At 38.2% G+C, this 144179-nt stretch overlaps 2 protein-coding genes across 3 annotated transcripts; one reads left to right on the forward strand and one right to left on the reverse strand.

Annotated features, from left to right (window-relative positions):
* The first annotated feature begins 38171 nt into the window (after positions 1-38171).
* YTHDC2 (YTH N6-methyladenosine RNA binding protein C2) lies at positions 38172-111848 on the forward strand. 2 transcript variants are annotated; one of them, XM_005902709.3, is made up of 30 exons: positions 38172-38582; positions 40558-40648; positions 46813-47009; positions 48337-48536; positions 49998-50164; positions 53939-54041; positions 54865-55021; positions 59597-59704; positions 62118-62266; positions 63811-63946; positions 68970-69096; positions 69480-69545; positions 74484-74662; positions 74902-74998; positions 75077-75164; positions 75251-75331; positions 77194-77276; positions 79884-79989; positions 81665-81784; positions 82104-82376; positions 87849-87975; positions 89030-89235; positions 89584-89779; positions 90634-90743; positions 92838-93130; positions 97299-97476; positions 107562-107765; positions 108505-108687; positions 109880-109967; positions 110081-111848. In XM_005902709.3, the coding sequence occupies exons 1-29, from the start codon at positions 38399-38401 to the stop codon at positions 109958-109960; spliced, it is 4290 nt and encodes a 1429-aa protein (XP_005902771.1). In that variant the 5' UTR covers positions 38172-38398; the 3' UTR covers positions 109961-109967; positions 110081-111848. The 2 variants fall into 2 exon arrangements, with proteins under 2 accessions (XP_005902771.1, XP_070233291.1); XM_070377190.1 differs by lacking the exon at positions 46813-47009 and having other exon boundaries at positions 38567-38582.
* Positions 111849-126411: 14563 nt separating this feature from the next.
* On the reverse strand, positions 126412-128079 carry LOC106701183 (endogenous retrovirus group K member 25 Env polyprotein-like). Its single transcript, XM_014480439.2, has one exon. It carries the CDS (start codon positions 128077-128079, stop codon positions 126412-126414), a length of 1668 nt encoding a protein of 555 aa, XP_014335925.2.
* Positions 128080-144179: the final 16100 nt, after the last annotated feature.

Genomic DNA, 144179 nt, shown 5'->3' on the forward strand with positions numbered 1-144179 from the left:
GTCAGGATAAACGGGCCCACAAAGCCTGTGGGTTGTGCTCCTGACCCACCGGGGACTTCCTGCTAGAGAACAGCACGGTGATTACCTGTCTCCTCTGGAGCCATCAACGCCCCGGTGTGAAATCCGGTACCTGTGTTTAAGAAGCAAAGCACAACACAATTTTACAGCTCAGGGCAGGAGACCAAGACAGGCAAATGGTGTGGCTACTTGGGGAGATATTAAGTGAGAGGTAATTTTGAAAACTGCCGCCCGTCTCCAGCCAAGAAAAGCTCATTTAGGTGCAGCAGTGACGAGGGGGCTTGCCCGTGTGGGGTGGTGGTGGGAACCGTTGGATGATAAGGTCCGACAGGGCTGCGCCTTCGTCCTCTCAGCGTTCCAGGACACAGGTTCTGCCACACAGAGGGAGCTCAAGAGTAACTGGAGCATTTTGATCCATAAAAAATCTTGACTCTTTCTAGAGCTCTTGGCTTATAGCCAATTGAGACAGTGGACTGGAGAGAATGAGAACGGGATTTGCTGGCAGGGAACTACAACCACTGTCTCAAGGTGTTATCACATGTTCTCCTGCTCGTGCCCAACCCCCACACACCCCTGCCCCAGATCTGGGGAAGCCCCCATCTAGTCCAACCGGGCAGGAAGAGCTTTCTGTGCAGGTGTCTAGCCCCCGGTCAGCCGGGCAGCCCTCCAGGACAGAGCAGTCAAGTCCGATATTGGACAGTACTTGGTCTCACAACAGAGACAAAATGTCAAGAATGGATTATTAAGCATAAAATTATATTATTTGGTTTATTTTATAAACCTACCTAGAAAAACAAATATAGAAAAGTAGACAGAACTGAAAAAGTTACCCAGAATCACTGTAGCCTTTGATAATATTTTTAGACATATTTCTTTAATCTCTTTTTCTATGCAATATTTTGTTTTCCTATAATTGTGGCATATGGCACACAGCATTTGTATCTGACTTTAAAAGTCATAATTGTTTCCCTGTAGTGTTATTATATACTCTCCATAAATATTTTTTATGGCTGTAGTATGACAGGCTCATAGTTTATGTATCCATTATTCTATGATGGCACCATGATATTATTTCCAGTTTCTCACCATTTACTAATAGTGCCATAAAGAACGTCCTTAGGCATATAGCATTTTCTTTCTTTAAAATTATTTTCTTGGGAAAACTTTTATGACCTAGGGTTGGACAAAGGGTTCTTAAAAATGTCACCAACATAGGCTCTGTAAAAGAAAAAATTGGTAGTTTGGACCTCAGCAATTAAAACATTTGCTTGGCTTAAGATACCACCAAGAAAATAAAGAGACAAGCTGTAAATGGGGAGAAAATGTTTGCAAATCACTTTTCTGACAAACGTCATGTGTTCAGGATATATTTTTAAAAAGATCAAAACTCAACAATAGCAAACAACCCATTAAAAAGTGGGCAAAAGACTTGAACAGAATCTTTCCCAGAGAAGATAGAAGAATAGCATATGTAAACACACGAAAAACATCATTACCATTAGGCAAACGCTGATACAAACATCAGTTAGATATCAATATCCCCCATGAGAGTGGTTGAAAGAAAAAGTGCTGAGAAGCACCTGGCACTCTCATACATCGCTGATAAGAATGCAAAACGGTATAGCCATTCTGAAAAATGGTTTTGTGATTTTGTATGAAGTTAAACAGACGCTAAGCACTGACCCCGAAACTCCACTCCTGAGTATTTACCCTAGAGAAGTGAATACTTACATTGTTCTCACAAAAGCCTCTATACAAGTGTTCACAGTAGATTTGTTTGTAATAACTAGCAGCTGGAAATATCCCATATCCTTCTATGAATGAAGGCATAAGCAAATTGTGGTATATCCATAAATGGAACACAACTAAAAAGTCAAAAGGGAAAAAATATAACTATTGGTATTGAAAAACTTGGAAAAATTTTGAAAGCATTATGCTGAGTGAGAGAAGCCGGTCTCAAAAGCACAAAGGAAGAATGAAAAAAGAGGCAGACTACCCCAGATTGGTGATGGCAGTTTTCGTAGGCAAGGAAACTTACAGAAGAGGTTGGTCTTGGGCGCCTGTAAGACTAGTGGCCTTCCCAACCTGGAGGCCTTCCAGTCACATATACCTTCCACATAATCTCTCGGGGCTTCGTGCTTGAAAATGGCTCCAGTTGTGGGAATGGTGGGTGGGCAGAATGTACATTCCAAGGAAGGGAAAGAGATGGGAAGCCTCCATTTGCCTGGGTTCAGTTTACAGGTCAACACAGTCATGTCCACTTGATGACACTCTCCAGTAATATCTAGTTTGAATGTGTGTCAAGAAATCTGCTCCAAGATATTAACAAGCTGGAAAGTTCTTAATAAGCTTTGCCGTAACTTGGAATGTTAAAAGTGCACTTTTTCCCAAATTTATTTAATTATATTCAAATAAGAGTTGAAATAATAGATTTTTTAAAACTGTAAGGCACTTGAAATATTCCATATTACTTACCACCCTTAACGGATGAGAAGACTGAAGCAAGAAGCATCTCATAGCTAGTTTGTGCAGAACTGTTGTCTGCTGAAAATCCTACCTCCTTCCTCTTCCCTCTGCTCTTGAGTGGTTCTCCTCCTTGGCCCCTAAAATTGTAGAATTTTTTTCTGACTGGTTGGGTGAACTTCTGATTGGTCAGATAGCCTTCTGGTAACATGGACTGAAAACAAACAGAAGATATACTTCCTAAATTTTCAGAGCACTATGTCTTGAGGGACAAGTAAAATTACCGCAGGCTTATCCATTTTACTTTTTGTTGTATATAGAGCTAGAGAAAATCTAGAAGGGAAAAGGTAAGAATTGCTTTGTTTGCCTGCTACACTCTGGATACCCCCTTTCACCTCAAAATTTGGTTTGGAGAAGTAACAGTAAAATGTGATAATGACTCAATTCTAAAATCAACTGAGGGAAGTATTTCAGGAGAGGCAAATAAATTTGTTGTAGAGAAAGGAGTTTTGCAATGAGGTAAGGGGTTTGATGTTGGAAGAAATCAATTATAATTGAGTTACTCCTATCTCTAACTTGGCTGTACCCTTGGCTTATGAGTGGGCTCTACTTGTATGAATGCCAGCTGGTAACTGGCAGTTAATATTCAGTGAATGAATGATATTCTTGCCCTATAAAATGTCAACAAAAACTTTTAAGAGTATTGAGTGATATCTCATTTCAGTATAAAGAAGAATTTTCTTAAAATAGTCTTGTTTAAAAGTAGAAAAGGAAAACTTTTTTTAAAAAAAGAATGATGTACCTTGCAGAATCTTTACTCTTGTATTCCTGGGCTAGCAGAGGCCAGAAAAGCACTGATAAGGAATCTAGTGGGTGGCATGAATATACAAAATCTAGGATCCCTTCCAACTCTAAGATTCAAAGATTCTATGGTAAATATGTTATCTTATATTGTCTTACATATTTAAAATTATTCAAGATTTATTCTCTTGTTCAAAACTCTATGTCTTCAATTTCTATCTTTCTTAAATAAAAAGATTTCATAAAAATATTGATGAAACTTGAGGTAGCTATGCTATATGAATATATATTATCTCTATCTTACTTCTATCTATCTATCTGCCACTGCTGCTGCTAAGTCGCTTCAGTCATGTCCGACTCTGTGTGACCCCATAGACCGCAGCCCACCAGGCTCCCCCGTCCCTGGGATTCTCCAGGCAAGAACACTGGAGTGGGTTACCATTTCCTTCTCCAATGCAGGAAAGTGAAAAGTGAAAGTGAAGTCGCTCAGTTGTGTCTGACTGTTTGCGACCCCGTGGACTGCAGCCCACCAGGCTCTTCCGTCCATGGGATTTTCCAGGCAAGAATACTTGAGTGGGGTGCCATTGCCTTCTCTGATCTATCTATCTAAGCTAGGATAAATATTCATATATATATCACATATATTCATGTACTCCTATGTATGAAGTGCTTTTAGAAACTCTAAGATCTCAGTTATGTAATCAATTGATTTAGGTATCAGTTGATTTCTTTCATCCACCATGAATGACAAGTGCCCAAGTGTGATATGTGGTCATTAACATCAGCAAAATGCCCTAAATGACTCTCTCTGATTCCATGTACTACCATAAGGGACTGATTATTTGGTGATTCTGTCTACAACTTGGCAATGATTCTAGCCACCTTTTAAACTTATGTAAATATGCATCTATAAGCCTCAAGTATATTTCATATTTGAACTTTTTTTCACATTAGCCTTTCTCTCAAGGAAATAATAATGATAACATGATAAATATTTGTAAAGGGATTTAGAGTTTTTAAAGAAATTCTACATACATATCTGATATAGTGCATTTTATACCTTGTTACAGCCTGAATACAATCCTACTGTGATTGTGTGTATATGTGTGCTTAGCTGTGTCTGACTCTTTGCAACCCCATGAACTGTTGCCCTCCAGGCTCCTCTGTCCATGAGGATTATCCAGGCAAGAATAAAGGAGTGGGTTGCCATGCCCTTCTCCAGGGGATCTTCCCAACCCAGGGGTCGAACCCAGGTCTCTTGCATTGCAGGTGGATTCTTTACTGTCTGAACCACCAGGGAAACCCTACTATGATTACCATTTATAGATAAAGACACTTAGAGTCAGTGCAGTTGAGTGTCTTGCCCAAATAGTAATGATTGAATTGGGACTGAAAAACCAGTTTCCATGATTTGACAGTCCTTCCCCACTACACTAATATTGATAAATGTTCTCAGAAATTTCTTCAAATAGGTAATTGAGTTAAAATGGGGTTCTTTGATTTCTGTTTGAATGCTCTTCATTGTACAATGTAGGAATGTGATAAATCTAAGTACTAGAGAAATAGGCTCTGCAGAAACAGACTGATTTATAGAATTTTTCAAAGCCCCTTTACAAAATTGTAACATGATGTATAACTTTTTAATAAATATAATTAGGAAGCATTTAAATGTTGGCAAGATCTGCTACTATATAATGAAGTGACAAATCAAACTGTGGTATAATCTCAAATAGGAATATATAATGACGGTATCTATATAACTCCAAAATAACCGCTTTTTTAGAAAATGACATTGCAGAGCCTAATTTTTTCCATTCATTGGTCACATTTTTTACATAACAGAGGCAAAGTCTCTATTTAAAAAATATAAATACTCATAGGAAAATTGAAGAATTCAGTGCAGCATATCTGGCTTTTCTTGCAGTCATTTTTATATTTGATTTCAGGGTCTGCTTTTTGATCTTAAGCTTCTCAAGCACAAACTGTATCTAGATTATATTTTTCTCAATACACTGTTAGGAACAGAGGAGTGGTCTAAAGAACGTGTACTGAGTTGAATAAAACATGAGACAAATGGGCTTCCCCAGTATTCTACTCTATGATCTGTGGTAAATTTCCAAAGCTGTTTCGGTTTCTCGTCGAAATGAGAACCATTCCTTTCACAATAGGCAACCACCCCTTTCTTAAAATCATTTCATCCCAGAACTTGAAAACATTTCTCTCCTGGTTTCCAGCTCTTCCTTTTGCTTTGCCTTTCTCTTTAACGTTGGTGCTTCCCAGGATCCTCTTTTCTACTTCCTTCTGATCTCTTTCCCCATTATCCCTGGGTATCTTCATATACGAATACTCCCCAGATCTTATATGAGCAACTCATATCTTTCAGTGGAGTTGTAGATCTATATATCTAGCCTCCCACTGGATAGCTTCACATCTGCACTTGAATACACAAACATCTAAAACTGAATTTATTCTCTTTCTTCACGGGCGGCTCCTCTTACCATGTCCATCATTTACTTAGTCTTCCAAGCCAAAACCCCTAGAATCCTTGCCTCCCTCTGCCCCTCATTTCCCATCTTCTATGAGCCCCAGTACCATGTCCATGACATATTCACAGGTTCTGGGGATTAGTTTGTGGATATCTTGAGGGCCATCATTCTGCTTACCACATGATCCATCAGCTTATCTTTACTAAGATGAAATGGCTATGTCTTTCTACCTTTGTCTCAATCATCCCATTGTATCCAACCTGTTGGAAGGATTGGAAGATTGTGACCTGGGTGAATTCTCTGCAGCAGAGTTGGTTCCCGACAGGCTGATCGCTCAGGGTTGTCTGCTGACAGCACTCTTAGAAGCTGGGGCAACAAGCTCCTTTCTTGAAGGAAGAACTGTATGGTGTATCTCCAAGTTCATCAAAGTTCAGTCTTTGAGCCATTTGGATTCACTTCTTCACAACTGTTTCGGGAACAGCTCCTCTTGGATTCTGGTGAGTCTTTCTGTCTGGGAGAGTTTCAGAATACGTGGTGGGAAAAAGCACAGTTCTGACCACTGCTGCAGATCCCAGCTGACATTCATCTTCTCCCTCCCCACTAGCAAGTCTAGACCCCTGGCTCACCTCATGGCACAATGTAGATTCTGTTTTTTGATCAAAGCTCTTGTTCATTTAATGTTACAAGTGAACAAGGGAGTATGAAAGTGGTGCCCACATGAATCACTCAACATATTCTTTGCCCCTGGTGTATACTTGTGGCCCTGCCTCTTCTGAATAACTGGGATCAATTACTTTAGCCTAGATGGTGACTTCTCTTCTTTCCTGCTGATATCTGTTTCCCTTGGTGGAAGAGTTCTTGCACTGAAGTTCAAGATTTCTAACCCTGCAAAGCCAAGAGCCTTATGAACAGGAGGCACCCATTTCTCAAATGGGTCACGGAAGTCAAGGTAAGTGTGGTCACTTTGGCTTCTGCCCCTTGGCTGCTAGATCTTTTTAGTCTTCCTAATAAGGATGCAGCACTAAATGAAGTCTTTGATTCAAGATATGTCCTGTATCCTGGAGGGTGGTCCACCATGCTCATAAAGTATCACCCTCAAGCTGGCATTTTAGCTGTACTCTCAGGAGGCTATCTTACTTTGTTCCCAGAAGCTTCTTAGTGTGGAGTATGAGATGGGACCAGTGAATCCTGTGGTCATGGGCCCCTTCCTGTGCTTCAGGTAATATGAGTTCACTGATTTGCCATAATGTTTTATGGGGCTCCTGGGTCCATAGAACAAATACACTGCAAGCTCTTGGTTCATAACACTGGCTGAAGCCCTGCGGGTTGGAACGGCAAACCCACACCAGGAATATGTGTCTAGTATGATCATGAATCACTGGCCCTTTCAGACTAAAAGTGGCCCAATGTAGTCAACTTGCCAGCAGACGGTCAGTTCATCTCCTCAAAGAATGGTGCCATATTGGAGTCCAAGCATTAGTCTCTGTTCACGGCAGGCTGCACATCAAGCAGCAGTGGCAGCAACACCAGCCTTTGTTAAGGGGGCGCCTGGCTGGCTGGGCCCGGGCATAGCCTCTGTGTCTGTCTTCATGGCTGCTTCATGTACATGTCTGTTGTGTCGGCAGTGGTAGGGCTGATGACATGGCCTTGCTGGGGTTATCTGGTTGAGTCATTTTGTCTGCTTTGTGGCTGAGTGCCTCTTCTCTGTGAAGGCAATGGCACCCCACTCCAGTACTTTTGCCTTGAAAATCCCATGGATGGAGAAGCCTAGTGGGCTGCAGTCCATGGGGTCGCTAGAGTTGGACACGACTGAGCAACTTCAGTTTTACTTTTCACTTTCATGCATTGGAGAAGGAAATGGCAACCCACTCCAGTGTTCTTGCCTGGAGAATCCCAGGGACGGGGAAGCCTTGTGGGCTGCCGTCTACGGGGTCGCACAGAGTCGGACATGACTGAAGCAACTTAGCAGCAGCAGCAGCAGCCTCTTCTGTGTAGTTGACGCCCTTTGGTAGACTTTAAAATGTGAGAGAACCATCTGTTTTTACCCTCCCTGTGTGCTTTCATGCATCTCCACTCAGTCCTCCTTGTCTCCTCATTTTTCTAATCTTCCTGCTTTCATGCTCCTGGCCATCTGGCTGGGCCATTTGCCTCTACCTGTGAGTTGTACGTACATTCTAACTTGGGCCATTTCTCTCTATACAAAGTGGATGACCCCTTGAAGCTTTGCTTATTGGAAAGATTTTTCCTTGCTACAGTTTTGGTTCTCAGGGAAGGTGTGCAGGATATCTGTTAAGGAGTTTCCTTGATTTCCTTGCAAGGACTGTGGGAAAAAGAGAATGGAAGCAAGATTAGGTAGGGGGAGAAGGACAGCTTGTTATGGGCCTGATGGCAATCTGATAGGAAACTCTGGAGCTAAAATGATCTTTTAGAGTTGTGCTATGCTGTTCTGTCATGGCTGGGCCTTCATATCTCCATCTCAATTAGTCACAGGGTCTAGGCTGCTCTGAGAAAGGCATGATTCTGTAAAGGAGTTTCTGTGAGGCTGAGTCAAACCCTGAACGGTTTGACAGCTAAAGGCTGCAACTGCTGACACTCCCAGAATCTGAACAGGTCTTCTCTTGTAGGGGGATTGGGTGGCATGTTTCTGTCTCCACACAGAATCAGAGAGCCTGAACTCAAATCCTGTCTGTCTTATTACTTTCTGGGTAATCTTGGATAAATTAATTAACTGTTCTGTATTTCAATTTCCTCATCTGCAAACTGGGAGTCACAGTGTTACTTATTTCCTGGGGATATTGTGAAATTCTGGGACATAATTCATGTAAAGTGCATTATATGGATCACTAGGAAGAGTCCAGTGAAACTCAACTATTTTTTTTTTATTAGAAAACTAAATCAGGCTATGCATCACAGTGCTTCCAGAACATTTCCTGTTGGATAGCTATCATCAGACCTTCTCCTTTTAAAATGTGTTCTATTTTTCTTTCTGAGTCTAGATGTAGGGAGTTGTTGTTTTTGTTCAGTTTCTCAGTCATGTCCGACTCTTTGTGACCCCATGGACTGGGTCATGCCAGTGACCTCATGTGACCCCATGCCGGGCTGTCCTGTCCTTCACTGTTACCTGCAGTTTGCTCAAACTCATGACTCAGTGACACCATACAACCAACTCATCGTCCTCTTTCATCCCCTTCTCCTCCTGCCTTCAATCTTTCCCAGTATCAGGGTCTTTTCCAATGAATCGGCTTTTCACATCAGGTGGCGAAAGTATTGGAACTTCAGCTTCAGCATCAGTTCTTTCAATAAATATTCAGAGTTGATTTCCTTTAAGACTGACTGATTTGATCTTCTCACTGTCCAAGGAACTCTCAAGGGTCTTCTCCAGCACCACAGTTTGAAGGCATCAGTTCTTTGTCACTCAGCTTTTTTTATTGTCTGTTCTCACATCTGTATTTGACTACTAGAAAAACCATAGCTTTGACTAGATGGACTTTTGTCAGCAAAGTAATGTCTCCGCTTTTTAATATGCTGTCTAGGTTGGTCATAGCTTTTCTTCCAAAGAGCAAGCAACTTTTAATTCCACAGCTGCAGTCATCATCTGCAGTGATTTTGGAACCCAAAATATAAAGTCTGTGCCTGCTTCCATTGTTTCCCCATCTATTTACCATGAAGTTATGGGACTGGCTGCTATGATCTTAGTTTTTTGAATGTTGAGTTTTAAGTCAGCTTTTTCACTCTCCTCTTTCACTTTACAGAGGCTCTTTAGTTTCTCTTCATTTTTTACCATAAGGGTGGTGTCATCTGCATATCTGAGGTTATTGATATTTCTCCCGAGAATCTTGATTTCAGATTGTGCTTTATCCAGCCCAACATTTTGCAAGATGTACTCTGCATATTCATCAAATAAGCAAGGTGACAATATATAGCCTTGACATACTCCTTTCCCAATTTTCAACCACTATGTTGTTCTATGTCTGGTTCTAACTTGCTTCCTGACCTGCATACAGGTTTCTCAAGACACAGGTTAGGTGGTCTGGTATTCCCATCTCTTTCAGAATTTTCCACATTTCTTGTGATCTACGGAGTGCTCAAGACTCTCTAAGCCAGGCTTCAGCAGTACATGAACTGTGAACTTCCAGATGTTCAAGCTGGTTTTAGAAAAGGCAGAGGAACCAGAGATCAAATTGCCAACATCTGCTGGATCATGGAAAAAGCAAGAGAGTTCCAGAAAAACATCTATTTCTGCTTTATTGACTATGCCAGAGCCTGTGATTATGTGGATCACAGTAAACTGTGGCAAATTCTGAAAGAGATGGGAATACCAGACCACTTGACCTGCCTTTTGAGAAACCTGTATGCAGGTCAGGAAGCAACAGTTAGAACTGGACATGGAACAACAGACTGGTTCCAAATAGGAAAAGGAGTATGTCAAGGCTGTATATTATCACCCTGCTTATTTAACTTATATGCAGAGTACATCATGAGAAATGCTGGGCTTGAAGAAGCACAAGCTGGAATCAAGATTTCTGGGAGAAACATCAATAACCTCAGATATGCAGATGACACCACGCTTATGGCAGAAAGTGAAGAGGAACTAAAGAGCTTCTTGATGAAAGTGAAAGAAGAGAGTGAAAAAGTTGGCTTAAAGCTCAACATTCAGAAAATGAAGATCATGGCATCTGGTCCCATCTCTTCATGGCAAATAGATGGGGAAACAGTGGAAACAGTGGCTGACTTTATTTTTGGGGACTCCCAAATCACTGCAGATGGTGACTGCAGCTATGAAATTAAAAGACGCTTACTTCTTGGAAGGAAAGTTATGACCAACCTAAACAGCATGTTAAAAAGCAGAGACATTACTTTGCCAACAAAGGTCCATCTGGTCAAGGCTATGGTGTTTCCAATAGTCATGTATGGATGTGAGAGTTGGACTATAAAGAAAGCTGAGCACAGAAGAATTGATGCTTTTGAACTGTGGTGTTGGAGAAGACTCTTGAGAGTCTCCTGGACTGCAAGGAGATCCAATCAGTCCATCAAAAAGAAAATCAGTCCTGGGTGTTTTGGAAGGACTGATGTTGAAGCTGAAACTCCAATATTTTGGCCACCTGAAGTGAAAAGCTGAGTCATTTGAAAAGACCCTGATGTTAGGAAAGATTGAAGGCAGGAGGAGAAGGGGATGACAGAGAAGGGATGGTTGGATAGCATCACTGACTCAATGGACATGAGTTTGGGTAAACCCTGGGAGTTGGTGATGGACAGGGAGGCTTGGCGTGCTGCAGACCATGGGGTTGCAAAGAGTCGTACACAACTGAGCGACAGAACTGACCTGACACAGTCAAAGTCTTTAGCATAGTCAAGGAAGCTGAAGTAGATGCTTTTCTGGAACTCTCTTGCTTTTTGGATGATCCAACAGATGTTGACAATTTGATCTCTGGTTCCTCTTCCTTTTCTAAATCCAGCTTGAACATCTGAAAGTTCTTGGTTCCTGTACTATTGAAGCCTAGCTTGGAAAATTTTGAGGATTACTTTGATAGCATGTGAGATGAATGCAATTGTACAGTACTTTGAACATTTTTGGTACTGAAATGAAAACTGACCTTTTCCAGTCCTTTGGCCACTGCTGAATTTTCCAAATTTGCTTACATATTGAGTGCAGCGCTTTAACAGCATCTTTTAGGATTTGAAATAGCTCAGCTGGAATTCCATCACCTCCACTAGTGCTGTTCACAGTGATGCTTCCTAAAGCCCACTTAAGCTCACACTTCAGGATGTCTGGCTCCAGGTGAGTGATCACACCATCGAGGTTATCTGGGTCATGAGGATCTTTTATGTATAGTTCTTCCAGGTATTCTTGCCACCTCTTCTTAATATCTTCTGCTTCTGTTAGGTCCGTACCATTTCTGTCCTTTATTATTCATTACTCATCTTTGCATGAAATTTTCTCTTGATATCTCTGATTTTCTTGAAGAGATCTCTAGTCTTCCCCATTCTGTTTTTTCCTCTGTTTCTTTGCATTGTTCACTTAAAAAGGCTTTCTTATCTCTCCTTGCTGTTCTTTGGAACTCTGCATTCAAATGGGCATATCTTTCCTTTTCTCCTTTGCCTTTCACTTCTCTCCTTTTCTCAGTTATTTGGAAGGCCTCCTCAGACAAACATTTTGCCTTTTTGCAGTTCTTTTTCTTGGGATGGTTTTGATCACCACCTCCTATACAATGTTATGAACCTCTGTCCACAGTTCTTCAGGCACTCTAAGAGATCTAATCCCTTGAACCTATTTGTCACTTCCACCGTATAATCATAAGGGATTTGATTTAGGTCATACCTGAGTGGCCTAGTGGTTTTCCCTACACTCTTCAATTTAAGTCTGAAGTTTACAATAAGGAGCTAGCTATACAGTATATAGATTCACATCTCTGGAGTAGTCTGGTGTTTTCCTTGCACACACGGCATCTCTTATATGCAGGAGGCTTGCATTTCTTCTTGCAGCTAAAGGATATGGCAAACACAGTATGGAATCTTGGGGCAGGCTGAGCGTGGGGATGGCTGGACATCACCATTTTCTCATGACCCCAGATGGTGACTGGCTCTCCAGCAACCTCCACCTCAGCTATCTGTGAAGAGGAGCCTTCCATCGGGCATGTACTCAATGTTGGTTGATTTTAAGTAATCCCTAGCTAAATATCACCTTTTGTAAGGAGCCTAGGCACCTTGGATTTAAGCTGAGTAGCCATACTTTGTTGAGGGATCAGACTGGCCCCTAGTGAAGGAAACAGTGAGGTCAAAGGCCCCAGAGAGGAGCATTCCGATCCAGCATCTTAGGTAAAGCCCTAGGGCAGTGTCTTTGGACTGCAACCCATAAAATGCAAAATCATTTTATTTATTTAAGTGGATGTGACTAGCTTTTTTTCCCCTTTGAATGAGCTAAGGAAATATAAAATATCTGAATGTATTAATATGTAACTTAATAATCTTACATTATTCTTACATAATCTTACTGTTTCAGAAAGCTTTTTCATTTGTTCATGTATTGTTTTTTTCTGGAATACAATGTAGAAAGAGTGTGTATTTGGTTGTGTGTCTGGTTGAAATACACAACCTTAGGGAGGAGAGACTTATAATAATAAAAACAATTACCCTGACACTCTTAGTCCAGAAGCCTTACTTTGTTTTTTTTTTTTTTTTTTTTTGAGGAAGGGTTTGAAACATTTATCTTAATCCTGTCCTTTTCATTCATCTTCTGTTCATCCTACTTGGGATAATCAAGGAAGAAAACATTTTCTTCTGTTCCTCCTATGCCCCTTCTCAATTTCAGGCAGTGCCCAGGTAGGTCTAGAAGGCTGGACTGCTCCAATTCTCACTCCTCTGGGGCAAAGCAGTCAAGAGTGAGCTGGGCTGCTGGGTTCTGGGAAGGGGTCGCAGATACCTTCTTAACTGAGATAGATGATGTCAGTGAAAAAATTACAGAAAATCTCCTTTGGATCCTCAAACCAAGTTGCTAGGCAGAAATCTGGAGCCAATGTGCAGAGACAAACAGTGTTTAAAACAAAGTAGAGGAGGAAGGGTTGATCTTCAATGTTGAAATGGGAAGAGGGGAGGTTAAGGGGAAGAATTCCCAAAATGAGAAACAGCCATAGTAATGCTTCATGATCTGAAAATGAGAAAAACTAAAAATCTGTAAGCTCCTTCCTTATCTACATATTTACATATTTTAAATATGACCAGAAGGAGATGATGGAGGTGTGTGTTACATGGGCATATCCATTTCCAAATTATGTAGCTAATTGTGCATTTCAATGCATATACATTTTACTTAAAAAAACCCAATAGATTCCTCCCACCATGTAAGGATACAGTGAAAAGGCTCCAGCTATGAACCAGGAAGGAGGTCTTCACCAGAGAAGGAGACCATGCTGGTATCTTGATCTTGAACTTTCAGCCTCCAGAACCATGCAAAATAAATTTCTGTTGTCATATATATATATATGTCAAATTTATGTATATATGAGAGAGAGAAAGGGCAACAGAAATTTATTTTTCATGATTCTGGAGAGGACCATGGGAAATAAATTAGATATCAAGAGGTCGTCTTGATAAATTTAGACCTTGAGGTCCTCTGGTAAAGATGTCCTTCATAAATATATATGACAACAGAAATATATACGTAAAATTGAAAAGAGTGGGAAGTGTATGGGGCTTCCCTGGTGGCTCAGATGATAAAGAATCTGCCTGCAATGAAGGAGACCTGGGAAGTGTATGGTGGTATATATGGGTCAAGAATGGTTGATTATAAAGGCTGGGTGATGGGTACTTGGGGATTCATGATATTATTCTGTTTACTTCGTGTTTGAAAATTTCCACAATATCTCGAAAGCCATTAGCAGTCTTCCTTGTTATTAATCCATCCAAGGGCTGATATTATGTTTTTCTCCATAACCTCTAACCAACATGGAAGCAATGAATGGCTACACTTTTCCACATTCTTAACTGCTCCCAACAGCCAAGTCCTGAAGTCGGTAGACAAAGCTCTCCAGGAGAGGCATAGCTACCACATTTACACTGGACAACCAGAAGAGATCTAAAAGAGATAATAGATTTGTGTCTGAAAAATTTATTACATCCAGCATTTCTCCATTGACTCTACAGATCTCTTTATTTATTTTAATTGGAGGCTAATTACTTTACAATATTGTATTGGTTTTGCCATACATTGACATGAATCAGCCATGGGTGTACATATGTCCTCCATCCTGAACCCTCCTCCCATATCCCTCCCCATCCCATCCCTCAGGGTCATCCCAGTGCATCCGCCCTGAGCACCCTGTCTTATGCATAGAACCTGGACTGGCCTCTTTAATGTCAGACCTTTCCAGAAGCCTGTGGAGGTAAGAAGAGACTTGTGCTTGTTATATCTGTTGTGCCTTGATAATTAAGGAGGCAATACGACCTGTAGCTACCTAGCAAGTACCTGATGTTGTAAATGATGACAGAGAAGGTGGGATGGCAACAACTGGAAATTCAACACATGTGGTTCGCGCTAACAGGAAGCCACAAACTAATCCTTGAGACCCAACACAGCATGAAACTTGCAGAATTGCTTTCTCAGAGCTAAGAATATAAAGCCTTGCTAGTGAGGAAGTGGTCCCCTCATCACTTCCTTATTAACAGGTCCAGAGTGAGGGTGTGCTGCCAGAGGCCGATCTTGATGTCTAATGACATGAAGCAGAACTGGAGCACTGTATGTGAAATGATGTAGTAGAAAGGTGTTCTAGTCTTGAGTCTTCAAGTAACTGTACAGTATTGGACAGTCCATTCAGCTAAGTTATACTTTCAGGAGGAAATTTGGTTGTATTTTAACAGTCCCTTTTATTTCTAAAATTCCATAATTCATTTGCCATAGTTAAAGTTTCACTCACCCATCACATGGGTGAATTATCAATAAGGCAAAATCGTTCTCTGCTCATGTGTGACCTAATTTTTTTTGTTGAAGTATAGTTGATTTATACTACTTGTTAATTTCAGATAAGAGTCAATCTCACAAGGAGAGAGAATAATAATTACTTCTATGTGGTGATTTAGGGCATAATGAGATGGAATCTGAAGTTTGCCAATCCTCACTAGCTCTAGCATTTCCTAATATTACATTAGATTTCTCTTTATACTTTGGAGATTCCTCAAGACTCCATTATTAAACAGAAATGCACTTGGAAGAATATTCAACCCTTGCTGCTGCTAAGTCGCTTCAGTCGTGTCCGACTCTGTGCAATCCCATAGACGGCAGCCCACCAGGCTCCCCCGTCCCTGGGATTCTCCAGGCAAGAACACTGGAGTGGGTTGCCATTTCCTTCTCCAATGCATGAAAGTGAAAAATAAAGTGAAGTCGCTCAGTCCGACTTCTTCGGACCATGGGGTCCGACTCTTCGCGACCCCATGGACTGCAGCCCACCAGGCCCTTCTGTCCATGGGATTTTCCAGGCAAGAGTACTGGAGTGGGGTGCCATTGCCTTCTCCAATTCAGCCCTTAGCACCGATTTAAAACTTTCTGAGAGTAGTCTATTAGGTAGGCCTTTTGGGCAGGAGGAGCGGAAGGGGTGAAGAAGAGTAACCCCAGTGTGAACCCAGTACACCCCCTGCATTCCACTACCCTGAAGGGCGGATTAGTTGTTATAGGAAAGGGAATATAGGGGAATTAAGGTGAGACAGTTGTTTGAGGGGACTTGAACCAGCTGGAGTCAACATGAATTTTAGCACCTGACTCTCAAATTCCTTTCATCTCTGTTATGGACTGAATATTGGTGTTCCCTGAAATTCACATGTTGAAACTCTAACTGTGAATGCTATGGTATTTGGGGATGGGGCCTTTGGGAGGTAATTTGAGTTCAATGAGGCCATGTAGGATGGGGCCCTCATGATGAAATTAGGAGACTTGAAAGAATTTACTCCCTCCTTCCATACACACAGTTTACTCTCTCTGTCTCCATACATACCAAGGAAAGGCCACGTAAGCATACAGTGAGAAGGTGGCTGTCTGCAAACTGCAAAAACAGCTCTCACCAGAACTGGATCATACTGGATGTAGATTCTAGGCTTTCCAGCCTCCAGCACTGGGAGAAAATAAATTTCTAGGTAAAGCCTCAGTCTGTGCTGCTTCGTCTTGTCAGCATGAGCCAGCTAATACAATCTCCTTTTAATCATGTAGCCCCATTCCCCTCCAATGTTAGCCATGAACCAATTTGCCAGAGTAAACATGAAAGAAATGGCCTTAAGACATCTGTCCAGGATTATTCTTTAATGTTATTCCTCAAGCAGAGGTTTTCTTGTGGTACTGTTGCTGACATTGACTACTTTCAGATAGTCTATTCAAACATGGTGGTTACATTTCTTAAAGAAACTTTTCTCTCTTAACCTGTCCCACGTGTGAAGTGGGTTTATTAACTTGATATCTGTTGGAACTGAAAAGGCTTATAATTATCTTTGTTAAAAAAAATCAGCATTTCAAACATGTTCCAAAGAGAATGGTACAAAGAGAACCCATATACCCATTACCCAAATTCAGTGATTACCAGGATTTTGCTGTTGAAGATTTTAAAGAAAAATACCAATGAATGACAAAGGATTGTATTTATTTATATTATATTTAAGCATGATATGGGGAAAGTAAGCTCAGTATTTTGTGGGATGTGAATATACTATCAAGTTAGAGAAAAAGCATATATCTAATTCTTCTTCAACTATATGCAAGGGTAAATTTGGCCTAAGCTTTTAAAACTTATATTCTTTAATAAAATACAAACGTTAAAATTCAGTGATAAATCTTTTTTTTTTTTTTTTTTTTACTGCACTCTGTAGCTTAAGGGATTTTAGTCCCATACCCTATGCAGTGAAAGTGTGGAAGCATAACCACTGGGTCACAAGGAAATTCCCAATAAATCTTTTCTCCGTCAGTAGGTTCTTGATATTTTTTTCTCTTTAGAAGATCCTAGGAGAGGGTTTCCAGGAGAGGGTTCCACAAATAGTTCTTTCTCTTCATATCTGAGTTCATCTGAACACTCTTCTGAAGGAGAAACCAAGGGGCATTCATTCTCTGACTCTGCGACCCCATGGACTGTAGCCTACCAGACTTTTCCATCCATGGGATTTTCCAGGCAAGAATAATGGAGTGGGTTGCCATTTCCTTCTCCAGGAGATCTTCCAGACCCAGGGATTGAACCTGGGTCTCCCACATTGTAGGCAGAGGCTTTACCGTCTAAGCCACCAGGGAAGTCTCATTTTCCCCACCCCACTGCATTCTCTCATAGATTCTATCTGATTCTTTTTATAATCACAACTAAATCCTAACTAGATTTTTACAGCCTACTCTTACTGGCCCCCTAACAGCATCATTTCCTTAAAATTCAACAAAGATGTGTGCCAAGGGACATATTTTTATCACTCCTATCTTCCAAACAGTATAGGGGTTCTACTTCCCAGTAAACTTGATTTCCTCTGCTTCAAGACCACAGATTGGACTCATATGTCTCCCCTTGGGTCACTGCTTTCTTCCTTGCTTTGTTCCCAGAGGGTAGTCTTCAGGGTTGTGACATGGTACTTTATCTTCATCACTCCTTTGCTTATAAAGTTCTTCCCTGTGAGCTTTTCCATACCTCTTCTTCCCCTTTTACTGTATGTCTCCTTAAAATTAAAACTACTTAAAAAACTAGTAGTCATATATAGATGTAAGAGTTGGACCATAAAGAAAGCTGAATGCTGAAGAATTGATGCTTTTGAACTCTGGTGTTGGAGAAGACTCTTGAGAGTCTCTTGGACTGCAAGGAGATCCAACCAGTCCATCCTAAAGGAGATCAGTCCTGAATATTCATCGGAAGGACTGATGCTGAAGCTCAGCCTGGAAGAGGTGATCTGCCTCTTCTCCTCAGTCATTCTCAGCATGAGATAGCATATGCTGTGTGAGTTATACAGTGCATTTGCTGGCCTAATGTGTTCACATTTTGGTGCTGAGCTTTAGTGTTTGGGAAAGGTTTAAGGGTGTCCTGGATATTTTGGAGGAATATCCTGTAAAATATCCATTTAAAATTTACACTCTGAGACCTAAAATGCCACACATATTTCAATTTTCCTCCAAGTGCTAAATATACAGTGTTTGATATTTCAGGTAACAGTTGGGATATTCTACAGTGATATGATAGTAGATAAGAAAAAGAGGAAGAATACAAAATAGTTGCTATCAACTTTATAAGAAAAAGAACAAGAATATAAAATAATTGATATCAGCTTTCATTAGAGAGTTTATTTTTTAATTTTTAAGTATGAGCATTGCCTCACATGAACCCAGCGGCTGCTATCTCAACCTCTGCTCTGATTACTGCAATTACAGTTGTTCACAGTTATATTGATATATTAAAACTAATGACAGTCAAGGAGGGGTTAGGGCAAAAGATAGTTTTCTAGTACCACCTTGTGGCCAACTTATTAATATACATTTTAAGCTGATTACTAGGTAGGCAAGAACGTAGATACATATAGAGAGAATTAGCAAAATAAATATTTTTCATGTATATGTAATTATACTTGTAATAAATGATAGAGCTGGAAGAAATTTCACAATTACTGAACACTTAGGTGTCGGGGACAGATTTCACTACATAGATTTTGACATGGAGGACTTAATTTATTTGTAATTAACTTAATCTCAGTTAATTCAGTGACCCCTATTCCACCCCTAGGCTTGCCTTTAAACTCTGGAGGACTTAAGGGGTGTCATGGCATTAGAAAATGTGGGAACGGTTTCTGATCTTTTGTCATCTTATTACTTGTTCCGAGCTGCACAATACCTGCAGGTCTGGTGTATATCTCTGCCAATTCTGGGCTCCTTTTGGACACCAGGTATCTGGTGTTCTGTGCCACAATGAGTCCCACCTGCCCAGATACCCTGTACCACCAGTCTTTCCCAGGCTGCCTGCCTGGGGCTCCACCTGAGAAAGGAGCACAGGTCAGGCTCCTCTAGGGTCTCCCAGACCATGTGGAGTTTCTGTTTTGTCCTCCTGTAGGAGGATAGAGCCACTCCAGTACTCTTGCCTGGAAAATCCCATGGACGGAGGAGCCTGGTAGGCCGCAGTCCATGGGGTCGCTAAGAGTTGGACATGACTGAGCAACTTTACTTTCACTTTCCACTTTCATGCATTGGAGAAGGAAATGGCAACCCACTCCAGTGTTCTTGCCTGGAGAATCCCAGGGACAGAGGAGCCTAGTGGGCTGCTGTCTATGGGGTCGCACAGAGTCGGACACGACTGAAGCGACTTAGCAGCAGCAGCAGCAGGAGGATAGAGCTCAGGATCCTTTTTATTTCTTACTTTTTTATGTTTTAAAATAAAAAATACCTTTGTCTGTGTTGTGCAACATGCTGGATCTTACTTCCCAGACCAAAGATTGAGCCTGTGCCCGCTGCAGTGGAAGCATGTAGTCCTAAACACTGGAACTCCAGGGAATTCTTTCAGGATCCTTTTTAGTGACTCACTAGCATGTTAGTATATGACTTCTTCCTCCCCCAAGTCTCCCCATGTCTTCCACCTCCCAGCCCCTAACAACCACCTTTCCACTCTCTGTTTCATTGAGTTTGACCTTATTTTTTTATATCTTAAAAAAAAAAATCATCTTTAAGTGCTTATAATTCCACAGGCAATGTTTGTCTTTCTCTGTCTGGCTTATTTCACTTAGCATAATGTCCTCCATGTTCATCCATGTTGTTGCAAATGATAGAATTTCCTTATTTTTTTAAAAAAATTTCCTTTCTAAAAAATGTGAATGACATCCCATTTTGTATATGTGTATATATATATATATATATGTACATATACACCATATTTTCTTAATCCATTCATCCATCGACAAACATTTAGGTTGTCTCCTATAACGAAGGATGTTACAGTGAGCATGGGAGTACAGATACCTTTTTCAGGTAATAGTTTTGTTCCCTTTGCATTTATACGTAGAAGTAGGATTGCTGGATCATATGGTGTGAAAAGTATGTGAAAGTGTTAGTTTCTCAGTTGTGTCTGACTGAAGCCCCATGGACTGTAGCCCGCCAGGCTCCTGTGTCCGTGGAATTGTCCAGCCAAGAATACTGAGGTGGGTAGCCATTCCCCTCTCCAGGAGAACTTCCCAACCCATGGATCGAACCTGGGTCTCCTGCATTGCAGGCAGATTCTTTACCATCTGAGCCACCCAGGAAGCCAAATTGGTATTTCTATTTTTAATTTTTTAGAGGCAACAATTCTCTTGTCCACAGTGGCTGTACCAGTTTATATTTCCATCATTCATGTACCTGCCGGCCATTTGTATGTCTTTATACAAATGAAGAAATGCTTTTTCAGGTCTTCTGCCCATTTTACTTTGGTTATTTGTTGTTTTGCTAGTAAGTTATGTGAGCTTCATATATATTTTGAATATGAACCCCTTATAGGATATATGATTTACAAATATTTTCTCCCATTTCATAGGTTGCCTTTTCATTTCATTGATTGTTTCCTTTGCAGAGAAGATTTTTAGATTGATGTAGTCACACTTATTTTAATTATTATTTTTGCTTTTGTTGCCTAATTCAAAAAACCATTGCCAAGGCCAATGTCAAAGAGATTAGTCCATGTGTTTTATTCCAGGAGTTTTATAGTGTCATGTCTTATGTTTAAATCTTCAATCCTTTTTGAATTGATTTTTCTGTATAGTATAAGATAGGAGTTTAGTTTCTTTGTTTTGCTTGTGGTTGTCCAGTTTTCTCAACACCATTTATAATTAGAATACTTTGTAAGGAAGAGCTGTCCTTGCCCTCATTTATTTATATATTCAATTATATATTAATACTACTTTGGGCTCATGGATGTTTATTTTATGGGTTATATTCTAATACCATCATTATTTTATCAGTCAAATTATACCAGCACTAACTCTTAGGCAGGAGCTCCTTGAGGTTGTCTCCTGCGTTCTTTTGATAAGACCCCAGTTTTGAGCAATTCCTTGCTTTCTGATACGTAAAGATGTTTCAGGTGCATCTTGTTCTGTCCTTTCCAAGCCCTAGAATCAGCCATTTTTTTAGGGAGCCTTGGTTCTTTTTATTGGAGAGTGGTATTTAGAAACTAGGATATGAGTGCTAGGTGCACTCAAAGGTATTGGGATGTCATTGCCTCTAGGCCATCTCAGTGTTTACACTCACACATACACACTTATTTTTGTCTGTCTATCCCTCCAGGGATTGAACCCGGGTCTCCCGCATTGTAGACAGACGCTTTACCATCTGAGCCACCAGGGAAGTCCCATATTAAGAGCCAGATACTGCTAATTCCAATCCAATACCACAGACCTCATTCTGACTTTCCCTCTTATTTGTAATTCCTTCTTCCAAAATCCAGCTGCAGATTAGAGAAGAGGGAAAATCACAGGAGAGGGAAGGTAAATCACTTATGTAAACATTCCACTGGCTAGAACGTAGCCATTTGGCTTCACAATTTTAAGACAAAAATAGAGGCAGACACATGTGAGGATATGGGAGGAATACGGTCTAGTGTTCTTAGAAAGAAGAGGAGAAACATGAAAATTTATGAGCATGAACATTCTTTGCCATATACATCAGTTCAGTTCAGTTCAGTCGCTCAGTCGTGTCCAGCTCTTTGGGACCCCATGAATCGCAGCACTCCAGGCCTCCCTGTCCATCACCAACTCCCGGAGTTCACCCAGATTCACACCCATCGAGTCAGTGATGCCATCCAGCCATCTCATCCTCTGCTGTCCCCTTCTCCTCCTGCCCCCAATCCCTCCCAGCATCAGAGTCTTTTCCAATGAGTCAACTCTTCGCATGAGGTGGCCAAAGTACTGGAGTTTCAGCTTTAGCATCATTCCTTCCAAAGAACTGCACAAATATTGTAATTTTCAAAGTGTGCCATGAAGTGGAAAAGTTTGGGAAGTACTAATCTAGACAGACTCAATGATTTGTAAAAATTAAGGATCCACTAGATTTCTTCCAATTAAATGATGTTATCTAATTAGGGCTGAGCACAACAATTTTATTATTAGTAGTAGTAGGGAATATTTAAATGCTGGACTGGAAGAAACACAAGCTGGAATCAAGATTGCCGGGAGAAATATCAATAACCTCAGATATGCATATGACACCACCCTTATGGCAGAAAGTGAAGAGGAACTAAAAAGCCTCTTGATGAAGGTGAAAGAGGAGAGTGAAAAAGTTGGCTTAAAGCTCAACATTCAGAAAACAGAGATCATGGCATCTGGTCCCATCACTTCATGGGAAATAGATGGGGAAACAGTGGAAACAGTGTCAGACTTTATTTTTCTGGGCTCCAAAATCACTGCAGATGGTGACTGCAGCCATGAAAATAAAAGACGCTTACTCCTTGGAAGGAAAGTTATGACCAACCTAGCATATTTAAAAGCAGAGACATTACTTTGCCAACAAAGGTCCATCTAGTCAAGGCTATGGTTTTTCCTGTGGTCATGTATGGATGTGAGAGTTGGACTGTGAAGAAGGCTGAGTGCTGAAGAATTGATGCTTTTGAACTGTGGTGTTGGAGAAGACTCTTGAGAGTCCCTTGGACTGCAAGGAGATCCAACCAGTCCATTCTGAAGGAGATCAGCCCCGGGATTTCTTTGGAAGGAATGATGCTAAAGCTGAAACTCCAGTACTTTGGCCACCTCATGCGAAGAGTTGACTCATTGGAAAAGACTCTGATGCTGGGAGGGATTGGGGGCAGGAGGAGAAGGGGACGACAGAGGATGAGATGGCTGGATGGCATCACTGACTCGATGGACGTGAGTCTGGGTGAACTCCGGGAGTTGGTGATGGACAGGGACGCCTGGCGTGCTGCGATTCATGGGGTCGCAAAGAGTTGGACACGACTGAGCGACTGAACCAAACCGACCCTCAAAGATAGCTGTTCTTCCCCTTTTAGGGTAACCATGTCTCTGTTATTTGCTTGTGGAAAATTAGACATATTTAGTTGAGATAAATTAATTATCTGAACTAAACAGACCTGAAAGTTAGTACCTGGTATAAGGGACTATTTAATTAATAAAAAATATTTGATCATTCAATTTTAACTGAAATTATATTTCATTTTAAAACATAAAAAATCACATAACAACTCTGTTTATCTGGAGGTCCAAGAATGACTTTTATGAAGAAGGAAAACCAGTATACCTATGCCTTCTGTTATTATGTAGGAAAAAATAGTATTACATTGAAAGTCTTGTAGGTTATTTAAAAAAAAAAACAAATTTACTGAGGTATAATTGACATACAATAGTACATATATTGACAGTGTATAATTTTAAAAGTTTTGATATATGTACACATAAGTGAAACCATTACCCAAATCAAGGTAATGAATATATCCATTACCCTAGAGTTTCCTCATGCCCCTTTTAAATTCCTTCCTCTCCACGCTTTCCCTAGGCAACAACTGATCTGCTTTCTGTCACTGTAGATTAGTTTACACTTTCTGGAGTGTTGCATGAATGAAATTATATAGCTGTACTCTTTTTGTCTGACTTCTTTCATTTGGTATATTTATTTTGATGTTCTTCCATGTTGCTGTGTGTAACAACAGCTCATTCTTCTTCTAGTTGGGCAGTATTGCACCGTATGCCTGTATCACCATTTCTTTATCCATACACCTGCAGATGAATATTTGTATTCTTTCCAGTGTTTGGGCTATTATGAACAAAGCTGCTGTGAACATCTGTGCTCTTGTCTTTGTACAGATACATGCTTCTGTTTTTCTTGGGTAAATACCTAGGAATAGAATGGCTGGATTTTGTGGTAACTATATGTTTTGTGTTCTAATTAATTAACTTTTGGCTATGCTCAGTCTTTGTTGCTATGCATGGGTTTTCGCTAGTTGCAGAGAGTGGGGCTTCCTCTCTAGCTGTGGTATACAGGCTTCTCATTGTGGTACTTCAGTAGCTGCGGCTCTCAGGCTCTAAAGCACAGGCCCAACAGCTGTGGCACACAGGCTTAGCTGCCGCGCAGCAGATGGGATCTTCCTGGATCAGGGCTCGAACTCATGTCTCCTGCATTGGCAGGCAGATTCTTTAACACTGAGCCACCACGGAAACCCTGTGTTTTATTTTTTAAAGAAACTGCCATACCGTTCCAAAGTGGTTTGTTTCCCATCTTAGAATATGAAAATTCCAATTCCTCAGCTTGCTCTCTGATAATTTGTAAAATCAGTTAATTTTAGATTTAGACACACTGATCAGTATGTAGTGGCATCCCTTGGTGGATTTAAGATGCATTTTTCTAATGATGAATGATATTTAGCATTTTTAATGTATTTATTTGCCACCCATATAACTTCTTTGGTCAAGTATCTATTCAAACTTTGCCCAGTTTAAAAAATGTGGTTGTTTGTTTTCTTATTATGGTATTTGATGGTTATTCATATATTCTGGACATATCTTTTATCAGATATATGATTTGTAAATATTTTCCCCCAGTCTGTGTTTTATCTGTTAAACATGTCTTTGAAAGAACAAAAGTTCTTAACTTGGATGAAATCCAATTTAGCAGTTTTTTCCTTTAATGATTTGTGCTTTTTGGTGGTATATCTTAAAAAAATCTTTGTCTAACCCAAGGTCACAAAGATTTTCTTTGATGTATCCTTAGGCAATGCCTATAATCCATTTTGAGTTAATTTTTTATATGGAGTGAGATAGGTTTGGAATTATTTGCATTTGGCCATTCAGTTTCAGCACCATTTGTTGAAAAGCTCAGCTTTCCTCCAGTGTGTTAGCTTTTACCTTTGTCAAGAGTCAGTTGTCCAAATATATATGGGTTTATTTTTAAACTCTATTTTGTAGCAATGATCTATTTGTTTACATTTATGTCAGCACCACACTATCTTGTGAAATGTAGCTTTTTAGTAAGTCTGTAAATCAGATTGTGGTAGCCCTCAAACACTTTTTTCTACTTAGAGTTTTTTTGGATATTTTAGTGCATTCCTATATGAAGCATCAGCTTGTTACTGTTTTAGAAAAAAATTGTGCTGGATTCCAGAAAAACGTTTATTTCTGCTTTATTGACTGTGCCAAAGGCTTTGACTATGTGGATCACAACAAACTCTGGAAAATTTTAAAAGAGATGGGAATATCAGACCTCCTGACCTGCCTCCTGAGAAATCTACATGTAGGTCAGGAAGCAACAGTTAGAACTGGACATGGAACAATAGACTGGTTCCAAACAGGGAAAAGAGTACATTAAGGCTGAATCTTGTCACTCTGCTTATTTAACTTATATGTGGAGTACATTATGAGAAATGCTGGGCTGGATGAAGCACAAGCTAGAATCAAGATTGCTGGGAGAAATATAAATAACCTCAGATATGCAGATGACACCACCCTTATGGCAGAAAGTGAAGAAGAACTAAAGAGCCTGTTGATGAAAGTGAAAGAGGAGAGTGAAAAAATTGGCTTAAAGCTCAACATTCAGAAAACTAAGATCATGGCATCCAGTCCCATCACTTCATGGCAAATAGATGGGGAAACGTGGCTGACTTTATTTGGGGGGCTCCAAAATCACTGCAGATGGTGACTGCAGCCATGAAATTAAAAGATGCTTACTCCTTGGAAGGAAAGTTATGACCAACCTAGACAGCATGTTAAAAAGCAGAGACATTACTTTGCCAAGAAAGGTCCATCTAGTCAAGGCTATGGTTTTTCCAGTAGTCATGTATGGATGTGAGAGTTGGACTATAAAGAAAGCTGAGTGCTGAAGAATTGATGCTTTTGAATTGTGGTGTTGGAGAAGACTCTTGAGAGTCCCTTGGACTGCAAGGAGATCCAACCAGTCCATCCTAAAGGAAATCAGTCCTGAATATTCATTGGAAGGACTGATGCTGAAGCTGAAACTCCAATACTTTGGCCATCTGATGCGAAGCACTGACTCATTTGAAAAGACCCTGATGCTGGGGAAGATTGAAGGCAGGAGGAGAAGGGGATAACAGAGGATGAGATGGTTAGGTGGCATCCCCGACTTGATGGACATGAGTTTGAGTAAATTCCGGGAGTTGGTGATGGACAGGGAGGCCTGGTGTGCTGCAGTCCATGGGGTCGCAAAGAGTCAGACACGACTGAGTGACTGAACTGAACTGAACTGATGCTGATAAGAGGAGAATTGCTATCTTATTTCTACTGAGTTTTCTCATCCCTGAACACAGTATATGTTTTCATTTGTTTAAGTGTTTAATTTTTCTCAGAAATATTCTCTTGTAGTGTTAGGGTTTTTAAACAGTTTGGAGTAGGATAATTTTCTTTCTTTCTTAGACATGTTTTGTTAGTTGTTTGCAGCTAATTGCAGTGAAAAGTGAGGTTAAAATGAAAATGAAACATAGCACTTCAACTCACCCCTCACTGGCCAGAACTAATCAAATGTTCCCACTCAACTGCAACAGGGCCAGGGAGAACAATTCTGAGACATCCCTAGAAAGGAAGGAAACCAGAAATATTTGATGAAATCATTGTTGACTGACATAATATCTTTTGTTGCCTACACAACAGTCATTCTCCACCCTTTTTTACTTGCTATGAGAACATAAATTTGGTCCATTTTTTCTAGGTGACCACCTTGTTCAACATAGACCAGACCTTTCATGTTTGTTGTTCAGTCGCTCAGTTGTGTCCTACTCTTGTGACCCCATGACTGCAGCATGCCAGGCTTCCCTGTCCTTTATTGTCCCTCAGAGCTTGCTCAAACTCATGTCTGTTGAATTGGTGATCCCATCTAACCATCTCATCCTTTGCCGTGGTAATCCCATTTTTCTTTGCTGGTTAGCCATGTTCTGACTAGGATACCTAAGCATATATATTTCTGGAACTTTTGGAAAGTTTATCTTAAAAAGAAACATCAGACAGGAGGCACTTATTTTGTCTTTATCTTGGGCTTTGTAATGGTTTGCTTACTTGGACCTACAACCAAAGGGTAGTGTCAAGCCCTAAGAAGGCAGGCTGGTAAGGTGAACAGATTCTGCATGACTGACAACATTGGTATACAATGTTGAAATAATCAATCCTGGAACCACCCTATCCTGTGACTTTGTGCTACCTTAGATAAGAAATGTCCTTATTTGGGGCCTTTTTTTTTTTTTTTTTAAATTGGGTTTCCTGTTACTTGAAGTTAAAAGCATCTAGCTGTTAGTGCTGACTGTTAAGGATTATCCAAGAATTGTACTAAGTACTTCATTTGCATAAAGGTAATATCAGTTCAGTTCAGTCGCTCAGTCGTGTCTGACTCTTTGCAACCCCATGAATCGCAGCACACCAGGCCTCCCTGTCCATCACCAACTCTCGGAGTTCACTGAGACTCATGTCCATCGAGTCAGTGATGCCATCCAGCCATCTCATCCTCTAACGTCCCTGTCAGAGTCTTTTCCAATGAGTCAACACTTCGCATGAGGTGGCCAAAGTACTGGAGTTTCAGCTTTAGCACCATTCCTTCCAAAGAAATCCCAGGGCTGACCTCCTTCAGAATGGACTGGTTGGATCTCCTTGCAGTCCAAGGGAATCTCAAGAGTCTTCTCCAACACCACAGTTCAAAAGCATCAATGCTTCAGTGCTCAGCTTTCTTCACAGTCCAACTCTCACATCCATACATGACCACTGGAAAAACCATAGCCTTGACTAGACGGACCTTTGTTGGCAAAGTAATGTCTCTGCTTTTCAATATGCTATCTAGGTTGGTCATAACTTTTCTTCCAAGGAGTAAGCATCTTTTAATTTCATGGCTGCAGTCACCATCTGCAGTGATTTTGGAGCCCAAAAGAATAAAGTCTGACACTGTTTCCACTGTTTCCCCATCTATTTCCCATGAAGAGTTGGGAACAGATGCCATGATCTTCGTTTTCTGAATGTTGAGCTTGAAGCCAACTTTTTCACTCTCCACTTTCACTTTCATCAAGAGGCTTTTTAGTTCCTCTTCACTTTCTTCCATAAGGGTAGTATCATCTGCATATCTGATGTTATTGATATTTCTCCCAGCAATCTTGATTCCAGCTTGTGCTTCTTCCAGCCCAGCATTTCTCATGATGTACCCTGCATATAAGTTAAATAAGCTGGGTGACAATATACAGCCTTGACATACTCCTTTTCCTATTTGGAACCAGTCTGTTGTTCCATGTCCAGTTCTAACTGTTGCTTCTTGACCTGCATACAAATTTCTCAAGAGGGAGGTGAGGTGGTCTGGTATTCCCATCTCTTTCAGAATTTTCCACAGTTTATTGTGATCCACACAGTCAAAGGCTTTGGCATAATCAACAAAGCAGAAATAGATGTTTTTCTGGAACTCTCTTGCTTTTTCCATGATCCAGAGGATGTTGGCAATTTGGTCTCTTGTCCCTCTGCCTTTTCTAAAACCAGTTTGAACATAAGGAAGTTCACGGTTCACGTATTGCTGAAGCCTGGCTTGGAGAATTTTGAACATTACTTTACTAGTGTGTGAGATGAGTGCAATTGTGTGGTAGTTTGAGCATTCTTTGGCATTGCCTTTCTTTGGGATTGGAATGAAAACTGACCTTTTCCAGTCCTGTGGTCACTGCTGGGTTTTCCAAATGTGCTGGCATATTGAGTGCAGCACTTTCACAGCATCATCTTTCAGGATTTGAAATAGCTCAACTGGAATTCTATCACCTCCACTAGCTTTGTTCATAGTGATGCTTTCTAAGGCCAACTTCATTTCACATTCCAGGATGTCTGGCTGTGGGTGAGTGATCACATCATCGTGATTATCTGGGTCGTGAAGATCTTTTTTGAACAGTTTTTCTGTGTATTCTTGCCACCCCTTCCTAATATCTTCTGCTTCTGTTAGGTCCATACCATTTCTGTCCTTCATAGAGCCCATCTTTGCATGAAATGTTCCCTTGGTATCTCTAATTTTCTTGAAGAGATCTCTAGTCTTTCCCATTCTGTTGTTTTCCTCTATTTCTTTGCATTGATCGCTGAGGAAGGCTTTCTTATCTCTCCTTGCTATTCTTTGGAACTCTGCATTCAGATGCTTATATCTTTCCTTTTCTCCTTTGCTTTTCTCTTCTCTTCTTTTCACAGCTATTTGTAAGGCCTCCCTAGACAGCCATTTTGCTTTTTTGCATTTCTTTTCCAAGGAGATGGTCTTGATCCCTGTTTCCTGTACAATGTCACGAACCTCCGTCCATAGTTCATCAGGCACTCTATCTATCAGATCTAGTCCCTTAAATCTATTTCTCACTTCCATTGTATAATCATAAGGGATTTGATTTAGGTCATACCTGAATGGTCTAGTGGTTTTCCCTACTTTCTTCAATTTCACTCTGAATTTGGCAATACAGAGTTCATGATCTGAGCCACAGTCAACTCCCCGTCTTGTTTTTGTTGACTGTATAGAGCTTCTCCATCTTTGGCTGCAAAGAACATAATCAATCTGATTTCGGTGTTGACCATCTGGTGACGTCCATGTGTAGTCTTCTCTTTTGTTGTTGGGAGAGGGTGTTTTCTATGACCAGTGCATTTTCTTGGCAAAACTCTATTAGTCTTTGCCCTGCTTCATTCCATATTCCAAGGCCAAATTTGCCTGTTATTCCAGGTGTTTCTTCACTTCCTACTTTTGCATTCCAGTCCCCTATAATGAAAAGGACATCTTTTTTGGGTGTTAGTTCTAGAAGGTCTTGTAGGTTCAAAGAACCGTTCAACTTCAGCTGCTTCAGTGTTACTGGTTGGGGCATAGACTTGGATTACTGTGATATTGAATGGTTTGCCTTGGAAATGAACAGAGATCCTTCTGTAGTTTTTGAGATTGCATCCAAGTACTGCATTTTGAACTCTTTTGTTGACCATGATGGCTACTCCATTTCTTCTGAGGGATTCCTGCCTGCAGTAGTAGATATAATGGTCATCTGAGTTAAATTCACCCATTCCAGTCCATTTGAGTTCGCTGATTCCTAGAATGTCGTCATTCACTCTTGCCATCTCTTGTTTGACCACTTCCAATTTGCCTTGATTCATGAATATTCATGATTCAATATTGCAGGTTCCTATGCAATATTGCTCTTTACAGCATCGGACCTTGCTTCTATCACCAGTCACATCCACAACTGGGTATTATTTTTGCTTTGGCTCCATCCCTTCATTCTTTCTGGAGTTATTTCTCCACTGATCTCCAGTAGCATATGGGGCCCCTACTGACCTGGGGAGTTCCTCTTTCAGTATCCTATCATTTTGCCTTTTCATACTGTTCATGGGGTTCTCAAGGCAAGAATACTGAAGCAGTTTGCCATTCCCTTCTCCAGTGGACCACATTCTGTCAGATCTCTCCACCATGACCTGCCCGTCTTGGGTTGTCCCACGGGAATGGCTTAGTTTCATTGAGTCAGACAAGGCTGTGGTCCTAGTGTGATTAGATTGACTAGTTTTCTGTGAGTATGGTTTCAGTGTGTCTGCCCTCTGATGCCCTCTTGCAACACCTACTGCCTTACTTGGGTTTATATTACCTTGGACGTGGGATAATCTCTTCACGGCTGCTCCAGCAAAGCGCAGCCACTGCTCCTTACCTTGAACGAGGGGTATCTCCTCACCACCACCCCTTTTGACCTTGAACGTGGAATAGCTCCACTAAGACCTCCTGCGCCCACACAGCCACCACTCCTTGGAGGTGGGGTAGGTCCTCCCAGCCCCCGCTCCTGGCCTCGCATGTGGGGTAGGTCCTCCCGGCCGCCTCCCCTGACCTCGGACGTGGAGTAGCGCCTCTCGGCCGTTCCTGCGCTGTCACAGCCTGGTGCTCTCGGCCGCTGCCCCTGACCTCGGACGTGGGGCAACTCCTCTTGGCCGCCTTCGCTCGGGCATGGGGTCCTCCCGGCTTCTGCGCCTGACCTCGGACGTGGGGTAGCTCCTCTCGGCCGTGCTAAGTACGCTGGTCACAGCTGCGCGCGCTAAATGCGCCAGATATAGTCTAACTTAATTCCTATAATAGTAATAACAATGTGGGTCAGAAAGATCCCCTGGAGAAGGAAATGGCAACCCACTCCAGTATTCTTGCCTGGAAAATCCCATGGACAGAGGAGCCTGGTGTGCTACAGTCCACGGGGTCACCGAAAGTTGGACACGACTGAGCAGGCGCACACACATAGGGAAGTTAAGTCCTTCCACAGACCATAACTATACACCAGCAAAAACAAAACACTAAAACTTTAGATCTATCTACACTAAGTTCAACTTGAAATCATTTGTAAATATTCCATATCTTCTCTAATTTTAATTTTTTCCCCAAAGCATATGTATAAAGTAGAACTGCCGGGTTTCACCCTAAGCAACAGAAATTTCTAGGAGTATACAAAAATGTTAGATAATGAAGAATCTGATTAACCTTATAATTTATTGATATATAATATAGGTAAATATTCTCTTTTATTTCAACAAACATATTCCATACTCTTACTAGGTACTGCTGCTGCTGCCAAGTTGCTTCAGTCTTGTTTGACTCTTTGCAACCCCATAACTATAGCTCACCAGTCTTCTCTGCCCATGGGATTCTCCAGACAATAATACTGGGGTGGGTTGCCCTTTCCTTCTCCAAGTAGGACTATGAATATTTCGGCATTTATTCCAAAAGAAAAGAAGAAAGAAAAAAGCAGCACACATCAGATCAATGCTTGATATTTACATCTTATGTCAAACTCATAGCAATCCTATAAAAAAATAGGATTTTTTAGGATTTTAAAAAATCCTATAAAATGAATATTAAACATACCCATTTTATGGATGGGAACATGAAGCTGGGAAGGCAAAGTAAATAGTCAATTCACAAAGCTTATAAATGATGGAGCCAATAAACAGTGGAATAAAGAAGTTATGGAGGGAGATTAGATATGTGTCTGACCCCACATAAAATGTTTTCAGTTTCATCACAATATATTTGGTGAATTCAAATATAATCTTCTACTTATGATTTGTCCTGGAATGAAGCTAGGCCTCAGAATCAGCTGGGCCTAGTTTCCATTACCTCATTGATTATTGCTAGCATGACATTGGACCAGTTTTAACCTTATCCAGCCAGTTTCCTCATTTGTATCTGAGGCAATATAACTACTTCATATGGTTTCATGAGGACTGGAAAAATAAAGAGTGTGCCCCTGGGCACTTAATAAATTGTGGCATTATTATTGCACAGCTGAGGAATTTAGGTTACACAGAAATCAACATAGTATTAATAGAAAATGTCCACACAGTTCACTGGTAACCATGCCAGAACCAGGGTACAAGACCCATTTCTGCTTATCAAGAACTCTTTCCAGTGGCCAGTCAAACTGATTTAGTTCATTTCAGTTCAGTTGCTCAGCCATTTCTGACTCTTTGTGACCCCATGGACTGCAGCACGCCAGACCTCCCTGTCCATCACCAACTCCTGGAGTTCACTCAAACTCATGTCCTTCGAGTCGGTGATGCCATCCAACCACCTCATCCTCTGTGATCCCCTTCTCCTCCTGCCTTCAATCTTCCCCAGCAGCAGGGTCTTTTCAAATGAGTCACTGCTTCGCATCAGATGGCCAAAGTATTGGAGTTTCAGCTTCAGCATCAGTCCTTCCAATGAATATTCAGGACTGATTTCCTTTAGGATGGACTGGTTGGATCTCCTTGCAGTCCAAGGGACTCTCAAGAGTCTTCTCCAACTCCACAGTTCAAAAGCATCAATTCTTCAGTGCTCAGCTTTCTTTATGGTCCAACTCTCACATCCGTACATGGTACTAGAAAAACCATAGCCTTGACTAGACGGACCTTTGTTGGCAAAGTAATGTCTCTGCTTTTTAACATGCTGTCTAGGTTGGTCATAACTTTTCTTCCAAGGAGTAAGCGTCTTTTCATTTCATGGCTGCAGTCACCATCTGCAGTGATTTTGGAGCCCCCCAAAATAAAGTTTGACACTGTTTCCACTGTTTCCCCATCTATTTGCCACGAAGTGATGGGACCGGATGCCATGATCTTTGTTTTCTGAATGTTGAGCTTTAAGCCAAAGTTTTCACTCTCCTCTTTCACTTTCATCAGGAGGCTCTTTAGTTCTTCTTCACTTTCTGCCATAAGCGTGGTGTTATCTGCATATCTGAGGTTATTGATATTTCTCCCGGCAATCTCGTTTCTAGCTTGTGTTTCATCCAGCCCAGGGTTTCTCATGATGTACTCCACATATAAGTTAAATAAACAGGGTGACAATATACAACCTTGATGTACTCCTTTCCATATATGGAACCAGTCTGTTGTTCCATGTCCAGTTCTAACTGTTGCTTGCTGACCTGCATACAGATTTCTCAAGTTACTTTGGTAGCGTGTGAGATGAGTGCAACTGTGTGGTAGTTTGAGCATTCTTTGGCATTGCCTTTCTTAGGGATTGGAATGAAAACTGATCTTTTCCAGTCCTGTGGCCGCTGCTGAGTTTTCCAAATTTGCTGGCATTTTGAGTGCAGCACTTTCACAACATCATCTTTTAGGATTTGAAATAGCTCAATTGGAATTCCATCACCTCCACTAGCTTTGTTCATAGTGATGCTTCCTAAGGCCCACTTGACTTTGCATTCCAGGATATTTGGCTTTAGGTGAGTGATCACACCATTGTGATTATCTGGGTCATGAAAATCTTTTTTGTATTTCTTCATTGTATTCTTGCTACCTCTTCTTACTATCTTCTTCTTCTGTTAGGTCCATACCATTTCTGTCCTTTATTGCACCCATCTTTCAATGAAATGTTCCCTTGATATCCCTAATTTTCTTGAAGAGATCTCTAGTTTTTCCCATTTGTTTTCCCTATTGTTTTCCTCTACTTCTTTGCATTGATTGCTAAGGAAGGCTTTCTTATCTCTCCTTGCTATTCTTTGGAACTCTGCATTCAAATGGGTATATCTTTCCTTTTCTCCTTTGCCTTTCACTTCTCTTCTATTCACAGCTATTTCTAAGGCCTCCTCACACAACCGTTTTGCCCTTTAGCATTTCTTTTCCTTGGGGATGATCTTGCCTCTTATACTATGTCCTGTGTTCTATACAACAGACCTGTGTTCTATTCCTGGGTTGGGAAGATCCCCTGGAGAAGGTAAAGGCTGCCCACTCCAGTATTCTGGCCTGGAGAATCCCATGGACTGTATGTAGTCCATGGGGTCACAAAGGGTCGGATACGACTGAGTGACTTTCACTTCAGTATACAATGTCATGTACCTCTGTCCATAGTTCTTGAGGCACTCTATCAGATCTAATCCCTTGAATCTATTTATCACTTCCACTGTACAGTTGTAAGGGATTTGATTTAGGCCATAACTGAACGGTCTGGTGGTTTTCCCTACTTTCTTCAATTTACGTCTGAATTTGGCAATAAGGAGTTCATGATCTGAGCCACAGTCCGCTCCCGGTCTTGTTTTTGCTGACTCTATTGAACTTCTCCATCTTTGGCTGCAAAGAATATAATCAATCTGATTTCAGTATTGACCATCTGGTGATGTCCATGTATAGAGTCTTCTCTTGTGTTGTTGGAAGAGGGTTTTTGCTATGACCAGTGCGTTCTCTTGGCAAAACTCTATTAGCCTTTGCCCTGCTTCATTCTGCATTCCAAGGCCAAATTTGCCTGTTACTCCAGGTGTTTCTTGACTTTCTACTTTTGCATTCCAGTCCCCTATAATGAAAAGGACATCTTTTTTGGGTGTTAGTTCTAGAAGGTCTTGTAGGTCTTCATAGAACCATTCAACTTCAGTTTCTTCAGCATTACTGGTCAGGTCATAGACTTGGATTAGTGTGACACTGAATGGTTTGCCTTGTAAATGAACAGCAATCATTCTGTCATTTTTGAGATTGCATCGAAGTACTGCATTTTGGACTCTTTTGTTGACTATGATGGCTACTCCATTTTTGCTAAGGGTTCCTGCCCACAGTAGTAGATATAATGGTCATTTGAGTTGAATTCACCCATTTCAGTCCATTTTAGTTTACTGAGTCCTAGAATGTCAACATTCACTCTTGCCATTTCCTGTTTGACCACTTCCAATTTGCCTTGATTCGTGGACCTAACATTCCAGGTTCCTATGCAATATTCCTCTTTACAGCATCTGACTTTACTTCCATCACCAGTCACATCCAGAACTGGGTGGTATATTTTGCTTTGACTTTGTCTCTTCATTCTTTCTGGAGTTATTTCTCCACTGATCTCTAGTACCATATCGGGCACCTACTGATCTGTGAGCTCATCTTTCAGTGTCCTGTCTTTTTGTCTTTTCATACTGTTCATGGGGTTCTCAAGGCAAGCATACTGAAGTGGTTTGTCATTCCCTTCTCCAGTGAACCATGTTTTGTTAGAACTCTCCACCATGACCCGTCCATCTTGGATAGCCCTACAGGGCATGGATCACAGTTTCATTGAGTTAGACAAGGCTGTGGTCCTTGTGATCAGATTGGTTAGTTTCCTGGGATTGTGGTTTTCAGTCTATCTGCCCTCTTTCGGAAAAGGATAAGAGGCTTATGGAAGCTTCCTGATGGGAGAGACTGACTGAGGGGAAAATTGGGTCTTGTTCTGATGGCTGGGGCCAGGATCAGTAAATCTTTAATCCAATTTTCTGTTGATGGGTGGGGCTGTGTTCCCTCCCTGTTATTTACCTGGGGCCAAAGTATGGTGCAGATAATGAAGATAATGGCACCTCCTTCAAAAGGTCCCATGCATGCCCTGCTATACTCAGTGTCCCCAGCCCTGCAGCAGGCCACTGCTCACCTCTGCCTAATCAATCAAATTGATTAGGATTCCAAGAATTATGAAGAAAATTTGTAAAGAATAGAGATGAAAAATCTTAATTATAGATTCTATTATACAAATATGGAAAATCAATAAATAATTATTGCATGACCATACAGTTCTTGCTGCTGATGAAATATTGACAAGATAAACAAGGTTCCTGCTCTTAAAAGGCTTATGTTGTAGTGGGAAGAGCAAATAATAAGTATATAAATAAAGTAATTTCAAACAATATTAAATGATAATGGTTTACTGTGGGAGAGCCTATCTAGATAAGGGATAATGATGATGGCTTTAATAATGAGAAAGAGGCATCCATATGAAGTATTGGGAGGGAGACTGTCATGTGCAGGAGGAAACTGTTCAAGTGGAAAGTTTCCCTGATAGTAATGTGCTTGATATGTTCAAGGGACAGGAATGAATCAGTGCATTTGAGCACTGTGAGGATGAGAATGGTCACAGATGAGCCTTATGGGGGTAGACAGATGCCAGATCATGTAGAGTTTTAAGGGTCTTAGTAAGGAAATGAGGGTATTTTAGAGTTGCAGTGGGGACTGATAACAGTGCTTTGTGTAGGGATGTTATCCTACTTGGCTTGTACAGTTTTCTCTCTGTCTGTAGGCATTGGTTCCAGGAGGCCTTGAGGATACAAAAATCCAAGTCCCTTATATAAAATGGCAGTGAGTGAAAGTTGTTCAGCCGTGTTTGGCTCTTTGTGACCCCATGGACTATACAGTCCTGGAATTCTCCAGGTCAGAATACTGGAGTGGGTAGCCTTTCCCTTCTCCAGGGGATCTTCCCAATCCAGGGATTCAATCCAGGTCTCTTGCATTGCAGGCTGATTCCTTACCAGCTGAGCCAAAAAGGATGTCCAACGATACTGGAGAGGGTAGCCTATCCCTTCTCCAGGGGATCTTTCGGACACAGCAATCAAACCAGGGTCTCCTGCATTGCAGGCAGATTCTTTACCAACTTGAGCTATAAGGGAAGCCTTTAAAATAATAGTAGTATTTGCATATAACCTATACACATCCTGTTATATACTTAGAATCATCTCTAAATCACATACAATACCTAATAGGATATAAATACTGTGTACATAGTTGCAATTCATAGTAAATTCAAGCTTTGCTCTTTGGAACTTTCTGAATTGAAAAAAAATTTTTGGTTTAGTGGTTGGTTGAAACAGTGGATAAGGAACTCAAAGATACTGAGAACCAAGATCTTTTCAATGTGTTTTTAAAAAGATCATTCTAGTTGCTTTCTGGATAATGGATAATAGGAAGACCAGAGTGGAAGCAGTGTGGCTGGGTTTAGGTTTGTGTTAGTGTAACTGTATAAATGTAAACGGACATTCTCATAATCTTCCTTGACTTCGCAGCCTGAAGGTTCCATCTTCCTATTCCATTACCTCACATAGCACTTACAACTACCATTTAATCATTTTTTTGGTTAGTGCCTGTTTTTCCCGTCTAGGGTTGCCAAATAAGGCCGCTCAGTTGAATTTGCATTTCAGATATTGAGTAATTCTTTACTCCTAGTATTCTTGTGTTCTCAATTGTGTCCAACTAAACACTAGCTGGCCAGGCTCCTTTGTCCCCGGAATTCTACAGGCAAGAATACTGTACTGGGTAGACATTCCCTTCCCCAGAGTATCTTCCCAAGCCAGAAATCAAACCCCCTGCATCCCAGGTAGATTCTTTATTGTCTGAGCCATTAGGGAAGCCCAGGGAGTTCTTCAGTCTGTGTGCTTCCACATATTGCATGGGAAAGCCCTATACTAAAATTTTGTTCTTTATCTGACATTCAAATAAACGGGGCATCTTGTATTTTTATTTACTAAATCTGGCAACACTACCCCCAATAGAACGCAAACTCCTTGAGGGCAGGAACTCCTTCTGTCCGGTTTCCCAATGTATATCTAGGACACAGAGTAAGAGCCCACACATGCTTATTGGATGAGTTAACAAAGGATTTAACCACATAGCGATCGAATAAGGGCCCCTCGGTGAGGGTGTAGCTGAAGACCGGAGACAACGGGGAGAAACACAGCTGTCGAGCTGGAGACTGGGGTGCAGCGCCCCCAGGCCTGGGCGGCCTGCGCGCTGAGGTCACGGGCGCCGGCTCCGGTGACGTCATCACGGCCGCGCTGTTCGCCGGGCTGGAGCTTCACTGGCGCCGGCACTTCGCCGGCTGTTGTGGAGACCGAGGGCTTTCTGGTGCTCCCTGCGCAGTGCAGGCCGCCTGTGAATACGTCCGGCCCCAGCCAGCGCCCGAGAGGCCCAGGCTCGCGGTCGTTGGCTGTCAGCCGGCAGGCCTGGCCGCTCTATCGCGGGGAGAACGTCTCCTCAGGGCCATGTCTAGGCCGAGCAGCGTCTCCCCGCGGCCCCCGGCTCCCGGTGGGGGCGGAGGCGGCCCCGCGCCCTGTTGCCCTGGGGGCGGCGGCCGTGCCAAGGGGCTGAAGGACATTCGTATAGACGAGGAGGTGAAGATCGCAGTCAATATCGCTCTGGAGCGCTTCCGCTATGGGGACCAGAGAGGTGAGGTTCCTGACAGGGACCCCGCCGGCTGCCCCACCTCCCGGAAGCCCGGCCCCTCGGTGGGCAGGGGCTGCCTCACGCGTGGGAGGGAAGACGGCCCGGCCCGGGCGGGGGGCAGAGGCCGGCGTGGTCGCCCTCTCCTGGGCTGCGAGGAGCCGCAGAGTCCTGCGGGTCAGCCAAGTTTCGGGACCCTTCGTGGGGTCCGAAAACGAAAAAATCAGGTTGCTCCGTAGCAGGAGGCATTTCTTTCCCTAGGGAGAGGCCTTCCGGTAGCTTTGCCACAACTTTTAGGTGTTGTTTAGCCCCTGCTTTTTTTTCTTTTTTCTAAATCGAGGTAGGTTTAGCACCCCACTCCAGTACTCTTGCCTGGAAAATCCCGTGGACGGAGGAGCCCGGTAGGCTGCAGTCCATGGGGTCGCAAAGAGTCGGACACGACTGCGCGACTTCACTTTCACTTTTCACTTTCATGCGTTGAAGAAGGAAATGGAAACCCACTTCAGTGTTCTTGCCTGGAGAATCCCAGGGACGGGGTAGCCTGGTGGGCTGCCGTCTATGGGGTCGCACAGAGTCGGACACGACTGAAGCGACGCAGCAGCAGCAGCAGCAGCAGCAGCAGGTTTAGTTTGAGTTAAGGAAGTAGAGAAGCGGAAGGAAACCGTTCAGATAAATGAAGTGGCAACATGCAGTCCTTTGCTTAAATCCTGGAAGCATCACTCTATTAAATAGTTTTTAAAAAAGGAGTTAAACTCCTGGTAGACAAAGCATCTTCCACACCTCTTAAGGTTAGAAAGCGACTTGAGTCACACAGCGCAGAATCAGCAGTCGACCTGTGATCAGTACAGCATATATTAAGTGCTCATTCTGATTTGGTGGTCTAAATACAAGACCCCCTTACTCCGGAAGCTTAATTAAAAGCGTCTTAAAAAAAAAAAGAAGAAGAAGAAAACAGATATGAAGCCCCAGAAATATGCAACGTATCCAGTCTGAGATAGTAAAATATGAATTCTGTGCAGTTTTGAAGGCAAAGACAATGGAATCTGATGCTGAGCGTTCAAAATTCTTGAGCATACCTCATCATTGAAGGAAATAAGCATTTTGTTAATAAACAAGAAGTAAGTTAAGATAGTAAACTTCGTCAGTTTTTATAGGAGCTCAAGATTTCAGCACAAGTAAGAGTAGTAATCTTTGGTGAACATCAGAGTCCTTTATCATATTTAGGTTTAAGTGTTACTGATACCAGAATTCTGGTAGACATTAAGTGGTTAATTAGTACAGGTATATCTGATTATTACACTTTATTGTACTTTGCAGATTTTTTAAATAGTTTTTTCTTTTTTAAACAGTTGAAGGTTTGTGACAATTCTCTGTTGTCGAATGATGGTTAGCATATTTTATCAATAAAGTATTTTTAAATTACTGTGTATACATTGTTTTTTAATACATAATGCTATTGCACATTTAATAGACTATAGTGTTCAGTTCAGTTCAGTCGCTCAGTCGTGTCCAACTCCTTGCGACCCCATGAATCGCAGCACGCCAGGCCTCCCTGTCCATCACCAACTCCCGGAGTTCACTCAAACTCACGTTCATCGAGTCAGTGATGCCATCCAGCCATCTCATCCTCTGTCGTCCCTTCTCCTCCTGCCCCCAATCCCTCCCAGCATCAGAGTCTTTTAGTGTAACCATAAATAGGGCCAGGAACAAACTAGCATAGGCCCTGGAAACCGAAAAAATTTGTATGACTTGCTTTATTATTTTTTATTATATTTGTTTTATTGCAAGAATCTGGAACCAAACCCAAAATCTCACTGAGGTATACCTGTATCGACTTTTCACATAAAATGTGGTAAATGTGATTATATGCTTATATGATTTTTTCAAATTTTATAAATATATGTGTACTGAAATACCTTGAAAGAAATTTGCCTATCAAGTAAATGATGCATTGTGGGTTTTTTTTTTTTTTTCCATATAGAAATGGAATTTCCTTCTTCTTTGACCAGTACAGAAAGAGCCTTTATTCATCGATTGAGTCAGTCTCTTGGTTTGGTTTCTAAAAGTAAAGGGTAAGCTGATAACTTTTCTCAATTAAAAAAACTTTACTGAAAAAGAGAAAGGTTTTTGACTAAATAGTTAAACCATTTTAGATTCACATCCTTAATTATATTGTATATAGAAGATCTGATTTATGTTTGTACCAAACTCAGCTCTTTGCTTTTCTTCCTATCCCCTTTTTTTGTTTTCCCTGGTTGGAGAGAGTGGGGGAAGAAGGTAAATTTTAAGATGTTAGTAAAATGGTTTAAAAGTTGAAGTTGATTGCATTCAGAAAGATATTTTCTTTTTTTATAGAAACCAAAACTCTTTTTTTTTCCTTGAAGAATGGATAACCTTAAAATAATAAATACAATTATTAACAGAACTTATCTCTTTCAAAGCTACTGTACTATAATGGTATGCTTTGGAACACATGCTTGTTGTTTTCTTTCATACCAAGTCACAAAGCTGATGATTAGAAATGATTAAATAAAATGGAACTTATGTTCACTCCTGAGTAAAGATCTTTTTTTTTTAATCTAGAATTAACTTTGTTAATTTAGCAAATTAGTCTTTCTCTCTCTCTCTCTCTCTTTTTTTTTTCTTTTGTGCCTGGTATTATGGTTCCATTATACCTATTTGAGAGGTATGAAGAAAAGGGCAAGAAACCTAGATTCTACTCCCAGTCTCTCAGTGCTTCATTGTTTAGTTTGATCATGTCCCTTAACTTTAAATGCCAGTTTTATTTTTTTTTTAATGTAAAAAAATGAAAGAGTTAATCTCTTTGTGGTAGTTGAGATTCTGTGATCCTGCAGTTTATTTTGAGCTTCTTACTTGAGTTTTAAAAACAGATTGCAGAATTACTGTGTGATAATTTACAGTTGTTTTTCTGATCACTTTTTTTTTTTTTTTTTACTATCCTTTCTTTTGAAATGAAGCTATGTGTGTTGGATTTTGTTTTTCATCTCCTTTTAGAGAGTTGAATTTACTTTGATTTGATTTTTTTTTTTTTTTTAATAACTGTTCACCTTTTGGTAAAAATACTCTTGTTAGAATACCACTTGTTTTGTGTTCTTTACTATATCCTTATGCTTTCTTAGAAATTCCAGTCAAATATTCCCATACCCCGGATTTTACCTCCTTATAATTTGTTTCATTTTTCCTGAACTGGTATCACTATGTTTTGGTTCTAAGAGCACACTTTTCTGAGTCTTTAATTTGTTCATGAATAAAACAAAATTGTTTCCTATTCCTCTTAGTCCAAGTTAGATAAAATGAAACTTACAAAGTAAATTTGTTAAAACCTTGTAGAGAGAATAGATATAAAGTATAAGAAAGCAGGTTTTCCAAGTACAGTCTTGTGATTGCTGAAGGTGCTGCTTAATAGGTATCCAAGTATTTTGCTTAGGCTTCCCAGATGGCTCAGTGGTAAAGAATCTGCCTGCCAATGCAGGATATACAGGAGGTGCTGTTTCGATCCCTGGCATGGGAAGATCCCCTGGAGGAGGAAATGACAACCCACTCCAGCATTCTTGCCTGAGAAATCCTCTAGACAGTGGAGCCTGGTGGGACATGGAGTCACAATAGTCCAACATAATTTAACGACTGAGCACACACACATGCAGGCACGCATGCAAGTATTTTTCTCACCCTACAACAAGACCTCCCTTTCAGATTTTAATTATTGCCTCCCTTACCTTTTGCCCTAGAAGATTGAATGCTGCACTCCCCCTCTCTTCCCCTAGCTAAAATAAGAAAATTGGGTTAAAAGTGAGGAAGCCTGTTAGTGAAGTTTTGGAAATCCATTAAAACCCTGTGATGTACAGAAATAATAGTAACAGTAGCTAACATTTATTAAGTGCTCTTGTGTGACAGGCATTGTGCTAGGTGCTTTAAGTAAATTATCATTTGATCCTCAACATTCTTGTATGGTAGGTTCTACTTTTTTAATACCTGGTTCCTATATAACAGATGAGGCAAGTCAAGCTTGGAGATATTAGTTTTCCCAAGTTCACACAGCTAGCAAGTGGCAGAGCCAACAATCAAACATAGTTAGTGTTTAGCTAATTAATTTTTGTTGTTTGTAGTGAATTCATAGCAATGTTTTAGGAACTATGAGTAGTTAAGAGAGAAATATTAGATAATGCTCATTTCTAAGTTGTTTATAGTCCATTAAGTCACAAAAAGAAAAAAAAATTGTCACAAACATAGTGAGCATGACATGGAAATAATTGTGTTTAGTGACAAAATTAACTCAGTTTATTATTTCTGAGCTAATCATAAAAAGTACAGATTTGTGTGGTATAAATTTCAATAAATTTGTATATTTATATTGCAGTATTGAAGATAAAATGGTTTGGAGTTAGGTCTTTGCATCTGTCTGCCTGTGCTTAGTCGCTCAGTGGTGTCTGACTCTGCCACCCGTTGGACTGTAGCCCACCAGGCTCCTCTCTCCATGGGATTTTCCAGGCAAGAATACTGGAGTGGGTTGCCATTTCCCACTCCAGGGGATCTTCCTGACATAGGGATTGAACTGGCGTCTCCTGTGTCTCCTGCACTGCAGGTGGATTCTTTACCTGCTGAGCCATTGGGGAAGCCCCTCTATCTGCCTAGTGCAAGTACAGATTAAAGGGAAATGAAATTAAGTATTTGCTAGACATTAAACAAATGTGTATTATCTTTGTGAAGTGAAGTGAAAATCGCTCAGTTGTGCTTGACTCTTTGCGACCCCATGGACTATACAGTCCATGAAATTCTCCAGGCCAGAGTACTGGAGTGGGTAGCCTGTCCCTTCTCCAGGGGATCATCCCAACCCGGGAATCGAACCAAGGTCTCCTGCATTGCAGGTGGGTTCTTTACCAACTGAGCTATGAGGGAAGACTTTGAATCTTTGTATAGAGACATTAATTCCTTGGTGGCTGAGAACTTTTAAGTAGTGATTTCAGATTTTGGCTCTTCAGCAGATTTGTAAACTGTTCTCAGGTTTGTAAAGTGGGAAATAGCTGTATGGTTGTATTTGAGGTAAATTATTCAGTAACATTCTATGTAAATGCAACATTTATGTCATGGTCCATGTGCGTGTTGGAAAAGAATTTCTAGACATGAGACAGAATGAGAGGGAAATAAAGTTTATTAGAGTGGAGGATGCTGTTAGAACAGCGGGATGGCCCAAGGGAGAATGGACATTGAACAGGTCCTTGGTCTATTTTTATAACCAGGGCACAAGGAACAGAATAGGGGTCTTGCAGGGAGAAGGGGAGACAGGTTATACTGCTCAGGAGGACCCGAAATTCGTTAATAGTTACAACATTGTTGTGGTAGGGAAGGACAATAAGGGTCTGGTTTTTCTGTTCCTACATTCCAAGGCCCTCCTTAGTTTTATCTGCTCTTTCATCCTTGGGTCACCACAATTTATTAATATTAAAATTGTATCAAATTAGATTAGTTATATCATCATTTCTTTAAAAGGAAGAAGCTATTGAAATATCAGAACTTCATTATAACGTATGATTACTTTTCCCTTTGAAAAGTTAGAAGTTACAATGTTCTTACCTGTACTCTCAGTCCATTTATACTTAAATATGACATATGTGGCTTGCATGTTACTATATTTTTAAAACTTCTTGTGTTTTAAAAAACTTTTAAAACTTCACTTATCTAGCATCTTTTCCACATTTTGCAGGTAGTTTCTAGTTAATTTTGCTTTGTAAAGGGACTACTAGATTTTCATGGTAGTGTGTTATTCTGGAATGAAATCATGGAATGAAATTTTATTGTATTAATTTACCTAAGACCTAAGACTGCTGTATAGAATGTTTTCATCTGCACAATAACAAGTGAATATTTTGCCAAAATTTCACTAATTTTTGAATTGTATATCAGTGCTACTGTGGTGTTGAATGGTATAGGAAAAGCACTAATATTGACAAGTAGAATTTTTTACTAAAACAAAAACTAGCAAGTTGGTATTATCTTTCTGTCCACCATCTGTGTTCAAACCAAATTTAGTAAATTTTAAATGGTAGTGGCTAAGTATTCCCACTGCTTAATATGAGTTATTTTTATACATTGTTTTGTTGTCTTTTGCAACCCCATGGACTGTAGCCCACCAGGCTCCTCTGTCCATGGGATTTTCAAGGCAAGAATGCTGGAGTAGGTTGCCATTTTCTTCTCCAGGGGATCTTTCTGACCCAGGGATCAGAGTGGCATCTCCTGCATCTCCTCTTTATCACTGAGCCACCAGGGAAGCTCATTCTTATACATTAATTCTGTATGATTATTAGGCAATCTGTGTTGGGAAAGTTTCAATCTAACCTGTTAATTTAGTTGTGAGCTTACAGAGGAAAAAGTGTATTTTCCTCAACTTTGTAATCCTGGCCTCTAGCATAGTCCCTGGCATACAGTAGGTATTCAGTACATGATGAATGATTGAATAAAAGAGAATTAAAAGTAAAATCTAGAAAACTTTGCTGAGACGATTTTTGAGAAAATTAAAACATCTTGGAACTGATAGACATATTCAAGATTTTAAAATTAATGGTTCTACTGTGTCAGAGAAGTAAATTAATTTATTTTTGATCACATTGTTACTTGAAAGTGAACACAGGCCTCTTGTGTTCTAGTGACTCTTGCTCTAGTGCTCATTTCAGCACACTTCTGGCCTTCTGTAGTTAAAATTTTATGAAGTAAATGGGAGAGAAGGGGAATGAGTGACTGATGGGAAAAGAACCTACTGCGGAGAACATCTCTAGAATCCAATAATTCTGATTTACCATGGAATTGACTAAAATTTATAGATAAGATTAAATTTTAATAAGTTCATCTTTATGTCATCATTGAAGCATCACTAAGTGCTTGTTCAGGAGTAGATGATGGCATAGAAAGGTTATAATTCATTGAGGAATTTTCAGAAATTAAAAATCTTGGTAAATTGAAGACCAAGACTTCGAAGACTTAGATAGCTAAAACTGTATAGGTTAATCTTCAGTTTCATGTCATTCTATAGTGAAGGTATTGTTGAAAAAATTTTAAATCTAATGAGAATTAGAAAAATTATACATGTCCTTTTCATTGTATTTGTGGCTTTGTTGCTCATTTTTGTAAGGTGATAGTGGCATTAACAAATTGTAAAAATGTTCTTATAAAGTTTTGGTTAACTTTTTAGTATAAGAAATGATATTTTTTCCTGGCTATAATAGTTGCTTTCATTTATTATATTTAGTATGTACACAGTAACAGATACTGCCCTTTATGCATTATCTTATTTAATCATGTCAATAGTTCTTTGAGGCAGGTATCATCATCATCATCTTAGGCTCAGAGCTATTACATAATTTGCTTGTGGTCGCACAGCTAGTAAGTGGTAGAGGTAGGATTCAAATCCAAGTCCATGTGCTTTCAGAGCCTGAGCTCTTTACCAATACTACATTGTACAAGATTATAGACATGTATTATTAAATCCTTCAAGATACATCTGAGGACTTCCTTTGTGTGTGACATTGTACTTAGTACTCTTAAAGCTACAGAAGTCATCAAAAATATAATTAGGACTCATTGAAGAATCTAGTAACTTGAGAACAGTTATAAATCATCATTACCTTATAATCAAAAGCTGGAGTCGTAAACTTTGAAAGATTTCTTTTTATTTTTTTTTTCCCAGTATACATCTGAAAATGCTTATCAATAATGCTGATTTTTTTTGTTCACCCACTAAACTTGGCTTTCTTAACAGGTTTTTCATGGGAGTGTGACATTACCAGCATACTGGGAAAACACTCAGTGGGATATATTAGTCTGGATCACTGTCATAACTGGACCACTGTGGCATTTTCATTATCATTTTTAGATTCTGCTGTTCAAATTGATTTTATCCCTCTGTATATTTCCCAGCATGTATTAGTTGGTGATGTTTCATCCACCATGAAGCCTGCTAAGACAAACTTTAAGGGTAAGTAAGCCTTTTTTGCTGATTAAAATTGGATTTGCAGCATTTTGAAATTTTAATTGAAAATGGTCTTGTGGCCTCTTTAGCACTCAATTCCTCTTTACTGGATTTTTTGGAGATTTTCAGCATTTTATCTCAAAGCATTTTTATCTTTTTCAATGTTTTGCTTGAGACATGTTTTCTAAGTAGCCATACATCATATGTGAACAAATTGACTTATATAGTAAATAAATGATTTTTATTAATATTCAGAAAGGGAGCAAATAGATACCTAACTGTGAAGAAGAAAGATGGATCAGAAACAGCTCATGCAATGATGACCTGTAATTTGACTCATAATACAAAACATGCTGTTAGGAGCCTAATTCAGAGATTTCCTGTCACCAATAAAGAGCGTACTGAACTTCTGCCTAAAACAGAAAGAGGAAATGTGTTTGCTGTTGAAGCTGGTATGTATTTTCTGGGGAGATTCCTTGTTTATCCTTTTATTGAATGACTATTCTTTTTCCACTTAACATTAAAACATTTTTAACATTTTAAAACAACATTAAGTAAGATTTCTCATTGTGAATAAGTTTGTTTGAAATGATTAGAATTTGTAAAAATTTTGTAATGAAATGCAGTGTTAAGGCATGTCATTAAGTTAGACAGGGTTTTTGTTTTTGTTTCTTTTTTTTGCATGTTACAGTAATAGCTAACCATTTATTGAGCACTTATTGTGTGCTGGACAGCATAGTAAACTTGATTATAGAGCCTTATGGCAACCCTTCCAAGGTAAGAATTTCCCCTATTTCACACGTGAAGAAACTGGGCTCAGAGAAGTTTAATAATTTGTTCAAGGCCATTCAATCAGCTAGTAAACTGCAGAGCTGAGGTTTGACTCCACGATCTGGACTTTACTATTATATATTATGCTGCCATGATACACTATGAATGGAATTTTGAATTAGGGCTTCAGCTTCTGGGAAGAGATAGGACAGAATCTTCAGTATATTAACTTGCTCAGAGGTAGATAAATATATATATTTAGGTTATAAAGTGAAGTTATAATTTTACTGTTTGGAAAAATAATTTTCCTAATGAGAAGTTTATTTCTTTTATTATCTCCAATGACAGAGTTTCTATTTGTAAAGTAGGTTTGCAGAATGTAGAAAATGCATGGTCCTAGCTATCAAGGAGTTTTATTAATAAAAATACATTCACACAGAAATATTTTGTTATGTGAAGAATATAAAACACATCATGCCTTTTTTGTTCCTATCTGCTTAAATATAGATGTTGGCTAAAATGCACAATTAGGAGATTTGTTAAGCATTAAGGCCTTAAATTTACATGTTATTCTGTTTGATCACATAATCTTACATGCTGATTTCAAGAGGCGTTTTTTCTTTTTCATACGTCTTTTCATACTGCATGCAATAGACTTTACAAGTATAATGTATATTGTTTCCTACTCTAAAATTTTGTTCTAATTGATAGAAACAAGTTTGAGAATCATTTTAGGATTTTATTGGATTTTATTTTTAATGATTTTTGTTCATTTTAAAACATTATACACTAGGAATACTTCTGAGAAATTTGCCTTCTAATTGATATCAAAATGTGTAAAATGTTCTCGAAGAATATTGTGTAGGAGTAAAGCAGCTGAGGCATTGCTTGCTAATTTTATGTTGACTGAGTAGAGAAGAAACACTTAGAAGGTATTAATTACTTATGTTTTTAACTGTATTGTTGATATACATTTTTTTTTTTTCGTTCTCTTATTCATTTTCAAAGAAAATCGGGAAATGAGCAAGACAAGTGGGCGACTCAACAACGGCATACCTCAGATTCCAGTAAAAAGAGGAGAATCTGAATTTGATTCTTTCAGACAATCTCTGCCAGTGTTTGAAAAACAAGAGGAAATTGTTAAAATAATTAAGGAAAATAAAGTAGTTTTGATTGTAGGAGAAACTGGATCTGGAAAGACTACACAGGTTTGTTTCTACTTTGTTGTTTATAGAAGAAAAAATATTTTACTTCATGTGATAGTTTTGCATCAAATTATACTACATATACAAAGTAAACATAATTATAGTTTTTAAACTACTAGTTTGGCTGCAATTTAAAAATTCATGAAATCCAGCATTTGCATAGGTAATGAGAAAACAGCATCTTCTGCTCTTTTGATAAAAGTATAAATTGTTTTGAAGGGCTGATTGATCATTTTTATGAAAATTAAATTTATATACTCTTTGACTCAGCATATTTTTGTCTTTGCAAAAGTATTTGAGGATAGATGCTCACTACAGTGTTCTTTATAGCAAGCAACAACATCAATAATAACAAACCTAAAAAAGCTGGACATTACTTTATATGTAGTCATATTTGTTAAATTATTAGATGGCTTGTGCAGCTGTTAAAATAGATTAGGTGTGCAGCTGTTAAAATAGATTAGGTAGATCTGATATGTTGTTAAGTGACATCAACAGATTACAAACATTAAATATAATAATGACTTTGTGTGAATAAAAACTTGTTTATATACACAAATATTTTAAGTTGTATAAGCATATTTTCCGCCCAAAAGAGTTTATGAGAAACTTAACAGTAGTTACTTTTGTGAAGAGGACTGTTGGTAATGGTAGGGCTTGGCAAGACTTTTACCTTATTTTTTAAATCTTTTTGACCTGTTTGAATTTAATTATAGAAGAGTGTTTGCTGTCCTGGTATTAGGCTATTTCTGATTTCTTTATAATTTTCACTATTTAAAAGATTCCAACAGAATTTTATTTCATTGACTTTATAGGATATTTTGGAGAGAATTGATATTTTTGCAATATTGATTATTCCTGCCCAGGAATATGTCATATTTTTTTAGTGTATTCCCATCTTTTATGTTTTTCAGCAGTGTTTTATAATCTTTTTCATGTAAACCTTAACTGTTTCTTTATACTTTTGTTTTTAAGTGTTTTAGTTTCTCTTGTGAACAAAATCTTTCTAAATTACACTTTTTACATTGGAGAAGGCAATGGCACCCCACTCCAGTACTCTTGCCTGGAAAATCCCATGGACGGAGGAGCCTGGTAGGCTGCAGTCCATGGGGTCGCTAAGAGTCGGACCTGACTGAGCGACTTCACTTTCACTTTCACTTTCATGCATTAGAGAAGGAAATGGCAACCCACTCCAGTGTTCTTGCCTGGAGAATCCCAGGGACGGTGGAGCCTGGTGGGCTGCTGTCTATGGGGTCCCACAGAGTCAGACACAACTGAAGCAGCTTAGAAGTAGCAGCAGCAGCAGCAGCTGATTATTAGCAGTTAACATGAAAAGTGTGTGTGTGTTTTTTTTAATGTTTGGACCTGTTACATAAGTTTTTTAGTTCTAATGATTTTTCAGTTGACATGGATTTTCTGGATATACAGTTATGTCATCTTATAGTACTTTAAAATTTCTTTCAGATTCCTCAGTTCCTTTTAGATGATTGCTTTAAAAATGGTATTCCCTGCCGTATATTTTGTACTCAACCAAGACGCTTAGCAGCTATTGCTGTGGCTGAAAGAGTTGCTGCAGAAAGGAGAGAAAGGATTGGTCAAACAATTGGATATCAGATCCGTTTAGAAAGCAGGTAAAGACAATTCACCTGTTACCTTTTATCATTCTTAGAAAAGACTAAATATTTGCATTTCACTAAACATAGAGAATATGTTTGGAGAAGGCACTGGCGACCCACTCCAGTACTCTTGCCTGGAAACTTCCATGGATGGAGAAGCCTGGTAGGCTGCAGTCCATGGGATCGCTGAGTTGAACACGACTGAGCGATTTCACTTTCACTTTTCACTTTCATGCATTGGAGAAAGAAATGGCAACCCACTCCAGTGTTCTTGCCTGGAGAATCCCAGGGATGGGAAAGCCTGGTCGGCTGCTGTCTGTGGGGTCACACAGAGTCGGACATGACTGACGTGACTTAGCAGCCAGCAGAGAATGTGTTAGTTGAAAAATGAGGTGGTCATTTTGCTTCAGGTAAGTGCGAACAGAACATTGAGGTCATGTCTAAACTTACTGAGGTTTTCAATAAATAAATAGTTTGAAAAGAAATCCTCTTTCATAGTTTAATGATAAAGTGCAAGTTGTACCATCTCTTTGAGCCTGAGCTTCCTCATCTGTAGTGTGCGGTTATTGAAAGCATCTAGAGCACAAGTTTGATGTGAAGTTTACAAAAGCACTCAATAAGTGCTAGTGACTGAATTATTGTTACTGATAATAGTAGTACTTAGTAGTGCCTGCTTGACAAGTAGTACTGTTTCTTTGCTCATAATTATTTTGGTATAATGATTCAAAAAGCTGATCTCATTTATGATATAATCTTATCCTCAAGTTAAAAATGTTTCAGATCTTAAAAACTATCTCTTTGGACTCTTTAACAAAATAATTAATAAAAGGCTGTTAGTAATAATTTGTGATATTATCAAACATAAAATATGTATTTCATATAACTTTGTTAACAAAGCATGTATACCAGTACACTAAATGTATATATGTACCAATACACTACATGTATACCAGCAAACTAAAATGGACTGGAATGGGTGAATTTAACTCAGATGACCATTATATCTACTACGGTGGGCAAGAATCCCTTAGAAGAAATGGAGTAGCCATCATAGTCAACAAAAGAGTCCAAAATGCAGTAATGGATGCAATCTCAAAAATGACAAAAAAATCTCTCTTCATTTCCAAGGCAAACCATTCAGTATCCCGGTAATCCAAGTCTATGACCTGACCAGTAATGCTGAAGAAACTGAAGTTGAATGGTTCTATGAAGACCTACAAGACCTTCTAGAACTAACACCCAAAAAAGATGTTCTTTTCATTATAGGGGACTGGAATGCAAAAGTAGAAAGTCAAGAAACACCTGGAGTAACAGGCAAATTTGGCCTTGGAATACAGAATGAAGCAGGGCAAAGGCTAATAGAGTTTTGCCAAGAGAACATACTGCCCATAGCAAAAACCCTCTTCCAACAACACAAGAGAAGACTCTACACATGGGCATCACGAGATGGCCAACACTGAAATCAGATTGATTATATTCTTTGCAGCCAAAGATGGAGATGCTCTATACAGTCAGCAAAAACAAGACCAGGAGCTGACTGTGGCTCAGATCATGAACTCCTTATTGCCAAATTCAGACGTAAATTGAAGAAAGTAGGGAAAACCCTAGACCATTCAGGTATGACCTAAATCAAATCCCTTACAGTTATACAGTGGAAGTGATAAATAGATTTAAGGGACTTGATCTGATAGAGTGCATGAAGAACTATGGACAGAGGTTTGTGACATTGTACAGGAGACAGGGATCAAGACCATCCCCAAGAAAAAGAAATGCAAAAAAGCAAAATGGCTGTCTGAGGAGGCCTTGCAAATAGCTGTGAATAGAAGAGAAGTGAAAGGAAAAGGAGAAAAGGGAAGATATACCCATTTGAATGCAGAGTTCCAAAGAATAGCAAGGAGAGATAAAGCCTTCCTCAGTGATAAGTGCAAAGAATAGAGGAAAACAATAGAATGGTAAAGACTAGAGATCTCTTCAAGAAAATTAGAGATACCAACGGAACATTTCAGGCAAAAATGAGCTCAATAAAGGACAGAAACGTTATGGACCTAACAGAAGATATTAAGAAGAGGTGCCAAGAATACACAGAACTGTACAAAAAGATCTTCATGTCCCAGATAATCACAATGGTGTGATCACTCACCTAGAGCCAGACATCCTGGAATATGAAGTCAAGTGGGCTTTAAGCAACATCCCTCTGAACAAAGCTAGTGGAGGTAATGGAATTCCAGTTGAGGTATTTCAAGTCCTAAAAGATGATGCTGTGAAAGTGCTGCATTCAATATGCCAGCAAATTTGGAAAACACAGCAGTGGACACAGGACTGAAAAGGTCAGTTTCCATTCCAATCCCAAAGAAAGGCAATGCCAAAGAATGCTCAAGCTACCGCACAATTGCACTCATCTCACACTCTAGTAAAGTAATGCTCAAAATTCTCCAAGCCAGGCTTTAGCAATACGTGAACTGTGAACTTCCAGATGTTCAAGCTGGATTTAGAAATGGCAGAGGAACCAGAGATCAAATTGCCAACATCTGCTGGATCATGGAAAAAGCAAGAGAGTTCAAGAACAACATCTATTTCTGCTTTATTGACTATGCCAAAGCCTTTGACTATGTGGATCACAATAATCTGTGGAAAATTCTGAAAGAGATGGGAATACCAGACCACCTGACCTGCCTCTTGAGACATCTGTATATAGGTCAGGAAGCAACAGTTAGAACTGGACATGGAACAACAGACTTCCCTTTCCAAATAGGAAAAGGAGTATGTCAAGGTTGTATATTGTCACCCTGCTTATTTAACTTATATGCAGAGTACATCATGAGAAACGCTGGGCTGGAAGAAGCACAAGCTGGAATCAAGATGGCCAGGGGAAATATCAATAACCTCGGATATGCAGATGACACCACCGTTATGGCAGAAAGTGAAGAAGAACTAAAGAGCCTCTTGATGAAAGTGAAAGTGGAGAGTGAAAAAGTTGGCTTAAAGCTCAACATTCAGAAAACGAAGATCACCGCATCCTGTCCCATCTCTTGGCAAATAGATGGGGAAACAGTGGAAACAGTGGCTGACTTTATTTCTGGGGACTCCAAAATCACTGCAGATGGTGACTGCAGGCATGAAATTAAAAGATGCTTACTCCTTGGAAGGAAAGTTATTACCAACCTAGAGAGCATGTTAAAAAGCAGAGACATTACTTTGCCAACAAAGGTCCATCTGATCAGGCTTTGGTTTCTGGTAGTCATGTATGGATGTGAGAGTTGGACTATAAAGAAAGCTGAGTGCCAAAGAATTGATGCTTTTACACCGTGGTGTTGGAGAAAACTCTTGAGAGTCCCTTGGGCTGCAAGGATATCCAACCAGTCCATCCTAAAGGAGATCGGTCCTGAGTGTTCATTGAAAGGACTGATGTTGAGGCTGAAACTCCAATACTTTGGCCATGTGATGTGAAGAGCTGAGTCATTTGAAAAGACCCTGATGCTGGGAAAGATTGAGGGCAGGAGGAGAAGGGGACAACAAATGGTTAGATAGTTGGATGGCATCACCGACTCAGTGGAGATGAGTTTGAGTGAACTCTGGGAGTTGGTGATGGATAGGGAAGACTGGCATGCTGTGGTCCATGGGGTTGCGAAGAGTCGGACATGACTGAGCAACTGAACTGGACTGAACTGAACTGAACCAGTACACTGTTATGTTAGTAATACTTACTAAAATACTAAGGCTACTTGCATTTTAATAGGGCCATGTTTTAATTGTATAAAAGATTTGTTATTATACATTTTTTTTTTAAAGGGTTTCTCCAAAGACACTTCTGACATTTTGCACCAATGGGGTACTGCTTCGTACACTGATGGCAGGAGATAGTACATTGTCAACTGTGACACATGTTATTGTGGTAAGATATTTAAATTTAAATAGCTAATTAAGATTTTAGAATAGGATATATGTAAGAACCAATTTTTTTTTAAAAACAGGCTCTTCTAATCAAGTTACTTTTTATTTTCCGTAATTATTAGAAATAAATATTTGTATTAAATAAAGATATTCTTGCCATCAGTTTTCATGAGTGAAAATAGATAGCTTTGTAAAAAAGTGCTTTTTATGTATAAAAATGATACATGTATTTCAAGAGTCTCCAGAATAGTGAAAGTTTTCTTTTTTGTCTGTGCTTAGTCATCTATTTTCTCTTCCATATCTTAGGAGAATACTTAAAGTCAGTTAACTTCCTGGTTATCCTGTTATTTTAACTAGCTGCTGATGAAATAAGTAGATGAATTAGCACCTTATTAAAGAATTCTAAGCTTTTATCCAGTTTGTGTCAGAAAACTTAGATTAAGATTTATAAGCTTGTGATAAGCAGGTTTGGAAAGTTTTTAGTTCTCTGCATTCAAACCACAATATGCACCTGGTCCTGATGCTAACAGAAGCATATTTAAATAGATTTTAGATTTATTAAAATTATATTAAATTAGACTGTACTAATTCAGAATTTGTTTTAGTTTCTGCAGTTTTACATTCTGTGGGAAAAAGGGCAATACGTTACCCACAGAGGATTGTTAATATCTGAGTATTTCTAAATTGTCCATAAAACAAATTTCACTAATTGACTGTTTCCACATTTAACTTGATTTAGTGTGAAACTCAGCAGCTCCATAGTTTTAAAGACTTCACTTATTTTATGTTTTAACTGTTCCATGGTTTGTTTTTGTTTACTGCAGGATGAAGTTCATGAAAGGGATCGATTTAGTGATTTTTTACTTACAAAGTTAAGAGATTTACTGCAGAAGCACCCAACTTTGAAACTAATTCTTTCTAGTGCTGCCTTAGATGTAAATCTTTTTATAAGATATTTTGGGAGCTGTCCAGTGATATATAGTAAGTAAAATTATCAGATTTCTTCAGGATTTTATGAAAGAATTATTTTTTGGCTTGATTTTATTTATTGAAATAGAAATATTAAGGAATATTCTGATGTATAGGGCATCCTTTTCTGTTTTCTCTGAGATGTACTGAATCAGTCATCTCTATATATTTTCATCCTCTCTTTTTCAGTCTTTGTTATTGTGTAGTGAGCCAGTTTTCTAGTCTTAAAAGGAGATATGTTTTAATTTTGTATTCCTCTTTAAATTCTGTCTTACAGCTTCACCTTTATTGCTAGACTCTTTCACAGAGTAGTCGTATTCCCATATTTATTTCCCATGTACTTCTGAATATGTTGCCACTGAACTTTTGTCCTTATCCTTTAATCACACCTTATTTTTTCACCAATCTTTAAAAAATTTTTTAATTTTCTTCTCAAAAATTGAAAAAGTTGTGTTTACTCAATGGTTTACCTCAGTTCAAACATGTAGGATGTAGTTTATTATAGTGAACAGCTGCTTTTGTATTTCCTAATATGAATGTACCATGATTTATTTAACCATTTCTTAATTTTTAGACATTCACATTGGTCCTGGATCCTTCCTTTTGCCAACTATAAACTTCATTGTTATGAGCATCCTTATACATATATTCTTATATATATATATGTATATATATGTGTATATATATATATATATGCCGCTACTGCTGCTAAGTCACTTCAGTCGTGTCCGACTCTGTGCGACCCCATAGACGGCTGCCCACCAGGCTCTGCCGTCCTTGGAATTCTCCAGGCAAGAACACTGGAGTGGGTTGCCATTTCCTTCTCCAATGCATGAAAGTGAAAAGTGAAAGTGAAGTCACTCAGTCGTGCCCGACTCTTAGCGACCCCATGGACTGCAGCCTACCAGGCTCCTCCTTCCATGGGATTTTCCAGGCAAGAGTACTGGAGTAGGGTGCCATTGCCTTCTCCAATATATAGGTGCTCTTATTTCTGAGAATAGATTCTTAAAAGTGAAATTGTTGAGTAAAAAAGTATGTCTATTTTTAATTTTAACAATAATATGGTTTTGCCATTTTACTTTTCCAAAAGGCTGAAATGATTCACATTTCTGAAGTTTATGGGGCTATTCATTTATACATTCTTAACAGTGTTGTTTTGAAACTGATTTAATTGCCAAGCCTGTTATTCAAATTTTATATAAAAATATTACTTAAAATTGCTGTAGTATTTCTCATAATCATTCCCCCTTTTTTTGTGAAATGCTCACATCCCCATCATCTGTTTGCCAGCACTGCTTCCTAAGTCTCATTCTGTGTTATAGTCTGTACTTTCTTGGTCTCCTCTGTGGGCTTCTTTTGCATGGTGCTTAAATATTGTTTTTTTTGAGGATTATTCCCATGATCCATTCTTTTTTTCTCTTCCTCTCTTCTTTTCCCTCCCCTATCCCTCCTTTCCCTTCTTTTTTTGACTGCTTTTTCTCTTTCCTGCTCTATGCTGTTCTGTACTTGATACTAGGAGTGCATAGTTTGTTTCCCTGGAAGATCTCATTCTTGCCCTTGACTTCTACTTTCTTATATGGATGACTCCTGAATCTTTATTTCCTAATTCAACCTCTTCTCCAGAGCTTTGGACTTAGGAAGTTTATAAGCAGTTCACATCTAATATGCCCTAACTGAATACTAATCCTTTCTAAAAAATATACAAGCAACTCCTTCAGCTTAATTCCAGAAAAATAAATGACCCAATCAAAAACAGACAGTTCTCCAAAGAAGACATACAGATGGCTAACAAACACATGAAAAGATGCTCAACATCGCTCATTATCAGAGGAATGCGAAGAATGCAAATCAAAACCACAATGAGGTACCATCTCACGCCGGTCAGAATGGCTGCTATCCAGAAATCAACAAACAGTAAATGCTGGAGAGGGTTTGGAGAAAAGGGAACCCTCTTACACTGTTGGTGGGAATGAAAACTAGTACAGCCACTATGGAGAGTAGTGTGGAGAGTCCTTAAAAAACTGGAAATAGAACTGACATACAACCCAGCAATCCCACTGCTGGGCATACACACTGAGGAAACCAGAATTGAAAGAGACACATACAGCCCAATGTTCATCGCAGCACTGTTTACAATAGCCAGGACATGGAAGCAACCTAGATGTCCATCAGCAGATGAATGGATAAGAAAGCTGTGGTACATATACACAATGGAATATTACTCAGCCATTAAAAAGAATACATTTGAATCAGTTCTAATGAGGTGGATGAAACTGGAGCCTATTATTCAGAGTGAAGTAAGCCAGAAAGAAAAACACCAATACAGTATACTAATACATATATATGGAATTTAGAAAGATGGTAACAATAACCCTATAAATGAGACAGCAAAAGAGACACAGATGTATAGAACAGTCTTTTGGACTCTGGGAGAAGGCAAGGGTGGGATGATCTGAGAGAATAGCATTGAAACATGTCTATTATCATATATGAAGCAGATCGCCAGTCCAGGTTCGATGCATGAGACAGGGTGCTCAGGGCTGGTGCACTGGGATGACCCTGAGGGATGGTATGGGGAGGGAGGTGGGAGGGGGCTTCAGGATGGGGACACATGTACATGCATGGCTGATTCATATCAATGTATGGCAAAAACCACTACAGTATTGTAAAGTAATTAACCTCCAACTAAAATAAATAAATTTAAAAAATAAGAATAAAAGAAGAATATATATATTTTATTTTAAATTTATTTTAATTAGAGGCTAATTACTTTACAATATTTTATTGGTTTTGCCATACATCAACATGAAAAATAAATAAAAAATCTGCTTCTTTTGTGTTGCCTGTTTTAGTTAATCATACCATTGACCAAATCACCTAAGTCACAACCTGTAGGACTTTTTGTTCATAAGGCCAACCTAGGCAGCATATTAAAAAGCAGAGTCATAACTTTGCCAACAAAGGTCCGTCTAGTCAAGGCTATGGTTTTTCTAGTATCATGTACGGATGTGACAGTTGGACCATAAAGAAAGCTGAGCACTGAAGAATTGATGCTTTTGAACTTTGGAGTTGGAGAAGACTCTTGAGAGTCCCTTGGACTGCAAGGAGATCCAACCAGTCCATCCTAAAGGAAATCAGTCCTGAATGTTCATTGGAAGGACTGATGCTGAAGCTGCAACTCCAATACTTTTGCCACCTGATATGAAGAACTGACTCTTTGGAAAAGACCCTGATGCTGAGAAAGATTAGAGGCAGGAGGAGAAGGGGACAACAGAGGATGAGATGGTTGGATGGCATCACTGATTCGATGGACATGAGTTTGAGCAGGCTCCGGGAGTTGGTGATGGACAGGGAAGTCTGGCATGCTGCAGTCCATGGCATCGCCAAGAGTCGCACACGACTGAGCAACTGAACTGAAGGCACATAAAATTTATGCATCTGCTAATGGAAGCTCATTTTGGCAACTAACATTTGACATGTATAAAACCAAACCCCAACTCCTATAAGCCAACTTGTTTTTCTTTAGCTTTCCTTGTCAACCTCAGAGAATGACATCTTCCTCTATCCAGTTTTTTAAGCTAGACTTTTAAGAGCTGTGGTTGACACTTCCTTATCATTCCTCCATATTTAATCTAATGCTGAGTTCTGTGGATTTACTTCCTGTCTATCTAGAGTTTGTCTGTCTCCTTCCATTTTTACTGTCACCAGTCTTATTCAGGTTATTGTTCTCTTCAGCCTGAACAATTGTAATTGCCCCTACTGGTCTGTTCGATTTGCTCTGCTCTCTTTTAAATCCGTTCCCCAAGTTTCAGCCAGAGTCTTGTTTTCTGAAATGAAATTTTTATGATTTAAAAACTCTCATGAGCTTAAAACTTTGAAAGACCTTTACCCCAGAATAAAGACCTAAACCCTTAATAAGACCTGTTTCTTTGGCCTCATCTTGAACTATAGCCCCCTCTCCATACCACTCCTCACATCATGTTCCAGATAGCTTGGCTTTTTAGTTCCTTGAGAACATCATATTCTTTCACACCATAGGGCCTTTGTGCATACTGTTTTGTGTTTTTTTTCCTTCTTCATATTACATTCATTCTTCTCTGTGTAGCTTAATTATTTGTTTACCTCCTTCTCTTGGTTCTCATTTTTCTCATTGAAGATGTTTTTCTTGTCTCATTCAAGTTCTCCTATTATGTACTGTCATGGTATCTTGTACTTCTTTCTCGTAGGACTTTTCACAACTTTATTTTTACATGGTTGTTCTGAATTACTGGATTAAGGTCTGACTCTCCTGCTGGACTGCAATCTTTAAGCTTCAGGAGAACAGGAGGAACTCTGTTTCTACTTGCCATTTATATTCCTAGTACCTAGTATAATGCCAAACACACAAGTGAATAGCAAACATTGGAAAAAACATGCAAATAAACAGTTGTCTATCAAAGTTATATTTAAAGGGCAATATGAGGATTACTTGATCTATGGAATTGCCTTTAGATTAACATTTAGATTTATTAATTTGAAAATCTCATGTTTTTATGCAAGTTACCTCTAAGATGCAAGTTGACTGATTAAAATACTCCTATTATTTAGTACAGGGAAGACCATTTGAAGTAAAAGAAATGTTTTTGGAAGACATTTTAAGAACTACTGGATATACAAACAAAGAAATGTTAAAATACAAAAAGGAAAAACAACGAGGTAAGCTCTTTATCAAACAAATATAAAAGAAAATTACTATTGATACTGACTTTTTAGAGTACTCCAGTCTTATACTGTGCAGATACTAGGATACTTGAAAGTATTTCTTTCTGTGTATGGTTGTAGATTATATTAGACTACTGTCCCAAATGGATCTTTTATATTGTGGTTTAAGTCCAAAAGTTATAATCTATGGAGAAGAATTGAAAGGGAATGCCAGAGCTGAATGTCTGCATCCAGAGATTCAGCCACTGTTTTAAGAAAGGACAAGATGATGTGCTGGCTGTCCCCCAGCATGTGTTACAGAGTGGGAGTGAGAGGCAGGTGAGGAAAGAAGGGAGTTGTATGTGAGTGATGAAAGGCTCATCTTTCTCATAACTGTCGAGTTCTTAAAATCTTGATATTGTTATCAATTGCGTCTGAATTTTGAATGTAGCATGACCTGCCTATTAATATATCTCTTATGATTTATGCTATATGTCCACTTTTGAATTAAGGTTAAGTTCCTTCTGGTTACTTTTAACTACATTATTCATGATGGAAGACTTGACTTCAAGTTTTGATTCCTTTGTTTAGTTGTTTGGACAAATAATCTTAAATTCTTTGTATTCTTTGCTTGAAAAAAGCAATTAGCAATGTCTGTTTCACACTGCAATGTTGAATCACTAATATGTACATTATAAAATTTCTGGCTCTGATTATAACTTGTATCTCAAACAACTAGCTTGGTGGTAGAAACTCAGTAAATGATTTCCTTCAAAGTGCTATATGGATATTAGTCATTGGTTCAAACAATATTTGTTACATGGATAAAATACTGTTCATTAAATTTTGTACTTATATAGAAGTAAACTTCTTACCAGTAGATGAACAGATGAAGTTTTTAAAAGCAGTTTCATGTCTCCTTTTGGTTCAACATAATATGTTTTATTCTTTGGAGGCAATGGCCAAAGAATGCTCAAACTATTGCACAGTTGCACTCATCTCACATGCTAGTAAAGTAATGCTCAAAATTCTCCAAGCCAGGCTTCAGCAGTATGTGAACCATGAACTTCCAGATGTTCAAGCTGGTTTTGAAAAGGCAGAGGAACCAGAGATCAAATTGCCAACATCTGCTGGATCATCAAAAAAGCAAGAGAGTACCAGAAAAAACATCTATTTGTGCTTTATTGACTATGCCAAAGCCTTTGACTGTGTGGATCACAATAAACTGTGGAAAATTCTGAAAGAGATGGAAATACCAGACCACCCGACCTGTCTCTTGAGAAACCTATATGCAGGTCAGGAAGTAATGGTTACAACTGGACCTGGAACAGCAGACTGGTTCCAAATAGGAAAAGGAGTATGTCAAGGCTGTATATTGTCACCCTGCTTATTTAACTTATATGCAGAGTACATCATGAGAAATGCTGGGCTGGAAGAAGCACAAGCTGGAATCAAGATTGCCGGGAGAAATATCAATAACCTCAGATATGCAGATGACACTACCCTTATGGCAGAAAGTGAAGAGGAACTCAAAAGCCTCTTGATGAAAGTGAAAGAGGAGAGTGAAAAGTTGGCTTAAAGCTCAACATTCAGAAAACTAAGATCATGGCATCTGGTCCTATCACTTCATGGGAACTAGATGGGGAAACAGTGGAAACAGTGTCAGACTTTATTTTTTGGGGCTCCAAAATCACTGCAGATAGTGATTGCAGCCATGAAATTAAAAGATGCTTACTCCTTGGAAGGAAAGTTATGACCAATCTAGATAGCATATTCAAAAGCAGAGACATTACTTTGCCAACAAAGTTCCATCTTGTCAAGGCTGTGGTTTTTCCAGTGGTCATGTACGGATGTGAGGGTTGGACTGTGAAGAAAGCTGAGCGCTGAAGAATTGATGCTTTTTAACTGTGGTGTTGGAGAAGACTCTTGAGAGTCCCTTGGACTGCAAGGAGATCCAACTAGTCCATCCTAAAGGAGACCAGTCCTGGGTATTCATTGGAAGGACTGATGCTGAGGCTGAAACTCCAACACTTTGGCCACCTCATGTGAAGAGTTGACTCATTGGAAAAGACCCTGATGCTGGGAGGGATTGGGGGCAGAAGGAGAAGGGGATGACAGAGAATGAGATGGCTGGATGGCATCACCAACTCAATGCACATGAGTTTGGGTGAACTCCGGGAGTTGATGATGGACAGGGAGGCCTGGCGTGCTGTGATTCATGGGGTTGCAAAGAGTCAGACATGACCGAGTGATTGAACTGAACTGAACTGAACATGTTTTATTGAATGTTTCTAATTAATTTTTTAAAAAAGTAACTTTAAAATAAGGCCAACTTTTAGTTATTTTCAAATTCACTTAATTTTTTTAAAGAAATGTATTTCATAATGCAAAGAATGTATCTACTTATTTTCTTTGGTAATTAATTTAGAGGAAAAACAACAAACCACACTTACAGAATGGTACTCAGCTCAAGAGAATAGTTTCAAGCCTGAATCTCAGAGACAGAGAGCTATCCCAAATGTGACTGAAGAGTATGATTTATTGGATGATGGTGGTGACGCTGTCTTCAGTCAGCTGGTAAGACCTCAGTGGTTTTACACTGATAGTTTGAGTGAAAATTGTATACTTTAAACAATATTTTATGAGATTATAATTTTTATTGCATTATTAAAGCATACTTCCCTTTATCTTAGACTACAACACATTTTTCAGAATAACTTTCTATAAATTCTTTTTTTCAAATAATGTGACATATTTTATTGTTTCATTCTGAGTTAAAATTATTTCAATATTTTCTGTAAATTGTTTCAAGAAAATAGTTTATCAAGAAAATACATTATCATTGCTTGATATTTTATCATGTCAAAATTTAAGGACCTATGATCAAAGCAATGTAAGATTAGCTAAGTTAGGAAAAAACTGAGAAAATACTGTTGGTATTAAGGCAAGTATAATCAAGACCAGGGTTTCCACCAGAAAGCTATGTGACTGTAAAGTCAGTTACCCATCATAGACCTCAGTTTCTTTTCTCCCTTTTATTTTGCCACAAAATCTTTCTACAAAATCTTTTTTGTAGACATCCTGCCTGCTCACCCCTCACTCTCCACCTCTATTCCCTAGGTGGGGTGTCTGCTACTTTGGGTTCCATGAAGTCTATTTGAAAACAAACTAATGAATTTCCTAGGTTCCTTCTGGTCTTTTATTTTGGTTTAGGATTCTTAAGTACTTCCCTGGTGGCTCAGATGGTAAAGAATCTGCAGGCAGTGTGGGAGACCTGGGTTTGATCCCTGGGTTGGGAAGATCCTCTGGAGAAGGGCATGACAACTCACTCTAGTGTTCTTGCCTGGAGAATCCTCATGGACAGAGGAGCCTCACAGGTTGCAAGAGTCGGACACAACTGAGCAACTTTCACTCAGAGTTCTTAAAAAGGCATTGGTGATTAGAGCAATGGCTGGGACTGTGTACTTTTTAGAAAAGGAATTAAACTGTATTGAGCATGAGAATGCAAATATGCTTGGCAGTTTTCTCCCATTGTTTAAAGTTCTGATGCATCCAAATGAACTCTTCTTGTAAAGAATGTATACTTTTAAAGAATATTTAAAAATTGTTATTTAATGTTGGGAACATCCATTTGGTTCAGTGAATATAGCATTTTGATCCTGTAAATTAGTGATTCTTAAGCCTGGCTACATATTAGCATCTCCCGAGGAACATTTAAAGTCCTGTGGAATCTGGCCTCCATCAGAGATTCTGATGTTCTTGCTCTGGGGTGGGACTTGGCTTCAGTGTTGACAAGCTCCAGGTGACATTTCCTCTGTGGTACAGTTGGGAGAAAAGACCACTGATCTGCAGGTATATTTAGCAACATTGTGTCAGAAGCACAGTTAATATTGTGACTAGATCATACTGCTTTGTTCACAAGCTTATTCTCAGATAAAAGATGAATATGAAAACAAGATACAGTATTGGAAATGATAATGTTTATGATGAAATGACAAACTTTTATGTCAAATCCTTTGATATAACACTGTATGACTAATAGTTCTTATTGTCATTATGGCCATCTTGTATTCTTTGCCAGCAAAGGTTAAGTAATTTATAATCTTTGCTTCTTTTTGAAGACAGAAAAAGATGTGAATTGCCTTGAACCATGGTTAATAAAGGAAATGGATGCTTGTCTTTCTGACATATGGCTGCATAAAGATGTTGATGCCTTTGCTCAGGTCTTTCACCTTATTTTAACTGAAAATGTTAGTGGTAAGTGTAAATTATTTCAGTTTTTTAAATTACTCTTGCAGTTATTTATTATGATAGAGATATAGTTTAATTCATAAAATTCAAGATTCACTTTTTGTTCACTATCAATAATTTGTTCTTTTGGAGTACTTATTTCCAATGTACAAGTGAGGATTTTTCTTATTAGCATAGTAGAATAGATATTGTACAATAGAATAATATTGTATTAAATCAAGGATTCTTAACCTAATGTCTCCAGAACAGTTTTATGGGGTCTGTGAATATATGATAATTATATGCAAAAGTGTTTTTAATGTGTATAAGATTTGTGATATAAACATACTTACTCCCAAATCACCCCTCTTCCTCCTTGAAAATCCAAATATCTTGGATTTTCAAAGAGATTTATGATTTCAAAACAGGGAAAAATGTTAATATCTTTTGCTCTAGATTATTCATTCAATAAGTGAAAAATTTTAGTATACCTTTAGTTATTTAGGCTCAAGTTCTGAATCACATGTACCTGCATTATATCATGTGACATATTTTCATTAATGATTTATTCTGATTTCATCAGTTGATTATAATGGATATTAGTAATCAGAGGTGAGTTTTAGAACCCTAAAGGCTTTTAGGCAAAAGGTAGAATGATGGTAATGGAAGGTCAGTACCTTCAGGACTTAGGTGTCAAATAGTTTATCCCCTCACTTGAACTTCTCAGCATTATTATAATTGACCAGTCCCTTCTTGAAACATGTTCTTCAGTTTACTTCTGATATTCCATACTTGATTTATCTTTTTCTCATCTCTCTGACTGGTAGGTCTTGTTTCCTTGGCAGGATTTTTTTCTTTTTCTTGACCTCCAAATATGGAATGTCCCAGCCCTCAATCCTTAAACTACTTCTCTTTACTCTTACTCCTGAGTTGAATCTCATCTAGTCATAGCTTTAAATATTTATTTAAAATGACTCCTAACTTTATGTCGTCTCCAATCCTGACCTCCCCGCTCACTTCAATATACCTCACTACTTGACATCTCCAGTTGGAAGTCTGTTAGGGAATAAAAATAGATTTACGCCAAACAACTTGATTTTCTATCTCCTAACCTCTCTCTCAACCTGCTATTTCGTGAATGTTCCTCTAGTGATCATTATCAGTTTTAGACCCCATTAAAAATGCAAGTGCCTGGCCATCCCAGGCACACAGAATCTAACCTTAGGGTACTACCATTCACCTAGTTGCTAAGGTAACAAAATATAAAATCATCCTTGACTTTGCTCTCATACCTCATGTGTAATCCATTAGCAAATCTTGTTAGTTTTACCTTATAAATAAATCCTGAATCTCACCATATTTTACTGCCTATACTGCTGCCATCCTAGCCCAAGCCAACATTTTTTCCTGGTCAGTGTAACATTTTCAGCTGTTACACTGACCCGTTAACAGCTTCTGTTCTTATGTTACTTATAGTCTGTTCTCCAGAGAACAATCGGATTGATCCTTTCGAAAAGGAAATTGGATCATGCCACTTCTCTTCTCTCAACTCTCCGATAGCTTTCAGTTACACTTTGAATAAAAGTCAAAGTCTTTCCCCCTGATTTAGTCTCTGATATTCTTTTTAAATCTCATTTTCTACTGTTTGCCTTGTTCCTTGTTCACTGTAATTTAGCCACTCTTATCTTCTTGCTCTTTATATATGCTGTCTCATTCCTGTCTTTGGGCCTTTGCTTTTGTTGTTTTTTTTTTTTATGCTTGAAATGATCTAATATGATCCAATACCTACTTCATTTAGGTTTCTAGCCATAAGTTAGGAAATTTGAATTTTGAGACACATTGCTTTAAAACATTTATGAAACATTTAAAAATATTTTTGTATTGTCTTTGACCCTCTTTTTAGATATTTCTTTTGTGACTACTAGACTATTACTTTGATAATGGTCATCTCTCCTTTATCGTTTTATTGGACATTCTCCAGAGCCCAGTATTCTAATGTCTTAAGCCACGTGTAGTGAACTAAAATGTTAGCATATCTCTATGAACAGTAATTTACTTTCCATATTTTTATTTCTCTTCTAAAATCTCAATGCTTAATTTTAAGGCACCAGAAGTTCAAAATACTTCATGTGATCCAGGAAACCTTTGGCTTCATAGATTTCTTTTTTTTTTTTTTAAATTTTACATAATTGTATTAGTTTTGCCAAATATCAAAATGAATCCATCACAGGTATACATGTGCTCCCCATCCTGAACCCTCCTCCTCCTCCCTCCCCATACCATCCCTCTGGGTCGTCCCAGTGCACTAGCCCCAAGCATCCAGTATCGTGCATTGAACCTGGACTGGCATCTCGTTTCATACGTGATATTTTACATGTTTCAATGCCATTCTCCCAAATCTTCCCACCCTCTCCCTCTCCCACAGAGTCCATAAGACTGTTCCATACATCAGTGTCTCTTTTGCTGTCTCCTACACAGGGTTATTGTTATCATCTTTCTAAATTCCATATATATGCGTTAGTATACTGTATTGGTGCTTTTCCTTCTGGCTTACTTCACTCTGTATAATAGGCTCCAGTTTCATCCACCTCATTAGAACTGATTCAAATGAATTCTTTTTAATGGCTGAGTAATACTCCATTGTGTATATGTACCACAGCTTTCTTATCCATTCATCTGCTGATGGACATCTAGGTTGCTTCCATGTCCTGGCTATTATAAACAGTGCTGTGATGAACATTGGGATACACGTGTCTCTTTCCCTTCTGGTTTCCTCAGTGTGTATGCCCAGCAGTGGGATTGCTGGATCATAAGGCAGTTCTATTTCCAGTTTTTTAAGGAATCTCCACACTGTTCTCCATAGTGGCTGTACTAGTTTGCATTCCCACCAGCAGTGTAAGAGGGTTCCCTTTTCTCCACACCCTCTCCAACATTTATTATTTGTAGACTTTTGGATCGCAGCCATTCTGACTGGTGTGAAATGGTACCTCATAGTGGTCTTGATTTGCATTTCTCTGATAATGAGTGATGTTGAGCATCTTTTCATGTGTTTGTTAGCCATCTGTATGTCTTCTTTGGAGAAATGTCTATTTAGTTCTTTGGCCCATTTTTTGATTGGGTCATTTATTTTTCTGGAGTTGAGCTGTAGGAGTTGCTTGTATATTTTTGAGATTAGTTGTTTGTCAGTTGCTTCATTTGCTCATAGATTTCTTTTGAACTGTATCAATTTTCCTGTGTGATCTTGTGTAGCCAGGTAGTAATTAGCTGGTTTAGTAGGAATAGGCATTCTGTGGAATGCTGGATGCTAGTCATCTGTTACTGCATAAGAAATGATTCCCAAACTTAGCAACCTAAGACGTTTATTATTTTACATAGTTATTGAGAGTCAAGAATCTGAGAGTGGTTTAACTGAGTGGTTCTGCCTCCTAGTCACTCGTAGACTGATAGTTAAGCTGTTGGCAGGGGTTGCAGTCATCTGAAAGTTTACCGAGACTGAGAATCTGCTTCTAAGATGGCTCACTCTTGTGGCTGTTGGTCAGAGAACTCAGTTTGTCTCTGCTGTTGGCAGAAGGCCTCTGTTCCTTGCCATCTGGACCGTCCATAGGATTGCCTTGTTCTTCTCAGAATGTGACAGCTGGCTTCTCCCAGAGTGTGTGATTCAAAAGGGAAAAAGGAAAAGCAAGCAAGAAACTGTAGGTACCTTTCATGTCCTAGTCTCCAAAGTTGCACAGCATTTTTTCCACTTTATTCTATTTGCTAGAATGAGTCACTTAGTCCAGCTCACACTCAAGGAGAGGGGAATTAGGCTCCACCCCTTGAAGGAAAGAGTATTAGTGAATTTTTGGTCATTTTCTAACTCCCATGCTTATCTGTACCCCTAATTGAATATTCCATTGAAGTAGTAATTCTCATATCAGATCAGATCAGATCAGTCGCTCAGTCGTGTCTGACTCTTTGCGACCCCATGAATCGCAGCACGCCAGGCCTCCCTGTCCATCACCATCTCCCAGAGTTCCCTGAGACTCATGTCCATTGAGTCAGTGATGCCATCCAGCCATCTCATCCTCTGTCGTCCCCTTCTCCTCCTGCCCCCAATCCCTCCCAGCATCAGAGTCTTTTCCAATGAGTCAACTCTTCGCATGAGGTGGCCAATTCTCATATAGTGAACACAAATCATAATCTTTGCAGATCTTTTTAATAATGCATGTGCTTTCTCACCCAAGACTACTGAATCTGAATCTAGAAGTAAGGCATAGCTATCTGTGCTTTCAGAGATAAAAAGCCTGAGGTCCCCCTGAGGTCTTATAAGTCCCCCTGTCTACCTTAAGAACCATTGGTTTATATTAATATTTGATACCATGTTTTAGAGGGTTGTTAACCTGTTTTACTAATAGAGGGTTTTTCTCAGTAGTGATTTCTTTCTGAAATTACCAATTTTGTACTTTATGAACATCAGTTCTAAGTAATTATAATACTTTGCATTGCTTGAAATATATTTTAAGATGGAATTTAAATTCAATAAAAGTTTATTTTTTTTTCTCATGGAGGGGTTTTATGGGAAGTAAACTTTCTGTCAGTGTTACTCTCTTTAAGCATCTTATAAGACGACCCTGGATTGATGGAGGAATAAATGCAAAATAAAAGGATGTCAAAAAATCATTTAAAATTTTTCATTTGCCCTTTTAACTTTCACTACTAGATTCTGATGACAATTAACTTTTTAATTATATCTTGCCATTTGATTAAGGCAGAATCTAGATTTAAGAAGGTTACTTAAGAGTTCAACAAAGTTGGTAGCTTTCCTTTCTGCTTTGATTAACACTATCTTTCCTTCTCCTGCCTTCCAACTTGTGGTACCCATTTTATCCTGCTTATACTAATGACACATCAGTATCAGATCTTAGATGATCTGAGTTAAGGGTTATACAGTGCTGTTATGTATTTAGGTAAATGACCATGTCCTAGGTTAATTCCCCTAACAGTCAAAGAAATTAAAATGTATTTAAATAATTTGAAAATTTAACATTTACATATCTTTTCTTTCTTTTAGTTGATTATAGACATAGTGAAACCAGTGCAACAGCTCTGATGGTTGCTGCAGGACGAGGCTTCTCAAGTCAAGTAGAACAGTTAATTAGTATGGGAGCCAATGTTCATAGTAAAGCATCAAATGGCTGGTAATTTTTAATTGCATCTGTTCTTTGTATGCCTTCGTATAGCTACATATATCTTTTTTGAATTTTTATATTTGCCTTTATATTAAAAGGTATTGTGAGGGGACTTCCCTGCTGGTCTAGTGGTTAAGACTCTGAGCTTCCACTGCAGGGGACATGGGTTTAATACCTGATTGGCAACTAAGATCCCACAGACCATGCAACACAGCCAGTAAATAAATAAATTTGCTAAAAAAAAAAACAAACTTAAAAAAAAAAGAAAGCTGTTGTGTAAAATTGCTCATACATCTCTACTTTAATTAATGAATGAATAACTTTGAGTAATTAGTTTCCTAATTTTGAGAACATTATTTCTTTTTTAATTTGATACCTTTGAATTTTGCCAGGATGGCTTTAGATTGGGCTAAACACTTTGGCCAGACTGAAATTGTGGATCTTCTAGAATCTTACAGGTAAAACTTTTTGCTATTTTTAATTCTAACTCCTTTTGAAAAAGGTTAGCCATATAAATCGTAGAATGTGACCTATAAAAGCTATTTATAGTCTCTTATCCAGCTATATATATTTTTTTGTACTTCTAAGAACTTTTTCTAATAGTTTTCAGTTACTTTATAGGTTGCTAATAAGATTTCCAAGGCAAGCCATTCAATATCAGTGTAATCCAAGTTTATGCCCCAACCAGTAATGCTGAAGAAACTGAAGTTGAATGGTTCTACGAAGACCTATAAGACCTTCTAGAACTAACACCCAAAAAAGATGTCCTTTTCATTATAGGGGACTGGAATGCAAAAGTAGGAAGTCAAGAGATACCTAGAGTAATAGCCATATTTGGCCTTGGAGTACAAAATGAAGCAAGGCAAGAGCTAACAGAATTTTGCCAAGAGAATGCATTGGTAATAGCAAATACACTTGTCCAACAAAACAAGAGACACTTCTACACAAGGACATCACCAGATGGTCAATACCAAAATCAGATTGATTATATTCTTTGCAGCGAAAGATGGAGAATCTCTATACAGTCAGCAAAAACAAGACTGGGAGCTTTCAGTGGCTCAGATCACTTATTCCTTAGCACCAAATTCAGACTTAAATTGAAGAAAGTAGGGAAAACCACTAGACCATTCAGGTATGACCTAAATCAAATACCTTATGATTATACAGTGGAAGTGGCAAATAGATTCAGGGGATTAGATGATAGAGTACCTGAAGAACTATAGACAGAGATTTGTGACATTGTACAGGAGGCAGTAATCAAGACCATCCCCAAGGAAAAGAAATGCAAAAAGGCAAAATGGTTGTCTGAGGAGGCCTTCCAAATAGCTGAGAAAAGAAGAGAAGCTAAAGCAAAGGAGAAAGGGAAAGATATGAGCATCTGAATGCAGAGTTCCAAACAATAGCAAGGACAGATAAGAAAGCCTTCCTCTGTGATCAATGCAAACAAATAGAGGAAAACAATAGAATGGGAAAGACTGGAAATCTCTTAAAAATAATAGAGATACCAAGAGAACATTTCATGCAAAGATGGGCTTGAAAAAGACAGAAATGGTATGGACCTAACAGAAGCAGAAGATACTAAGAAGAGGTGGCAAGAATACACAGAAGAACTGTACAAAAAAGATTTTCATGACCCAGATAACCACGATGGTGTGATCACTCACCTAGAGCCAGATATCCTGGAATGTGAAGTCAAGTGGGCCTTAGGAAACATCCCTATGAACAAAGCTAGGGGAGGTGATGGAATTCCAGTTGAGCTATTCCAAATCCTGAAAGATGATGCTGTGAAAGTGCTGCACTCAGTATGCCAGCACATTTGGAAAACTCAGCAGTGGCCACAGGACTGGAAAAGGTCCGTTTTCATTCCAATCCCAAAGAAAGGCAATGCCAAAGAATGCTCAAACTACCGCACAATTGCACTCATCTCACACGCTAGTAAAGTAATGCTCAAAATTCTCCAAGCCAGGCTTCAACAGTATGTGAACCATGAACTTTCAAATGTTCAAGCTCGTTTTAGAAGAGGCAGAGGAACCAGAGATCAAATTGCCAGCATCTGTTGGATCATCAGAAAAGCAAGAGAGTTCCAGAAAAACATCTATTTCTGCTTTATTGACTATGCCAAAGCCTTTAACTGTGTGGATCACCACAACCTGTGGAAAATTCTTAAAGAGATGAGAATGCCAGATCATGAAGTTAAAATATATTAAAATGTCTATTATTCAGGAATACAAAATATTTATTTGACTTGGGTTTTTGTATTATATTACATCTATAGATTTAGTCTTGAATATTTGTTGGGAATACCAGACAACCTGACCTGCCTCTTGAGAAACCTGTATGCAGGTCAGGAAGCAATAGTTAGAACTGGACATGGAACAACAGACTGGTTCCAAATAGGAAAAGGAGTACGTCAAGGCTGTATATTGTCAACCTGTTTATTTAACTTATATGCAGAGTACATCATGAGAAACGCTGGGCTGGAGGAAGCACAAGCTGGAATCAGGATTGCCGGGAGAAATATCAATAACCTCAGATATGCAGATGACACCACGCTTATGGCAGAAAGTGAAGAAGAACTAAAGAGCTTCTTGATGAAAGTGAAAGAGAAGAGTGAAAAAGAAAAGTTGGCTTACAGCTCAACATTCAGAAAACTAAGATCATGGCATCCCATCCCATCACTTCATGGGAAATAGATGGGGAAACAGTGAAAACAGTGGCTAACTTTATTTTTCTGGGCACCAAAATCACTGTGAATGGTGATTGCAGCCATGAAATTAAAAGACGCTTAGTCCTTGGAAGAAAAGTTATGACCAACCTAGACAGCATATTAAAAAGCAGAGACATTACTTTTCCAACAAAGGTCCGTCTAGTCAAGGCTATGGTTTTTCCAGTAGTCGTGTATGGATATGAAAGTTGAACTATAAAGAAAGCTGAGTGCCGAAGAATTGATGCTTTTGAAGTGTGGTGTTGGAGGAGACTCTTGAGAGCCCCTTGGACTGCAAGGAGACCCAACCAGTCCATCCTAAAGGAGATCAGTCCTGAGTGTTCATTGGAAGGACTGATGATGAAGCTGAAACTCTAATACTTTGGCCACCTGATGCGAAGAGCTGACTCATTGGAAAAGACCCTGATGCTGGGAGTAATTGAGGGCAGGTGGAGAAGGGGACGACAGAGGATGAGATGGTTGGATGGCATCACCGACTCAATGGACATAGGTTTGGGTGAACTCCAAGAGTTGGTTATGGACAGGGAGGCCTGGTGTACTGTGATTCATGGGGTCGCAAAAAGTTGGACATGACTGAGCGACTGAAGTGAACATCTATAGATTTAGTCTTGAATATTTATTAGATGAAGTAAACATTTGACGTATGAAATTAGTTTTATCATTTTAATTTCATTAAATGATAAAGTAGTGTCTCAAAATTCTTGGCAGATCCAAATGCTAATTCTGGGGTGGTGGGTTTTGTTGTCATTTCATTAATTGCACCCAGAACTTGCAGTCCTTTTAGTGCTAATACTTCGAAAGTTCCATTCTTATGGTGTTAGGTCTAGCTTACTGGATACTACAGATTACCACATAAAGCAGTTATCTGGATAATATTTTATTTATCCTGGCTAAGTCAGCTTTCTTTTTGTTCCATAGATCATGATATTATCAATTATAAATTTAAAATATTTAAATTAAATTCATTACGTTTCCTGGATTGATAAAGTTTATAGCTTTAAACAACACAAAAGTAAAACAATAAACTTGAAATGGTGTAAGTTGGACTTAAAAATTTTAAATACTACAGTTATAAAGTTGAAAAAGGTTCATATTTTTCCTACTGAATGTAGTCTTATTTTTCTCCTAAACTCTTTAAGAGACATTGAGCTGAACTGAACTTTCTAGAAATCATATTGATAATTTCTAGTGATGGCAATAGTCTATATTTTTACATACAGCATGAAGAAACAAGTGGATTATTCCAGTAATTTCTGCTGATGCTGGCTTTTGGGAAATAGCACAATCAACCTACTTTTAGTTTGAGGTGAAGTGAAAGTCGATCAGTCGTGTACAACTCTTTGCAACCCCATGGCCTTTACAGTCCATGGAATTCTCAAGGCCAGAATGCTGATGTGGGTAGCCTATCCCTTATCTAGCAGATCTTCCCGACCCAGTAATCGAACCAGGGTCTCCTGCAGTGCAGGCAGATTCTTTACCAACTGAGCTATTAGGGAAGCCTACTTTTAGTATAGGAGAACCAAATTAACAGTCATGTTAACTTGGTACCTGTACAGTTCTTTTATTTTTAATGAGAACTATTTTTCAGAATATTGTTTATAATAATGAGTAGTTAGAAACAACCTATTAAAATATAAGTGATCACCAAAAGTTTGTTTTTTAAGTTTTATTTATATTCAATTCACATATCATATAATTCACCTACTTTAGTGTATATTCCAGTGGTTTTTAGTATGTTCAAAGAGTTATGCAATCATTACCACAGTCAGTTTTGATAACATTTGCATCACCCCAAAAAGAAACCTATGCTCATTAGAAGTCTCTTCTTATTTTCTCAACTTTCCCAGCCCTAGGCAACCACTAATCTACTTCCATTTTCTATAGATTAATATTCTGGACAGTTCATATAAATGGAATCATATAATCTGTGGTCTTCTATAATTGGCTTCTTTCACTTAGCATAATGTTTTCAAAGGTCATCCATGTTGTAACATCCTTTTAATGACTGAGTAATATTCTATTTTCTGGGCAGACTAGTTTGTTTATTCATTCATTAAATGATGAACAGTTCAGTTGTTTCCACTTTTGGGATGTTATGAATAATTACTGGTATAAATATTTATGTACAGATTTTTATGTGGACAGATATTTTAATTTCTTCTTATCTATATTCTTAGGAGTCTAACTGCTGGGGCACATGGTAACACTGTGTTTAACATTTTGAGAAACGGCCACATTGTTGTCCAGAGTGGTTACATCATTTTACATTTCCACTCCGGTTCCAGTTTCTTCACATCCTCTCTCACACTTATTATTATTTGTTGTTTGATAATAGTAATTCTAGTGGGTATGAAGTGGTATCTCATTGTGGTTTTGAATTTCATTTTTCTGATGACTAATGATGTCATGTGCTAGTTGGCTGTTGGTATATTTGCTTTGAAGAAATGTCTTCAAGTTGAGCTTTTTAAAAAGCACCTGTTGCCAAGTTTTACTTTGAATAATATACTTGAAACCAAAATATGAATTACATTATAGCTAGAGAATTAATTGTCACTTGACCTTTTAGAGTATATTGAAAATGTGAAGGTGGACATAATGGGAATAATTGGCAAGGGTTACTCTCTTTAATGGAATTCGACTTGATCTATTTTTTTTTTTTTTTTTCTTCTAGTGCTTCTTTGGAATTTGGAAATCTGGATGAAAGCTCTTTGGTTCAAACAAGTGGAAGTGATCTCAGTGCAGAAGACAGAGAGCTTCTGAAAGCTTATCACCATAGTTTTGATGATGAAAAAGTAGACTTGGATTTGATTATGCATCTTCTATACAATATCTGCCATAGTTGTGAAGCTGGTAAATGAGTATTGTCTAAAAGAACTGGAACAAAAATATATTCTTTGATTTAGAAATTAATATTTTGTGTATATAAATTTTTATATAATTCCATTGATAATAATGCACAGTCTCTTTAAATGTCATAAGTATTAGAGCTTATCAGTACTTGAAAACACATATATAGTTCATTATGTTTAGTTTTGATTGATTCTTGTTTTAAAAGAGATTAAATGTTAAAAAAATCATTCTTCTTCAAGGTGCAATATTGATTTTTCTACCTGGATATGATGAAATTGTTGGTCTGAGGGATCGCATCCTGTTTGATGACAAGCGGTTTGCTGAAAATGCACATAGGTAAACGCTAACACTTTGCATTTATTACTTTTAATAACAGTTAGGTACCATAGTATATTTTCTCTTAATTGTCAACAGATACCAAGTCTTTATGCTTCATTCAAACATGCAAACATCTGATCAAAAGAAGGTATTAAAAAACCCACCTGCAGGTGTTCGAAAAATAGTAAGCTTCATAAAATCTTCATTTTTCCATTTTTTTAGTCATTGGTTTTGCATTCATATTAACTATGATATAATATTCTATTGCAGATCCTTTCTACCAATATTGCCGAAACCAGCATCACAGTCAATGATGTTGTCTTTGTTATTGATTCTGGTAAGGTGAAAGAGGTATGTATGAAAAAATTGCATTTTTGCTTAAATGAAGAAGGTTAAGTTCCATAACAATAAATATTTTTATGAGCAGAATTCATCTTAATGAGGAAACTTCTGGTTCTATGATGAATTTGACATAGTAAATGTTGGTTTCACTGAAGTGAATATTCTACCTTAATTCAGTTTGTAGGGTTTGTCTTGTTATTCTAACAGTTTAGCTTCTGCAGCTTCCCTGTGGCTCAGATGGTAAAGAATCCTCCTGCAATGCAGGAGAACCAGGTTTGATCCCTGGGTTGGGAAAATCCCCTGGAGAAGGAAATGACAACCCACTCCTGTATTCTTGCCTTGAGAATCCTATGGACAGAGGAGTCCACGGGGTTGCAAAGAGTTGGACACGACTGAGTGATTAACACACACACACACTAAATATTAGGAAGAAAATGAATCATTTGGCTAGTAACTGAAAGTTTTGTCAATGTGGAAATTTGATTACGTACTTTGTATGTTTTCTTTCTACTTATGGGCATGGACTGTGTCCTTCTTGTTCATTGTTACATTTCCAGTGCTCTGCATGTAGTATTAATGGGTATTCAAAAAATGTTTAGTTCAAAAAAGCCTTCTTTAGGTCAAGAAAACAAATATAAAACCAGGCTTCAGCAAATGATGGCTACCATAAGAATTGGGCCCGTCAACTGCTTTTGTAAAAATAAATTTTATTGGAATAATGCCTTGTTCTTGTCCACTTTTACCCATTGTCTGACTGCTTTCACACTGCGATGGCAGATTTGAGTAGTTGCAACAGAGTCCCTCTGCAAAGGCTAAAGAATTTCTGCCAACACCTGATATAAATAAAAGTCAGTGTTTATTTCCTTGTAGTATTGCAGTGCCCACCAATTCTCAGTATTCCTAATTTTGGTCAGTCCTTTCATGAAAGAATTGAAAATTTTTGGTTTTTTAAGGAAATAAATGCTATCCATGTTGGGAAAATACATCATGTCTGCTCTAGTGGGTATAAATTATCATTTTTAATGTGAAAACAAGTTACCTTTGTGTGTTATTAAGAAAACTGATGGTAGTGTCAAAAGTTATTTTATACACAAAATTGGCAAATGTAATATTTTATTAAAAACAAAATAAGCAGCATCTTTTCTAAAAATGTCATAATAAACTATTAAGAGAACCCATTTATATTTATCTATGTAGTTATTTTATGAAAAGGAAGGTATAAAGTCACTAGAGTATATATATTCTAGTTAACAATGTATTATTTAAAAATATTTCTCTATAGTAAATTTTCACTTTAGTAGTGAAAATATGGGGTTAGTAGTGGTTCTTTTTTACTTTCTCTTTTGTAACATTCTGGATAGGCTAATACATTAGTAGTTCAGCAGGAGATAAAATGGATGGGGTTGAAAATTCTTCATTTGGAAATAGGATTACTTTAGTGATTATTACTGTTCTCGCCGATCAGCTTCCTGAAAATTATGTCAGAAAATGTCTTTCCCTGATGACTCCTATTCCCCACAGTGATGTAAATCTGATAGAAAATGACCTTAAGAGAATAGATCAGTTCTCTACAATCTTGATGCTTTATGAGAACTGACTGCCATTATCCAAGTGTAGTAGAGTAAAACAGATAGCGTAGCAAGGCACAGCATGAGGAAGTTTTACAGTTCTTCAGAGTTTAGTTTTCCTTTTTTTCCCTTAGAATGATTATAACCAGAAATCGGGATTTTTAAAAAAAATCAGTACTCTGTGCTAATTAGTCAAAAAGAACTCTGAATTAAACTGGGCATGTTAAAATATATTCATAATGTTTCCTATTTCTTCTTAAATACCTTTTATGTATTAACATGAAGGTGATTTAAATATTACAGAAATCCTTTGATGCACTGAATTTTGTTACAATGTTAAAAATGGTATGGATTTCCAAAGCTAGCGCCATACAACGAAAAGGCAGGTAATGTATATTTAATGAACATTCATTCAATTCCCATTAAAATGGGAACATATTTAATGTATATTCTACTTTCTATAAAATGTTGAAATCTTCATGTTTGTCTTAATTTTTATATTATTTTTTCAAAGCAGACAATTTTAATACTTATTTTAAAGTCAAATTTAGGTTATGTTAAAAGTAAAAATTTTTGCCTTGTATAACCTACACTCAGAACATGTAAAAAATTTAAAAAATGAAAATAAAAGCAATGTAAGATAAGACTAATTTCTATACTGTACAAAAAAACTCGGAATAAATCAGTTAAATTAAGATCACTACATTAACCTCATGTATGCCACATGTATCTTGCATATATGTGAAGAAAGGCAAATTAATGAGGTACTAGTTTTTGCTTATCAGATTGGTATCAATGAAAATTTTTAAGTTGGAAAAAGCATAGATCATAGGCTTTCATAGTTTGTTATTGGAAGTGTAAATTGGTGTGACTTCTTCACAGGATGATTTGAAATTGTTTATCCAGATCTCCCTTTTTGCAGTGGATTCCACTTCCCATAATTTATCCCGAGTATACTTGCACATGTGTGCAAAGATATATGTTTAAGAATGCTTTTAGTAGTATATTATTAGTAGTGAAAAATCTGGGAACACTGTAATGTCCATAAATAGTGAAGTGGTTAAGCAAATTATATTATTGCCACATAATGTCTTACTTAGTAACTGTTAAAAGGAAATATGTAGATATATGTGTCTTATGTGGATAAGTTTTCAGAAACTTGTATTAATTGAAAAAGTAAGGTATAAAGCATATATCTAGTATTTTCTTGTGCTAAAAAGTATCTGTATATGTTTATATATGTATTTAGACATACATTGTCAAGGCAGAGAACATTAAAAAACAGCGGTTGTTGATTGAGAAGGAGGACAAAACAAAAGATTATATTATCTAAACTTAGTTGATAAAGCAGCAACAGAGTTTGAGAAAATTGACTCCAATTTTGAAAGAAGTTTTGTGGGTAAAATGCTATCAAATAGCATGGCATGCTTCAGAGAAATCATTTATGAAAGGAAGAATCCATAAATGTGGCAAACTTCATTGTTGTCTTATTTTAACAAATTGCCATAACTTCCAGCCTTCAGCTGATCAGCAGCCATCAACATTGAGGCATGACCCTCCACCAGCAAATAGATTATGACTTTGAAGGCCCAAATGATGGCTAGCATCTTTTTAGTGATAAAGTATTTTTAAAATTAAGATTATACACATTGTTGATTTAGATGTAATGGTATTGCATGCTTAGTGTACTAGAGTATAGTGTAAAACAACTCTTCTGTGTACTTGGAAACCAAAACATTCTTGTGACTTGCTTTATTGTGTGTGCTATATTGTTTATTGTTGTTTGTTATTATGTTTATTATGTGTGCTTTATTGCCATAGTCTGGAACTGAACCTGAAATACCTCTGAGGTATGCCTGTAAATAATTCAAGAGGTACTCAGGAGAGTAATACTGGTGATTGTATGTTCAGGGGTAGGGAATAAAGTGGAATGAAGGATGTCTTACAGGTTTCTAAGAAAATTTTGTGGATGGTGGTGCTATTGTTAGGTGAAATGTGAAAACTGGTGATATGAGGACAGTTAATTTTTGATTGTGTTGAGTTTGAATTGACTGTGGAAAATCCAGGGGGAGCTAAGAGACTTCTGAAATACAGGTCCAGATTAGGATAATGAGACCTATATGGATGAAGTTTGAAGTTACGAGGATTATTAATATCACTTGGGAGAGAGAGTAGAGTAAGGAGAGCAGAGATCTGAGGTCTGACCTCAGAGGAACGTCAGCATTTAAGGACTGTGGAAGGATAGGAATTTCTTAGAGGAGGCTAGATCGGGTGGGAAAACTAATGTGTATGTAGTCAGGGAAATGGTGAAGGAAGGAATGGTCCAACAATGTCAGATTTTCTAACTTGTATCACACTGTGTTATAGTTATGTTTGTCTCTGTGGATTGTGAACTTTGTGGGAATAGGGATATTTCTGTATCTCTGTCACTTGGTATTAGCCTTGCTATTAGCTGATACAAGGACATTAAATGAAATTAAAAGTCACTGCTTTTCTTCAAGGTATATTTCTGGTACTTTCCAGAAAATTATGCAAGTCTCTGATGATGGGGTAAATGACACTCCTTTAGAGTTGTATAAATGCATAACTTCCACAACTCTAATCAGTGGACCTAAACACAGTGCTTGGTATCAGCTTCATAAAACTGATTAAATTGCTATATATTTATTCATACTTTATTTTTTATTTACTTTTATTTGTGTGTGTATATATATATATGTATGTATATGCATTAAATTTTTTACCATTTTCTAGAAGTGTTACTTGTCAGGTAGATGTCATTCATAAATCTCATTTGTAAATGAAATAATTGAATTTCACACCTATGAAGTATCTTTTCAAAGGTTAGGGGATCAGTATCAGAGTACAGATTCAAACTGAGATGACCTGATACTGGTTTATTGTTCTGTCTCCTAAATCACATTGCTTTTACAGTTTCCCTGTTATGGTTTTTATTCCTTGTTTGAGCCTTAATTTTGTGTTTTAATTTTAAGGGCAGGGCGATGCAGACCTGGAATTTGTTTCCGACTGTTCAGTAGACTTCGATTCCAGAATATGTTGGAATTTCAGACTCCAGAACTTTTGAGAATGCCATTACAGGTGGAAATTTACTACGTTCTAAAATGCTATTTTTGTGGGTGAGGGAGGAAAGGGGTCATTTCAAATTAGACAGATTGGACTTAAAAATAAATCAATTTATAAAATAAAATTCTAAAATATATATTATGGAGGGTGATTATATAAAACTAATATTTTTTCCTATAAGAAAATTTAATTCAGAAACCTCCAAAATTTTAAAGAGCTGCCTGAGTGCATTTCAGTTATGGTATAGTTTGTAAATATACTATTTTTTACTGTAACATTTTAGGATTCTGTCAACCACATCCATATTTCACCTTTTAAATTCTCAATGAGAAGTAGAAAACAAATCATTCAAGGTCCAAACGATAATATCAAAATCTCAGTTCAAGTTGCTGAGCTTACCTTGTTAGTTTTGGAACTGAGTTCACTGAGATTTACTAGTCTATATTAATTATTTTCCTTTAAGTTTTCTGACTTAATGGAACAATCAAACACTATGTAGTTTGTTGGGAAAACTATCAGAAGTTCATTAATTTGATTCTTTGGTGTGCCAAGCTACATGCTAGCTTCCAAATCTTAAAGAGACAGTGGATCATATTATTGGCATCCATATACCTGGATTACTTCCCACTTCTCCATGCCTATGTGTCATTTTCTGTTCTTCTTACGATAAGATGCAGAATTCTTAACAAGAGCCTAAATCATCTCTCCTGCTTGTGTCTCTGGTTTTAATTTTTAATGCATACCTTTCCTCTTCTCTCTACTCATACTAGTAGCTTCAATTTTTCAGGCACATTTTGTTTCTTTGTATCTCAGGGCCTTCACATGTGCCATCCCCTCTCCATAGAATCTACCCCTTTATTCCTTTTCTGATTAACTAATCTTTACATGGGAATTAATGCAGGGGACTTAAGAGATGCAGGTTTGATCCCTAGATCAGGAAGATCCTGTGGAGGAGGGCATGGAAACCCACTCCAGTATCTTTGCCTGGAGAATCCCTTGGACAGAGGAGCCTGGAGGGCTAGAGTACATAGGGTCGCAGAGTCAGGCACGACTGAAGCTACTTAGCACGCACAATCTTTACATCTTAATTTGTGTCATTTCTTTAGAGAATTGTCTTTGACTTCCCATGGCCACCTCCTCTTGCCGTTTCTTGAACCTCATGTTTACGTCTTTAGTTCCTTTTATCCTTCATTATCACAACTGTAATTAAGTAGTTAATTATATAATTATTCTGTTTTTCACACACAATGAAAATCCATGAGGGCAGTGTCTGCCTATGCTCTTCTTTTTCTCCAACTTGATGTGTAGTGCCTAGCATCTATCAAGCACTTAAACATTTGTTGAATGGATAAAAGGTTGTAGAATGCAGTATAAAGGGGGAAAAAAGATTTTTGGACAGTGACTATTATTGTTATATATAAGGACTATGTGAGAAGACATTGCCAGCAGGGACAGTGGTAATCTTGATAGATGTTGATGGAAGATGATTATTAAGATTCTCACACTAAAGTATGAGCCCATATTTCATAGAAAGATCTTTCATGGAATGAGATTATTTCCTTTGCTGTTCATTTTAATCAGGGGCTCTACTAGTCTCTGTTGGGGATCTATAATTTATATGATTTTTTTAAAAATGAAAATCAGCTATAAATGTCAACATTTCAAAATTATTTGCTCTTTTTATTTACAGGAACTGTGTTTACATACCAAGCTGTTAGCCCCAGTTAATTGTGCTATTGCTGATTTCCTTATGAAAGCTCCTGAACCTCCACCAGCTTTAATTGTAAGAAATGCTGTACAAATGCTTAAGGTTGGTATCTTTATAGACTTATTTTACCTGGCTATTTTACTTGAAATTTAAACCAACTGATAATATGTCTTAACTACTTTTGTACCTTAAAAAATTATCTTAATAATCATGTATTTTGAATAATTCTTTTGTGGTAATTATAGTAAAACAGTGGGTATAGTTCATTTTTACATGATATATTTGAAGCAGAAACTTTTTTATGAGATGTAATAGCAAAAGAAAATTTACGTTCTTATATCTTGCTTATGGATTTTTAAGTATAGGGTTTGATTAAACAGTTTTGATCATGTCAAGTTCTATTTTATATCATTTTATTTAGACAATAGATGCAATGGATGCATGGGAAGATCTCACTGAACTTGGATATCATTTGGCTGACTTGCCAGTAGAGCCACATCTTGGTAAAATGGTCCTGTGTGCTGTTGTTTTGAAGTGTCTGGATCCCATCCTTACAATTGCCTGCACGTTAGCTTATCGAGATCCTTTCGTCCTGCCAACTCAGGCCTCTCAGAAACGTGCAGCTATGCTTTGTAGGAAACGTTTCACCGCAGGAACTTTCAGTGACCACATGGCACTTCTCAGAGCATTCCAGGTAATATTGTTGTCATTTTAGTTTTGAAATGTTGCTAAACACATTTCTAGAGTAAGGGTAACAAATTTAAAAAAATAGATACGATTCCATTAATTTTATTTCATTATAAAGTCACATTTTATTAATAGCGCAGAAGAATATCTTCCTACTACTAATATGTTAAAATTATCATATTTTTCTCTAGTTTCTTTCATTTTTTCAACTGTCTCCTTGTGGAAATATGTGTATATATATTTTTTTACTTTTATGTATATTTATTTCTTAATAAGCTCAAATTCTTTATCTTTAATCATATCTTATTCAGAAATGCTGTAAAATTTTAGTTAAGAAACAACTGTATGTTATTCAAAGTGTATAGAACAAAACTCAGAAGAAAATTATTTTGAATTTATTATCTATTTATTGATTTTTTTTAGAGTATATCTCTTTCTTGTGTACTCAGGAAAGTATATTAAGAATTTAATTTTATAAAGCAAAATCCAAAAATCACTTAAAAATTTTAAGATAATGTGAGAAATTGAGGAAAGTGATAAATAGGAAAGAAAGGATAAGAATAGTGAGCCTGAGTAAAGGAAATGATACTGCAATTAAAAAATAATAATTGTAAGCTCTTTTGTGGGCATTATTGAACAGAGGTTGATGCATTGTTATTAATTGCGTATATTAGATACTGTATATTATAATATTAAGTGACAATATTGTAATCAGAGGAAGATTTGGAGTAGAATTCCTATCTAGTCTGTTTTTTTACCCAGCTTTTCAGTTATATTCTGAAGCAAGAGAACTCATTTTCAAAGAGAAGCTTTACTATACTACATATAGGTAATTTCTAGGAATCTCACTTTCCATGCTCACACAGAGTAGGAAGTTGATATAAAGGTTATTTTTAGAGGCCTGGAGTGACAGGATTCTTAGATAATAATGGTATTATGATGGCTTAGTTGGAAATCTCTCATACTTTAGTGGAGGAAAATTAGCAGGCACATCTATAAAAAGGTGAATATTTTTACATAGCTGGGTATTTAGGTTACCTGATACTTCATTCTCCTTGGGAGTTTATAAACTCAGTGGCTTTCATAGCATCATAGCATTTGAGTATAAATTATCTAATAATTCTATTTGATTATAAAGTCTTAGATTTTATTTTAAAATTATTTATTCTTAAAAAATTAGATATAGTTGAGATATAACATTATATTAGTTTTAGGCGTAGAGCCTAATGACAGAATTTGTATATATTGTGAAATGATCACTACAGTAAGTCTAGTTAACATCCGTCACTATGTTGTTGTTCAGTTGCTAAGTCGTGTCTGACTCTTTGTGATCCCATGGACTGCAGCATGCCAGGCCTCTCTGTCCTTCACTGTCTCCTGGAGTTTGCTCAAACTCATGTCGATTGAGTGGGGTGATGCCATCCAACCATCTCATCCGCTGTTACCCCTTCTCCTCTTGCCCTCAATCTTTCCCAGCATCAGGGTCTTTTCTAGAGTCAGCTCTTCGCATGAGGTGGCCAAAGTACTGGCGCTTCAGCTTCAACATCAGACCTTCCAATGAACACCCAGGACTGATCTCCTTTAGGACTGACTGGTTAGATCTCCTTGCAGGCCAAGGGACTCTCAGGAGTCTTCTCCAACACCACAGTTCAAAAGCATCAATTCTTCAGCGCCCAGCCTTCTTTATAGTCCAAATCTCACATCCATACATGACTACTGGAAAAACCATAGCTTTGACTAGGTGGACCTTCATTGGTAAAGTTATGTCTCTTCTTTTTAATACATTGTTTAGGTTTGTCATAGCTATTCTTCCAAGGAGCAAGCATCTTTTAATTTCGTGGCTGCAGTCACCATCCACAGTGATTTTGGAGCCCAAGAAAATGAAATCTGACACTCTTTCCCCATCTATTCACCATGAAGTGATAGGACTGGATGCCATTATCTTTGTTTTTTGAATATTGAGTTTTAAGCCAGCTTTTTCCTTTTACCTTCATCAAGAGGCTTTTTAGTTCCTCTTCACTTTCTGCCATTAAAGTAGTATCATCTGCATATCTGAGGTTGTTGGTATTTCTCCCAGCAATCTTGATTCCAGCTTGTGCTTCATCCAGCCCAGTATTTCAAACGATGTACTCTGCATATAAGTTAAATAAGCGGGGTAACAGTATACAATCTTCTGCCCAGTCTTGAACCAGTCAGTTGTTCCTTGTCCAGTTCTAACTGTTGCTTCTTGATCTGCATACAGGTTTCTCAGGAGGCAGGTAATGGTGTCTTGTATTTCCGTCTCAGTAAGAATATTACACAGTTTGTTGTGATCCATACAAAGGTTTTACCATAGTCAATGAAGCAGAAGTAGATGTTTTATGGGAATTCACTTGCTTTTTCTATGATCCAGTATATGTTGGCAATTTGATCTCTGGTTCCTCTGCCTTTTCTAAATCCAGTTTGTACCTCTGGAAGTTCTTATTTCACATACTGCTGAAGCCTAGCTTGAAGGATTTTGAGTATTACCTTGCTGGCATGTGAAATGAGTGCAGTTGTACAGTAATTTAAACATTCTTTGGCATTGCCTTTCTTTGGGATTGGAATGAAAACTGATCTTTTCCAGTCCTGTGGCCACTGCTGAGTTATCCAAATTTGCTGACGTAGTGAGTGCAGCACTTTCACAGCATCATCTTTGAGGATTTTAAATAGCTCACCTGGAATTCCATCACCTCCCCTAGCTTTGTTCATAGTAATGCTTCCTATGGCCCACTTGACTTCACACTCTAGGATGTCTGGCTCTAGGTAAGTGGCCACACCATTGTGGTTATTGGGTCATTAAGAGCTTTATTGTACAGTTCTTCTGTGTATTCTTGTCACCTTTTCTTAATCTCTTCTGCTTCTGTTAGGTCCTTTCCGTTTTTGTCCTCTATTGTGCCTATCTTTGCATAAAATGTTCCCTTGGTATCTCCAGTTTTCTTAAAGAGATCTCTGCTGCTGCTGCTGCTAAGTTGCTTCAGTCATGTCCGACTGTATGTGACCCCGTAGATGGAAGCCCACCAGGCTCCCCGTCCCTGGGATTCTCCAGGCAAGAACACTGGAGTGGGTTGCCATGTCCTTCTCCAATGCATGAAAGTGAAAAGTGAAAGGGAAGTCACTCAGTCGAGTCTGACTCTTAGGGACCCCATGGACTACAGCCTATCAGGCTCCTCCATCTCTAGTCTTCCCCATTCTGTTGTCTTCCTTTATTTCTTTGCGTTGTTCCCTTAAGAAGGCTTTCTTACCTTTCCTTGTTAAAATTTTTTTTCTTGTGATAAGAACTTTTAAGATCTACCCTCTAGTCTGTTAACTAAAATTGTTATCATTTCACAATATATACATGTATTGAATCATTATATTATGCACCTAAAGCTAATGTTGTAAGTCAATTATGTCTCAATAGAAAGTCACTCTTGGGGACTTCCTGGTGGTCCAGTGGTTAAGACTCTGTGCTTCTAGCGCAGGGGGTGCAAGTTTGACCCCTCATCAGGGAACTGAGATCCTACATGCTGTGTGGTGCAGCCAAAAAACAAAAATTACTCTCAGATGAACTTATTTACAAAACAGAAATAGAGTCACAGATGTTGAAAACAAGCTTGTGGTTACCGAAGGGAAAAGGAGGAGGGAGGGATAAATTGAGAGATTGAGATTGACATGTGTACACTACTATAAATAAAATAGATAGCTATTGAGAGCTTACTGTACAGCACGGCGAACTCTACTCAGTACTCTGTAATGACCTGTAGGGGAAGAGTCTAAAGAAGAGTGGATATTTGTGTACATAACTGGTTCACTTTGCTGTGCAGAGAAACTAACACAAATTGTAAATCAACTATATTCCAATAAAAATTACTTAAAAAATAAATGTTCATGTCAAAAATGAAAAAAATTACTCTCTTAGAAACTTTACAATATACCATACAGTGTTATTAACTATAGACCATGCTGTACATTGCATCCCCAGGACTTATTTATTGCCGGGGTCCAGCCCCGGTGGATCCAGGGAATTCAAAGCGGGGACGGCGTCGGTGAGGATCAGGAAACAATTGCTTAATTAAACTTTAATTAAGGATATAAAGAGTGGTTAAATAAGGATAGCCCAGTGAGAAAATTTAGTGGAGAAAAGAGGCTGAAATAAGGATAGCTCAGTGAGGAAATTCAGTGGAGAAAAGAGGCTGAATAATTCAGCCAGAAGGTGAGAGAAAGAGTAACATGGGGAGACCAAGTTTCGGTGAACAAGGCCTGCACTTTATTTTCCAAAGTAGTTTTTATACCTTAAGTTATGCATAGAGGATAATGGGGGAAGGGCTAGAGTCATGCAGTAAGCCAGGCTTTCTTCCTGCAAACTTATCATATGCAAAAGTTTAGGTGATTTGCATCATCTTCTGGCCTGGAGGCCTGTTAACATTTTAAGACCCTTTCTTCAGAAAACTTATTTTTCTCTAAAGGTGATTGGTCAAGCGCCACCCTCCAAAAGCATTAGATAAGGTTGCATTCCTACAGAGCAAAGGTGTGGTGGGCTATAACAAGAAAAAGAATTAACTCAAGGGTCCCAGGTTACAAACATTAAAGCTACTACTTACACCAATTATATTAATCAATACACTGCCAGGGACACAGCAGGTAAGGGTTATGGAGACTTAGCAGCATTGGCTCAACAAGTGAAAAACCCTTCACCAATACAATTTCTAATCAATCTTTTAACTGCTCTAAGGAATCTGTATTTAGACAGTTTAGAACATCTCATGCCTCTCACATTTGGGAGGCTCTGAGCAATCACATGTGGCCGGAAAAACCTATTCAGGCAGGCTAGAGGACTTCCAAAGGAGTTTGTAGGTTGAAACACTATCACACCCAGAAACTGTATTGACTGGAGCTGTAAGTTAACTCTTTTTTTCAGAGAGAGGTAGTGGGGGACAGCCCCCTGTAAAGTCAGAGGTGTAGGTGAGAGCACAAAGCAGTAAAGTAGGCAGACTCTGGTTTTGGGGGTAGATGCTCTAGAATTTGCAGGGGGACTCCTGAGGCTCGATCCCGCCTTTGTGTATGCCAAGCTTCCTTCCTCATGACCTTTGCCACGGGCGGAGTTCCTCACGATGGCTCCCGGCAGTGATAGAATTCCAGTTGAGCTATTCCAGATCCTGAAAGATGATGCTGTGAAAGTGCTGCACTCAATATGCAATATGCCGGGAGATGGCTCCTGGCAATTTATTTTATAATTTTAAGTCTGTACCATTTAATCCCCTTCGCTTGTTTCACCCACCCTCCACTCCCCTAACCTCCCCCCTCTTGCAGTCATCAATCTGTTCTCTATATCTATGAGTATTTTTTTGTTTGCTTGTTTTCTTTATTTGTAACAGAATTAGAAAAAGAATTGACTTTGAGTGGTTAATATAATGATTTTCAGTTACTTTGCTTCCTAACTGAGAAGTGATGTGTCTTTTGTGTAATTTTATTTTTATAGGCATGGCAGAAAGCTCGAAGTGATGGGTGGGAACGAGCCTTTTGTGAAAAGAATTTTCTTTCACAAGCTACCATGGAAATAATCATAGGCATGAGAACTCAGTTGCTTGGTCAACTTAGAGCGTCAGGTAAAGTTTTCCTCCAAAGAACCTATTTCAACTACTGGGAGTACCCTGCCTATACCTTATAGTACTTGTTATGTTAACTAATGCCATCTTGCATTATCTTTATAACATTATCATGTTGTATATCTTTTGTTAATGAACTTCTTTGTATTAACTTTGTAGACTTCTGCATGATATTAATTTTTGTTTGTTGATTAAAAAAAGGATATTATAGAAGCTGTGGGTGATGAATGATTTTATAATGTTGGCAATAAACAATTTATAATATATTTTTTGGGAAAATAGATTTAGGTATGGTACTTGTTATATTTTATTGCTATTAATAAATAATTAATTTTATGGAAGAGAAATTGCTAAAAATTAAGTAGATTGATATGAATGCTGTCCTTTATATTTTTGGAACATATAACAACTAGTAAGCACATGAAGGCACTTGATTTTTTTTTTAAGAGAATGCCAGTTTTGCTATATCATTTTAGAATTGTTTCTTTGAATTTCTTTTTGAGTGACATTTTATCTTGAGGAAATAGAAGAAAAGTACCTGAGCCTGGATTCCTAGAATAGTTCAAGTGCCAAAGTGATATAAGGCATGAACCAGAGGATTTAGAGTTGTTTCAAATATGGGGAAATATGAAGGACTATTGAAATTCAAGCAAGAATACTTTATATTTATTTGACTTCACTTCCAGGATTAGTGTCTATCACAACCAACATGATATTAATACCATTCAGCGGAGTATTTTAGGTTTTTAGGTATGATTTTAGGATGCTTCTGATAGCTGTTTATGGAGAACTTTATTGTAAGAGTATGTTTTTTTTTTTTTTGTCCACAACTTCCCAGTGTATCTACTGCTTACTTTAGTCTAAGTAAACCTAAACTTTCTTAGAACATTGCTTCTATATGTTAAACTTTTCAGAAGAAATTTTATGAATTATTGTGAAATTTGAATCATTAAACTTGTATCAGTTATACATTATTTTTTTTGTGAAAACCACAGATTTAAAAGTGTATCTTGTGAAGTAGAAAATGTTGGTGTGGTTTCTATCATCTTTCTAGGTTTTGTGAGAGCAAGAGGTGGTGGTGACATTCGAGATGTTAACACAAATTCTGAGAATTGGGCTGTTGTTAAAGCTGCATTGGTTGCAGGCATGTATCCTCATTTAGTTCATGTGGACAGAGAGAATGTAGTATTGGCAGGGCCAAAGGAGAAAAAAGTACGGTTTCATCCCACTTCAGTTCTCAGTCAGCCTCAATATAAAAAGGTAAAACTTTTTGAATGCTTTTTGGTCTTGAGGTAAAACTTGTCTAATATAAATAGTTGAAAGTCAATGAAAAATGTTCTCAATACCAACATGCTTTGCAAAATTAATTAGTTATAAATGTACAATTCAACATTGGAACAAAATTTTGATAGACTCGAAAGAAGTAATGTGTCAAGTATTAAGGGACCTTTGTACAAACTACCTGAGCAATGATTTGCTTTAATTCTTGTTTGAGTAGTAATATATGCATCATCTATTTTGCTGAGGGACTTTGTACATTTTAAAAGAATTACCAGTAAGTTAAGTGATAAATTCAGTTAACAGTTTTAAAATTTATTTTCCTAATAGATTCCTCCAGCTAACGGTCAAACTGCAGCAATCCAGGCACTGCCCACAGATTGGCTTATTTATGATGAAATGACCAGAGCTCATAGGATAGCTAATATTAGATGCTGTTCAGCAGTGACACCTGTCACTGTGTTGGTATTTTGTGGACCAGCTAGGTTGGCAAGTAATGCTCTTCAGGAACCTTCATCTTTTCGTGGTAAATATATTATGATGGAAATACAAATCTATTTGAGAGAAAACTGTTTTTTTTTTTTTCTTATTAAACCAAACAAAATTTGAAATTGCAGAAATTTATGTGGTAGTAGCTCCCTTTTGATGTAATAAGAATTAAAAAATATTAAAATATACCACTATTCTTGAAATTGATTTCTAAGGTAGCTTGATATTGATTTGTGCATTTTTGATTAATCTTGCTGATAGGAAGTTTAGTTTTTTCTTCCACTTGAATTTAAATGATAGTTTACCATAAATAAAGGTAATTGTTTAAAAGAAATGTTACCCATAATCCTACTACCTTTATGCAGACACTTTTTAATATTATGTATTTTTTCTGTGTGTTTAAATATTTTAGGTATTTCACCCATACTGTTATTTTATATTCTATTTTTGTTTCACAAAATATAAAATATAGAAAGCATTTTTAATATTTCATATTAATGGTTGGAAAATATTCTGTCACATTAAAGTGACAGAATGCATTTAAAATATTTCTTTATAGTTGGATATTTTGATTATTTTCAATTTTTTGTTATTTGGTGTTTTAGCAAATATTTATTTATGTCAGTTATTGTGCTAGTCATTGAGGATGTAAAAATTTGAGAAAAAGATTTGAGAAATTCTGATATTTAGAATTTGAGTAGAGAAATAAAGAATGGCCAGATGCTGAGTTTTAATTTGTGACCTGCTGTGTTTAGAGAACTCTCCACACAAATTGTTAGTATATCTGGAGGATTTGTATAAATGCAGAGTATCTGTATTGGCTTACTTTTTTTGCTGTGATGTTAGATAGTAAAAGTGAATTTCTTTTCCTTTCCATACGTGTTTGGACAGCGGATGGTATTCCTAATGACAGTAGTGATAGTGAAATGGAAGACAGGACTACTGCTAATCTGGCAACTTTAAAACTTGATGAGTGGCTCAGTTTCAAACTGGAGCCAGAGGTGAGTTGCTTTCTAGTAGTGTGATAGATTTTTTTCATTCAGTTGTATGAACTATACACGGTGTGATGAAAACTGTCTCTTTAAAATTGAGCCCTTAGTGTGAGAGGATAGAATACACCTTGTTTTTCAGTTTTCACAGGGCCCTGTTACATTCTCTGACATGTTGTGGTTTACTGCTATAGAGGATTTGAAAAACCTAGGTGTCACTTAGTATTTGAGCATGGTGATATTTGAGTATGTTTGTTCATATAAGAAAATACTGAGTGCTGGGGACACAAGAAATTCTTTTATTTTATATAACTCTGTTTAAAGGGAAAGATATGAGGTCATTCTGTTTTCTCTTTACATGTATCTCTCAAGTAGGAAAGATGAATGTTTGTTATCAGATTAAAATTTTTTTTTTTTTTTTTAAATTTTATTTTATTTTTAAACTTTACAATATTGTATTGGTTTTGCCAAATGTCGAAATGAGTCTGCCACAGGTATACATGTGTTCCCCATCCTGAACCCTGCTCCCTCCTCCCTCCCCATACCATCCCTCTGGATCGTCCCAGTGCACCAGCCCCAAGAATCCAGTATAGTGCATCGAACCTGGATTGGCGACTCATTTCATACATGATATTATACATGTTTCAGTGCCGTTCTCCCAAATCTTCCCACCCTCTCCCTCTCCCACAGAGTCCATAAGACTGTTGTATACATCAGTGTCTCTTTTGCTGTCTCATATACAGAGTTATTGTTACCATCTTTCTAAATTCCATATATATGTGTTAGTACACTGTATTGGTGTTTTTCTTTCTGGCTTACTTCACTCTGTATAATAGGTCAAAGCCTTCCCTTAATTCTATCTTTACTTTTAAAGATCATTTTATATCCTTTTAGGGGACAATACGAACTGTCAAAAGTTGATACTGGCTAGAGCTTACTTTTTTACATGCATTCCTTCATCACTTCAACCTACTGCAGTCTCATTTCCATTCCCATCAATTTTTCCCTTCACTGAAACTGTACTTGTCATGGTTGATGCTGTCTCCTCCATGTTGTCACAGCCAGACTGCTGTTGTTGATAAATGTGGCCTTTCTCTCATAGTTAACACTATTGCCCATTCCTTCCCCATTTTCCTTCCTCAACCCTGTCCAACTTCTTTGTCACTAGTTTCTATAATACTACTCTTTGCTGATTCTTCTATCTAGAGAGGCTGTTCCTTCTTAGGTTCTTTCATGTACTCTCTTGTATGTGCTTGTACCTTAAATGTTGGATGTTCACCAGTAGTATGTTCTTTACCGTACACTGTCTCTGCAGTTTCTAGGGGCCTCACCTCTGCATGTAGATTTAGTAATCATTTATACATTGATAACTTCTAGGCCCATCTTATCTGTATCTCTAGCTTAGGATTTTCTCTGTATGAATTCAGCTGGTTTCTGGACATCATCATTTGGCAGTAAAATAAAGTATGAGTGAAATTAAATGTATTTTTTCTTTATTTACCCTGCTGTTACTTTTCCAGTATTAATCACACCTTACCACACACTGTTTTTCTTTCTCTCTCATTGGACTGTATAACTTGATTTTGTGTCTCTAGTGCCTCAAAATGGTAAAGAAATTTTATTTTTTTCATGCAACAAAATGAATGAAATTGATAATAAAATATATAAAATGTGAAATGTGTTCCTTGGAAACAATTTCAGACTAATAAATAATTGTCTTGCAAGTGTGGTACGTATTTTGCTGTTACCTATTTGAACTGAGGGCTTCCCTGATAGCTCAGTTGGTAAAGAACCTGCCTGCAATGCAGGAGACCCTGGTTCTATTCCTGTGTCGGGAAGATCCACTGGAGAAGGGATAGGCTACCCACTCCAGTATTCTTGGGCTTCCCTTGTGGCTCAGCTGGTAAAGAATCTGCCCACAATGCGGGAGACCTGGGTTCATTCCCTTGGTTGGGAAGATCCTCTGGAGAAGGGAAAGGCTACCTATTCCAGTATTCTGGCCTGGAGAATTCCATGGACTGTATAGTCTGTGGGGTCCCAAAGAGTTGGACACAACTGAGTGACTTTCACTTTCATTTGAACTGAAAAAAAGCTATTTTATTACAGGCAGCCAGTTTATTGCTGCAACTTAGACAGAAGTGGCACAGCTTATTTTTACGTCGAATGAGAGCTCCATCCAAACCTTGGTCTCAAGTTGATGAAGCTACTATAAGAGCAATTATAGCTGTTTTAAGCACTGAAGAACAATCTGCAGGCTTACAGCAGCCATCTGGGATTGGCCAAAGGCCAAGACCTATGTCTTCAGAAGAACTTCCTTTGGCATCGTCTTGGAGGTCAAATAATAGTAGAAAAAGTTCAGCAGATACTGAATTTTCTGATGAGTCTACTACTGCAGAAAGGTAAATTTATAGCATTTTATTAAAATGAGATATTTTCTCTAGGAAATAGTTATTTATCATAGAATCACATGCTTTTATAATATTTAAAAATTACTTTCTTATAATCTGAGATATGCAAAAAGGTTACAATAAAATGGGAAGAATTTATTACTTTTAAAACATAATTCTTTTAAGTGTTAGATAATACGAAGAATTTCAAGCTCCTGGGGTCTTGAATTATTTAAAAAGGAATTTTTTTTTTTGTCAGGAAAAGCTCAAAATGTTTAATTTTCAGAATTTACAAATTTAGGGTCTATGAAAAAGATAACAGCATTTTTTATGATGCATTTTAATTCATATATGTCAAGTTATATCTTTCCTAGATACAGCAAAAAGTGTTGGCTATGGCCATTTAGAAGAACTGTCTCCTTCCAAGTCTTACCTAGATATTAATAAAACTGACTGGTTTTTGTACAGAAAAGTACTTTATTCATTTGTTCATACAGGGACATATTAAATGCTTAGTGTTCTTGGTGTGAGGCATATAGCAATGTATAACAAATGAAAAACAAATCTCTTCAGAAAGGTTACATTTTGTTGAATAGAGGAATACATATATTAAAAAAGTAAATTTACTGTCTTGGCAAAATTTCTTACAATTTAGCTAAATTCTTTTATCATTTCTATCATTTGGCAATTAGATGTGAATTTTTTAATATATGATTATTGAGAGCTCTTATATTGAATCATTTTTCCAAAATGTATTTGGTAATGTTGTATTTATAGTGAATGGTTGGCCATGATTTAGAAATATTTCTGGTTGTAAAAATGTTTGTTAGAACCCAATTTGTGTTTCTTTATATCAGTTAATTTTTTTTTTTTTTTACCCTGATAGAATGGATAATAGAGACAACATTCTTGCCTGGAATGCTAGTTTGAACAATATAGTAGATATTATCTCTGTGCTAAGAATATTATTTCATTGTTAAAAATTGAAAATAGAAATAATGGAAGCATAAAAGATATGTGATGCTTATTATTTTTCAAGGATCAGGTGGAATATTTAGTACCTACTATCTTTTGGTCAGATTTTACTTATTTGAATGAAGCATAAAGGCGTGTTATCAGTTAAGACTTCAGTAAAAAGGAATAATACATGATGGTTTCCAAGTTTTTCATATATAACATTTTAGGAATAATTCAACCAATTGCTTACAATAATGTGTGTCCCTAAACCATTTTCTCTGATGTAGATACTGCCAAGCAAAAAAGAAAATAGTAAAAAATACATTTTCTGCTTAGATACTCCTCTTTTTTAAAAGATTTTTTGAAAAATTTCCTTGAACAAGGGTTATTTCGAATATGTGAATACATTTGCATAGAAATTATGTGGTAGACTTATTTATAGACTCCTCTGTAAAAAATATATATATTCAGAGGGACTATTTATACACACATGTGTTTATATACATATACATACATACTATACACATACATTTATGAGGAAAATTTTCCTGTTTTCTTTATAAAAGTAATGTATACTCATTAAAAAAAATTAGAAATACAGGAGAAAATCACAATTATAATAAAGTATAATATTAGTTATGCTTTAGAAACTGATTATCTTATAAATTCATTTTTTCTCCTGTGATACCAATATCTGCCATTTTCCTTTCCTTATAGGTTGTAGCCTTGCTTTCTTTATTCTTTTATCTTTTGAACAGTGAGATAAAGAATTTCATATACTTTTAGACTTTGTAGTTTTAATAGACAAGGCCTGAAACTGATGTAGCTTGGTGAGGAATAGATTAAGGACTCTTCTGAAGATGTATTTTTGAATGGAGAATAATCTTTCCTTATAATCTTTCTGGAATTGCTTCTTGAAGAAAAGGTATTTATAGTTAGAGTTTTCACACTAGGATGGCAAAATATAGATCAGATAATTTCTTTTAATAAAAACATTTTATTAAAGTTATTTTAAAAAGTTTAAGAAACTATTAAAACATGGAAAATGCCCATATCCCATGTTAAAATTAAACCAGTGTTTTTAAGTTGTTGTTTTTTACATAATAATTTGCTTACAAAGAATAAACATCTTTTCTATAATAAAAATGAGGTATAACTGAATTAGAATTCTTTGATTCTCTTAAATGAAAATGTAGGTGGAAGGGTTTATACAAATGCTTTGTTTCTACATGCATGAAATTTGAGGGGGAGCCAAAATTTGGGGAGGAAGAGAGAAAAGCTAGAATAGAGCAGAGAGTCAAAGATCAAATTGGAAACTGCAAAAGTAGGCATTTAGTTCTATTGGAAGTATCATTTTTATTTTAATAAGATATTACCCTCAATTAAGTTCTATTACCTAGTTTTCAGGTAAATAATCTGCCAGGGTAAGAATGATGGGATTTTAGAGGTATAACTTGATAATTCATTGAATTTTAATTCTTAAAGACAAAAGCCCTGAAAAGTTGGTTTATTATATTCATCAAGTTCTTAATAATTATTCACGTTTATTCATTATATATTTTTGTTAGCATTTTTAGGCTTTAGCTGTTTTATTTGTGAAAGAAATATTGAATCCAAGATATTTATTGAAAGAGAAGCAAAATGTGGGGATAAGCTATTTTAACTTATTTTGAAGGCAGAGTAATTATAATTGCAAGGCTCATGGAAGTTTATGAACTGTTTATGACTTATTTTTTTATGTTTTGTTTATTTATTATATATAAACACAGCAAAGTAAATGATTGTTGTTCAGTCTCCCAGCTGTGTCCAACTTTTTGTGACCCCATGGACTGCAGTATTCCATGCCTCTCTGTCCCCCACCATCTCCTCTGAAGTTTGCCCAAGTTCATGTCCATTGCATCGGTGATGCCATCCAGCCATCTTATCCTCTGACGATTTTCACCTATTTGCTATATCTACCCAATTATTTTTTTCTTGCTTTTTTTTTTTTTTGTTCACAGATTTAAAAATCAGTCTCTCACATCATGTCATTTTACTCCTCTGTATTTAGATTTGAATCTCTTAAAAAAGAGGCATTTTTCCTATACAATCAAAATCCAATAATCAGTCCTAATATAATAATCATTTCCCCAATTCTCAAACTATGTTTATTTGAAACAGCATTCAGGGAGGACTCACTCATGCACTGTATTAGGGTGTCTTGTTTCTTGAATCTCTTGTGATCTAGAGCTCCTTTGTTGACTTTTCTTAGGGAACTAGGTCAGTGGTATTATGAGATGTACCACATTCTGGATATGTCTCTTTTTATTGCTATATCCTGCATATTTCATGGATGTGGTTAGCTCTCAAGGCTTGATTAGATCCAGTATTTTGGCAAGAACATTTTTTTTTTCTTTTGGAAAGAATATTTTATAGGTAATGCTATGAACTTTATATTATACTGCTTTAGGAAGTACTTAATGTCTTCTTTGTTTTTTAATGTCTGGTTTTCCACTGAGATGTATACTTTTAAAAAAAATTATAAAATTCTTGACTGCCATTTTTGCTGCATTTATTCATAGAATTTTAAAACAGAAGAATCTTGGCATTTATCTAGTTTAATCCCTTTATTTAATAGCTAAGGATATTAAAACTCAGATAAATTAAAAGACTTGCCCAGGATCACCTACCTCATTAGTTGTAAATTTAGTTCTGTCTGAAAATCCTCTCTCCTGACTCTATTGCAGTATTATTTCCATTTTGCCATGCTGTAATTTTTAGTATGCTTTTGAAATCTGTTTGGTTTTAAGATATATGCAAATGGAAGAGAGGTAGAGTAGGTGATTTTCTAGTAAAGGCCATTAGCATAGAGGTATTTAAATAATTTTAAAATGTTAAAAGACATTAGGCATCAATATATGACATTATAATTGTTTAGGATTTCTTCTAGACCGTCATAAAAGAGGTTAGGAGTTTTGTAAGGGAAATAATACTTGGATATCTAAATTAAAAATTTTTATAGGTTGTTTTTAATGTATTTTTGTATTGTTTTAAAAAAATGTTATCTTTGTAAGTGTACCCTAATAGTACAACCCTTTCTTCTAAATGTAATAGAAGAATGAAATTGCCTTTTAAAATACTATTCCATAAATCACAGAATCATTGAACTTTGGTTTGAAATGGGGTCTGCTTTGTATTATGATCTTATGTGTAACTGATCTTTGCTTCCTCCTTTTCATTCAAGAGTATTGATGAAATCTCCAGCTCCAGTACTACACCAACCTCAGAAGTATAAAGATAGAGGAATTTTGCATCCTAAACGAAGCACTGAGGACCGGTCAGATCAATCTTCTGTGAAATCTACAGACAGCAGTAATTATCCAAGTCCTTGTGCTAGTCCTTCTCCTCCATCCTCAGCAAAGGTAGAGTATCAGGGATTTGTAGCACATCTGATGTTACATATTTAAACAAAATTATAAATAATTCTGCTTTTAAATCACTAATCCTGGCCTCTGTTCTAGTTACAAATAAAAGTTTGCAAACAGTAAATTTTTTAGTTTCCCCTGCTTGCCAGATATTTTTGGTCGGTATCATCCAGGGAAGTTTTCATAGTAGTAGATCATTCCCTGATGGCATGTGGCTAAGCAGTTCATGATTCCTTTTCTGTATCTTTAGAACCTTTCTTTTGTTAAATACAAATGACAAGAGGAATTTCTTAAATTAATTTTGATTCATACTTTCAAAATTGAAAACAATTATTTTTTTCATTCTTACTTGATTTCTTCAATTCAGTGGTTATATTAAAAATACAACACTAGATGGGGTTAGGAAATGTTGATAAAGAATTGAGAACTATGTATCTTTTAAAAAGTTTGTGATATAAATGATTTCAACTATTTAGAATAATTTTAATTTATTAATATTTATTAATATTAATAATAATACCTGAATAAGTATTTGGTTAGTGTCTTTTAGCTATGTGATGTAGTTCTGGTGAAAATGTCTGCTAAAATACTATTGTTAAATAAGAGGAAAAGAAATGTTTTTGCAGATTTATATTCTTAGGCTTTAAGAGTATTTTTGTTTTTAAGTGCCTTTATTACAGCATAATTTACATGATAAAATTCACCAATTTAAACTGTTCAATTCAGTGAATTTTGACAAGTGTATGCAATCATGAACTGTACTGCGTCTCATGGAGAGCAGTCCCATTACCCCTGGATTCTGGTAACCACTAAACTGCTCTTTGTTCTTAAAGTTTTACCCTTTTTTGGAACTTCCTGTAAATGAAATGTATATAACTTTTTGTGACTGGCTTATTTGACTTTTGAAATTGAATTATAATTGAGTTTATTATATTATTAGTTAGATATAAAATATATAATATTAATATAATATATATATAATATATTATTACATAATATTATGTCATAATTAAATAACTGTATTATAATTATAGTTATATATGTATTATATTAGTATTACTACAATATTAATATTATAAATTAAATTATATTTAATTTATATTGTATTGTATTTTATATAAATTATATATATTATATAAAATCATATATATATTATATATAATATATATTAAATTATATTTAATTTAATTTAATTATATTTGATTTAATTAAATTATATTGATAATATTTTATACTATCATATAATAAACATTAATATTTATATTATATTATATTAATATTATGTATATCATGATATATTATAATTATATTGATTATATGATATATATTATAATATGAACAATATATTATATATTTTATATATGAATATAAATATATAGGAATACATAGTATATAATATGTAATATATAATATAAAAATAAAATATATCATATATAAATAAGTAATATATATAAATATATAAATGTTATATAAATAAGATATAATATAATAATATATTAATTATGCAAGTGGAAGATAATATAAGTGGAAGATTAATGTAATTATATATATTAGTTATATATTATTATTATTTTATAATTATTATATTATTATTTTATTACTTGTTATTGCTGGATAGTAAGTATTCTATTGTGTGGGTATATCCTGTTCAGTTCAGTTCAGTCACTCAGTCATGTCTGACTCTTTGTGACACCAGGCCTCCCTGTCCATCACTAACTCCCGGAGTTTACCCAAACTCATGTCCCCTGAGTTCATGCTATCCAACCGTCTCATCCTCTGTTGTCCCCTTCTCCTTCTGCCCTCAATCTGTCCCAACATCAGGGTCTTTTCAAATGAGTCAGTTCTTCACATCAGGTGGCCAAAGTATTGGAGTTTCAGTTTCAGCATCAGTCCTTCCAATGAACACCCAGGACCACCACAGGTCACTCATATCTCCTTTAGAATGGACTGGTTGGATCGCCTTGCAGTCCAAGGGACTCTCAAGAGTCTTCTCCAACTTCACAGTTCAAAAGCATCAATTCTTCAGTAATCAGCTTCCTTCATAGTCCAACTCTCACATCCATACATGATGACTGGAAAAACCACAGTATTGACTAGACGGACCTTTGTTGGCAAAGCAGTGTTTCTGCTTTTTAATATGCTGTCTAAGTTGGTCATAAATTTTTTTCCAAGGAACAAACATCTTTTAATTTCATGCCTGCAGTCACCATCTGCAGTGATTTTGGAGCCCAAAAAAATAAAGTCTGTCACTGTTTCCATTGTTTCCCCATTAATTTACCATGAAGTGATGAGACCGGATGCCATGATCTTAGTTTTCTGAATGTTGAGTTTTAAGCCAACTTTTCACTCTCCTCTTTCGTTTTTATCAAGAGGCTCTTAAGTTCTTCGCTTTGTACCAAAAGGGTGATGTCATCTACATATCTGAGGTTATTGATATTTCTCCTGGCAATCTTGATTCCAGATGTATCACAATATGTTTATCTATTCACCATTCATGGACTTTTGGATTGTTTCTACTTTTTGACTATTATGAATAATATTCAGGTACAAATCTTTATGTACAGATATGTTTTCTGATCTTGGGTACATACCCATGAGTATGTTTGTTGGGTTGTGTGTTAAGTGTAACTTTACAAGAAACTACTCAACTGTTTTCCAAAATAGCTGCACTTTTCTCTGTCCCCTTCAATAATCTATGAGGATTCCATTTGCTCAATATTCTTAACAGTACTTGACATTACTAGACTCTTAATTTTAGCTATTTAGGTGTATAGTGATACTCCATTGTAGTTTTAACTTGCATTTTCCCAATGATTAAGTATTATATTGACCATCATTTCACATGCTTTTTTTAGTTTTTAACTTTTTTAGATTGTTTATTGGTTGTCTGTTTTTTATTTACTTGTAAGAGTTCTCTATACAAGTTTTAATTATCTGTGTTGTAAACACTTTTTTCAATAGTCTGTGCTTGCATTTACATTTTATTAATGGTGTCTTTTTTTGTCCTCATGTAACCATCACTTTATTTATTTACGAGTGTTTTTAACTTTTTTTAGTTTTTACTTTTTTATTGAGGTATACTTGATTTACAATATCATATTAGTTTTAGGTGTACAACATAATGATTCAGTATTTTTATGGATCATACTCCCTTTAAAATTGTTACAAAATAATGGTTATATTTTCTTGTTCTATACAATGTGTCCTTGTTACTTATTTATTTTTAATTTTTATTTTATATTAGAGTATAGTTGGTTTATAATATTGTGTTAGTTTCAGGTGTACATCAAAGTAATTCAGTTATCTTTTAAAGAAAAATGCTTTTAATTTTGATGGAAGTCCATTTAATTTATTTTTTCTATTTCATCTGTATTTTCTATTACAGTTCATTTATTTTGTGTCCTAAGAAGCCCTTGCCTAATCAAAGATTCCAGAGATTTTCTGCTGTGCTTTCTTCTAGAGATTTTATAGTTGGAACTCTTTGCATGCTATACCTCTCTTGGTCATGATGTATTACCCTTTTAAAATATTGCTGGATTTGATTTTGTTCCATCAAAAATTTTATTAAATGAGGGATCTTTGTTTATGAGGGATGTTATTCTCTAGTTATCTTTGTATGATTTTGGTATCAGGGTTGTGTGGTTATTTTATAGTTAGTGGGGAAGTGGTCCTTTAACTTCAATTTTTTGAAAGAGATGTATAGGCTTAATATTATTTCTTCCTTAAGTGCTTGATGGAAGTCACTACTTAAGTCATTTTTACCTTTTCCTAATTGTTGGGGTCTTTTAATGGACCGGGACCTGGTGGTCCAGAGGCGACAATAAGAAAAGTGAAAGAGAGAAAGAGGCTGATACTCCCTGGTTTACGCAGAGAACCAATAAAGTCCTTGACACAGGACTTGCGTCTCTCATGAAGGCACTGGGTGCCCTCTCGAGGGGGAGGTGAAGGTACAGGGCGCCTTCTCGAGAGAGTCGTAGAAGCCCGGGAAGGAGAGTGAGCAAGACAGGTTTCTGCGCTCCAGAGAATTAGCCGAGGGGAGAGAGAGAGAGAGAAAGAAAGACACGGGGACCCAAGCTCTGATGGAGCAAAGGTGCTTTATTATCAGAAAGGCAGGCTTATATATCTTTAGTAAGATGATTACTCAGCTATTATACAGGATGAAATTTTATCAATAGCCACAATATGGATAGTCTAATACATACAAGGTCTCTGACACTGAAAAGAGTCATTGCCTGTCTCATCTCATGACCTGAGTCCTGAGAACTGTGTGCAGCTTTACTCATTCTTGGAATAGGAACTGATAAGGAACAGAGAATCCTTGAGAAATAGAAAACGGCATGCAGGAATCCTCCTGTTAAATGTTCCCTGACACCTAATGTATCTTGAATCAGTATTATGCCCTTTCAGTTATAGTTTGAGGACCTTGCAACAGTATGCTTATATTACCCTTCAGTCCTTTGTTGATATTGGTTTCTTACATTTTATTTCTACATGGTACAAATGTCAGAATATATTAGTTTTTGTTTTACACAGTCAATTACCTTTTTATCAAAAGTCAAGAAAATGTCTTTTATATTTACTCAATGTCTAACATTTCCTGTGCTTTTTATTCTTTTGTGTTGACATGAATTTCTATCTTGGATCATATACTTCTGCCTGAAAACCTTCTTTTAACATTTCTTTAGGTACAGATCTGCAGGAAATGAATTATTTTAGCTTTTGTGTAAAAATTTTTTTTCACTTTTGTTTTTGAAAGATATTTTTACTGTGTATATAATTCTAGGTTGACAGATGATTTTCTTTCATTACTATAATACTATCATATGGGCTTCCCTGATAGCTCAGTTGGTAAAGAATCCGCCTGCAATGCAGGAGACCCTGCTTTGATTTCTGGATCAGGAAGATCCACTGGAGAAGGGATTGGCTACCCACTCTAGTATTCTTGGGATTCCCTTGTGGCTCAGCTGGTAAAGAATCCACCTGCAATGCGGGAGACCTGGGTTCAATCCCTGGATTGGGAAGATCCCCTGGAGAAGGGAAAGTCTACCCATTCCAGCATGGGGTTGCAAAGAGCTGGACAGGACTGAGTGACTTTCACTTTCACATTAGTAGTTTATATAGTTTCTGATGGGACGTCTACTATCATTCTTATCTTTCTTTCTCCATATATCATTTGTCCTTTTTTGCCTAGCTGCTTTTAAGATTTTCTTTTTATCACTGATTTTTGGCAATTTGATTTTTATATGACTTGGCCTGGTCCTCTTTATATTTCTTCCTTAATCTGTGTATGTATAGTTGCCATTGATTTTGGGAAATTTAATACCATGTATTTTTTATATCTCACCTCTTCCCCACTTCTTTTCTAGAATTCTAGATATACAAATGTAATACTATTGGATATTGTTCCACAGGTCACTGATACTCTCTTCGTTTTTTTCAGTTATTTTTGTCTCTTCATTTGAGATTGTTTCCATTGCTGCATCTTTAAGTTCATTGATTTTTTGTTTGTAGTGTCTAATCTGATATGCATTCTTTCTAGTGTACTTTTCCTCCAAATACTTTATTTTCATCTCCAGACCTTCCTTGGAGTCTCTAAAAAAAAATACCTTCTATTTCTCCTCTCATCATATTTATGTTTCTTCTACCTTCTTAAACATAGTGCCATGTATTGAGAAGAGCTTCTTTAAATTCTTGTCTCCTAATTTCATCATCTGTCATATCTCAATTTTTTCCTGTTGATTAATTTTTTCCCTGGTTGTGGTCATAGTCCTGTTTGTTTGCATTCCTTAAAATTTTGTTTGGATGCGAGATTTTTGTTTTATTCATTTAAATAGTGTTAGACATTGTTCTGATACACAGTTAAGATAGTTACAATCAGTGTAATCCTTCCAGGACTTACTTTTAAGCTGTGTTAGGCTGGGTCTGGGCACAGGGCAGTTTTTATTCTGGTCCTAATTTATTTCCAGTACTAAGGTATGATTTCCATGGGCTGATATGCTAGGTTTTACACGTTCTTTGCATTCTGTCTGGGAAAAAGATGAAATATTCCCAACCATGTGTGAGCTCTAAGAACTATTTTACTTTGAATTTTTCCTTGCTTCAGGTCATTGTTTCTTACTATGTTCAGGTCTTTACTTAGCCAGAACCTTGTGAGGACCCCTTCTGTAGTCCCCTGTTCTCTTCCCATGCAGCTCCCTTCTATCTGGTGCTGCTGCTGCTGCTGCTAAGTCGCTTCAGTCGTGTCCGACTCTGTGCGACTCCATAGACGGCAGCCCACCAGGCCCCACCGTCCCTGGGATTCTCCAGGCAAGAACACTGGAGTGGGTTGCCATTTCCTCCTCCAATGCATGAAAGTGAAAAGTAAAAGTGAAGTCGCCCAGTCGTGTCCAACTCTTAGCGACCCCATGGACTGGAGCCTACCAGGCTCCTCCATCCATGGGATTTTCCAGGCAAGAGTACTGGAGTGGGTTGCCATTGCCTTCTCCGTCTATCTGGTACACTGCCATGCAAAACCTAGTTAATGTGGCCTCTAAACTGTAAGTTCAGTGAGACCATTGGATTCCGTTTGTGTTTCCCTTCCTGTATTGTCACCTGGAAATTGTATCCAGGCAGTAAGCTGGAGCAGTTTTTGTTTTGTTTTCAGTCTTTGCAAGTTTATTAATATATTTTCTGAAAGTACATTTGGAGTATAAATCAGAGTTGACTATTCTGAATGCTCTGAAAATTGGTACTTGGTTTTGGTTCTTTGACCTCACTTTGATTGAGCCTTGTGTAAGTTTTCAGCCATGATAGAGCTACTTATATTTGTTGAATATTTGTAAAATATTTTGGTTTATATATTTATAAGATGTTATTTAATTGAGCCTATTGATTTTTATTTATTTATTTATTTCATTTTTTTTACTTCACAATATTGTATTGGTTTTGCCATACATCAACATGAATCTGCCACAGGTGTACACGTGTTCCCCATCCTGAACCCCCCTCCCACCTCCCTCCCCATACCATCCCTCTGGGTCATCCCAGTGCACCAGCCCCAAGCTTCCTGTATCCTGCATCAAACCTGGACTGGCGATTTGTTTCTTATATGATATTATATATGTTTTAATACCATTCTCCCAAATCATCCCCCACTCCCTCTCCCACAGAGTCCAAAAGACTGTTCTATACATCTGTGTCTCTTTTGCTGTCTCGCATGCAGGGTTGTTGTTACCATCTTTCTAAATTCCATATGTATGTGTTAGTATACTGTATTGGTGGTGTTTTTTCTGGCTTACTTCACTCTGTATAATAGGCTCCGGTTTCATCCACCTCATTAGAACTGATTCAAATGTATTCTTTTTAATGGCTGAGTAATACTTCATTTTGTATATGTACCACAGCTTTCTTATCCATTCATCTGCTGATGAACATCTAGGTTGCTTCCATGTCCTGGCTATTATAAACAGTGCTGTGATGAACATTGGGGTACACGTATCTCTTTCAATTCTGGTTTCCTCTGTGTGTATGCCTAGCAGTGGGATTGCTGAGTCGTATAGCAGTTCTATTTCCAGTTTTTTAAGGAATCTCCACACTGTTCTCCATAGTGGCTGTACTAGTTTGCATTCCCACCAACAGTGTAAGAGGGTTCCCTTTTCTCCACACCCTCTCCAGCATTTATTACTTGTAGACTTTTGGATCGCAGCCATTCTGACTGGCGTGAAATGTACCTCATTGTGGTTTTGATTTGGATTTCTCTGATAATGAGTGATGTTGAGCATCTTTTCATGTGTTTGTTAGCCATCTGTATGTCTTCTCTGGAGAAATGTCTATTTAGTTCGTTAGCCCATTTTTTGATTGGGTCGTTCATTTTTCTGGAATTGAGCTGCAGGAGTTGTTTGTATATTTTTGAGATTAGTTGTTTGTCAGTTGCTTCATTTGCTATTATTTTCTCCCATTCTGAAGGCTGTCTTTTCACCTTGCTTATAGTTTCTTTTGTTGTGCAGAAGCTTTTAATTTTAATTAGGTCCCATTTGTTTATTTTTGCTTTTATTTCCAATATTCTGGGAGGTGGGTCATAGAGGATCCTGCTGTGATGTATGTCGGAGAGTGTTTTGCCTATGTTCTCTTAAGAGTTTTATAGTTTCTGGTCTTATGTTTAGATCTTTAATCCATTTTGAGTTTATTTTTGTGTATGATGTTAGAAAGTGTTCTAGTTTCATTCTTTTACAAGTGGTTGACCAGTTTTCCCAGCACCACTTGTTAAAGAGATTGTCTTTTCTCCATTGTATATTCTTGCCTCTTTTGTCAAAGATAAGGTGTCCATAGGTGCATGGGTTTATCTTTGGGCTTTCTATTTTGTTCCATTGATCTATGTTTCTGTCTTTGTGCCAGTACCATACTGTCTTGATGACTGTGGCTTTGTAGTAGAGCCTGAAGTCAGGCAGGTTGATTCCTCCAGTTCCATTCTTCTTTCTCAAGATTGCTTTGGCTATTCGAGGTTTTTTGTATTTCCATACAGATTGTGAATTTATTTGTTCTAGCTCTGTGAAAAATACTGTTGGTAGCTTGATAGGGATTGCATTGAATCTATAGATTGCTTTGGGTAGTATACTCATTTTCACTATATTGATTCTTCCAATCCATGAACATGCAAAAAAAACAAAGGCGACCGTAGTAAAAATCAACAAAGCCAAAAGCTGGTTCTTTGAAAGGATAAATAAAATTGACAAACCATTAGCCAGACTCATCAAGAAACAAAGGGAGAAAAATCAAATCAATAAAATTAGAAATGAAAATGGAGAGATCACAACAGATAACACAAATACAAAGGATCATAAGAGACTACTATCAGCAATTACATGCCAGTAAAATGTACAACGTGGAAGAAATGGACAAATTCTTAGAAAAGTACAACTCTCCAAAACTGAACCAGGAAGAAATAGAAAATCTTAACAGACCCATCACAAGCACGGAAATTGAAACTGTAATCAGAAATCTTCCAGCAAACAAAAGCCCAGGTCCAGACGGCTTCACAGCTGAGTTCTACCAAAAATTTAGAGAAGAGCTGACACCTATCCTACTCAAACTCTTCCAGAAAATTGCAGAGGAAGGTAAACTTCCAAACTCATTCTATGAGACCACCATCACCCTAATACCAAAACCTGACAAAGATGCCACAAAAAAAGAAAACTACAGGCCAATATCACTGATGAACATAGATGCAAAAATCCTCAATAAAATTCTAGCAATCAGAATCCAACAACACATTAAAAAGATCATACACCATGACCAAGTGGGCTTTATCCCAGGGATGCAAGGATTCTTCAATATCTGCAAATCAATCAATGTAATATACCACATTAACAAATTGAAAAATAAAAGCCATATGATTATCTCAATAGATGCAGAGAAAGCCTTTGATAAAATTGAACATCCATTTATGATAAAAACTCTCCAGAAAGCAGGAATAGAAGGAAGATACCTCAACATAATAAAAGCTATATATGATAGACCCACAGCACACATTATCCTCAATGGTGAAAAATTGAAAGCACGTCCCCTAAAGTCAGGAACAAGACAAGGATGCCCACTCTCACCACTACTATTCAACATAGTTTTGGAAGTTTTGGCCACAGCAATCAGAGCAGAAAAAGAAATAAAAGGAATCCAAATTGGAAAAGAAGAAGTAAAACTCTGTTTGCAGATGACATTACTAGAGCTAATCAATGAATATAGTAAAGTTGCAGGATATAAAATCAACACACAGAAATCCCTTGCATTCATATACACTAATAATGAGAAAATAGAAATTAAGGAAACAATTCCATTCACCATTGCAATGAAAAGAATAAAATACTTAGGAATATATCTATGTAAAGAAACTAAAGACCTATACATAGAAAACTATAAAACACTGATGAAAGAAATCAAAGAGGACACTAACAGATGGAGAAATATACCATGTTCATGAATTGGAAGAATCAATATAGTGAAAATGAGTATACTACCCAAACCAATGTATAGATTCAATGCAATCCCTATCGAGCCTATTGATTTTTAAAGGTCAAGTTTCATTTCAAGAATTATCCATTCTTTTTTAGGGCTCAAAATCTCCTTCACCAAAACCAAACATGCCTATTCGATATTTCATAATGAAGAGTAGCAATCTGAGAAACCTTGAAATTTCTCAACAGAAGGGTATCTGGTCTACAACTCCTAGTAATGAGCGGAAGCTAAATCGAGCCTTTTGGGAAAGCAGCATGGTGTACTTGGTATTTTCTGTTCAAGGATCTGGACATTTCCAGGTGAGCCATCCTGAAACAGTAAAAGGGCATTATTCTGGCTGTAGATTAGATCAGTTAAATCATAGAGGTTAAAAACAAGCTGGGTTTTTATTGCATTGGAACGTAAGCATGCACTGTGCTTGACTGAGGATGAGGAATAAATTGCACCTTTTCAAAGGAATGATATATAGGGATCCTTATTTTTGCCTTGTTTTCCTAGAGTCTCTCCAGATAAACAACTTTTCCTTCTGAGGACAACTTAAGATGGTAGATTAAAAGTAATGAGAAGTGTGACTTTTGGATAAAATGTTTATTTAAATAGTGCCAAAGAGAAGAGTCTGACCATCAGAAACTAAGTGTGTTTCTTAACTCAGCTTGACTTAGTGTATATCTGAATTTATAAAATAATGGATTTATTATTTGATATAATTATCATTTTTGAACTAAAAACCTAGAAGTTACATTGTATTCATAAGGTAATGGAATAAATGTGGGTTTAGAACTATGATACATTATTTAGAAAATATGTGTTTGTATTTAAATTACATTAGAAAGCTGAAATCGGTCTTTCCTCTAAAATTTTTTAATTCATCTTTTTATAAGAAATGCTTAATGAGTAGCTTTCTGGAATTTTGTTAGGTATCTATTATTTTTATATTACATTGTTACCTTAAAAGTACAAAACCTCAGGGCTTTCTCAGATAAATTGAATTCAGAGGTCTTAATATCATCCACCCCTTTTCCCTCATTTTATTCACAGGGATTTTCTAGAATGTCTTCTGAGATAGGAAGGGAGAAGAGTCAGGATTGGGGCTCAGCTGGACTAGGAGGAGTGTTTAAGGTGGAGTGGATACGGAAAGAAAGTCTTCCCTTTCAGTTTGCACACCATTTACTCAATCCTTGGAATGACAACAAGAAAGTCCAGATAAGCAGAGATGGGCAGGTATACGATGGCATTTAATATTTTTCTTCCACTGTTTTGTTTGGCTGTTATTCAGTGATTTGTTTGAGGAACAAATGCAAGAATACAAATTGTATATTCCATGTGCACATGGGAAGATAATGGTTCAAATTTGTAGAAGAGTTAATTAAAAACCTACTTGCAAAGTGCCTGACAGAGCTTTTTTTTTTTTTTATCATTTTGTAAACCTGACTTTGCTCTGTCATTGTATATATAATCTTTCACGTCAGTTCTTGGAGGTTCCTATTGTCTAACTAACTTAATATGATCAAAACCTAGTGTAATTCTGAAGTAATTTCACTAAAGTCTAAGGATAAGAACAGTATCTAAGTTCTTTATGGATTTAACTAATGGTATAAATAGCAATTTTATATTTTTGTGGCTTGTTTTATTTCTGTTATGCTTTGCCTTCATGATACTGCTGATAGGCATTTTAAACTAGTTAAGGTGATGGGAATTAACATATATATTGATGACTGTGCTAGCTTCTTTATATGAGGTAGTTCAATTCTTAAGCCTGAAATAAGTTATTGAGCAAGTTTTTTGTAGGAGAAAATAGATTCAGAGAATCTATTTAGAGAGTTATCTAGTCTTGCTAAGGCTACATCTAATACTTCATCTGAACAAGTGTGACTGTTCAAATAACCACTTGAAAACTGTTAAGGTTCTTTTTAAGTGCACATGATGTCACAAGAGGACAATAAATGACATTCTTTTCAATATGTAAGAATATTTTAATTTTTATTTGATAATAATTTTGAAATAAATTTCATTCCTTAAGAGTATTATATAGTATCTAAGATGGTTTCTGGAGGGAAAAAACGCAAACATCTAATATGCTAAGTATTAACATAAACCTTTGGAAGTACAAAAGCTGAGTACTTTTGCTAAATTTTCATGAAAACAAAATTCACTATTTCCTGGGAGAAAAAATTCCAGAAGAACTCCCCAGAAATTTTTCACCATTTTGTCATGGGTAGTTGTAATATTTGCAGGTTAACTGCAATCTTGGATGTCAGGAAGTCAACTCTAAATCTTCATGAAAAGCATTAGAGCAGTGAAGGCATAACACATGATTTTAGTAGAAATATGAAATTTGATTTTCTTACATTTTTATCAGTATAGGTTTCAATCTAGTTGTTTTTATGTTTATTGTGACTTTTGGTTTATCTAGGAACTAGAACCTCAAGTTGGTGAACAGTTGCTCCAGTTATGGGAACGCCTTCCATTGGGAGAAAAAACCACAACTGATTAATATTCAGGTTATACCATACTTAACTTTGAGTACAGGTATTATTTGTTATCATTAAGGAAATTTTCAGATTATTTATATTTTCTTTTTTTTTTCTTCTTTTTTTGTTTTTAACCCTTCCAGAACTCTTAGCTTCAGAAGAACAACATGCCTCCTTATAACCACTGAATGCACTGACGTCCAAAAACTGAGATGGGGTTGTGTTATGAATGAGCTTTTCTGGTTGAAAGTGTTGCTTGAGGACCACCATCTTCATATAAAAGAGAAAAGGATAATTTAATTTTTATAGTGATCATAGGGAATGATTATATGTTTGTTAATATGTTTATAATTGAATGAAATAGTTGTTTCTTTATTTAACACAGCAGCAGTTAACGTATTTACTTTGAAGTTAAACATTTGTTTGAAACACTGACTTAGATCTCTAATTGGTGATTTGTTTTAATGTAAGATAAATTGTTTACTTTTAAGAAAGGTCTGATTTTATCTGTCCACCTGAGCACTCTTATAGAAGAGTCAACTCTAAAGATTTATCATTAAAAACAAGCAAAGAAAAGCAAATGACCAAAATCTAAAAATGTCCCTTTAAAAAAGTGTGTGCTAATTAAGGACTATTCATTCTGCCATTTTTAACCTGAAGTACATTAAGGAAAAAAAAAAAAAGAAGAAAGAATCTTCTTTTTCTGCAACTATATGAAACACAGTAAAAACTGAAGAAAGGCAGAATTCCTTCCTGACTTGAATCAGATCAGATTAAGTGCTTAATAGAGGTGCTACCTCTATTAACCTGATGTGTCCAAACCATCCTTTCTCCTACATGACAATCTTCACTTATCTCTGATACAAAAACAGTGATTATGAACTCTTTGTTTTGGCTAGAGAAACTTTATTTAGACAAGTTAAAAATTTAAGCAAGTTATACAAGTTGGAAAAAAAAAAAAATGCTTGTAACAGTTAATGGTAACTTGGTTTCTATATGTTTTCCAAACTGAAGCTCCCAAACAAAACACAATGTTTTCTAGTACCTTTTATCCTACTTATGTTTCCAGGTAAGATTTCTCTCTCTCTTTTTTTTTTTTTTTTTTTTTGCATTTTTGGTTTAATAAACGGAGAGTAACTGTTTGTAAACCCATGTTAGTGCCAACTCTTGGCATTTCTTTGCCATCTCAGAATTATTTGGTTTGATCTCTTTTACCACAGTTGTCTATAAAATTTCCTTAGAGGCTTTCTGAAGGGAAATGGAAGTTCATGGAGAAATGAAAGAAATGTCTTGGTTACTGAGTTTTAAGTGAAACAGGTTTGATAGCACTTCTCATGATGCATTAGGGTCATTGCTATGTAACAAAAACCAACATGAAACTAATTTAAACACAAAAGAGTAAGTGCTCTGCTTCTTTATTTAAAAATAAAGAAGTGAAAAGTCATTCATCAACATAAAATTTTGGGCACTCTTCTCTACTTTCTCTGGGAAAGCATTGTATGTTGGGGCATTAGTTTAAAATGCCGGCCGTAACTTTTGCCTGTACTTGTAGTTACTGGAATTTTGTTTGTTTTATACTTTGAAACATACCTGTAAATTGAGCCTGTGTGAATTATGTTCCACTATATATATATTACAGTTCTTTTCCTATTAGAGCAAGTTGTGGTTTTCTGATAATGTATACATTTATTTAGGTATATATGTAGCAGTTCACAGTATTCTAATCTGGAAGTAAGAACTTCTAAAAAATAGAACTTGTTTCAATTTCCACCTGTTTTCTAATGTCTATCCCTGTATGTAAATAATGAGTTTGTTGATATTTAAGATGAACACAATTTGAATGTAATTAAAATGCTGTTTTTTTTGAGAGAGATGAACTTTAAATATACTTATTAAATGAAATTCTATTAAATCATTTAGATTTTGTTATTTCTGACATTATCAATGATCAACAATTATCCCTTGAGATATTAATGAATTTCATACACTTTGAAGAATACTAAATTGCAGTAGAAGGTGATGGCCTCATATCAGTACCTTTCCTTAGGAAAAATTACCTTATTATGATAGGGGCATGAGAAAAATCCCAAGACATGTTTTAACATAAAATCTTCTGATTATTAATAGGCTATGTAGCTGTCCACCTTGTGTTCTCAAGACAAGGCATTAGGTACTGTGCCATTGTATCCAGCCTCACTCTACCAATTACAGCAAAGATAAACAGTAAGGAAAGCACAATCTCAACTGAGTACTTCAAGGGAAGATGTGTTCATTTAAGAATTTGTTCTCAGAGACTCATTCTTCACCATTTAACATCTTACATCCCGAGACAGAGAAAATGTTGAGAAATAAGTCAAATGAACTTTACACCTGAATCAACACCAGAGTGAAAAACTGGACACACACTTCACAGGTGACCACACGTCTTCGTCTGAGTGCGCTTCTCATACTCAGATCCTCACTGTGCTGCTGAAATCTCCATGATTGCTGTCTGCCCAGAGGCCCACACAGCGCAGGCAGGGTGGCCAGGGCCACTGGCTGCATCGTGGTCTTTCTAGCCAAATATGACTTTCTACTTGGCTGTCTAATAAAATCTCAAATTCGGTATATTCAAAATTTAGCCACAATTCTTTCACCACATCTGTTCCACTTAAAGTTGTCCTGTTTTTGATTAATGCCACTTTCATTCTTTTAGTTGTTCAAACCAGAAAACTTGGAGTTATATGTGATTGCTTTATTTCTCTCAGTCCAATCCATGGGAAAGTTTTCTTGGGTTCAGTTTCAAAATATGTCTAGACTCCAGCTGTTTCTCACCACGTGTGTCACAACTACTCTGGACTGAGCCACCTTCATTCCTAAGACGTCTTCTCTTTTCTACCCCTTCCTCATGCTACCAGTCTATTTTCAACACAGAATCAGTCTTTAGAAGCATTGAATCAATTTGTGTTATTCTGTTTGCTCAAAACCCTGCATTGGCTCCCTGATTCACTCAAAGCCAAAGTCCTTATAATGGCATAATGATCTGGTCCCTTTTATGATCTGGTCCCCTATTACTTCTCTGATCATCTCTCCTCTGCTCTCCTCCTCTACTCATTCCATTTTAGCCACATTGACCTCTTCACTGTTCCTTCAATATCAGGTACCTTCCAGCATCAGAGACTAGTTTTCTTTCCTCACTCTACCTGGAATGCCTTTCTCAGAATATCTGTTTGGCCAATTAGTTTTGTCATCATTTAGTGTTAGCTTTACTGTAAAGTTCTTTTTTTTAAAGAAACTATAACAATAACCAGATATGCAGATGATACCACCTTTATGGCAGAAAGTGAAGAGGAACTAAATAAAGATGAAGGTGAAAGAGGAGAGTGAAAAAGCTGGCTTAAAACTTAATGTTCAAAAAACTATGATCATAGCATCCAGTCCCATCACTTCATGGCAAATAGATGGGGGAAAAATGGAAACAGTGACAGACTTTATTTTCTTGGGCTCCAAAATCACTGTGGATATTGACTGCAGCCATGAAATTAAAAGACACTTGCTCCTTAGGAAAAAAGTTATGACAAACCCAGACAGTGTATCAGAAAAGCAGAAATATCACTTTGCTAACAAAGGTCCATAGAGTCAAAGCTATAGTTTTTCCAGTAGTCCTGTATGGATGTGAGAGTTGGACCATAAAGAAGGCTGAGCACTGGAGAATTGATGCTTTTTAATTGTGGTGTTGGAGAAGACTCTTGAGAGTCTCTCTAAACAGCAAGGAGATCAAACCCTCTAATGGGAATCAACCCTGAATATTCATTGGAAGGACTGATGCTGAAGCTGAAGCTCCAATACTTTGGCCACCTGATGCTGAGACAACTCACTGGAAAAGCTCCTGATGAAAGATTGAGGACAGGAGGAGAAGGGGATGACAAAGGATGAGATAACTGGATGGCATCACCAACTCAAGGGACATGAGTTTGAGCAATCTCCAGGAGATAGTGAAGGACAGGGAAACCTGGCATGCTGCAGTCCATGGGGTTGCAAAGTGTCTGAATAACAGCAGTTTAACTTTTAAAATTAACAAACAGTAAAATCAAATGTTTCTTAGATATATAGCTCATGAGTTTTCATGCATGTATAGATATATGTAATCTATACCACAACGAGGATACAGGTCCATCACCTCCAGAATTCCCTCATGCTATCCTTTTGTAGTTACATACTCCTCCCACCTTTAACCCCTGCCAGCCATTGGTCTATTCACTAACATTCTAGTTTTTTCCTTTTGAGAATATATAAAAAAATTATACAACATGTAACCTTTTGAGTCTTTTTTTTTCACTCATCTCAATGCCTTTAAGAATGATCCAAGTTGTGTATATCAAAGTTTATTTCTTTTTATTGCAAATAGTATTCCATTGCATAGAATGTACTGCATTTTATTTTTAACCATTTATTTGTCAAAGGGTATGTAGGTTGTTTTCCATTTTTTATTTCCATTTTTGTAAGTAGGACAGCTAAACATTTGTGTACAGTATTTTGTGTGAAATATGTTTCCATTTCTTGAGTAAATACCCAGGACTGGAATTGCTGGATCACATGGTAAGTTTATGTTTTATTTTATAAGAAGCTGCCAAAGCATTTTCCAGTGTGGCTATACCATTTTGCATTCCTGTAAGAGCTCCTGGTTACTCTGCATACTTAACAGCACTTACTGTTGCTAATACATTTATTTCTACCATGCTATGTGCAATAGTATCTGATCATCGTTTTAAGTTGTAGCTCTCTAATGACTGTTACTGTTTGCCATCTTTTCATGTGCTCTCTTAGTCTGTTCAGGTTGGTAAAATAAAATATTACAAACTGTGTGGCTTGTAAACAACCAAAATTTATTTCTCACAGTTCTGAGGCTGGAAGGCCAAGATCAAGGTGCCACGTGTGCAAGCCCTCTTCCTGGTTGCAGGCTGCTGACCACTTGCTGTGTCCTCACATGTTAGAAGGGGATAAGCAAGCTCTCTGGGGCCTCTTTTATTAAAGCACTGATCCTGTTCATGAGGGCTCAGCCTTCATCACCTAACCACCTACCAAAAGCCCCAGGAATATTTCTAGTATCATCACATTGGACATTAGAATTTCAAAAGAAGAATTTTGGGGGCACACAAACATCCAGCCTCTAGCCATCATCCATACGTCCTGTTTGGTGAAGTGAGTGTCCAAGTGTGTTGACTAAAAATTAAATGGGTTTGTTTTCTTACTGTTGAGTCTGAGGCTTTCATTATGCTTTTATAATACAAGTTCTTTGTCAGATATGTGATTAATTTTTTCCTTTATTTGTAGCTTGTCTTTTAATTCTCTTAACAGTAGTGGGTTTTGGTTTTTTTGTATTTTTAAATTGTGATGAAGTATAATTAATCAGTTTTTCTTCTTTTATGAATCATGATTTAGGTGTCATTTCTCAGAATTCCTTTACCTAATCCTTAGTCATGAAGATTTTCTCCTGTTTCCTTCTAAAAGTTCTGTAGCTTTATATTTAGATTCATGACCCATTTGGGGTTAATTTTTGTGCAAGTTGTGATATTTAGGTTGAGGTTCATTTTTAATGCATATGAATGTCCGGTGGTTCCAACACCATAAAGACTTTAATCTTTATTGTCTTTGCGCCTTTAACAAAAATAAGTTTGCCTATTTCTTTGGCTGTATTTCAGAACTCTCTATTATGTCCCATTGGTTTATGTATCTGTCCCATCACCAATACTGAAGTCTTGATTATTGGTATTTTAGGGTAATTTTTAGAAATTGGATAGTGAGTTTCACCTCTAAGATTGGGAGTAACATGGACCTTTACTTTTTTTCCTGAAACATTAAAAAAAAAAAAAGACAAAATACATGAAGTTGCCGTTTTCAAGACACTGAGTATCAGGTGAAGGACAGTAATCCCTGAGACATGGAAACAAGGTGAGCCCTACAATTGCCCGAGTTTAACTGCCTCAGAGCATTTCCAAGCTGTGGCCCAGGGAGGGCAACTGGAGCAGAAGTTGAGAGTTTCTGAGTTGAGGAGACGGAGGTTAGAGTGGGGAAACCCGAGCAGCTAGAGTTCCTAGAGCAGAATAGAGAGGGTAGGACTGTATAGAGGTGAGGCCCAGAAGCCTGTCGGTAGGCTCCCTGCAGTCCCCATCAGAGCGCACCTCAGTGCATGCACAGAGATTACCCGACGCAAGGAGTTCTCTGAAAGGACTAAAGGAGATGGTGCTTGGCCAGGAATAGTATCTCTTCCCACTAGCCAAACTGGTAAAAATACAAAAGAAGGCAGAAAAGAGGGAAAAAGAAAGAACACACAAAAATAGCAAATAGAAACCAAATAAACAGAAAACAAATAATGAGATGATAGACCTAAAAACATCAATAATCATATTGCCTCACAATCCCAGTTAAAAGGGAAAGCTTGTCAGACTGGATTAAAAAAAGACTCAATTACATGATGCCTATAAGAACTGTACTTTAAAAATGAAGACACAAATAGGTTAAAAGTTTTAAAAAATGAAAGAAGTTATACCATGTTACTATTAGTTAAAAAAAAAAAAAAACTAGAAGGGCAGTAGTATTCAGAACAAAGACTATAGTGAAGTCATGAAAGTGAAGTTGCTCAGTCGTGTCCGACTCTTTGCGACCCCGTGGACTGTAGCCTACCAGGCACCTCTGTCCATGGGATTCTCCAGGCAAGAATACTGGAGTGGGTTACCATTTCCTTCTCCAGGGGATCTTCCCGACCCAGGGATTGAACCCAGTCTCCTGCATTGGAGGCAGACGCTTTAACCTCTGAGCCACCATTATGGCATTTTTTGAACAAAGACTATAAACAGGGGATAAAGACAGTAATAATAGAATCAATTGGCATAATAATGCTAAATATTTAGTCACCTAATTGAAAGAGTTTCAAAATACTTAAGTGAAAAGTGATAAAACTGAAAGGGTAAGTTCATAGTATTGTCAGATTTCAATACCTCTCAGTAACTGATACAGTAGACAAAATCGGCAAATATATTGTAGACTTAAAGAGGCATATCAACCAACTTGACCTAATTAGTATTTACAGAACTTATCACCCAACAGCAGCAGAATATACACTGTTCAAGTGCACGCAGAATATTTATCATGACAGACCACTTTATGGGTCATGACACAAATCTCAATACATTTATTTATTAATTGATTTTATAAATGTGGTAAGAGCACTTCACTTGGGGTCTACCCTCAACAAATTCTTAAATGCACAATACAATCATGTTAACTACAGGCACGGTGTTGTATAGTATATTTGTAGAACTTATCTGCAATTCCCATTCCCCACCTAGTCCCTGGCAATCATTGTATTCTCTATGATTTTGTCTACTGTAGATATAAAGTGGAATGATGCAGTATTTATCCTCCTGTTACTAGTTTATTTTATTTAGCATAATGTTCTCCAGGTTCATTCATGATGTGTTTGGCAGAGTTTCCCCCTTTTTTCAAGGCTGAATAATACTTCACTCTAGGATGGACAACATTTTATTTATCCATTTATCTGTGGATAGAAATCTGTGGATAGGTTGTTTCTGTATCTTGCTATTGTAAATAATGATACAGTTATTCATAGACTGCACATATCTCTTTGAGATCCTGATTTCAATTTTTTTAATATATCAGAAGTGGGGTTGCTGGATCATAAGATAGTTTTATCTTTAAAAATCTCAATAAATTTAAAAATGATTCAAATATGCAATGTTCTCTTACCACAATAGACTTAAATTATAAACGAGTAACATCCTACTTTAAACCAGCTAGAAAATACAATGTTTTCTCACTAGCTTCCTCATAAGTTCCAGGATCGATTCTCACTGGGTCAGTTGGTCATGTGCTTCTCATTCCACCAATTACTATGCTAATTGGCCAGATCTGTGTAAAATATTCACCCCAAACACATGGGCCAAGAATAGAAGAGAAATGGCTCTCTAAAGGAATATCAAAGTAATGTTACTAGAGTAAGGATTCTGGGGAAAGCAAAATTATTAGCTATCCACTACCAAAAGCTACTAGAATTAGTGAGTTTAATGAGGTTGCAGGGTACAAGGTCAGTATTAAAAATGTATTGCTATTAACAACAAACAATTGTAAATTAAATGAAATGGCATACCAATAACATTAAAAATATAAAATACCTAGGAATAACTTGCAAGAGATGTGGAAAAACTTACACACTGAAAAGTACAAAGTAGAAGTGCTGGTAAGTAAATGATAAAATATGTTGCATTGAATGAAAGTTACCTTTTGGGTCACCTCTAAGAATTTGGATGGGGAAACAGTGGAAACAGTGCCAGACTTTATTTTTCTGGGCTCCAAAATCACTGCAGATGGTGACTGCAGCCATGAAATTAAAAGACGCTTACTCCTTGGAAGGAAAGTTATGACCAACCTAGATAGCATGTTCAAAAGCAGAGACATTACTTTGCCAACAAAGGTCCATCTAGTCAAGGCTATGGTTTTTCCTGTGGTCATGTATGGATGTGAGAGTTGGACTGTGAAGAAGGCTGAGCGCCGAAGAATTGATGCTTTTGAACTGTGGTGTTGAGAAGACTCTTGAGAGTCCCTTGGCCTGCAAGGAGATCCAACCAGTCCATTCTGAAGATCAGCCCTGGGATTTCTTTGGAAGGAATGATGCTAAAGCTGAAACTCCAGTACTTTGGCCACCTCATAAGAAGAGTTGACTCATTGGAAAAGACTCTGATGCTGGGAGGGATTGGGGGCAGGAAGAGAAGGGGACGACAGAGGATGAGATGGCTGGATGGCATCACTGACTCTATGGACGTGAGTCTGAGTGAACTCCAGGAGTTGGTGATAGACAGGGAGGCCTGGCGTGCTGTGATTCATGGGGTCGCAAAGAGTCAGACATGACTGAGCGACTGATCTGATCTGATCAATCAAAAGCTTCTGTGTAACTTTCTGCTTATACTGTAAAAGGATTTGCTGCTGCTGCTGCTGCTGCTAAGTCACTTCAGTCGTGTCTGACTCTGTGCGACCCCATAGACAGCAGCCCACTAGGCTCCTCTGTCCCTGCGATTCTCCAGGCAAGAATACTGGAGTGGGTTGCCATTTCCTTCTCCAATGCATGAAAGTGACAAGTGAAAGTGAAGTCGCTCAGTCATGCCTACCAGGCTCCTCCGTCCATGGGATTTTTCCAGGCAAGAGTACTGGAGTGGGGTGCCATTGCCTTCTCTGGTAAAAGGATTTACAGGATGTCAAAACAAAGGGACTTCCGAGGTGGCACTAGTGGTAAAGAACATGCCTGCCAATGCAGGAGACAAGAGATGCGGGTTTGATCCCTGAGAGGGGAAGATCCCTTGGAGGAGGGCATGGCAACCCAGTCCAGTATTATTACCTGGATAATCCCATGGACAGAGGAGCCTGACTAGCTACAGTTCACAGAGTTGAAAAGAGTCAGACACAACTGAAGCAACTTCGTACACACACGTCAAAACAAAGAGTTTAGAGAACTGATGAGATTGAATAACCAGATATGGAAATGGCCAGGGGAGTGGGTAGATGGAGTTCCAGCCAAAGAAAGATCAGTCCAGGATTTTACTCCTGGCTTTGCTGCTACTGGACACTGACAATACTAGATCCCACTTCTTCCTTCAGTGATTTTTCCCGTCTCCCCTGTATCTTTGCCACACCCTCTCAAGAATGAAAGTTGGTGGGATCAAATTCCTGGCCAAGCGGGTACCCTTCCTGTCAAAGAGTAGGAAGCGGGAGGTTCTGGCCTCCTGCCATGGAAAATGGGACCCTGCCTCCTACCAGCCCTAATACAATGAAGTATTCCTCCCAATAACAAGGAGGTTTGAATTACGGTTATTATTTTTTTTTTAAGGGAGACATAGATCTGTTATAGCATCTTCTGATTCCTGATGATTACAGGATCGTTTCAAATTTTCCCAGTGGCTGAAATAATGCAAACAGTACAGGCGCCTATTAAACTGTGGCTCTTGCATGATTGGAGAAGTCTGGAGAGGGCCATTATGTTCCCTGAAATTGTATGTAGAATTTTGGTACATGTGGCTTTCTCACTGGGGCGGGGGAAGGAATCTCGAAGGGGCCCACAATGTATTAAAAAAAAAAAAATACCACGTGGAACGTTCTATAAGATTACTTTCTCCTAGTGAAATTTCCTTTTGTTTGTATTAATTGTCACTGGTATTACTTCCTGTATCCACTAGATGGCGGTGTTTCATGGCGTTTTCAAACCAATCGCAAGCATTACAGACATGAAAGAAAAAGTGCATTTAAATGGCACGCTTAAGTGGCACGTTCTCAAGATGATTTTAGGGTTGGAAAGAATTTAAGAAATCACAAAGTTCATGATTTCCCACACACCCCCTCCCCACCCCCACCCCCCCACAGGTGAAGAACCTGTTGCCCACAGGTTAAGGGAGAGGTCTGACTGAAAACAGGTCTTTGGGAAAATCTAAAGAATTCCCTGATGGGAAGGAACACTTGAAGCTTGGGCTCTTCTGTCATAACATATTGTACTGATGTGCATCTGGCCGCTGAGGGACTGGAGTGATACTGGTTGCAGACTTTGACTCTTTGGCACTGAAACATTTGTATATTTTAGTTATATTTGTGACGAAAGCCTGTCTTTCTCCCCTGAGGCAGAAGGGATCTTGGTAATGCCTAGAGGCTTTGGTTGAAGAGGGAGCTTGCCCAGAGCCTTCCTTTGACTAAGCTTCTTTACTGCCTTCGCATACCTTGCAGTTATGTGCTTTATGTTCTTTCCACAGCCAAAGGTAACCCAATAAATGTGTGTATACAGAATATTGATGACACATAAGGAACATACTGTATACTGATGTTTGGATTCCTTCTCAGAAACGAAGAGAGAGGAAACTCAAGTCAAATGGGGAGACCACTTGGGCAAGGTGGCTGTATAGATTCTCTGTAGTATCCCTTGTGTTCAGTTCAGTTCAGTCACTCAGTCGTGTCTGACTCTGCAGACCCATGGACTGCAGCACGCCAGGCCTCCCTGTCCATCACCAACTCCCGGAGTCCACCCAAAACCATGTCCATCAAGTCGGTGATGCCGTCCAGCCATCTCATCTTCTGTCGTCCCCTTCTCCTCCCACCTTCAATCTTTCCCAGCATCAGGGTCGTTTCCAGTGAGTCAGTTGTTCACATCAGGTGGCCAAAGAATTGGAGTTTCAGCTTCAACATCAGTTCTTCGAATGAATACCCAGGACTGATCTCCTTTAGGATGGACTGGTTGGATCTCCTTGCAGTCCAAGGGACTCTCAAGAGTCTTCTCCAACACCACAGTTCAAAAGCATCAATTCTTCAGCGCTCAGCCTTCTTCACAGTCCAACTCTCACATCCATACATGACTACTGGAAATCCTTGTGTACAGACCACTAAACAAATTATGAGGAGGAACTGTGGCATGTACTCAGGACCCACCTCTCAGCACCCAAAATTCTTTTTTTTCCTGACCATGTTGTGAGGCTTACAGGATATTAATAATTTCCCTATCAGGGGTCTAACCCAGGCCCATGGCAATGAAAGCCCTGAGTCCTAACCACTGATTTGCCTGGGAATTTTCCTTTCCTCCCAGAATTCTTGAAGTACCTAAGTCTCCAAAAGGTGTGCTATTTTTCCCTCCACTTCCTTATTTTATTTTTTATCTGATCCTTTTCAATTTTGGTAATATCCTCAGCCACACTGTAGCCAAGACTGGAACTAAAGTGCTCACCATTTACACCTCTTTCCACTACAGCTAATAATATTGAGTCAATAAAGTATCTTTTAAAAGAGCAATCTTTTCATTTGCACTGATAAATGTATGTAACTATATCTAAAATTCAATGCTGTGTCTTAAATTTCAGTAAGCTACTGTGAAGGTCACTATGATGGATAGTTCTTGACTCTACTGATCACTCTCGTTTCTACCCAGGATGCTGGCTTTTATGTCCTCTGACTTCGTGCTGGGTTTGGCTAGTGGGAGGCAATAGCAAGAAATAGGAAGGTGAGAGGGTAGAGAGCTGAGAAGTTACTTCCCTATGCCTGTCTTCTTCCAGGTGGCACAGTGGTAACAAATCTGCCTTTCTGCTGGATCCCTGGGTCGGGAAGATCCCCTGGAGGAAGAAATGACAACCCATTCCAGTATTCCTGCCGGGAAAATTCCATGGATAGAGAAGCCTGGCGGGCCCAGTACATGGGGTCACAGAGAGTCGGACACAACTAAGAATGCACACACTCTGCCTGGTCACAGGTAGGCTCCCTGTGTCTTCCATCCTTTGCTAGAAGTCGTACTTTCTGTCGGATAACTCTCTCCTGCAGTTGGTTAGCTCCTGTCAGATAAGTCTCTCCTGTCGCTGGGATTTTGTGGTTTCCAGCAGCTTCTTGTTCCTTTGGGTCTAGGGGAGGCAGAAGCTTCCTGTGCTGGCAAGTCCTCAGGTGCTTCATTCTCCCTTGTTTTTTTTCTAACCCTGCCTTCTCCTCTGTAAACAGACCCTTCAATTCAATCGCTTCAATTTTTTCATCTGTTTTTACTCAAAAACCCTGACCTGTTCAGTGAAACTATTCAATTTCTATAATATGAGATTCCTTATAAATGTCTGTTTGTGATGTTGGATTTATGTGTCAATTTTCAAGTTGGAATGTTAATGGTCAAGTTTTATTAGACTGAGTTTGAAAACATTTATTAACCTTAAACATTAACCGTTAACCTTAAACATTATTTAAGGTTAAATAATATCTTTGAGAGACAACATCATTTGAACTAAATTAGAGAGGGATGCTCAGAGCTGAGTCTTATGTCCTCTGATACTGGGAAAGGGACAGATTTCAAAATATACAATAGTGGATTAGAGAGAACCCCACTAGCAACTTTACCTTGATGCTATAAGGAGTAATCATATGAGTCGATCAAGGAGAAGTAGTTGTCTGCACCACATTTCCAAAAGTGACATATTCCAAAAACAAGAAAGGAGATGATGTTGAAAGGTACCAAGTGCCTACAAACTTTACTGTTGAAGATCTGCTGGGATAATTTTCAAAATGGCCAGGATCCTAAGAGGATGCTGCTGCTGCTGCTAAGTTGCTTCAGTCGTGTCCAACTCTGTGTGACCCCATAGACGGCAGCCCACCGGGCTCCCCCATCCCTGGGATTCTCTAGGTAAGAACACTGGAGTGGGTTGCCATTTCCTTCTCCAATGCCTGAAAGAGAAAAGTGAAAGTGAAATCACTCAGTTGAGTCCGACTCTTCGTGACCCCGTGGACTGCAGCCCCCCAGGCTCCTCTGTCCATGGGATTTTCCAGGCAAGAGTACTGGAGTGGGTTGCCATTGCCTTCTCTGCCTAAGAGAATACCAACATGTTTATATAACGGAGAGTTAATGAGTTTTGTAGGAAAAGAATTTATATTAAGCCTAGGTTTCTATGTAAAGGCCAAAAGAAAAAAAAAATTAGAAGGGAAAGTGATGTCTGTGTCAAAGATACTCTAAAGCAGGTAGTTTTGACAATAAAATGATTAAGAAGTGAAATAGGGTACTAGTCAGTGCTATAATATCTTGAGGAAATGTCTGATTTTGGTTTGAACTTAGAGAAAGAAGAAGAATGAAAAGTTTCTGAAGTCATTTTCTTACATGCATCAGTTCAGTTCAGTTCAGTCGCTCAGTCATGTCCGACTCTTTGTCATCCCATGAATCGCAGCACGCCAGGCCTCCCTGTTGATCACCAACTCCTGGAGTTTTCAATGGCACCCCACTCCAGTACTCTTGTCTGGAAAGTCCCATGGACGGAGGAGCCTGGTGGGCTGAAGTCCATGGGGTTGCTAGGAGTCAGACACGACTGAGCGACTTCACTTTCACTTTTCACTTTCATGCACTGGAGAAGGAAATGGCAACCCACTCCAGTATTCTTGCCTGGAGAATCCCAGAGACAGGGGAGCCCCCATCTATGGGGTCGCACAGAGTCGGACACATCTGAAGTGACTTAGCAGTAGCAGTATGTTCATCGAGTCAGTGATGCCATCCAGCCATCTCATCCTCTGTCGTCCCCTTCTCCTCCTGCCCCCAATCCCTCCCAGCATCAGGGCCTTTTCCAATGAGTCAACTCCTTGCATGAGGTGGCCAAAGTATTGGAATTTCAGCTTTAGCATCAGTCCTTCCAATGAACACCCAGGACTGATCTCCCTTAGAATGGACTGGTTGGATCTCCTTGCAGTCCAAGGGACTCTCAAGAGTCCTCTCCAACACCACAGTTCAAAAGCATCAATTCTTCAGCACTCAGCTTTCTTCACAGTCCAACTCTCACATCCATACATGACTACTGGAAAAACCACAGCCTTGACTAGACAGAACTTTCTTGGCAAAGCAATGTCTCTGCTTTTCAATATGCTATCTAGGTTGGTCATAACTTTCCTTCCAAGGAGTAAGTGTCTTTTAATTCCATGGCTGCAATCACCATCTGCAGTGATTTTGGTGCCCCAAAAAATAAAGTCTGACACTGTTTCCACTGTTTCCACCATTTCCCCATCTATTTCCCATGAAGTGATGGGACTGAATGCTATGATCTTCGTTTTCTGAATGTTGAGCTTTAGGCCAACTTTTTCACTCATCTCTTTCACTTTCATCAAGAGGCTCTTTAGTTCCTCTTCACTTTCTGCCATAAGCATGGTGTCATCTGCATATCTGAGGTTATTGATATTTCTCCTGGCAATCTTGATTCCAGCTTGTGTTTTTTCAAGCCCAGCGTTTCTCATAATGTACTCTGCATATAAGTTAAATAAGCAGAGTGACAATATACAGCCTTGATGAACTCCTTTTCCTATTTGGAACCAGTCTGTTGTTCCATGTCCAGGTCTAACTGTTGCTTCCTTGCCGGGGTCCAGCCCTGGTGTATCCAGGGAAATTCGAAGGAGAGGCAGCGTCAGCGAATACACTGGCTTTAATTAAATATTAACTAGAGATATAAAGAGTAGTAGAATGAGGATAGCTCAGCAGGAAAATTCAGTGGAGAAAAGAGGCTGAGTAGCTTGGTTTACGCGGGAGACCAATAAAACTTCAAGACAAGAAACTTGCACCACTTACGTAGGCCGCAGGCATCCTTCCGTTCTCCCAAAGGAGAGGAGACACTGAGGCCTCTCTGGTCAGATCTTAGAAGCCCAGGCAAAATTAGTAAGCTTGGCGGGCTCCGCACTCCAGATGGAAACTCAGCCAGAGTTTGAGAGAGAGAGAGAGAGAGACATGGGGAGACCAGTATTTCAAGCAACTGATCCCAATTCTTTATTTTCCAGAGTCTGTTTTTATACACTGAGGTGTTATACAAAAGTCACGCGGGGTCAGCAGTCTTGACTTTTATTAAAGTATACAGATGTATACAGAGGTCTTAGGGGTGTTACATCATCTTCTGGCCAGGGGGCCTGCTGACAATTTATGACCCTCTCCTTGTGACAGAGGTCAGTCACCACTTATTTCTCCAGGGGTGATTATTCTTAAAACAGACACCACCCAAATAAAGTTACATTCCTATAGGGTGAGTGTATAGTGGGTTTTAGTTAAGGAAATAATTTACTTAGCCTAAGGTCTAACATGATTTATATCAAAGGTTAATACTTATTTCTTCTATATATTCATTAATGTGTGTAAGGGCAGGGGATGTGGACACTTAGCAGCAAACATTGGCTCAACAAATGAGAAACCCTTCACCAATACAATTTCTAATCAGCCCACTATACTTATACTAATGGTTTTCTAACTTCTCTAAGGAACCTGTTTTTAGAAGGTTTAAAGCATCTCGTGCCTCTCACGGTTGGGAGGCTGTGAGCAATCACATGTGGCCAGACAAGCCTGTCAGGCGGGCTAGAGAAACTTCAGAGGAGTTTGTAAGTTTGGAACACTCCTGTCACACCCAGGAATTATTATTAACTGGAGCTCTAAGTTAACTCCTTCTCCAAAAGAGGTGGTGGGGGACAGCCCCCCGTAAAGTCAGAGGTGTAGGGGAGAGCACAAAGTAGTAAAGTAGGCAGACTCTGGTTATGGGAGTAGATGCTCGAGAATTTCCAGGGGGACTCCTGAGGCTCGATCCTGCCTTTGCATATGTCGAGCCTCCTTCCTCATGACCTTTGCCACGGGCAGAGCGCCTCACGCTGGCCCCCAACCTCTCCCCTTTTTTTATTTCTTAAAACAGCCAGATGTAGCTCAGTCATGAACTTCTGAATGCTCTGCCAAAGAATCCTGACAATACAAGGAAGAATGATTATGAGAAGTAGGATTAGAGCACCAATGGCAGCATAACTAAGGATATTAGACGGAATATTTTTTCCAGGAATAAAGTTAGAGAAGGTGTGAAAAAAGTCATTAGCTGCTAGTCGAGAGTGTACCAAGGTCTGTATTTGATTATGAAGTTTCCCTAAGTCCAGGCCAATATCAGAACTGTTCCAAACACCTGAGATATGATTTTTAATCTTTTCCCATTCAAGATGTCACGCATATCCACCTGTAATCAGAGTGGCATGTCAAAGCCATCTTCACCTTTAAAGCCTGTAATTCAGTCCCAATGTGCATAATTGCCTCTTCCAAGGCGTCTACCCTCATCTCCAACTTTCTGTCTATAGCTTCCTGTGTTGCTAGAGTTAAAGAAATATTTTTAGACATGGCATCAACATATTGGGCAGTATGCACCTGTTGAGTCAATGATATTGCTGCCATAGTAACAGAAGTAATTGGTGCTATTAAAGCTGATATTCCCAAAATAAGTAGACCCACAAACCGCCGTTGTCTCATTAAATCTTGCAGTTGTTGTAACACGGCGAGACCATTATTGTCATACCAGTGGGAGGTCACGGTCACGGGTATCATGAGATAGGGTGGGCGTTGTAACACCACAAAAGAGCAAACATTATATTGAGGGGTCAAACAGGATGAAAGCACACATTGTTCACAAGTTACCACATTAGGTCCACCTGAATAATTCATGCGTACATTAAGTTTGTTGGAGTCATTAGTAAAAAGGGAAACATAAGGCGAGGGTAAACAAGCTAAAACAGAATAAGTGGAATCGTTATCTGGGCGAGATAAAGAAATGACGGCAGTAGCAGAGAGGGCTCTCCAAATCTCAGGTTGCCAATAGGTTTTGCTTTTAGCTGTATAAGACAGCATAGGAGGAACAAATTGGTTAGTATGCCATCTAGTGGCTTGTGTAGTCCAAGGAAGAGGGATCCTATTCCAATTCTCAAATCTGCCTTCAAATGTTTTCTTGATCAATGGATCCTCACACGGATTCGGGTTGCTCCAGTCCTGAATAGTATAATTCCCACCGCCTGGTATCCTATAATCAATCCTTGAACTATAAGTACAAGTTGTCCAGGTCGGATACCCAGTATGACCATCTGTGGTCTTCCACACTTCATCTGAAGGAGCAACCTTATAACACTTTGGATAACCGGGAGGGGGTGTAAAACACAGGGTCACATAAGGGTCAAGGATCCTGGGCAAGTGGGCCACTAATGCCCAAACTACTCGATGATGTAAAGACTGGGTATCTATTTTTGAGGAATCTGTTATAATTATTTTTGTAGAGGCCCCAGTGCACCCTTCTTTAGTGGGTGTAATAAAACTCTTTGGATTACTGGGGAAGTTAAAGCAAACAGGAAGATCGTCTATTAATCCCCTGAAGGTATAATTAAAATTAACCGGATATTTATCTTTAGTGTAAGAAGTATAGAATGCTCCCAAAAGCTGAAGTTGGTCTGCGTTGACCCGTATAGGTTCGTTATTCCAGGTAACAACCTGGAAAGTTGGAGGATCTGGGAGATATGCCCAATACTTAGCTGGAATAGGGGAGGCGCTTACCTGGCAGGAAAGCAAAGCAAGCATGGCAATAAACATTTTCTCAGGAGAAGCTGGAGATCCCTGCAAGGAAGTCATTCCCCGTGCCTGGTGGCAGAGTGTTTTTATTTGTCCCCAAGTGGGTATGGGGGCATTCCGGGTCACCTGAGTTAGGCGGCCTGGGATGTTTCTGCGGCGCAGGGAATCAGGGGGAGTAGTGCCCCGTATGTAAAGCTGAGACATCTGTTCAGTGGGCAGATCCGTTCCTTGCTCCTCAGAGGTCTCTGAAGTCAGTTGTCTCAATGTCGGCGGCATCTCGCGTGCTGGCGGGGGAAGCGGAGGCAGAGGAGGCCCTTTCCTCTTTCAGGGTCGTAGCAGCCATGGAATCCGGTATCCAAGGGGCTGAGACATGACGAATCAATCTGTCTGGAACCCAAATTGGAGAATCTGCGTCCTGTGGAAAAACACAAGCATATCCTCGACCACTGGTTAACAACGGGTTGGGACCTTTCCATTGTCCGGAGAGGAGGTCCTTCCATTTGACTAATGCCTTTGCATTCAATTGCTCCAGGCACCAATGGTGAAGCATTGCAGTAGTTCCGGCAGAATTGGCATTTAAAATATTTATTACAAAAAGAGCATGTTGCAAGATTTGCTGGGGAGAGCTATACTTAAACTCCCCTTCTTTCAATTTTTGAGTTTGAAGCTTATGACCTTTGCCACGGGCAGAGTGCCTCATGCTGGCCCCCAACACTTCCTGACCTGCATATAGGTTTCTCAAGAGGTGGGTCAGGTGGTCTGGTATTCCCATCTCTTGAAGAATTTTCCACAGTTTATTGTGATCCACATAGTCAAAGGCTTTGGCATAGTCAATACAGCAGAAATAGATGTTTTTCTGGAACTCTCTTGCTTTTTCCACGATCCAGCAGATGTTGACAATTTGAACTCTGGTTCCTATGCCTTTTCTAAAATCAGCTTGAACATCTGGAAGATCATGGTTCATGTATTGCTGAAGCCTGGCTTGGAGAATTTTGAGCATTACTTTACTAGTGTGTGAGATGAGTGCAATTGTGTGGTAGTTTGAGCATTCTTTGTCATTGCCTTTCTTTGGGATTGGAATGAAAACTGACCTTTTCCAGTCCGGTGGCCACTGCTGAGTTTTCCAAATTTGCTGGCATATTGAGTGCAGCACTTTCACAGCAGCATCTTTCAGGATTTGAAATAGCTCAACTGGAATTCCATCACCTCCACTAGCTTTGTTCGTAGTGATGCTTTCTAAGGCCCACTTGACTTCACATTCCAGGATGTTTGGCTCTAGGTGAGTGATCACACCATCGTGATTATCTGGGACATAAAGATCTTTTTTGTACAGTTCTTCTGTGTATTCTTGCCACCTCTTCTTAATATTTTCTGCTTCTGTTAGGTTCATACCATTTCTGTCCTTTATCGAGCCCATCTTTGCATGAAATGTTCCCTTGGTATGTCTAATTTTCTTGTAGAGATCTCTAGTCTTTCCCATTCTGTTGTTTTCCTCTATTTCTTTGCATTGATCGCTGAGGAAGTCTTTCTTATCTCTCCTTGCTATTCTTTGGAACTCTGCATTCAGGTGCTTATATCTTTCCTTTTCTCCTTTGCTTTTTGCTTCCCTTCATTTCACAGCTATTTGTAAGGCCTCCTCAGACAGCCATTTTGCTTTTTTGCATTTCTTTTCCATGGGGATGATCTTGATCCCTGTCTCCTGTACAATGTCACAAACCTCTGTCCTCCATCCATAGTTCATCAGGCACTCTGTCTATCAGATCTAGTCCCTTAAATCTATTTCTCACTTCCACTTACATGCATAGTTTACTCTAATTCTGTTTGATTATTTTTCCCTAAACACTTTTTTATACTAAATAAGAAAAGGAACTGGTGAAGCAAATCTGGAGATATTCCATGATTTTCTTGGTTTAGGTAATTTCTGTTTTCTGTATCAAGATGACTGAGTTGATGATCAAGAGTTGACTGGAGGTGAAAATCATGTTGAAAATCTTTGTCATTGGGTGAGTTCTTTTCGTACTTCCTTGATTTTCAGTATACACAAGTTATATAATGTCTTATCATTATTTCCTATAGAGAGTCTGTTGTCCAAAGACAAGGTATTAACCTCTGCCTTTACTTATCTGTGTGACTTGGGGCAAGCTTCCCAGTGTTTTCAGGTTTTGCCTTAGAAAATGCAGATAATGTGTGCCTCATAAGATTGTAAGGATTAAATAATATTTCACAGAAAACACCTGATTTAGAGTCTGGGACAGAGAGGGTATCCTAATAATATATTGTTGTTGCTAAGACAATGATGAAAACTCATAAGTAACACGATCATGCCACAAAGAATGCTTCCTTCATTGAAGGACTTTGTCCATCCTAGGTGCTAGCCCACTCATGACATCTGTTACATTATTCTACATTTTCAAAATTAGCTAGCATAGCATTCTGCTGGACATTTTATGCATGGGAATAATTAGAAATTTTATTTTTGGTTCATTTAATGGCCTCTGAGCATATGGAAGCCTCCTAATTCACTGGCAATGAGTTCATAAACTCTGCTGGATCTACATCTGTGAACCTACAGTACACATCCTCTGGGCATTTAAAACAAACTTTTACTTGGTGATAATTAATAAATTTATAACTGGAACTAAGGGAATGTGATGTATCATGCAAGGAGAAGCAGAAGCAGCAAGTCAGAAATTCATGTGACTATAAGGGACAGGCTATTAGAACAAAAGGGAAGGTTGAAGGGTGATTTGACCTTGGCTAACATACTAGCATGTTAGATTGATTATTCCCACTCCTTTGTGATGATGAAATGAGTCTCCTTCATTTAAGCACTGATCATTGATGCTATGAATGTTATCTTGGTTTATTAGGCTAGTGGTATTATGGGAACTCCTGAATTATTAATGATTAGTGCTTAAGTATTAAATTCATACAGAATACATCTGCAGCCTTTTAAGGAAAAGTGATGTTCACATTTTCTTTGAAAAATTGTTGCTGTGCAAAGTCTTATTCCTCTATATAATCCCTCTCCTTTTGTAAGGAAGATCTCTGTATATAGTTTCATAATCATTCTCAACAACTTATCCAATGTTCAGTACAATTGTATGCGCCCAATGGTGAATTCAGTGCATTCAGTGACTTTTAAAGGTCTCCTCCAAGCTGTTTTGCACTAAATATTTTATTACAATAATTATTTTTAGTATTCAGGGACCAGGAATCTTTGTTTCTCAGAGATTATAGGTTGTAGTGCCCTTCAGAAAGAGTCATGGCTTGAGAGTGAGTCTGTCCTAGTAAGAATAGTACCTCTGGCTTCATTAATTTCTTTTGAAAAATGGAGAAAGGAGTGAGAGAGGTACATGAAAAGAATGTTGTTTTGATACCTTTTCTTTCTTTCTTTTTTTTTTCCCCTATGATAAATGTCTAAGTGTGCTCAGAGGCCATGTAAAAGGCTTAAGGCCAACACTGCCTCCTACCCACTATTTCCACCGGATGTCTCCAAGGAAACAAATCGCCATGTCTAACTACCAAGGTCACCATTTGGATTCCCCCTTCCCCCACGCCTCACCCCGTTCCTCTTTTGATTTCCCAACTTAGCAAATGATACTCCAGTTTATTTAGATGCATATGCCAGGATCTGGGCATGATTCTTAATCTGGAGACATCCTTCTGCTTCACCTTCCACAACCACAACTGACCAGTTTACTTCATATCTTTCAAATGTTTCTCTCCGTTGTCACTGCACTTGATAAACCATCCTCACATTTTACCCGTACTTAAGTAGCCATCTGCTTGGTCTCTCCATTTCCACTTTTCCATTCCAATCCATTTTCTGCCACTCAAGTGATCCTTTAAACCATGTTGGATTACATCACTGACCCATTTCAAATCTTTGCTGTGGGCACAAAGTGTATCTGATCTGGCCCCTGCTTGTCTGTCCAGGTTTGCCTGACATCTCCTTTACACTGGCTGCATGCTGTCTTAAAGTCCTTCAGGTGAGAGGTGTCCCTCCCCTCAGCAGGGCTCCCTTCAGTCCATACCTTCAGATCTCAGAGCAAAAGTTCCTCCTGGAGCCTCCTCAGATAGTTCAGGCTTGGTCAAATCCCCATTATGTGCTTTTATTGTACCAGATATTTTTCCTTGGACATTTATCAGACATATATTTTGCATAATCTTTTTTTTTTTCAGTGTTTGCACAATTTCTCTCCTCTCTGCTTGCACATTTCTAGGATAGTTCTAGGGGCTTCCGAAGTAAGAATGTGAATAGTAAGAGGACACCATTATCTCATCAGGCATACCCTAACAATTCTTTATTTGTGCTGAACCTAAAATTAGGAAATAGAAGGAAACAAATGAATGAACCACTTAATCAATTTTAAAGGATTAAAATAGACTCCAGGGTAGAGCAAAATCTAGGACAACAGTGTTTTAGAAAATACAATTGAAGATAATAATGCCAAAGGCACACAGTAAATGAAGCCCTTTTCAAAGCAAAAAGGTTAAATTAAAAACTTTCAGGCAGTTCAGGGAATTTAAGAAGCATATCATCTTGCTGAGCAAGTTGTGACTAGGGGGGAATTCAACATCTGTTTGGGAACTTTTTTTCCATTTAGGTCTCATAAAACCAAGTTCTGTCATTTAAGTTTCAATCCTTTGAAAAAGCAAGCCTTTAACAATAAAGGTGCTTTGCTCTATCAATTTCCTTTCACTTGGGATGGCACTCAGAGTGCAAATGATGTGGAAAGAGGCTGCAGTTCTCTCCTTAATTGAAGATAATAAATAATGCCAAAGTTGGTTGTGTTTCCATGGGGTCACTAGTGTGCTCTTTAGCATTTTTAATTCTATCATGGATCAGACTGGAGAGGAGGAAAGGTAGATTCATTTTTTTTTTTTGTCCTGTTGTCTAAACTTAGATAGGTCCCATTTCTGAAGCATTATCATTTTTGGAATTGAGAAAAGAGAGCTGAATTGAGTCATCTAAGTTTACTTTCTGTTGGTTGGGTGTAGAAGCCTTGTGCATGCCTGCCCTCGCTCCCACGTCCAAGAGGTCATATCTGTTTGAGATTAATCCACTCCTACAGGCAGATGAAGCAACCAACAGACAAATGATCATCCCCGTTCAACACTGCTATAAAGTATAAACAATGCTTCACAACGGGTCTAATAAAAGAAGTTATCACTGTTCTCCAAGTTCAATCAAGTACTGAAATTGCACTAGGCACTGAGGTTGGTGCTGACGCATATATTATTGCACTTCATTGTTAGTAGCATTGTTTTCCCCAAAGTTCCAGTGGGAAATTAAATGATACTGTAAGCCGTTCGTGGGTGAAATTGCTGTCAAATGCTTAGAGGAGATTCAGAGGTTTAATTCAAGACTGAAGTGCACCTACCTCAAATGCTTTTTCATTCCAGTTCAACTGGTGTTGTTTTTGCCTCATTCCTTGAATCTTCCACAAAAGGTCTCAGGTCTGAGACTTGTCACTGTGAGCACTACAACAATGAAGACATATTTGAAATCTACAAACTCTGCAAAGACACCAGGACTGATCTACACTTGTCAAAAAGTCCATTTGTGACATTGCTAAGAAGTTTGCATCCCAAGACTTTTGAACTTTACCAACTGCTGATAAAAGCCTTAAGAAAGAATAGCCAGATACGAGGATGCACACAATAATATTTTATGACACTGGAGAAGTGCATCTCTGAAGCTTAACTCTTTGTCCTCCATTCAGATGAGATGTTGACAGAGGAGCCAGAAGGAAGAGCAGGTGTGTGGGGCTTTCTGGATGACTGGACCTTAATATATATCTCTAGTCATATTCCAATTCCATATTTAAAAAAAAAAAAAAAAAAACCTTTTTAAGGCTGCAGGTCAGAGTACTTACTACCTCAGTTTTTAACCCTTACTCCAACTCACTTGGAAAGGCATTTGAGCCCAGAGGTGATGTAATACTGCCCAGACAGTTCAGAGGCCAAGCCTGAAGGCACGCATATGATCTAGTATAAGGACAGGAGATGGAAGTATAACTAGAGGAGTCTCTAACATAACCATCAGGTCCCTTCACTCCCCTTCCTTGGTAAGGAGTTGGGGTGAGCGCCAGGAGATGTTGGCTCTTCTCTCTCCCTGCTTCACAGTGTAAAGCTTCAACGTCTTCCGAATATTTAATACAAGTCCACATGATACCATCTCCCTGTCAGGATGTTTTCCGAGGGGGCAAGGAGTCCACCGAGTTCAGCTGGCACCAAGAGTGGAAGTCATCCCCTGTGGAAAACAGGGAGAGCGCCCGAGTCAGTGGATGTTTCCGTCAGACATGCTCAGGTCCTGGGGTCCCCTCTGCCTCCTCCAGTCCAGGATGAGGGTCTGGCTGTCCAGTGTGCGTGGCCACAGACCACAACCTCGGGACACAGAAGGGGGTTCACAGCTGGTGAAGGTATGCCGCACTTTTTCTAAAAAGAAAATCAGTTTTTTAGTAGTACAGAATCTAGTAGAGGAGTATGGTTAAGGAACGTTTCATATTCAGAGCAAGGACAGCTCTGCTTGTGCGCTCATGCACATGTGCATGTGTGTTTATGTTGTGGTAAAATAATACATAACTTAGACTTTTCCATTTTAACAGTTTTTCAGTGTACAGTTCAGTGGCACTGGATAAATTCACAATACTGTGCAACCATTACCACAGCTTTTCCTCATCCCAGATTGACACTCTGAACCCATTAAACATGGACTCCCTGGTCTTCCCTTTCCTCAGTCCCTAGAAACCAGCATTCTCCTGTCTATATGAGTTTGATTCTTCTAGATACTTCATGGAGAAGGCAGTGGCAACCCACTCCAGTATTCTAGCCTGGAAAATCCCATGGATGGGGGAGCCTGGTGGGCTGCGGTCCATGGGGTCGCTAAGAGTCGGACATGACTGAAGCGACTTAGCAGCAGTAGCAGCAGCATGCTATACAGCTGGAGAAGGCAATGGCACCCCATGCCAGTACTCTTGTCTGGAAAATCCCATGGACAGAGGAGCCTGGTAGGCTGCGGTCCATGGGGTCGCTAAGAGTCGGACACGACTGAGCGACTTCACTTTCACTTTTCACTTTCCTGCATTGGAGAAGGAAATGGCAACCCACTCCAGTGTTCTTGCCTGGAGAATACCAGGGACTGGGGAGCCTGGAGGGCTGCCGTCTCTGGGGTCGCACAGAGTCAGACACGACTGAAGCAACTTAGCAGCAGCAGCAGCAGCAGATACTTCATAGAAGTGGAATCATACAATATTTGTCCTTTTGTGGCTGGCCTGTTTCATGTTTTTAAGGTGTATCCATGTTGTAGCGTGTGTCACAATTTCCTTTGTTTTTAAGGGTAAATAATATTCCAGTTTGTGTATGTGTGTGTGTATACAAATATAAACACATGTATATGCATCACCGTAATTTGTTAATGCGTCTGTCAATAGATGCTTGGTTTGCTTTGGTCTCTTGGCTATTGTGAATGCTGCGCCTATGAATACGAGAGCGCAAACGTCTGTTTGAGAGCTTAGTGTTGTTACCGTGAAAAGCTACACGTCTACAATTTGGGGTTGAGGCATTATGTATTCTTATTTGGGTTAGTGTTTTCATCCTTGAAGAGTGTCCCAGCAGGATAGAAATGAGGATATTCTCAACTCCTTGACTAGAAAAAGTGGGCCCGGCCTGCCACTCTGAAGCACAGAATTCATGAATTAAAGCTAGTTTCAAAGGTTTCTCTGATGACAAAATCTTTCTGAGTAGTACGCTGCCAATCAGCTTTTGAACGTGTTGGTTGGTTTGACTTTCCTAATCCTAACCGATATTATTGACGTTTGTTGGGCGGGGGGTAGTTTAATCAACATAAATTGCCTGCTTCTGGGGACGATGAGGCGGATGCCGCAGGGCAGCCGGCACCACTTGCAGTACCGGATTTGGAGCCTCTTTTCAGCGTGGTGTTCTTCCAAAGATGCAGGACACCCTAGACCTGGGCGTTGGCCATGGTTGGGCAGCTTGGGGTGCAGAGATCCGCCCGCACGACTCAGCGCAGCCCCGTACCAGGGAGCAGCAGGAGCGGTAGTGGTCGCTTCTGGTGGCGCAGCTCCAGTGGACACGACGCACAAAGGTCTGGCATCTGGTTGCAGACCTGACCGAGCGCAGTGGCCATCTCGCTGGTGAGCCTCCCGGGCGGGAGCGTCACGGGGGCTGGCTCGGAAGACCTTGCAGAGGCGGTCTTCTAGCGGAGCGCGGCGTGAGCCTATTTCCTTGGGCAATGGGCTAACGTGTGATAGAGACCTTACATAAATTTAAGGATTTTTGTACATTTTCTATCTCTGGTTCCAGGAGCACGTGATCTTTATTCATCTACTGATGGGCACTTGGGTTCTCTGCCTTTGTTTCTGTGAATAATGCTGCAGTCAATACAGGGGTGGTGGGTATCTTTTTGAATTGGTGTTTTCATTTTTCTCTGGATAAATACTCAGAAGTGAAACTGCTAGATCATAAGCTAGTTCTGTTTTTAATTTTTAGAGGAATTTCCATACTTTTCCACAGTGGTTGTGCCAGTTTACATGACCATCAGCAGTGTACCTGGGCTCCCTTTTTCTCCGCATTTTTGCCAACATTTATGGTTTGTTGTCTTTTTGCCACTAGCCATTCTGACAGCATGCGGTGATCTCACTGCAGTTTTTATTTGCACTTCCTGGATGGTTAGTTACATGGATCACACTGCTTCTGTTTGGCGTGTTGTATTCCCTTTTCTGTCTTCAGGAGAGCTGAGATCTTAGGCATTTGCTTCTGGCTTGCTGTTGTCGCTGACACCAGGAGAAAATGGGAAGATAGTTTATCACCCCTGAATGTCCACACAACTAAACATACTGTAAAATGACAGTGACCATGGTAAAGGTTTCTCAGAAATGAAGTGATACCTAAGCAAACTGCTGCTAAATGATGGAAATAAAATGAAGAGCACTTTCTGACATTATGGTAATTATCCCTTGTAGTTTTATCTTAGTAGTAAAGACGTATATATGTGCAATGTGTGCTCAGTCACTTCAGTTCTGTCTGAGTCTTTGCGACCCTATGGACTCTACTCCACCAGGCTCCTCTGTCCATGGGATTCTCCAGGCAAGAATACTGGATTGCCAGTGGGTTGCCATGCCCTCCACCAGGGTATCTTTCTGACCCAGATCCACTATTAATCAAGAGAAAGGTCAATTTAATAGCTCATGAGTGGCATATGTTATAAAAGGATGTCTTCAAGATTGAATAAGAAAACTTTTTTTTTTTTTTTTAACCTCAGGGGCTTTAATGAACTTAATTTATGTATCAGACAGTTTTACATAGGTATTGGAGTACAGTTGCTTTACATTGTTGCATTAGTTTCTGCTGTGTGAAAACATGTTTTTAAAAAAGTAGAAGCAATATTTGCATGTAAGAATAATGGAAAATATGCACATACTTATTGATGTTAAACATGAGTGCAACTGGGGTAATAGTCTTAAAAATGTGTTGTATTTTTCTTTTTTGTCTCCTTGCATGTATTTTTCTTCTACAGCCTGAATGATTCATATGGCTGATGGTGGGGATGAACTTATAGGATTGTTACAGTAGGAATATAAAGAGAAAGAAGGAATTCACATTCAATTTCTGCCATATGAAACAGGATTTTGCATTAAGGCAACAGGCTTGTAGGACAAACTTTATTGAGGAAGAGACAATTTTCTCAAATTTAGCACATCAAGAGCAAAGCAAGGGGGGTTTGGATTAGAGTATCAGAGTTTCTACAATAAAGGTAAACAAAAATAAATGCCCGTCTGTGACTATTCCATGAGGCATATGGCCTCAAGGATGAAATGAAATCCTCTTGTCATGAGGGGTTATGGAATAAAGATGGAGGAGAGAGATAGAGTAAATAGTGAGGAATGGAGTATTTCCTGCCATATCAGTAAACAAAAGATATCATAGTCATTAGTGGCTGCAGCCACAGCCTGTGGAGAACTACTGAGCCTGGGAGAACTCAGCAAAGAAGGAACACTTGCCATCTAGCAGGCATCAGACTGCAACCACTCCCAACGGCTGAACCCTGAGGAACCTCAGGATACAAAAACATAGGATACTGGTCACAAATAGCTGAGGTGCATATCAGAGGGATGATTTCAGTAAACCCAGACTCTTGCATCTTCCCGTACATAGAAAAGCACTGCATTCTTTAACTTGCAGTTTCTGGTTTTCTTTAACAGTCATCTATTGATGTTCTGATTACCTGACCTTTGTTGTGAAACTCATATATATCCTAGCTCCCCCTTCGACTCCTCAGAACAGTACTCTCAATGTGACTTGAGATGCTACCTTCCAGGCTTGAAGCCCCCAAAACTCCTGCCAAATGAAAGATTACCCTCAACTTTTATGTTGTGAATATTTTTTAAGTTGACGGTAGAGAATGAGAGACATCCCAGTCTCTCCTCTCTGGGCTAAAATATGTTAAATAATCTAAAGGAAATGACAAGATCAGGGACCTATGTCCCTGATTGGCATTTTGGTGTGAGAGTAAGGGGATTAATTTTTGTAAGTTACAACCTAATTTAAGAAAGTTGTTGTTGTTTAGTCTCTAAGTTGTGTCTGACTCTTTTCTGATCCCATGGACTGCCAGGCTCCTCTGTCTATGGAATTTCCTAGGCAAGAATACTGGAGTGGGTTGCCATTTCCTTCTCCAGGGGGTCTTCCTGACCCAGGGATCGAACCCACATCTCCTGCACTGGCAGGTGGATTCTTTACCACTGTGCCACCTGGGAAGCCCCAATTTGTGGGAGAGACAACATTAAATTAAACTTGGTGACTTAGTGGTTTTAGTTGTGAAAGAGGGGCTAAGCTTAGTTTTCTCACTCACCTTTGGTTCATGGCCTAGACAAGAACCAGATGCTTCCAATATTCTTTAGGAATGACAGAAAATTTTGCCATTTGTTCTAGGTGTGAATAGGGGAGAGTGGGAGGAAGTTACCATGTAGCTGAAGACTGCAAGGCAGAACCCGTGGGCCAGGATCATACAAGAGACACACACTTCCAGGGGCCAAGTAAGCCAACAAGTAATGCTAGGCCCACAAGAAGCCAAAGACACCAAGCTACAAACTATACCAGGTGTGTATTTCTGTTGTAAGTGTTGGCAGAGGGACAAGTGACCAGTCTGACTAGTTCAGTTGATCTAGAGGTCAGAGAAGCAAGAGGACACCACTCAGATTATTCGATCCTTTTGTCCATTGCCATGAGCAGCGCCCCATCTGAGGACAAGGGTGGTGGATGGAGGAGTTCTGAAAATCTGGCCTTGGCCTGAGCCTGAGAGTCCCAGTAGATGTTTGTCTGTATCTCCAGTATGATCCCAGGAGGGATCAATGAGTTTCTTCAAGAGATACTTCAGAGTATGATCTCAGACAGACAGATTACTAGATCGGACTGAAATGTAAATGCCTTCCTTCTGCTACTAGCTCGTGGGTGTGTCAGCACTTTAGAAGAGTTATAGGCAAGATTTTAAAAATGTGCATTTTTGCTGCCTATCTCAACCAAGGGTGGGAAATTGACAGCCTTAATAAATCAATAAAAACTCTTTAAGTATATAGTATGACAAATGACAGCCACAACAAATTGAAGTGAGAAAACCCTTGACATTTTTAAATTCTAGAAATGTATTGTGAAAATGCTGAATACCTTGAGGGTTGATTCTGACTGCTGTCCACTCGGTATGGAATATGGGTTACTGTTCCTAAGGGCAGTGGGTGTAGAGGTGAGAGTGCAGGCTTTGGGCTCAATTCCAGACTACACCATTCCCTGCACTGGAACTTGGCCAGGTTGCATCTGTGTCCCCATCTGAACATGGGAAGGATCAAACATCTTCAAAGGGTGGCTTTCAGACACATGGGTTAATATGTGTAATATTTAATAAGTGCTTCACTTTAATAAGTGGCTCAGTGGTAAAGAATCCACCTGCCAACGCTGGAGACGCAGGAGATGTGAGTTCGATCCTTGAGTCAGGAAGATCCCCTGGAGTAGGAAATGACAGCCCACTCCAATATTCTTGCCTGGGAAATTTCATGGATAGAAGAGGCTGGCAGGCTATAGTCCATCGGGTCACAAGGAGTTGGAAGTGACTGAGCATACTTGCATGCACAATAAGTGCTCATAAATATTCACTTTCACTTAAAAATAGGGACTCTCTATTGCCTTATGTGAAAACGAACTTGAGAACTGTCTAGGAATAAATCATAGAGGTCTTGCTAGGGGAGCTTCTCTATGGGGCATACCTCTTGAGTGTCCTGAGTTTGTATATTTGGTAGCAACTTTATTCTAAATCTTCAGATTCTTTAGTTGATAGTGAATCATCCTTTTACCTGGTTAAAAAAGAGCAGAAAAAAAGACTACAATATGAGTAGTTCATTAAGAAGAATTCCATTGTGTTTCATCATACTAAATTCCACTTTCAGAGATCAGAATATGATCGTAAGACTTAAGAAACCAGTTATGAATTAGCTTAGTATGTGTATATTTAATGTCACATTAGAGCTCATTTCATGGTTCGGTATAATTTCCCTTAATATTTAAGTGTTCTGTATAACTTGTTTTGGGCTTCCCAGGTGGCTCAGTGGTAAAGAACTCATCTGCCAATGCAGGATACATAAGAGACCCAGGTTCAACCCCTGGGTCAGGGAGATACCCTGGAGAAGGGAATGGCAACCCATTCCAGTATTCTTGCCTGGAGAATCCCATGGGCAGAGGAGTCTGACGGGCTACAGTCCATGGGGCCATAAAGAGTCAGACACGACTGAAGCGAACTAGCACGCATAACTTATTTTGCATTTCTTTTTCTTTTTCTTTTTTTTTATTTTGCATTTCTTACCCATGGGTTTTTCTAATCTGAAAAAATTCACTGACATAATTTCTTAAAGGGGATGAGCTCCCTCAGTTTTCCCCCACACTGTGTAGAAATTCCTTTTATTTGTAATTAAACCACCTCTCTCAAACAAAAAAGTTTCACTTTGTTTTCAGACAAAAGGAATGAGGAAAATGTTGTTTTTGCTTTCATTTTGCATACTAATCTTTGAAATGAGATAGTTTGAAAGTAGACTGGCAACTGAGCTAGATTATTTACCAAAGATCAGAAGACATTGTTCTTTACACACGAGTAAAAAACAGATGATTTCTTAAAATGGCTGTGTACTGTCTATCACTGTGAAATCCAAAGCCCTCTCTCAGGGGTTAGAATTTGGGGACTGTTGTATCAGACCAACTTTCTCAGTGAGGCTTCTGTGCATTTCTGAGTCCTTGCTAAATACGACACATAATGTAGATATTCTGGTCCTTACTTTTTGCTCGGAAATTAAGGAAACAAGCTCCAGATGACTAGCAGTTTTGAATTGAGTGGTTGCATGTGAACTGACTCACTGGAAAAGACCCTGATGCTGGGAAAAACTGAGGGCAGGAGGAGAAGGGGACGACAGAGGATGAGATGGTGGGATGGCATCACCGACTCAATGGACGTGAGTTTGAGTAAACCACAGGAGTTGGTGATGGACAGGGAGGCCTGGCGTGCTGCAGTCCATGGGGTCGCAAAGAGTGGGACGTGACTGAACTGACTGAAGTGATACTCAGTATACTTCTTGAGAAGAATGAAGTGAAAAACAAAAACTGTGTATGTTAGCAGACAGTTCTCCTTGTGTCTCATGCATTTCTGTATTTCTTTTGAGCAGAAGCACTGAGTGACTTTGTTTTGCTTTCAGTTTTTGTCTTGACTTAAAGGAAAATACACAGCTTAAGAGTTGTGAATTTTAAATTTAATTATTTTATTATTTTAAATTTTATTCCTGAAGACTGTAGCCCAAGAGGCAATGACTTAGCTCTGAGGAAACTGCTCTGAAAAGGTAGGGGAGAAACCAGTTTATACCTGACTTTTGGCTAGGGAATATGTACAGTCAAGCATACATCTTGACAAAAGATTATTGCTAACCACCAAAAACAGATATCTCAGGTGAATGACTTTAGTGCTTTTCTATGAATGAGGAGATGCAAGAACCTGGGGTCAGATACACATCTAACTGTATAAGGGACCTCCTTGTCCAAAGCACAGAATGCCTCATGCCGTTATCTCAGTTTCCTCTCAGAGTGCACTGTGGGTCAGCAGTGGGTCACCACTTAACCCGAATGGAACTAGGGTGGTGAACAACACACTTTGTTGTTTGTTCACATTTGTATAGCAAACAGCCTTGGAAGACAGAGACAGTGTCCCCCTCTGAAGCAAATGAGAGGCAAGCTTACTGTCCTTGTAAAAAAGCTAAGGTTCCTGCAACTCACCCTGCTGTATATGCAGGTGTCCCTTGACTGTCTTTGCATTGCCTTCCAGGAACCAGGGCCCAGGGAGCTGACACAAGAAAATGCAAGTACTCTGGTGACTGCTGTTGCTATGAGTAGCCAAGTGTTTTTACTCTGACCCAAGAGTTTTGTGTCTTCTGTCAGGATCTGTAAACTGTGGCAGACTGAGAGTGAAAAAGGAGTCAATCTCCAAAGGAAAGCTGGGGTGCAATTAATTACCAACAATGACCAAATATCTGCTCCCCTGGCAGTACTTTGGTATCAGTGCTCCTTTCCTCCTATTGATTTTCTTACTTAGCAGCTCTCTTTGTCCAAGTCCTAGTCTTCAACGAAGGCCAAGCAAAATCTCTGCAGCCTGGGAATGGCATCAGAACTCTGGTATCTTATTCCTAGAAAAATGCATTGCATAAAGTAGGCATTAAGTAGGTATTTGCTTAATCATTTTGATTTGTGCCCTTCTATGTCTTTTGGCTATAAGATCTTGGGAGACAGAGAGTATAGCATATGGGATTTATTAAACTCTTTATCAAATGTGGGTATACCAAGTGAAAAGAATCTTATTAGACTATAAATACATATTAAAGTGAACTATGTTGATAAATACCTTATTCTGGGGTTCAAACTTATATCACAGGAAAAAATCACTTGCAGTAATATAAATGGATAAAATGTAAATGCTTCCTTTGGTAAAGTACAAGCTGTGTTCTTCTCTGTTCTGAACTTTTGAATCATGCAACTTTTGGCTGTATCCTTGTGGAGAACTTTAAGATTTAGTGTGAAGAGAGATATATACTGGGAAATATTTTTACTTAAAATATTTCACTGGAATTTTGGCAAGTTTGATAAGAAGTTAATAATAAAAATGAAAAGATGAATACAAATGGAAAGGTGGTCTCTGGTTTCAATATCTAAGAGCTAATTTGACCACATATGTGGCTCAAGGTGAACTTCTCTTTGTAAAGATCAACTTAGCATGTCTCAGGACAAATACTATTCTGATCCTCTCTAAGATCATGGACCTCACTTGAAAGTACTCCAAACCATGAGTACCTCTTTTCCATACTCATATCTAGATTCCGTTAAAACCCCATCTCTTCCTTTATTCTCTGAGGTTAATACTTTATAGACCTTAAAGCTCTAAATGTTTAATCATTCTTTTTAGAGCAATTATTTAAAATGATATGGATTTCCAGTGGGTTCAATGATCTACTCAAAGGAATTAAATCCGAAGCAGCTTGTTTTTGCCTTTGGCAGAAATATGTATTCTGAGGCAAAGACCAGCAGATTTGTGGATCTCTGGGGTAAGATCAGGTCCTAAGATCTCAGAGCACAATCAATAGGAAAACATAACCATATATTCAATAAAATATTCTTTTGTTTTTATAAAAGGCTTCATTTTAATACAGATAACCACAAGGGAAAGTTTAATAAGCATGCAGAAAAAAGTAAAACTGGATCGTTTTGAACTTGAAGATAGTGAAAACATATGAAACAAAGAACTGCTATGAAAGCAGTGGTTTCCAAATCTTGTAGCACATTAGAATGACCTGGGGCATCTTTAGAAACTGCTGATGCCTGATTCTCCTCCAACATTGCAGTTTGTTTGGCCTGGGGGTGCCAGCAGGGTGTTAGGACTTTTCCACATGACTCTAGTGTGTAAGCAGAGTTTGGGAACCACCATGTCAGAGTATTTCCTCAAGAAGATCTTTTACGATCTGTGACAGGCTTTAAACGACATTAGTGACTGGTGGTGGGCTCAGTAGTGGCACCCCAAAACATATGTCCATTTCCTATGGTACTTTATTTGGAAAAAAAGAGTCTTTGAAGGTGAAATTAAAGATGACGAGTGGGGAGATCATCTTGGCTTATCTGCGGTTTGGTGGTTTAGTCACTAAGTCGTGTCTGACTCTTGTGACCCCATGGACTGTAGCCTGCCAGGCTCCTCTGTCCATGGGATTCTCCAGGCAAGAATACTGGAGTGGGTTACCATTTCCTTCTCCAGGGAATCTTTCTGATCTAGGAATCGAACCCAG

The sequence above is a fragment of the Bos mutus genome, chromosome 10 (genome assembly GCF_027580195.1).
Source record: "Bos mutus isolate GX-2022 chromosome 10, NWIPB_WYAK_1.1, whole genome shotgun sequence".
In the NCBI taxonomy this organism is placed as follows: Eukaryota; Metazoa; Chordata; class Mammalia; order Artiodactyla; family Bovidae; genus Bos; species Bos mutus.

Bases quoted from the DNA above. Each gene is read 5' to 3' on its own strand.
- YTHDC2 (XM_005902709.3), top strand. From the start codon at position 38,399: ATGTCTAGGCCGAGCAGCGTCTCCCCGCGGCCCCCGGCTCCCGGTGGG. The intron at 55,022-59,596 runs GTAAGTAAAATT...CCTATTATTTAG, and splicing joins GAGCTGTCCAGTGATATATA to TACAGGGAAGACCATTTGAA. The intron at 75,332-77,193 runs GTATGTATGAAA...TAAATATTACAG, and splicing joins ATTCTGGTAAGGTGAAAGAG to AAATCCTTTGATGCACTGAA.
- LOC106701183 (XM_014480439.2), bottom strand. From the start codon at position 128,079: ATGCCGCCGACATTGAGACAACTGACTTCAGAGACCTCTGAGGAGCAA.